This window comes from Oncorhynchus masou, chromosome 5 (assembly GCF_036934945.1).
Source record: "Oncorhynchus masou masou isolate Uvic2021 chromosome 5, UVic_Omas_1.1, whole genome shotgun sequence".
In the NCBI taxonomy this organism is placed as follows: Eukaryota; Metazoa; Chordata; class Actinopteri; order Salmoniformes; family Salmonidae; genus Oncorhynchus; species Oncorhynchus masou.
Window position 1 is genome coordinate 55,114,155 of NC_088216.1, and position 122,770 is coordinate 55,236,924.

The window sequence follows — 122,770 nt, forward strand, 5'->3', positions numbered from 1 at the left end:
AAAAACTCCCTAGTTCTTGCCAATGACAATCATACCCATAACATTATGCAGCCACCACCATGCTTGAGAATATGAGGAGTGGTATTCAATGATGTGTTGGATTTGCCCCAAACATAGGTGACGACAGAGATGGTCGCATTGCTTCAGGTCCTTAGGAAACTATGCAGTTATTTGTTTTTAATGTATTACTTCTTACATTGTTAGCCCAGAACACCTCAAGTGTTATTACATACTGTCGGGAAGAACTATTGCATGTAAAAGCGATGTCAACTTACCAACATTACGACCAGGAATACGTCTTCCCTGAAGAGGATCCCTTGTTCGGACCTCCACCCTGGACATGGGATCTTATCCCAGAGGCCGACCCAAAACAATGCGGTCGCCACAGGAGATGCAGAAGAAGCGGCCTGCTGGTCAGACTCAGAAGGCGAGCACACCATCCACCGCTTCCGAACATATTACTCGCCAATGTCCAATCTCTAGATAACAAGGTGGACGAAATTAGGGAATGAGTTGCCTTCCAGAGAGACAGAAATTGTAACATTCTCTGTTTCACGGAAACATAGCTCACTCAGGATATGTTGTCAGAGTCGATACAGCCACCCGGGTTTCTTCATGCATCGCGCCGACAGAAACAAACATGCCGTATGATTAATAACTCATGGTGTACTCATAACAACATACAGTCCTTTTGTTCACCTGACATAGAATTCCTTACAATCAAATGCTGACCACATTATCTTCCAAGAGAATTTTCTTTGAATATAGTCACAGCCGTGTACCCCCCCCCCCCAAGCAGATACCTCGTTGGCCCTGAAAGAACTTTACTGGACTCTTTGTAAACCATACATCCCGAGGCTGCATTTATTGTAGCTGGGGATTTTAACAACGCTAACCTGAGAACAAGACTTCCTAAATTCTATCAGCATATCTAATGTGCGACACGAGTGAGTAGCATTCTGGATCATTGGTACTCTAACTTCTGTGATGCATACAAAGCCCTCCCCCGCCCTGCCTTTGGCAAATCTGACCATGACTCAATTTTGTTGCACCCAGCCTATAGACAGAAACTAAAACAGGAATCACCCATGCTCAGGTCTATCTAACGCTGGTCTGACCAATCAGATTCCACGCTTCAAGATTGATTCGATCACGTGGACTGGGATATGTTCCGGATGGCCTCAGACAATAACATTGATGAATACGCTAACTCGGTGAGTGAGTTTATTAGCAACTGTATGTTGTACCCACTGTGACTATTAAAACCTTTCCTAACCAGAAACCATGGATTGATGGCAGCATTCGCGCAAAACTGAAAGCGCGAACCACCGTTTTTAATCATGACAAGGTGACTGGAAACATGACCGAATACAAACAGTGCAGCTATTCCCTCCGCAAGGCAATTAAACAAGCAAAGTGTCAGTATAGAGACAAAGTGGAGTCGCAATTCAACGGCTCAAACATGAGACGTATGTGGCAGGGTCTACAGTCAATCACGGATTACAAAAAGAAAACCAGCCCTCGACGTCCTGCTCCTAGACAAATTAAACAACTTCTTTGCTCGCTTTGAGGACAATACAGTGCCACTGACATGGCCTGCTACCAAAGCCTGTGGGCTCTCCTTCTCCATGGCCAACGTAAATGAAACATTTAAACGTGTTAACCCACGCAAGGCTGCCGGCCCAGACAGCATCTGTAGCCGCGCCCTCAGAGCATGCGCAGACCAGCTGTGTGGTGTGTTTACGGACATATTCAATCAATCCCTATCCCAGTATGCTGTCCCCACATGCTTCAAGATGGCCACCATTGTTCCTGTACCCAAGAAAGCCAAGGTAACTAAATGACTAATCACCCTGTGGCACTCACTTCTGTCATCATGAAGTGCTTTGAGAGACTAGTCAAGGATCATATCACCTCCACTCTACCTGATACCCACTCCAATTTGCTTACCGCCCCAATAGGTCCACTGATGATGCAATCGCCATCACACTGCACACTGCGCTATCCCATCTGGACAAGAGGAATACCTATGTAAGAATGCTGTTCATTGACTACAGCTCAGCATTTAACACCATAGTACCCTCCAAACTCGTCATTAAGCTGGGTCTCGACACCGTCCTGTGCATCTGGGTCCTGTACTTTGACGGGCTGCCCCCAGATGGTGAAGGTAGGAAACAACATCTCCATCCCGCTGAACCTCAACACTGGGGCCCCACAAGGGTGCGTTCTCAGCCCTCTCCTGTACTCCCTGTTCACACATGACTGTGTGGCCATGCAATCTTCCAACTCAATCATCAAGTCTGCAGAAAACACCAGAGTGGTAGGCTTGATTACCAACAATGACGAGATGGCCTACAGGGAGGAGGTGAGGGCCCTCAAGGTGTGGTGTCAGGAAAATACCCCCCCCCCCCCATCCACATTGACAGGACAGTATTGGAGAAGGTGGAAAGTTCCTTGATGTACACATCATGGACAAACTGAAATGGTCCATCCACACACAGCGTGGTGAAGAAGGCGCAAAAGCACGCAAAAGCACCTCAGGAGGTTGAAGAAATTTGGCTTGTCACCTAAAACACAAACTATACCGATAACAGATTCACAATCGAGAGCATCCTGTCGGGCTGTATCACCGCCTGGTACGGCAACTGTACCGTCCTCAACAGCAAGGCTCTCCAGAGGGTAGTGTGGTCTGCGCAACACATCATTGGGGGCAAACTACCTGCCCTCCAGAACACCTACAGCACCCGATGTCACAGAAATGCCAAAAAGATCATCAAGGACAACAACCATCCGAGCCACTGCCTGTTCCCCCGCTATCATCCAGAAGGCGAGGTCAGTACGAGAGACTGAAAAACAGCTTCTATCTCAAGGCCATCAGACTGCTAAACAGCCATCACTAACATAGAAAGGCTGCTGCCAACAAACAGACTCAAATCTCTGACCACTTTAATAAATGGACTTAATAAAGGTATCATTAGTCACTTTAAATAACAATAATAATGTTTACATTTCCTACATTATACATATGAGATGAGTATACTGTATTCTTTACCATCTACTGCATCTTGCCTATGCCACACAGCCATCGCTCATCCATATTGTACCCTGGGTTTTTAAAAGCGAGGATATCGGCTCTGCTGCTCGAGCATGCTTTTGCGGCACAGTCGATAGCGAGCAGGACTTCGGGCTAGAAGGTCGAGGGTTCGAGACCTGCTCCCTGCCTGTTTCATTACAATATATTTATATGTACATATTCTTATTCATCCCATTTGTGTATAAGATAGTCGTTGTGAATTTGTTAGATTACTTGTTAGATATTACTGCATTGTCGGAACTAGAAGCACAAGCATTTCGCTACACTCGCATTAACATCTGTTAACCATGTGTATGTGACCAATGTAATTTGATTTGATTTGTTTTCAGGACAAAAAGTTTATTTCTTTGTCACATTTTTATCCATATTACTTTAGTGCCTTATTGCAAACCGGATGCATGTTTTGGAATAGTTTTCCTTCTTTTCACTCTGTCATTTAGATTAGTATTAGTAGTGGAGTAACTACAATGTTGTTGATCCATTCTCAGTTTTCTCCTATCATAGCCATTCAACTCTAATGCAAGTACATTATACACTAATGGCAGAACAGCAAGCCAGAGTAAAGCCAATGACATAGCCACCAGACCGGTAAATTTACCTTGGCAACATAACTAAAGGACCAGAGATGTAACATAGCAATGAATACATTTGAGTAGATTGGGATAAATGAGCAAAAATATACCCTGGTTCCTTTACCATTCGTGTCAGGGTTAGACTCAATTCAATGAAGGAAATTAATGGAAATTCAATTCATAGCCTGGAAAAATGTCCCTAGTGCACTTCCTAAATTGACTGGAATTAAAAGGGAATTGACTTCAAATCTATAGTTGGAGAAGCCATATTGGATGGAGGTGCACTATTTCCTTAGAGAGGAAGGGTTTGTTTAGGATGTGCTGTCAGCAGAACTGCCTGCTCATTGGCTATGTCTGAAATGGCAACCTATTCACTATATGGTGCACTTCCTTTGACCAGGACACATAGGGCTCTGGTCAAAAGTAGTGCACTATATAGGGAATAGAGTACCATTTCAGACAGAGCCAATGACTTCCTGGGGAGAATGGAAGGATTTAGTGGACAGAAGGACATTTCTTTCCCATGTGACACCTCTCCACTATGACATGACAGATGTGTCAGCGAAAGAAAGTTTCCGAGCGCAATTGGCATCCTCAAAGCTTTTAAGATTTCTGTATCTTACTATTAAGCCACTATTATTCTTAGAGAAAAATAGAAAGCGAGAAAAAGACAGGGGAAAAATGCAATGAGAGCATTAACTTCAGCCAAGGATGATTGATATACTGACAAGACACATGTCTCTCCGCCCTGACAATGGACGTCGTTGTCCACAAAGCAGCACGACGGGCTGTCTAGTTCCCGCCCATACTTTCTTTGGATTGGTGGATATATCTCATTATTGTAATAGTTTTTTGAACATTCGTTGAGGGTGACGTCAACCGCCTGTATTCAATGGAGAGAGATGCTATGCTACTAGCGTCACGCCATGAATATGCATAGCCATCTCGAGACAACTTCGATATAAAGTGTTTTTTCTCAACGTTTCTGGGATGTTGTGTTTCCTACTTATACTGAACAAAAATTTAAACATGCAACAATTTCAAAGATTTGACTGAGTTACAGTTCATATAAGGAAATCAGTTAATTGAAATACATTCATTAAGCCCTAATCTATGGATATCACATGACTGGGCAGGGATGCAGCCATGGGTTGGCCTGGGCGGGTATAGGCCTACCCACTTGGCAGCCAGGCCCACCCACTGGGGAGCCAGGCCCAGCAAATCAGAGTGAGTTTTCCCCCCACAAAATAGCTTTATTACAGACAGTTGGAGGCAGCTTATGGTAGAGAAATTAACATTCAATTCTCTGGCAACAGTTCTGGTGGACATTCCTGCAGTCAGCATGCCAAAATGCACACTCCCTCAAAACTAGAACACAATGCCACATATGTCTTATCTCATGAAACATGGAACCAACACCTCACATGTTGCGTTTATCTTTTTGTTCAGTATTCTATATATAGCAGTACACTCATAACAACTAAAGCATTGCAGGACTTACGTAGCAAATGGAGTGCATTCAGAAAGTATTCAGACCCCTTCCCCTTTTCCACATTTTGTTACGTTACAGCCTTATTCTAAAATGGCTTGAATTAAATGTTTTTCTCATCAATCTACATACAATACCCCATAATGACAAAGCAAAAACAGGTTTAGAATAGTTTGCAAAACCCCGCACCTTATTTACATAAGTATTCAGACCCTTTGCTATGAGATTCCAAATTGAGCTCAGGTGCATCCTGTTTCCATTAATCATCCTTGGAGTCCACCTGTGGTAAATTCAATTGAATGGAAATGATTTGGAAAGGCACACATGTCTATACAGTGCCTTGCAAAGGTATTCACCCCTCTTAGCGTTTAAAAATAAAGAAATCATTACAACCTGTAATTTGAATGGATTTGTATATGTATTTCACGTAATGGACATCCAAATTGGTGAAGTGAAAAAAAATACTTTGAAACTGAAAAGTGGTGTGTGCATATGTATTCACCCCCTTTGCTATAAAGCCCGTAAATAAGATCTGGTGCAACCAATTACATTCAGAAGTCACATAATTCCACACAACTAAGCAAGGGGCACCACCAAGCAAGCTGCACCATGAAGACAAAGGAGCTCTCCAAACAGGTCAGGGACAAAGATGTGGAGAAGTACAGATCAGGGTTGGGTTATAAAAGATTATCAGAAACTTTGAACATCCCACAGAGCACCATTAAATCCATTTTTAAAAAATAGAAAGAATTTGGCACCACAACAAACCTGCCAAGTGAGGGCTGCCCACCAAAACTCATGGACCAGGCAAGGAGAGCATTAATCAGAGGCAACAAAGTGACCAAAGTTAACCCTGAAGGAGCTGCAAAGCTCCACAGTGGAGATTGGAGTATCTGTCCATAGGATCACTTTAAGCAGTACACTCCACAGAGCTGGGCTTTATGGAAGAGTGGACAGAAAAAAGCCATTGCTTAAAGAACGAAATAGGCAAACATGTTTGGTGTTCGCCAAAAGGCATGTGGGAGACTCCCCAAACATATGGAAGAAGGTACTCTGGTCAGGTGAGACTAAAATTTAGCTTTTTGGCCATCAAGGAAAACACTATGTCTGGCGCAAACCCAACACCTCTTATCACCCCGAGAACAGCATCCTGCGGTGGGGATGTTTTTCAGAGGCAGGGACTGGGAAACTGGTCAGAATTGAAGGAATGATGGATGGCGCTAAATACAGGGAAATTCTTGAGGAAAACCTGTTTCAGTCTTCCAGAGATTTGAGACTGGTATGAAGGTTCACCTTCCAGCAGGACAATAACTCTAAGCATATTGCTAAAGCAACACTCGAGTGGTTTAAGTGGAAACATTTAAATGTCTTGGAATGGCAGTCAAAGCCCAGACCTCAATCCAATTGGGAATCTCTGGTATGACTTAAAGATTGCTGTACACCAGAGGAACCCATTCAACTTGAAGGAGCTGGAGCAGTTTTGCCTTGAAGAATGGGCAAAAATCCCAGTGGCTGGATGTGCCAAGCTCATAGAGACATACTCCAGGAGACTTGCAGCTGTAATTACTGTAAAAGGTGCCTCTACAAAGTATTGACTTTGGGGGTGAATAGTTATGCACAACTCAAGTTGTCTTATTTCTTGTTTGTTTCACAATAATGCACTCTCAGACCATGAGACACAAGATTCTCTGGTCTGATGAAACCAATATTGAACTCTTTGGCCTGAATGGCAGCATCCCTACGGTGAAGCATGGTGGTGGCAGCATCATGCTGTGGGGCTGTTTTTCAGAGGCAGGGACTGGGAGACCAGTAAGGATCGAGGGAAAAATGAACGGAGAAAATGAAACCCTACTCCAGAGTGCTCAGGACCTCGGAAGGTGAAACTTCGCCCCAGTCTCAGAGGACATTGACCTTCCAACAGGACAATGACCCTAAGCACACAGCCAAGACAATGCAGGAGTGGCTTTGGGGAAATTCTCTGAATGATCTTGAGTGGCCCAGCCAGAGCCTGGACTTGAAAATAGCTGTGCAGTGACGCTCCCTATCCAACCTGACAGAGCTTGAGAAGATCTGCAGAGAAGAACGGGGGACACTCCCAAAATACAGGTGTGCCAAGCTTGTAGCGTGATACCCTAGAAGACTTGAGGCTGTAATCGCTGCCGAAGGTGCTTCAACAAAGTACTGAGTGAAGGGTCTGAACTCTAAAGTATTTTATGTAGTTTGTGTAGATTTGAGGGGAAAATCTATTTAATCCACTTTAAAATAAGACTGTAACGTAACAAAATGTGTAAAAAGTCAAGGGGTCTGAATGCTTTCGGAATGCACTGTAAGCCATAAATGTTTTGTTGACCAAATTTGACATTCTTTCATTGACCTCCATACAAAAAAACCTTTGCTTGGTGGGCAAAACAATGAAACAAATGCCACCAGCTGGAGGGAGACAGATTCTCCGCTGAGTTGGGCCTCTCTTCCTCTCTGCTTCAGCCCAGAGTTCTGATCAGACTAGATCTCAATGCCTCAGCATACCAATGCCTGTCTTGTTTATTCAGCCTCTCCATAGTGTGGTGAGCAGCATTACCGCCCCCATGCAGTAAAGACAGGTACTACAGCTTTGTTCTTCCTCACTTTTACAAACGCTTACTACAAAGCACCTATTTATTAATGTAGCTGTCCATCTGAGTGCCTGTGGGCTTTTATGGATACACTTCATAAACAAACAAGGCAACTCTAGCGATATCACTATCTGTGCAATGTGTGCATCCCATATTCCTCCTAATTATCGAACATTATCAGCCGATATTCTCAGGGCATGAGAGGCCCGACTTTCTCACACAATCAAGTCAACATCTCCTCAACACAGCTACTGTAATGGTGCAGTCGCCCACCACAGGAGGAACACTAAAGGCAGGGCACCATTAACCTTGCGGCCATAAAGCGAGGAGGAGCTTCCGTTAGATGAATGAGGACATGCGTCGACAAAGTGCACCAACTCCTGGTGTGATAGTTTCTGCATGTCTACACAGCAGTCTGTCTGTTCCTCTTGCGCACAGGAAATGCCAGGCTGGCTGTGTGCCCAGGCTAACACTCAGCAGCAGGTTCCCATCCTGAACTAAACCCAGCAGAGCAGGGCCGGCTCCAGACATAAGCGGTTGCTTAAGGCCCCCAGCCGCTATTTAACTTTTTTTTTGGAACTCAGTCAGGGTCTCAACTTACTGTTGAGTTTCAGAATAGTAGAATACACAAGGTGCAATTTCAAAATGTGGTTGTTTTTCTCTTGTTATGTTAGTCACTGAATTATCCATTTCAGCTAATTATTTTTGGATTGTTAAGTCAGTCTAGCAAGCTATCTAATTATGGCTGAATACCAACCAGGCAGCCAGGGCACGTACCTACAAGCCCTGACCTCCAAGGGGCCCCTATTGATTTTGTTAGTCACTCTCCCTCAGATATCATTGACATGGTATAAGTCTTGACAAAATGTGTTGCAGGAAATTTAGCTTTAGAACTTAACTTCTCTCTGTCTCATGGCAAAATGAGTAGAATTGCATGACATTTTTCATAAAATTACTTAATAAAACGTCTCTCCACCCCATGGAAAAATGTGTAGAATTGCTGAACGCTTGCTTTAAAATGGCACATTTTACTCTACTCCCCAAAGCAAAATGCTTAGGGGTGTGAATTCAGAAAGTACTCAGACCCCTTCACATTTTCCACATTTTGTTACGTTACAGCCTTATTCTAAAGTGAATTAAATAAGCAATTTTCCTCATCAATCTACACACAATACCTCATAATGACAGGAGGACAGAAATACCTGATTTACATAAATATTCAGAAATAGCCTTTGCTATGAGACTCGAAATTGAGCTCAGGTGCATCCTGTTTCCATTGATCATCCTTGATGTTTCTACAACTTGATAGGAGTACACCTGTGGTAAATTTGATTGGACATGATTTGGAAATGCACACACCTGTCTATATAAGGTCCCACAGTTGACCGTGCAAGTCTGAGCAAAAACCAAGCCATGAGGTCGAAGGAATTATCCGTAGAGCTCCGAGACAGGGTTGTGTCGAGGCACAGATCTGGAGAATGGTACCAAACAATGTCTGCAGAATTGAAGGTCCCCAAGAACATGATGGCCTCCATCATTCTTAAATGGAAGAAGTTTGGAACCACCAAGACTCTTCCTAGAGCTGGCCGCTCAGCCAAACTGATCAATCGGGGGAGAAGGGACTTGGTCAGAGGTGTGACCAATAACCTGAATACAGGTGTGCCAAGCTTGTGGCGTCATACCCAAGATGTCTCGAGGCTGTAATCACTGCCAAAGGTGCTTCAACAAACTACTGAGAAAAGGGTCTGAATACTTATGTATATGTCCTATTTCAGTAAAAAAATGTTATACATTTGCAGAACTGTAAAAAAGAACCAGTTTTTGCTTTGTCATTATGGGGTGTGTAGATTGAAGACAATTTAAAAAAAAACTTTTAGAATAAGGCTCTAATGTAACGATATGTGGAAAAAGTGAAGGGGTCTGAATACTTTGTGAATGCACTGTCACCAAAGAATGCATTGTCACAAAATTATTGTGATAATATCGCAATGTGAGGTCCCTGGCAAATCAAATCAAATTTGATTGGTCACATACACATGGTTAGCATATGTTAATGCCAGTGTAGCGATATGCTTGTGCTTCTAGTTCCGTCTATGCAGTAATATCTAACAAGTAATCTAATAAATTCACAACAACTACCTTATACACAAATATAAAGGGATGAATAAGAATATGTACATAAAAATATATGGATGAGTGATGGTGTGCGGCATAGGCCAGATGCAGTAGGTGGTGTAGAATACAGTATATACAGTTGAAGTCGGAAGTTTACATAAACCTTAGTCAAATAAATTTAAACTCAGTTTCACAATTCCTGACATTTAATCCTAGTAAAAATTCCCTGTCTTAGGTCAGTTAGGATCATCATTTTATTTTAAGAATGTGAAATGTCAGAAAAAAAGTAGAGAATTATTTATTTCAGCTTTTAATTTTTTCATCACATTCCCAGTGGGTCAGAAGTTTACATACACTCAATTAGTATTTGGTAGCACTGCCTTTAAATGGTTTAACGTGGGTCAAATGTTTCAGGTAGGCTTCCATAAGCTTCCCACAATAAGTTGGGTAATTATGGCCCAGAGCTGATGTAACTGAGTCAGGTTTGTAGACCTCCTTGCTCGCACACAATTTTTTAATTCTGCCCACAAATGTTCTATGGGATTGAGGTTAGGGCTTTGTGATGGCCACTCCAATACCTTGACTTTGTTGTCCTTAAGCCATTTTGCCACAGCTTTAGAAGTATGCTTGGGGTCATTGTCCATTTGGAAGACCCATTTTGCGACCAAGCTTTAACTGATGTCTTGAGATGTGGCTTCAATATACAGTGCCTTGCGAACGTATTCGGCCCCCTGAACTTTGCGACCTTTTGCCACATTTTAGGCTTCAAACGTGAAGATATAAAACTGTATTTTTTTTGTGAAGAATCAACAACAAGTGGGACACAATCATGAAGTGGAACGACATTTATTGGATATTTCAAACTTTTTTAACAAATCAAAAACTGAATAAATGGGCGTGCAAAATTATTCAGCCCCTTTACTTTCAGTGCAGCAAACTCTCTCCAGAAGTTCAGTGAGGATCTCTGAATGATCCAATGTTGACCTAAATGACTAATGATGATAAATACAATCCACCTGTGTGTAATCAAGTCTCCGTATAAATGCACCTGCACTGTGATAGTCTCAGAGGTCCGTTAAAAGCGCAGAGAGCATCATGAAGAACAAGGAACACACCAGGCAGGTCCGAAATACTGTTGTGAAGAAGTTTAAAGCCGGATTTGGATACAAAAAGATTTCCCAAGCTTTAAACATCCCAAGGAGCACTGTGCAAGCGATAATATTGAAATGGAAGGAGTATCAGACCACTGCAAATCTACCAAGACCTGGCCGTCCCTCTAAACTTTCAGCTCATACAAGGAGAAGACTGATCAGAGATGCAGCCAAGAGGCCCATGATCACTCTGGATGAATTGCAGAGATCTACAGCTGAGGTGGGAGACTCTGTCCATAGGACAACAATCAGTCATATATTGCACAAATCTGGCCTTTATGGAAGAGTGGCAAGAAGAAAGCCATTTCTTAAAGATATCCATAAAAAGTGTTGTTTAAAGTTTGCCACAAGCCACCTGGGAGACACACCAAACATGTGGAAGAAGGTGCTCTGGTCAGATGAAACCAAAATTGAACTTTTTGGCAACAATGCAAAACGTTATGTTTGGCATAAAAGCAACACAGCTCATCACCCTGAACACACTATACCCACTGTCAAACATGGTGGTGGCAGCATCATGGTTTGGGCCTGCTTTTCTTCAGCAGGGACAGGGAAGATGGTTAAAATTGATGGGAAGATGGATGGAGCCAAATACAGGACCATTCTGGAAGAAAACCTGATGGAGTCTGCAAAAGACCTGAGACTGGGACGGAGATTTGTCTTCCAACAAGACAATGATCCAAAACATAAAGCAAAATCTACAATGGAATGGTTCAAAAATAAACATATCCAGGTGTTAGAATGGCCAAGTCAAAGTCCAGACCTGAATCCAATCGAGAATCTGTGGAAAGAACTGAAAACTGCTGTTCACAAATGCTCTCCATCCAACCTCACTGAGCTCGAGCTGTTTTGCAAGGAGGAATGGGAAAAAATGTCAGTCTCTCGATGTGCAAAACTGATAGAGACATACCCCAAGCGATTTACAGATGTAATCGCAGCAAAAGGTGTCGCTACAAAGTATTAACTTAAGATATTTTGGGGCTGAATAATTTTGCACGCCCAATTTTTCAGTTTTTGATTTGTTAAAAAAGTTTGAAATATCCAATAAATGTCGTTCCACTTCATGATTGTGTTCCACTTATTGTTGATTCTTCAAAAAAAATACAGTTTTATATCTTTATTTTTGAAGACTGAAATGTGGCAAAAGGTCGCAAAGTTCAAGGGGGCCGAATACTTTCGCAAGGCACTGTATCCACATTATGTTCCATCCACATAATATTCCTTCCTCATGATGCCATCCATTTTGTTACGTGCACCAGTCCCTCCTGCAGCAAAGCACCCCCACAGCATGATGCTGCCACCCCTGTGCTTCACGGTTGGGATGATGTTCTTCGGCTTCAAGACTCTCCCTTTTCCTCCAAACTTAACGATGGTCATTATGGCCAAATAGTTCTATTTTTGTTTCATCAGACCAGGGAACATTTCTCCAAAAAGTATGATCTTTGTCCTATGTGCAGTTGCAAACCAAACCATTTTTTATGGCGGTTTCGGAGCAGTGGCTTCTTCCTTGCTGAGCGGTCTTTCAGGTTATGTCGATATAGGACTCGTATTACTGTGGATATGACTGTTTCCTCCAGCATCTTCACAAGGTCCTTTGCTGTTGTTCTGGGATTGATTTGCACTTTTCACACCAAAGTACATTCATCTCTAAGGGACAGAACGCATCTCCTTCCTGAGCGGTATGACGGCTGCGTGGTCCCATGGTGTTTATACTTGCGTACTATTGCTGGCACAGATGAATGTGGTACCTTCAGGCGTTTGGAAATTGCTCCCAAGGATGAACCAAACTTGTGGAGGTCTAAAAAAATTCTGAGGTCTTGGCTGATTTATTTAGATTTTCCCATGATGTCAAGCAAAGAGGCACTGAGTTTGAAGGTAGGCCTTGAAATACATGTACAGGTACACCTCCAATTGACTCAAATGATGTCAATTAGCCTATCAGAAGCTTCTAAAGCCATGACATAATTTTCTGGAATTTTCCAAGCTGTTTAAAGGCACAATCAACTTAGTGTATTTAAACTTCTGACCCACTGGAATTGTGATACAGTGAATTATAAGTTAAATAATTTGTCTGTAATCTGTAATTTTTTTGTTGGAAAAATGATCCGTGTCATGCACAAAGTAGATGTCCTAACTGACTTGCCAAAACTATAGTTTGTTAACAAGAAATATGTGGAATGATTGAAAAACGAGTTTTAATGACTCCAACCTAAGTGTATGTAAACTTCCGACTTCAACTGTACATATGAGATGAGTAATGTAAGACATGTAAACATTCTTTTAAAGTGGCATTATTTAAAGTGACTAGTGATACCTTTATTAAGTCCATTTATTTAAGTGGCTAGAGATTTCAGTCAGTATGTCGGCAGTAGCTTCTCTATGTTAATGATGGCTCTTTAACGGTCTGATGACCTTGAGATAGAAGCTGTTTTTCAGTCTCTCGGTCCCAGCTTTGATGCACCTGTACTGACCTAGCCTTCTGGATGATAGCGGGGTGAACAGGCAGTGGCTTGGGTGGTTGTTGTTCTTGATGATCTTTTTGGCTTTCCTAGGTGCTGTAGGTGTCCTGGAGGGCAGGTAGTTTGCCCCTAGTGATGCGTTGTGCAGATGGCATTACCCTCTGGAGAGGCTTGCGGGTGCCATTTGGGATGTAGCCTGTGTGTTCCCAGCGCTGTGGGTCTGCAGCAGGCAGCACTGACTCAGCTGCAGAGCCACACCTAGCCTTTTGGGGGCCCAAAGCAAGCTTTGTTTGCAATTGCCATACCAGGCGGTGATACAGCCTGACAGGATGCTCTCAATTGTGCATCTGTAAACGTTTGTGAGTGTTTTAGATGACAACCCAAATTTCTTCAGCCTCCTGAGGTTGAAGAGGCGCTGTTGTGCCTTCTTCACCACACTGTCTGTGTGGGTGGACCATTTCAGTTTGTCTTGATGTGTATGCAGAGGAATTTAAAACTTTCCACCTTCTCCACTACTGTCCCGTTGATGTGGATAGGGGGGTGCTCCCTCTGCTGTTTCCTGAAGTCCACAATCATCTCCTTATGTTTTTTTTTATCGTTGAGTGAGAGGTTATTTTCCTGACACCACACTCCGAGGGCCCTCACCTCCTCCCTGTAGGCTGTATTGTCGTTGTTGGTAATGTTTTACTCACGTTGGCTACGGAGAAGGAGAGCCCACATGCTTTGGTAGCGGGCTGTGTCAGTGGAACTGTATTGTCCTCAAAGGGAGCAAAGAAGTTCCCTGCCCTATAAAATGTTTTGCCCGCGAGGTGGGGGGCAAACAAAGCTCGCTTAGGGCCCCGAAAAGGCAAGGGCTGGCTCTGCAGCTGAGTCCGTGCTGCCTGCTGCAGACCACAACGCTGGGCACACACAGGCTACATCCCAAATGGCACCCTATTCCCCATATAGTGGACTACTGTTGACCAAGACCCATAGGGCTCTGGTCAGTGGTAGCGCACTAAATAGGCGGTGTGTGAGTTTCAAGTTTGGAGAAGCTATTTCATCTCCTAGAAAAATCTTATTTTTGATAAAGCGTTTGTAGTCACATTTAAGATGGTCTACTATTCCTAATGTGATGAGTAGATTGGATAGTCATAAATTAGGATTATGATATACTGTTACCAAAAAAAATAAACGTTCTTAACATTTTGCTTTCTTTGCACACATTGGAGCTCAGGCCCAGCTAGAGGAACATTTAAAAGTAGGATTTGGGAAAAATGTTGCCCTTTATGAAGACATTTCATGCTATTCTACAACACTTGACTGGAGACATATTAGCAGAATATTTAAAAGGGCCTAATTCCACAACATTTACATGGGTAGCCTACTCTGACACTAACAAACTGAGATCAATAAACACGACCTTGTCCTTAATGCATCATCTAATCTAGGCCTACAAAAAGGGGATACACATACCGTAGCCTACAATATGACATCCATCTTGCCTGGAGGAAATGATATTGTCTTAAAATAACTTTCCAGTGGCACTGACTCACCCAATGTTAATGACAGTGAATATGCAGACTCGCCGGGGTTATGCCTAGCCAACTGTTTGCTCAATTTAGGAGTTGAGAACTAAAGACAGATTTGCTTTTCTTGGTCTTTTCTCTTTTGTGTTTTTCCCGCAATTGAATTTTGGAATATTGCGATAGGTTTAGGACTATTTTAGGTGCATTTCGCTGATGTTAAAATCACAGGCCACAGACGTGATAGTCTGGCGTCCCATTGTCACATAGATACGTGTCTCTGACAGTGCATTTCCACATAAACACGTTGGGGGCAATGAAACAATGGAGCCCCGTTCACTTTCAATGGAGAGAAGTGAAGTGGGCGGGGGACCGTTGAGCGATGCTAGTAGCATGGGCGAGGGAGAGTGAACAGGGTGGGACCAAAGTTGGGGAAAGCTGAACTTAATGAAAATACTCTATTGACCAATCGAAGTTCACTATAGCTTCCAGCCCCTACTGGATTGGCTGTTGATACCTAGCGCTACCTACTCTGCTAGCTAACACCCACGTGAGGGAGAAGCTAGAATGGCTATCTAAATGAACGTTCCGTGTTTCAAAGTTTATTCGCTAAGTGCACAGGACACAACAGGTGTAAAACAGTACAGTGCAATTCTTACCTTGAGACCTCTTTCACAACAATGCAAAGAAAGAGTAATAATAATTGAAAAAAAAAAGCAAAAACACAAGAACTACAATGGGAGTTAAAGAAACACGAGAATGCAGGTACTGTATATACAGGTGGATATCCCTTCTAAGACCTGAACGGGAACCTCCCCAACATTCCCAACCAATGTGGCTCCGGGACGTGTCCTCTATTCATTTGAATGTGTTGACAGGGAAATTCCTTGAGCTGTGATGAGAATCTGAAAAAGTATGAAAGCCAACGGTCCAATATTCTAGTTTGCGTACATGTTTTGGACTCTGATAGACCCCAGTGATTTGATATGTGCAGCGTATGCTGCTGAAATGGTGTTTCCTGACTGTAGACTATGCGCTTGTGATTTTAAACAATACACAGCTATTTTTTAAAGAAGCTAATGATCCTCTGTAACCAAATCATGCTCTCTGGTGTAGTATTTCAATGATTTCTGTATAGTCGGAGTAATTATATAATTACAAATGTACTTTTAGGCTAAGCTGCTCCTAGATTATTGTACACGGTGCCTTTGCACTATATGTGTCTGTTTACACTCGGAAGAGGCATTATGCATTGACACATGGGAAGCCATTCAATTTCAATTGAAGGAATGCAAGAGAAGCGGAGTGGGCAGGGACCTAAACAGGTGGAATTAAAGTTGGGGAAAGAGGAACTTTATTAAAATCCTCTGGATATCGTGGTGCGAGTGTCCAATCAAAGCTCACAATAGCTTTCAACCCCTACTTGCTGACAATGACCGTTAACACCTAGCACTACCTACCGTGCTTGCTAGCTTGTTAGCACCCACATGGGGGCTTAAGCTAGCGTGGCTAAGCAAGTGCCGCTTGTATAGTGTAAATGCTACGTAAAGGAATAGGCTGCCATTTTGGAGGCAGATGTAGACAGACAGAGGTAGCGTGACTCGGGCTGGCTGCAGCTCCCTGGTCAGGCTGTAGGTGGCAGCATAGCACCCAGGACCAAGTGCTGCCTGGGATGCAGAAGGCTTCAAGTGGTTGTCAGGGAGATTCTGGTCTCATTGATCAGGATGGCTGGCTGAGAAGAAAATAGCCTGAATCTTACTCTGATAGTGGACATAGTAGCATAGACATCTCCTGCATTGGCGTATAAGCTCACATATAAATTGTGTACATTTGCTTATGTAGGCTCCTTCATTGGGGAGAAAGTAACAACGCTCCTGGGTATACTCTATTTCATTGCAGCCTATGATCATGTGTCTGTTTACATTTGTGTCATTAAGTTATACATCATACTATATTAGCCCTTGCCATACAGTTTAGCCCCCCCCCCCTCCCCCATCTAACTATCCCACTTCGCTCATTGCCGCTCCATCTCCCTCTGTCTGAATCACATTCCAGCTATTAAACAGCTCTGATAGGAGCATTACATCACTCAGAAGACCATCTCTGGCGTCGGGCCAGCGGCAGAAAGGCGATTAAAATTAATTAAGGAACAACGCCCAATTAAGAGGGGAGTCACAGGTCAGACAATGGCTGCATTCATCACCTCAATGCTCAGTTGGAGAGACGAGGCCACGTACTCTTATTTTATGGCCAGACTACATCTTATACGCTCCCCCTCTCGCGCTGTCTCTCAGTGGTCCATGCCAAAGAGTACTTTGTGTTGCACTACATAAGAATTACACAATCAAAATATATTAACAGGGCCCTTCATAAAAAAGCTTTTTTGTACGTTAAGTCCGGAGTGCCAGGGGATAGTAGCAACACATATTTCCTAATATGCTACCTAATCATCCTCCATATCTGAACTCTTCATACCTCCTCTATAGAGGTACATTGACACAAAGAAAAGAATGTATAACAACCCAAGAAGAAGAGAAATGAAAACAGATTAGGGGAACAGATGAGCTGAGGACATCACAGAACCAAAGAGGAATAATATGAGACTGTACAGTTGTATTTGATACCATTCCACCTATTCCACCACAGCCATTACCACGAGCCTGTCCTCCCCAATTAAGGTTCCACCAACCTCCTGTGATACTCTTGCTGTACCTCCCTCCCTCCCTCCCTCACTCTCTCTCTCTCTCTCTCTCTCTCGCTCCCTCCCTCTCTCTCGCTCGCTCCCTGCACCAGTCCATCATTAAGATTCTGGTGCCATGCGACTGCAGCACTTTGCAAATGGAAGGCTGGACATAATTTCCCTAAAATGCTGTTTTTTTATCACCTATTTCCCCTTGATCAGGCTGCAGAGCGCATGCGATTGATGGCTGACGGCCCCTTTGACAGCCCAGCGTTTTTACGGCCAGATTTACGACCTATCTGCCGCTCAGCCCTGCTCTTTACGGCTCATACTCTGTAAAAAATGCTTCTTTCACAGATAAGGGCTAAAGGGAAGATCGGGGGACGGAGTATAGCTGTGTGTGTGTGTGTGTGTGTGTGTGTGTGTGTGTGTGTGTGTGTGTGTGTGTGTGTGTGTGTGTGTGTGTGTGTGTGTGTGTGTGTGTGTGTGCATGCGCTATAATAGACACAGAAACAGAGACACGTTAACCCGGCCAGAACAAAAAAAATGTAAGGTGCTGGTCCTCATAACATATTCTCTTTCTTCATTCTTCTCTTTATCAATGTCCACATTAATTCTTTCCACGGCCAATGCTAGGTATGACTAGAGAGATTCTACCAGGAAGAATCCGTAAAAGGAGAAACATAGAAGAATGTGTAGTCGGTGTTCATGTTAAACCCTACAATCTTCCCCTGCTGTAAACTGGGTGTTAATGTCTTCCAGAAAAGAGAGCTTTACTATTGACAGATAGATAAAGCATGTGGTCTTATAACCTCTGCTCTCTGTCTCTGATGAACCTTACCACTCTGAAATTCACACAACATGTAACAAGAACACACAAAGCCAAGTGCCATGAAACATTGGATGATGGGGGATATGAATGGCTGTGTGTGTGTATGTGTGGGCACTTTTCATCCATTACATGCACAAATATGAACTGTGGCTATTTATTTTACATGTAGCCCTCGATCACCCTGTTATAGAGAGAGCTACAATGATCAAAACTGAGATTGTATCTGATCTCTGACAGATGAGAAATGGTAGGAGGAAAGTCAGAGAGAGGAATAGACCCTGGACTTTCAAAATCAGAGAAAAAAAATCACTATCTGGGGAAAATGAGTCATCAAAACGCTATTCTGTGTTACCCACTCCCCCTTCATAAAATCGTTTCCTGTACCCATAATGCAGGAGACATTTGCAATGTCTCTGTGGTTTCCCTTCAGCCTTCTCCTCAGCTCCTCTCCAGTCTACTTTGAGCTTTACGCATGACATCCAAACCAATCGCCAGCCAATGTCGCATGTATCTAAGCGGCTTTTTTAGAGGCCATTTCACTAGAGCCTTTCATTTTTACACATTTCCTCTGAGGACTCGTAACTTAGCTACTGAAAAGAGACTGGCCACAGTGCTTACATTCTTAAAGGTCACGTCAATGAGAGGTCATTGGCTTAGACGAAAAACTGCCCAACAACGAAGTGCCAGATATTCAAGAGAGGAGGATAGAGAATGGAATAGAAAACAGACAGCTCACACACACGCACATGCGTGCAAACAGGCCATGCAAACACGCACACACACAGGCACGCACGCACACGTGTTGACGCAGGCACCTGGTACCGTTTGGCTGGCTGGTACTGGTTCACAGCTCCAGACAGATGGGAAAATGGCTCCATCTGACGCCCCTCCCCACCTCCCTATAGGCCATAAATCTCAGCCCTTCCCCTGGGCAACCTTGCTTCAGCTCACAGCTAAAAAACATCAATACAAACATGATTATGCTACAATTGGAGGTACTGAGGGAGCAAATTCAACAGAAAAACAACAAACACTGGTAGCTACGGGTACCAATATATCCTTGTACCATCCACTCAGCTGCTCTCTCCATCTTGCACTTCGCAAGTGAAGACAAGCAACAATTCATTGCCTGTCGGAAGAGCTTTGACACTAGTGTGTGTCTCCCTAAGCCCATCAATTACGTCAGTATCTCAATTACTTGGCTATCTTTTGTCAACTTTGCAGCATGTTACTGTCTAATGGAGTAGCATCGCACCCATCAGGACCAGGGGGCATCTCTGAGCCCGGGCACCCTTTATGTCCGAAGTCTTCACACGGATGAGACAGGGGTTCGATTTTAATGCAACCGGCTCACTGAGAGCCTGGGGTTGAGCAGTAAAGAGGAATGCCACTGCCTGCCTGCTTGTAAACTCTGCTGTCTGGGTAGGAGGGGGTGGATGGGGGTTTGGTTTTAAGGGCCAGAGAGGAATTTGAGTCCTTCAGGGGATAAACACCTACCGCCAAAGTTAGGATCAATTGACGCAGTGCATATTATGAGCATGCACACTTTAAACAGCTATCTGCATAGTGATGATTTTGGAAATAAAACAGCATCTATGTTGCAGTTGCTTGTGTACACACACACACACACACACACACACACACACACACACACACACACACACACACACACACACACACACACACACACACACACACACACACACACACACACGTTACCACCGGCTAAATCCATGAAGTTAAAATGCCTATTTACTCTGTTCCATCTGATTGCATAATCCACTGTCTCATCAGCCCAGCCAGACAATTTATAACTTGATCTCTACTATAAAAAGCATCTAGAATATTTATTTATTTATTTAACAAGGCAAGTCAGTTAAGAACAAATTCTTATTTACAATGACGGACTACACCGGCCAAACCTGGACCAATTGTGCACCGCCCTGAGGGACTACCAATCACAGCCGGTTGTGATACAGCCTGGATTCAAACCAGGGTGTCTGTAGTGACACCTCTAGCACTGAGATGCAGTGCCTTAGACCGCTGCACCACTCGGGAGCCATAGATATTGTCTCACATTTCATTTTCAACAGTGGAGACTTGTATAAACCTTGTGATTGTTTTAGCTGTGTTGTTGTCCAGCTTCTCTGAACAAAAGTGTGCTGACGAAAGAGCACATTTTCTGTGCCAGGTGAAACCATGCATCATTAGCTCATTGTTATGGATGATTCCAAATAAATGTCACTGGAAAACAGCATAAACAAAGCCAAATGCAGCTGCTTCGTTGTTATTCTGGCTGCACAGTTCGACATGACTGTAAATAGCTGTAGTTGGCTAGTTAGCAAGCACGTTGCCAGCCAATATGGCAATGGAACATTTAGAACAAATGACTGGGTCGTGTTCATAGATACAGAACGACAAGGTCGTGTCTCTGGCAACCGAAACCGAGAGAACAAACGACCAGCTGGCTTGGGTAGCAACCCTAGATCTGTGTCGGGACTATATCTTGTGGAAGGATGAAATAGTATGAATAAATGAATCAAAATAAAGTTTTTCATGAAAATATGTCAATCATTATTTGAATATGTTGGTAACCCCTTGCATAAAAGTGATAATTCCCCTAAAGCCGGTGTTTGGAGGATATATTGATACAGTTTGAAAGCCCTAGACTTTGTCTCGGGACTAACAACGCCCATGTCAATATATCCTCCAAACCCCGGATTCTCGGGCATTATCACCAAAATCTTTAATGACAACCCTCATCTAACTTAATTTAGAACCTGAACAGTATCCTGTTCCATATCTAATTGCTAAAAGGCATGTAAAAAGCATACTATAGAAAGAGCCACACAGAGCACCAGTCTCAGTCCTCTCCTGGCTGTTTTTTCAAGAAATATGGAATCTATTTAAAAGGTGTGTGTGTGTGAGGGGGTGTAGGGTGCCCTTGTGACTGCCCAGCCCAAGAAGAGGGGGGTTCTCCACCTCCCTCCTGCCTGCCCTCCACTGCCTCATCCCGGGACCGGATCAGATGGACGATCAAACACTAATCATTCCCTCTCGGTCCATCGAGCGTAAAGCTGTCATTAATTTTGTGGAATTACATCAAATCCGGGACATTCTTTATGCGGCCTGCGGCCCAGCGACAGTTATACGACAAGGACTGCTGGGCTAAGCAGATGGGGCAGCTCAGCCCTGCATACTAACTACCGTCATCTCTCGCTCTCCCTCCCTTTAGCAATCTCAGTTCCGATGCTGCCTATACCTCTCCCTCTAACCCATTTAAATCTCTCACTAGCTTTCTCTGTCCTTGGTTTTCCTCTTCTCCTACCCCCTTTTCTTTGTCGTCATTCAGTCCTTTGCTCTTGCTCCCCCCTCCCATCTCTCTCACACAGACGCTTATTTTCTCTTTAGCATTAATCCACTCCATCACCATGATTCTACTGCCCCTGTCCCCACCCCCCCTGGGCTAGCCTCTTGCTGTCAATCACCATTTTTCCTCCACCCTATCTTCTCACTCCCCTCCTCTCCATCTCTCCTTGTCATCCCAGGTTGATATATTTCTTATTTTATGTACAACCCCATCAAATGTCCCCCTCATCCTCCTCTCTCCTATATCCCCTCATCCTCCTCTCTCCTATATCCCCACCACCTTCCCTCATATATCCCCTGGTCATACCCACCCGCTACCCCACCGTCATCTGATACTTTGTTAGTAACCTTGACCCTATGGATTCTCATCATGACCTCTACCAACACTGACATTCCAACCTACTGACCGATGGATACATCAATCCAGAGACCTGTAACTCAACCAATCACTCAAAATTCACCTAATAGAATTTACAATGCTCATTCTTGAAATACTTCACTGTATCATTCTTCCCAAATCAAATCAACACACACACACACACACACACACAAACACAAAACCGTGATTTGAGCCTCAAGATTATCACCGCAATTAACACCACGTGCCAATGGATTCCACACAGGTTTTAGGTTTCCAGACTTTTCTCAGTATGGGTAGGTTCTTTGTGTCACAGACAGCGAATTGATGGTTACTGTGTCTTTCCAGAGGCATGTTAACATGACCACTGGTTGTGCATGTTTCCCCCCCCATAACATTCCTTGTTGAGGATGACAATAGGGGGGTTTGGAGGTAGCTTTCCATCTGCCTGTATACCGTATGGCAGTAATTGTGCACTGTGCTGATATGGGGGTGGCTGGTGGACGTTCTCCTTACTGTGATACATAGCAGGACGAGTGGTGGGCGTGGAGGAAGAGGCAGGGGCTTGGACTAGGCTGATTGGTAGACCAGATCTGAATGGCATCTCCTCCCCTGGAGACAAAGGGTGGAGTTCCAGCAGCGCCTCTACCGTGTGTGTGTGTGTGTGTGTGTGTGTGTGTGTGTGTGTGTGGTTACACAGCTAAAAGTGCATTGCATGAAAACGCTATTGTGCTTCTTTCTTTGCAAATTTCACCTGTGAACCATGCGAGGCTCAACCCAGTGTCCCCACTGCAAGCCGACAACATCACAACACACCGAACCCTGTGCACATGAAACTAAATACCAGTAGCTACCGGAAAGTCCTCATTATCTAATCATGCGGCACTGCTAAGATGGAGGTAACGCAGCTGACCCAACTTATTATCACAGTCTTAAAACGACAACTCGCAGAAAGAGAAGTGGGGAAATCTACTGTCCATTCTAGAGTTTTATGTGCAGACTACAGCAAATAACCCACGTCAACATTCAGGTCAGAAGACTTTGGGAGAACACAGACAAGAAGGCAGAGAAGTGTAAATAAAAAAGAGGGACGAAATACAAAACTCTTCTGTTACAAATTCTGTGTCCAGTTTTGCTCCTAAAGATGATTAGAAATAGCATGGTATTGTTTTTCCTGTTACTGAGAATGGAATCAGAAGGATGGTGGTTGGGCTTAATGTTAAGGTGCACACTTAGGAAATAAAGGTTTCAAAAGGGGGTTTTTGGCTGTCACCATAGGGAAAACCCTTTCTGTTTCCAAGTAGAACCCATTTTGGTTCTAGGTAGACTTTCAAATCAAATCAAATGTTTTGGGACACACACACGTGGTTATCAGATGTTAATGCGAGTGTAGCGAAATGTTTGTGCTTCTAGTTTAGTAATATCTAACAAGTAATCAAACAATTATCCAACAACTACCTAACACACACAAATCTAAAGGGATGGAATAACAATGTGTACATGTAAATATATGGATGAGCGACGGCCGAGCGGCATAGACAAGATGCAATAGACGGTATAAGATACATTACTCATCTAATATGTATATACTGTAAGATATGTAAACATTATTAAAGTGGCATTGTTTAAAGTGAGAAGTGATGCATTTATTAAAGTCTGCAAGCATAGCCCAAAGACTTCTTTTGGGTTCCATGTAAAACCCTCTGTGTCAAGGGTTCTACCTGGAACCGTAAAGGGTTCTTCAAAGGGTTCTCCTATGGTGACAGCCAAAGAACCCTTTGAGGTTTTAGATAGCACCTTTTAGTGAATAATGAGTCCCAGGTGTGCCGCCAAAGATACCAGCGTGTGGAGATATTGGTAACAACCCCCCCCCCCCAACCACTCGGTTATGGACACCTCACGGGCCCTTTATTAGAGCAGTCTCATTCACTGCCTGGCTGCATACAATTACTACTCTATGGTCGGCCCATAGACCACTACATACTCTAGCCAGGTATGAAAGGACTAATGTGGCATCGCCTGGACAGACACATCCCTCCCAAAAATCATTTACAGAAAGACAGGCAACTCATATTAATAATTTACGATACTGACAAAAATATATACACAACATGTAAAGTGTTGGTCCCATGCTTCATGACCTGAAAAAAGCTTATTTCGCTCATATTTTGTGCACAAATTCATTTAGTAAGCATTTCTCCAAGATAAGCATTTTGCCAAGATAATCCATCCACCTGACAGTTGTGGCATATCAAGAAGCTGATTAAACAGCATGATCATTCCACAGGTGCACCTTGGGTTGGGGACAATAAAAAGCCACTCTAAAATGTGCAGTTTTGTCACACCACAATGCCACAGATGTCTCAAGTTGAGGGAGCGTGCAATTGGCAGAGCTGTTGCCAAAGAATTTAATGTTAATTTCTCTACCATAAACTGCCTCCAATGTCATTTTAGAGAATTTGTCAGTACGTCCAACTGGCCTCATATTGCAGACCACGTGTAACCCACGCCAACACAGGACCTCCACATCCGGGTTCTTCACTTGCGGGATAGTCTGAGACCAGTCACCCGGACAGCTGATGAAACTGATGAGTATTTTTGTCTGTAATAAAGCCTTTTGTAGAGAAAAACTAATTCTGATTGGCTGGGCCTGGCTCCCCAGTGGATGGGCCTATGCCCTCGCAGGCCCAACCGTGGCTACACCCCTGCCCAGACATGTGAAATCCATAGATTAGGACCTAATGAATTTATTTCAATTGACTGATTTCCTTATCTGAACTGTAACTCAGTGAAATTGAAATTGTTGCATTAATATTCTTGTTCAGTATAAATCAATGGCCACTATTACATTACCCTATACTATAGTATACACTGAGTGTACAAAACATTAGGAACACCTTCCTAATATTGGATTGCACCCCCTTTGCTATCAGAACCGCCTCAATTCATTGGGCATTGACTCTACAAGGTGTCGAAAGCTTTCCACAGGGATGGTGGTCAATGTTGACTTCAATGCTTCCCACAGTTGTGTCAAGTTGCCTGGATGTCCTTTTGACTCGTGAACTATTCTTGATACACACAGGAAACTGTTGAGTGTGTAAAACCCAGCAGCATTGCAGTTGTTGACACATTCAAACAAACTGGTGGGCTTGACACCTACTACAATACCCCATTCAAAGGCACTTAATATTTTGTCTTGCCCATTCACCATCAATGGCACACATACATTCCATCTCTCAATTGTCTCAAGGATTACAAATAAGTCTTTAACCTGTCTCCTCCCCTTCATCGACACTAATTGAAGTGGATTTAACAAGTGACAACAATAAGCTATGATAGCTTTCACCTGGATTCACCTGGTCAGTCTCATGGAAAGAGCAGGTGTTCCTAATGTTTTGTACATAGTGTATAATACAAACTTTTATATTGAGTGGATCCTGACACAGTGAATTTGTGAAGTAATGTATTTTACTTGTATACATGCTAGATCAATCCGAGAATATAATGGTTGTCTAACAGTGCTATGCTGTGTAATATGCTGTGATTGATAGTAAGTAACTGCAGTTGAACACAAACAATCTCTCCAAAGTTAAGCTTGGGTTTTGGGGACAATACCATGGCAAGGAGTGTCTTCGGCAGTGGTGTAAAGTACTACTTAAGTAGTTTTTTGGGGTATCTGTACATTACTATTTATATTTTTTACAACTTTAACTTTACTCCTAAAGAAAATAATGCACTTTTTACTCCATACATTTTCCCTGACATGCAAAAGTACTTGTTACATCTTGAATGCTTGGTCTAATTCACACAATTATCAAGAGAACATTCCTGGTCATCCCTACTGCCTCTGATCTGGCAGACTCACCAAACATATGCTTTGTTTGTAAATTATGTCAGTGTTGGAGCATGCCCCTGGCTATCTGTAAATCAACAAAACAAAGGAGATGATCATGGACTTCAGGAAACAGCAGAGGGAGCACCCCCCCTATCAACATCAACTGGACAGTAGTGGAGGTGGAAAGTTTTAAAAGTTCCTCGGCCTACACATCACAGACAAACTGAAATGGTCAACCCACACAGACAGTGTCGTGAAGAAGATGCAACCTTAGGAGGCTGAAGAAATTTGGCTTGTCACCTAAAACTCTGACAAACTTTTAATTGAGAGCATCCTGTCGGCCTGTATAATTGCCTGGTCGGCCTGTATCATTGCAACTGCACCGTCCTCAATTACAAGGCTCTCCAGAGGTTGGTGCAGTCTGCACAACGCAGAAACGGGGACAAACTTCTTGCCCTCCAGCACCTTTAAATTTGTGTGTATTAGGTAATTGTTGTGGAATTGTTAGATTACTTGTTAGATATTACTGCACTGTCGGAACTAGAAGCACAAGCATTTCGCCACACTCGCATTAACATCTGCTAACCATGTGTATGTGACCAATAAAATTTGATTTGAAATTAATTTGCTTAAAAATAAATTAGCAATTACATTTACTTTTGATAATTAAGTATCAAAAGTACATTTAATTGCTAAAATATACGCAATAATCAAAAGTATATTACATTTCTTATATTAAGCAAATCAGACGGCACCATTTATTATATATATATTTTTTAATTAATTTAAATTTAAATTTACGGATAGCCAGGGGCACACGACAACACTGACATCATTTACAAACGAAGCATGTGCTTGGTGAGTCCGACAGATCAGAGGTATTAGGGATGACCAGGAATGTTCTCTGTTTAGTGAGTCCCCCAGATGAGGAGGCAGTAGGAATGACCAGGAATGTTCTCTGTTTTCATACTTGTGTAAAAGTATTTGGTTTTAAAGAATATTTCAAACCAAATACTTTTAGACTTTTACTGAAGTAGTATTTCACTGGATGACTTTCACTTGAGTCTTTCTATTAAGCTATCTTTACTTTTACTCAAGTATGATAATAGGGTACTTATTCCATCACTGGTCTTCGGGGTGTTGACTGCACCCACTCAGGTAGGGTCCTGATGACTTAGTGATAAAGTGAGGTTGGTTTGAGATTCACCTAAAACACTAGATGGCAGTGCAACAAGGCTTTCAGTGGACTCAGTATGGCAGTGATCATTTTAAAAATTGAACCTTTATTTAACTAGGCAGGTCAGTTAAAGAACACATTCTAATTTGCAATGACGGCCTACACGACTAATAACATTACTTGTAGTGATTACTTCAATAAACTCAACTCGTATTCTCCAACAAAACCTCAAACAAATCACATGCCTTGAGAGTTGATTTCAAGTAAAAATATGATTAAAATAAAACATGACAACTAGACAAGGAGTATGTTACAAAGTGTCCTTCATATAAATAACTACATTGGCTGAACACTGTCTACCTTTCCTGAACTCAAATACACATTTCTAAGGGAATGACACTTGTAAGTTGACGCCTCCAAACATCTCCAACACAAGTGTCCTCAACCTCCTACTATTATGAGTCAGAGGAGACCTATCACTGTTTACAACATATTATTTTATTACATTACATTACTGTGGTTGTTGAAAGATGTATACAAGTAACAGAATTCGCAAAAACATGATCTACTGATAAATCAGCTACAGGGTATGATAGGTCAAAACGTGTCCGGCTCTTCTGGACACAGTTGCGCAAATTACGCAAACGTTCCAAATATCCATCTGTTAGTTCGGTAGTTTTCATATGAAGTACAGTCTGATTACATAGTAGCCTAAAGAAAATAGACAAACTGTAAACAAGTCAACCAATCTCAACAGCCGCAGTGAGTGACCGCGCGTTTTACTACCCCACTCAGCACAAGGGAGCTGCAGTTCAGGAGTAATAGTTACAATCACAGATTTTCTAAACTAAATATTAGGTTCTATACCTTTCAGGATATGCTGTTCTCTCAAGAACTGTATTTACCAAGCCAACTGTTTATTTTTGTTGCAGTAGCAGGCACCCAAGTATTAGTTGACAGGCGGTTGTGTGCATCACTTTATTTCAATCATATCTTTGAGGATAGGCAGCACTAAAGCCATTGGTGGAAAATTGCATACCAGCATTAGGTAAGCTTTTTAAAACAATTCCATAAGAATCTATGTGTATTCATTTATCAATGTTGTTAATGTCTTCCATGACAACGAAACTATATTTGATGACTCTTGACAAAACTTGAATCAACTAGACTGCCAATTAAATTTGCTTAGCCTACTACAATTCTTTAGAGTTTATCAGTAAATTAGACATTTATTGTCAAACCAGTCAAACCCTTTGATGTAGCATACATTTGATTCCAAATTGGTGAGTGAATATACAGACACACACACACAGTACCAGTCACACTTACTCATTCCAGGGTTTTTCTTTATTTTTTACTATTTTCTACATTGTAGAATAATAGTGAAGACATCAAAACTATGAAATAACATGTGGAATCATGTAGTAACCAAAAAAGTGTTAAACAAATCAAAATATATTTTATATTAGATTCTTCAAAGTAGCCACTCTTTGCTTTGCACACTCTTGGCATTCTCTCAACCAGCTTCATGAGGTAGTCACCTGGAATGCAATTCAATAAGAGGTGTGCCACGTGAATTCAAGGAACATTTAACCAGCATGGCTACCACAGCATTCTGCAGCGATACGCCATCCCATCTGCTTTGCGCTTAGTGGGAATATCATTTGTTTTTCAACAGGACCATGACTCAACATACCTCCAGGCTGTATAAGGGCTACTTAACCAAGAAGGAGAATGATGGAGTGCTGCATCAGATGACCTGGCCTCCACAATCACCCGACCTAAACCCAATCGAGATGGTTTAGGATGAGTTGGACCGCAGAGTGAAGGAAAAGCAACCAACAAGTCCTCAGCATATGTGGGAACTCTTGTTGGTAAAGCATTCAAGGTGAATCTGGTTGAGAGAATGCCAAGACTGTGCAAAGCTGTCATCAAGGCAAAGGGTAATACACATTTGATCAGTTTTACATTCCTGTTAGTGAGCATTTCTCCTTTCCCAAGATAATCCATCCACCTGACAGAGGTTTTGTTTACCTGGCCACTGTTTCAAATGCTAACTTTTTTGCATTTGTGGCACAACTCCAATGCAAGTCAATGGTATCTAATATATATTTTTAAATGTGCTTCATATCCAAATAATCTATAAGTAACCTCATTGAGTTACACAAAACATTTTTAGATATTAGATTGGATTTTTGACAGAAATGCATTTCAAACAGTGGCCAGGTAAACAAAACCAAAGCAAGGGTTAGGGTCATACCTGGTGCATAGACTGCTTAAAAAATCAATACGTAATTTAGTAATTTGTGTGAACCATCCCTTTAACAATGGGGAGTGGGGTGATTATGATCACCTAATAGCAGGAACAGCACCATCTAGTGGTCAGAACATGGTAATATCAAGACTGGGACATAAACCCAACAACTTCAATGACTTATTTCTCTAAACAGGGAGGAAAAACATCACCATATTTACAGAGAATACAATACACAGGATGAAGAAACAATACTCTGAGCCACAGCTCCATAGTACTTGTAAAACATAGAGGATGGATACTATAGTTGAAGTCGGAAGTTTACATACACCTTAGCCAAATACAATTAAAATCCGTTTTTCACAATTCCTGACATTTAATCAATCTAAAAATTCCCTGTTTTTGGTCAGTTAGGATCACCACTTTATTATAAGAATGTGAAATGTCAGAATAATAGTAGAGATAATGATTTCTTTCCACTTATTTCTTTCATCACATTCCCAGTGGGTCAGAAGTTTACATACACTCAATTAGTATTTGGTAGCATTGCCTTTAAATTGTTTAACTTGGGTCAAAAATTTTGGGTAGCCTTCCACAAGCTTCCCACAATAAGTTGGGTGAATTTTGGCCCATTCCTCCTGACAGAGCTGGTGTAACTGAGTCAGGTTTGTAGACCTCCTTGCTCGCACACGATTTTCAGTTCTGCCCACAAATGTTCTATGGGATTCAGGTCAGGGCTTTGTGATGGCCACTCCAATACCTTGATTTTGTTGTCCTTAAGCCAATTTGCCACAACTTTAGAAGTATGCTTGGGGTCATTGTCCATTTTGAAGACCCATTTATGACCAAGCTTTAACTTCTGACTGACTGATATCTTGAGATGTTGCTTCAATATATCCACATAATGTTCCATCCTCATGATGCCATTGTAACGGATGTGAAACGGCTAGCTTAGTTAGCGGTGCGCGCTAAATAGCGTTTCAATCAGTGACGTCACTTGCTCTGAGACCTTGAAGTAGTAGTTCCCCTTGCTCTGCAAGGGCCGCGGCTTTTGTGGAGCGATGGGTAACGATGCTTTGTGGGTGACTGTTGTTGATGTGTGCAGAGGGTCCCTGGTTCGCGCCCGGGTATGGGCGAGGGGACGGTCTAAAGTTATACTGTTACACCATCTATTTTGTGAAGTGCACCAGTCCCTCCTGCAGCAACATGATGGTGCCACCCATGTGCTTCACGGTTGGGATGGTGTTCTTCGGCTTGCAAGACTCCCCCTTTTTCCTCCAAACATAACGATGGTCATTATGACCAAACAGCTCTATTTTTGTTTCATCAGACCAGAGCACATTTCTCCAAAGGTACGATTTTCATCCCCATGTGCAGTTGCAAACCGTAGTCTAGCATTTTTATGGCGGTTTGGCGCCGTGGCTTCTTCCTTGCTGTGCGGCCTTTCAGGTTATGTCGATATAGGACTCATTTTACTGTGGATATAGATACTTTTGTACCTGTTTCTTCCAGGATCTTCACAAGATCCTTTGCTGTTGTTCTGGAATTGATGCACTTTTCACACCAAAGTACGTTCATCTCTAGGAGACAGAACGCCTCTCCTTCCTGAGCAGTATGACGGCTGCGTGGTCCCATGGTGTTTATAACTGCGTACTATTGTTTGTACAGATGAACGTGGTACCTTCAGGCATTTGGGAATTGCTCCCAAGGATGAACCACCAGACTTGTGGAGGTCCACAATTGTTTTTCTGAGGTCTTGACTCATTTCTTTTGATGTTCCCATGATGTCAAGCAAAGAGGCACTGAGTTTGAAGGTATGCCTTGAAATACACTGACAGGTACACCTCCAATTGACTCAAATTATGTCAATTAGCCTATCAGAAGCTTCTAAAGCCATGACATTGTTTTCTGGAATTTTCCAATCTGTTTAAAGGCACAGTCAACTTAGTGTATGTAAACATCTGACCCACTGGAAAAGTGATACAGTCAATTATAAATGAAATAATCTGTCTGTAAACAATTGTTGGAAAAATTACTTGTGTCATGCACAAAATAGATGTCCTAACTGACTTGCCAAAACTATAGTTTGTTAACACGAAATTTGTGGAGTGATTGAAAAACTAGTTTTAATGACTCCAACCTAAGTGTATGTATACTTCCGACTTCAACTGTATATACTCATTGTTGGGGTGGGATTGGCGTGGTGTGTGGCGTGTCCGTGGGTGGCTTTCAACCATTTCTTTGGATTCGTCATGTCTAACTCATTGTTAGAAAAAAAATCGTGGTCCAAATTGAATGTTAGGTACTATATTTATTGAATATTATATGATTCCTATTAATTTAAATGACCAAATTGGATGCAATCAATTAGCTTAATTTGTCAGAGACCAAATTATATTTCAACCAAATAATGTTGCAGATATGCTAATCTTAATAGTTTCTAACAACAAACTATTTCACAACAATCTGAGATGGTGGGTGTCAAAATCCTCTTTGTGCTTTATGGGGTGGAACAGCCCACATGTTCTCCCCTCTAAATACTGTAAACCCACTGACTTGTACATCTCAAGTTTCCTACTCCATTGAGAGGTGATGGCGAAATAAGCTTCCAACTCATCTCGGTTTCATAGATCCTGAGTTCTGGGACAACCTTCAAAATATCTTGGTTTCACAGATCCTGAGTTCTGGGACGACTTTCAACATATCTCGGTTTCACAGATCCTGAGTTCTGGGACAACCTTCAACATGCAAGCCAGCACAAATACCTCTTTTCACTAACTCTTTTGACTCATCACATTCACTGCTGTTACTGTTAATTATCTATCCTGTTGCCTAGTCACTTTAGCCCTACCTACTTTATGTGTACAGCTTTTCGCAATTCTATATGTATTACAATTAGATACTGTAATTCTATTTGCAATTAGATGTTCTAAACATATTACCCACCACATGGCTGGACCGCTCATTGGACAGGATTAGGTGACTGCCGATGGCGGCAGGTTGACGAGGGACGCACTTTCTGAGCTAAAACTGACCAAGACGCATCTACAACAACAACATTCTGCCCAAAATCAATGACAATTCTTCTCAACAGTGGCATATGGGCTTTTTAGGTGAGCGTCGATGCCGCCGTTTGATAAGTAGTGCCCACTTTGTCAAAGCAGGGGAATAAAATATTTTGCTTGTTCATTCCCAGTGCACCTCTTAAGGGTGCTGTTGGAGAGATGCATCTCTTCAGCGCTCCACCAACGTTCTGTACAAATACAATCTAAAATAAATTATGTAGCAGATATATGATACGATAGAAAGAGTATGTGGCCTATTCTATAGCCTACAGGCTGGAGATAAAATGTATGACAATGTAATGAGACGGAGCTCCTATTGGCCGGGGACTTTAATGCAGGGAAACTTATATCAGTTTTATCAAATTTCTATCAGCATTTTAAATGTGCAACTAGATTAAAAAATTTCTAGACCACCTTTACTCCACACACAGAGACGCGTACAAAGCTCTCCCTCGCCCTCCATTTTGCAAATCTGACCATAATTCTTTCCTCCTGATTCCTGCTTACAAGCAAAAATGAAAGCAGGAAGCACCAGTGACTTGGCCTATAAAAGGTGGTCAGATGTAGCAGATGCTAAACTAAAGGACTGTTTTCCTAGCACGGACTGGATAATGTTCCGGGATTCTTCTGATGGCATTGAGGAGTACACCACGTCAGTCACTGGCTTTATCAATAAGTGCATCGAGGACGTCGTTCCCACAGTGACTGTACATACATACCCCAACCAGAAGCCATGGATTACTGGCAACATCCGCACTGAGCTAAAGGGTAGAGCTGCCACTTTCAAGGAGCAGGACTCTAACCCAGAAGCTTATAAGAAATCCCGCTATGCCTTCTGACGAACCATCAAACAGGCAAAGCGTCAATATGGAACTAAGATTGAATCGTACCACACCGGCTCTGATGCTCGTCGGATGTGGCAGGACTTGCAAACTATTACAGACTACAAAGGGAAGCACTGCCCAGAGCGAGCCTACTAGATGAGCTAAATAACTTCTTTGCTCGCTTCGAGGCAAGTAACACTGAAACATGCATGAGAGCATCAGCTGTTCCGGATGACTGCTATCACGCTCTCTGCAGCCAATGTGAGTAAGACCTTTAATCAGGTCAACATTCACAAGGCCGCTGGACCAGGACGTGTATCCCGAGCATGCGCTGACCAACTGGAAAGTCTCTTCACTGACATTTTCAACCTCTCCCTGTCTGAGTCTGTGATACCAACATGTTTCAAGCAGACCACCATAGTCCCTGTGCCCAAGAACACTAAGGTAACCTGTCTAAATGACTACTGACCTGTAGCACTCACGTCTGTAGCCATGAAATGATTTGAAAGGCTGTTCATGGGTCACATCAGCACTATTATTCCAGAAACCCTAGACCCACTCCAATTTGCATACCGAACCAACAGATCCACAGATGATGGACTTTCTATTGCACTCCACACTGCCTATTCCCACCTGGATAAAATGAACACCTATGTGAGAATGCTATTCATTGACTACAGTTCAGCGTTCAAAACCATAGTGCAATCAAAGCTCATCACTAAGCTAAGGACCATGGGACTAAACACCCCCCTCTGCAACTGGATCCTGGACTTCATGACAGGCTGCCCCCAGGTGGTAAAGGTAGGTAACAACACATCCGCCATGCTGTTCCTCAACATGGGGGACCCTCAGGGGTGTGTGCTCAGTCCCCTCCTGTACTCACTGTTCACTCATGACTACATGGCCTGGCACGACTCCAACACCATCATTAAGTTTGCTCAATGACAACGATGAGACAGCTTATAGGGAGGACCGTGTGGTGCCAGGACAACAACATCTCCCTCAACAAGATCAAGACAAAGGAGATGATTGTGGACAACAGGAAAAGGAGGACCGAGCACGCCCCCATTCTCATTGACGGGGCTGCAGTGGAGCAGGTTGAGCGCTTCAAGTTCCTTGACGTCCACATCACCAACAAACTAACATGGTCCAAGCACAACAAGACAGTTGTAAAGAGGGCACAACAAAACCTATTCCCCCTCAGGAGACTGAAAAGAATTGGCATAGGTCCTCAGATCCTCAAAAGGTTTTACAGCTGCACCATCGAGAGCATCCTGGCGGGTTGCATCACTGCCTGGTATGGCAACTGCTCGGCCTCCGACCGCAAGGCACTACAGAGTTATTGCGTATGGCCCAATACATCACCGGGGCCAAGCTTCCTGCCATCCAGGACCTCTATACCAGGCGGTGTCAGAGGAAGGCCCTAAAAATGGTGAAAGACTCCAGCCACCCTAGTCATAGACTGTTCTCTCTGCTACCTCATGGCAAGCGGTACCGGAGCGCCAAGTCTAGGTCCAAGAGGCTTTTAAACAGCTTCTACCCCAAAGCTGTATGTCTCCTGAATACCAAATCAAACGGCTACCCTCTTCTATGCTGCTGCTACTCTGTTATTATCTATGCATAGTCACTTTAATATCTCTACCTACATGTACATATTACCTCATTTACCTCGACACGGCTGCCCCCGCACATTGACTCTGAACCGGTACCCTCTGTATATAGCCCGCTATTGTTATTTACTGCTGCTCTTAAATTATTTGTTATTCTTATCTCTTTTTTTAGGTATTTTCTTAAAACTGCATTGTTGGTTAAGGGCTTGTAAGTAAGCATTTCACTGTAAGGTCACCTGTTGTATTCGGCACGTGACAAATATTTTTTTTTTTGATTTGACACTTTTTACACAATGCAGGTTTCTCTAATCAAATAGCCTGACCTAAATGGAGCTCAATCAAATACATTTTTTGCTGTCATGTTGAAAATAAATAAAAATAACATATCCTAAAAACAGGACAGGACAAAGTGAAATAGACCATATGGAATGAACAATCACAACTGTGGTCCAGGAGTTTCACCCCATTGTCATGATCAGTGGTTTCACGTTTGTATCCATACATTTTTGACAAAGTGATCATAGCGAAAAAGAAAATACTTCTGCATTTCCCGCTGTGTAAACACACTGCATATAGGCTCACGATAACTCCTGATAAAGTTGGGTAGCTGATATTCAGAACTTAAATAGCCAAATTTCTTAGTCACAGGAATCAGGACTAATAAAGCCAATGCAATGGCCTGTTTTTTCAAAACGGTGGGCCTACAACATGGATGGGAATTCATAAAATTCCATTGTTGGCCAGCTATACCCCAGTAAGCACGAGCTGACGTAATTTGGACATAATTCCTAGTCCTGTCCGGATGTCGTTTTAATGTGTTTTACAAACGGTAGGCTTACCACATAGATGGGCATTCATAAAATTCAATTTCAGACAACACTGTAGCCTACACCTCAGTAAGTATGTACTGCTGCCTACACCTCAGTAAGTATGTACTGCTGCCTACACCTCAGTAAGTATGTACTGCTGCCTACACCTCAGTAAGTATGTACTGCTGCCTACACCTCAGTAAGTATGTACTGCTGCCTACACCTCAGTAAGTATGTACTGCTGCCTACACCTCATTAAGTATGTACTGCTGCCTACACCTCAGTAAGTATGTAAATGTAAGTATGTACTGCTGCCTACACCTCAGTAAGTATGTACTGCTGCCTACACCTCAGTAAGTATGTACTGCTGCCTACACCTCAGTAAGTATGTACTGCTGCCTACACCTCAGTAAGTATGTACTGCTGCCTACACCTCAGTAAGTATGTACTGCTGCCTACACCTCAGTAAGTATGTACTGCTGTAGTAAGTATGTTCTGCTGCCACACCTCAGTAAGTATGTACTGCTGCCTACACCTCAGTAAGTATGTACTGCTGCCTACACCTCAGTAAGTATGTACTGCTGCCTACACCTCAGTAAGTATGTACTGCTGCCTACACCTCAGTAAGTATGTACTGCTACCTACACCTCGGTAAGTATGTACTGCTACCTACACCTCAGTAAGTATGTACTGCTACCTACACCTCAGTAAGTATGTACTGCTACCTACACCTCAGTAAGTATGTACTGCTACCTACACCTCAGTAAGCACGAACTGCCGCCGACGTCATATGTATGTCTTTTTTTTATGCAGTTCCGGACCGGCCTTGATTTCCACATCCACAGACATTGGTTTTTGGTCTGGACCAAATCTGGACCAAACATAGTCTACGTCTATGTTTGGTTCAGATATTGACCGGTCTGTACCAGCCTTGATTTGGCCCAAACATAGACGTCTATAAATGGCTTATTTTCAACTTTCAGTCAGAACCAAAAATCTGCCTGATTTCAACATCTGGAAAATAAGTATTTAAACTTTCATTCAGAACTGAAAATGAACCTGATTTCAATGTCTGGAAAATATGTTTTTTTCAACCTCCTGAAAAATGTGTTTTTAAACCTAAATAGAACTTAAAATGTCTGGAAAATACTTATTTTAGAAGTCTTTTCAATGTCTTTTTGCTTACTGGGATTATTCTAGTTTTGTGGGGGGAGGAATTGTTTGGTCTTGCCTATGGCAGCAGAATGGCAAGGACCGACCCTGGCTCACCATATGTCTGCTACAGAGGGACAAAAGAGAGCCATGAGAAAACAAGTTTTGATCAGTCACGGAAATAAAAGTGCTGAAAACAAAGTGGGCTCCCTATTTAAAAAGAAGATGGAGAACACGATATGAAGGGAAAATACTGGAGTTCTGGTGCACGTACAACCAACTAGCCCAACAATTATACTGCGATATCTTCAAAACAATACAACATATTGTCAAAAATAATATTTTGATACACAAGTGTATCAACTCTTTTCCCCATTACTAATTTCTAGATGTATTTACGAAGCACTGTATGTGTATCCTATTTCTCATTTATCTATTCATCTTTCCTTGCTGTAGCTTGATAAAGGGAGTGTGCAGAAATTGATCTGCGACGTGCAGTGGAAGGAGGAGTGGCTCCAAGAGAATAGGATTAAGAGGGAGAAACTAGAAGTGGAGCTTGGAAAAGAGAAGGATTGCAACAGGGTAATATAGTCAAGTGTATTGCAATAAGTAGGCTACACACAAAACACATAAACCATAGACCATTATTGGCACACAAAAACACACATCCTAAATATAACTGCCAATCCCCTCGTTTCTCTAATCTGTCCTCATCGGACATTCAGATCATATCGGAAACTGTTTCCATTTTTTTTTAAACATCCTCTGCCACGTTCACAGTAAACACAGAAAGACACATATGCTGGCAGCCTGGCATCAACACCCATCCATCACATTGCTCCCCACAGTGATTCACAAGAGGCTGGAAGTCACACTTAACCTACCAACTCTAAACACACCAGTGCCCCCTGCAGGTGCTGCTGAGCGATGCCAGCAGGGAGGAGCGTGAGATGAAGGCCAGCCTGAGAATGAACCTGAAGGAGAAGGAGCAGCAGCAGCTAGAGAGACAGGCAAGGATCAGGCTATGTGCCATTTATAAATCAGGTGGATTTATGTCTATACACCGAGTTTACAAAACACTAAGAACACCTGCTCTTTCCATGACAGACTAACCAGGTGAAAGCTATGATCCCTTATTGATGTCACTTCTTAAATCCACTTAAAATCAGTGTAGATGATGGGGAGGAGACAGGTTAAAGAAGGATTTTTAAGCCTTGAGACATTTGAGACAAGAATTGCGTGTGTGCCATTCAGAGGGTGTATGGGCAAAACAAAAGATTTAACTGCCTTTGGACGGGATACGGTAGTAGGTGCCAGACACACCCGTGTGTGTCAAGAACTGCAACGATGCTAGGTTTTTCACGCTCAACAGTTCCCCCTGTATCAAGACATAGAGCCAACTTGGTGCAACTCAGTGTATATTTAACTGCTGTTATGTGTGGCATGACTATTTATCAAATAAGATCTAAAAATGACATTTTAGTGTAAGATTTGGTTTGAGTAAACAATGTGGATGTTTCAATCTCTGTTAGTCTTACCATGTAATGGTTGCTGTGTGCACATTCAAATACATACAGGACCTGCTGGACTACATGCATCAGCTGGAGCAGAGGCTGGAAATGGCTACAGACAATAAGAGGAAGGAAGTGGCTCTCTACTACTTAACCAGTGATTGATATCAACACCACAGAGGCTTATGTACAGACCCAAAGCCAAGCACTCACAGTATAAATTCTAGTCATATACAATATAGTACAGACGTTGTCACATTCTTGGATGCTCATGAACTCATTTAAAGAGACACCCTGTCTTCCTTTGCAGCTCGTGGCAATGACTCCTAATATGACAAATTATTTGAGGATGAGAAAGCCTCTTCAGAGGATGAGAAGCCTACGTCTCCACTACACTACCAGACACCCAGACTACCCTACTGGAATGCGGCCCTGGAAAGCTCCTCTCACCGGAGTGTTGAGTGTCCCCAGACAGAGACAGTAGGCCACCATATTACAGCCAAAGTCAAACTATATACATACCACCAAAACACAGAATACGTAATGGACACAGCATAATATACTTAACGAAAATAGATAAATGAATTAGACCCTAATCTATGAATTTCACATGACTGGGCAGGAGCGCAGCCATGGATGGGCCTGGGAGGGCATAAACCCACCCACTTGGGAGCCAGGCCCAGCCAATAAGAATTTGTTTTTTCTTATACATTTTATTTTCCCCGGCACAAGGTGCACCTGTGTAATGATCCTGCTGTTTATTCAGCTTCTTGATATGTCACACCTGTCAGGTGGATGGATAATCATTTGTGCGCAAAATGTGAGATAAATAAGATTTTTGTGTATATGGAACATTTCTGGGATCTTTTATTTCAGCTCATGAAACATGGTACCAACACTTTACATGTTGTGTTTATATTTTCGTTCAGTATATAAGACTATGGCTCATCTAAATAACACAAAAGCATGTTATTAACAAAACATACCAAATGACATCAGTACATGCATATCAATATCCCTGAAATCCTCACTTTAGTTGTTTTCTGTGTTTTTGTGTGTGTATGTGTCCTTCTATCAATCTGGACTAAGGATGAGGAGGAGCACAAGACCAGTAAGGGTGAAGACCAGACCACAACAACCCAATCATAAGGTGACCATTCTGGCCTTCCGACTGTACATACACAGTGCAGACTGCTGTTAAAACGGCCCTGTTCCTTTCCTCTTCATGTGTGAGAATATGTAAAGCACTGCAGCAGCGCCCCTGAATTAAAGAACAGCGGGAATAAGAGCATCTATAAAATGATAATGATTTTCCTCCCCCCCAAAAAATATTTGAGTGTTATAGAGGTAATGCATCAGCTGGAGTAGGCCAGCGGGAGTAGAGCAGAGCCACATAGGGAGGGATGGGAGTAGAGGGAAATAAAGACCAGTGCTGGAAGCAGTGTGGGGATGATCCATCACTAGTCACCCACAGTGTTCCGTATTCACCACAGCATTACTCATTCTCCCACTCTCTCTCTCCAACCATTATTAACTACTATGCCCATTCTCTCTCGCTTTCATGCATGCATCCATCCACAGAGCCTCACCTAATGTCTCCCCATCTCCCTCTTTCATTGTGAGCTTGCTGACTGCTCCCCCTTGTGGTAAAAAAATGAGGACAAGTTGATTGAATATCCTACAAACAGTGATGGCAACTTTGAAGGGGGTGGGGGCCACAAAAAATCTGAACTCACCATGAGGGGCAGCAGTGGCTCGTGGGTCTGCATACCCACATATGCAGTCCGAGCCAGCCCTAGCCTTTTGGGGACACTAAGAAAAATATTGCCAGAGGCAATTCGACACATTTTGCCATTGGGTGGAGAGAAATGTTTGCAGTTTTGAATATGATATGAGAGTGAAAGTGACAAAATCAATGGGGCCCCCCCGGTCGGTAATTGGATCAATACTACAAGTTTAGATAGCCGGCTAGTTGAAAGCAATCTGTCCAATACACTATTTTTATCTTGGTATACATTTGATCTCGGTGCTATAAACTAGCCGATACAGTTGGGAGCTGGCTGTAAAGATGTGTGTAGAGTTGTAAAAGAGCACAAGAGTGATAGAATGAACAAGTTCCCTCTTTGGTTTACTTTCAGAGTGCCTCACACTGTGTGGATGAGTTTTTGCAATAAAACACTGTCTGTTTACCGATTTATGCTCATCTCTATCCTGTGATTTTTGAGGCAGCGTTAAAACAAACGGTCCATACATATCACAGACTGGCTGGATGGAACGGAAGATCAGGAAGGCGGTCAGCTGCCGGCTACTCTGCCTCTGGTCGTCTTTCCAATTTCTACACTCTCTTACTATTCTCCAATACTCCCTCTCTACCCAGCAACTGACTTTTTGCAGTAGTCCGCTCCATGCACTTTCCTCCCTCCCACACACAAACACCTGTGCCTCCCCCCACCCCATCAGTCCAGTCTAACATTCCTCTCAACCTTCCTTCTTTAGCATTAAACCATCTACATTCTGAAACCAACCTCCTCTACATAATCTGCTGGCCCTATTCCTCCCACACCTGAATCTGAGATGGAGGAAAAGCGCTCATTGTAAAATAAACGGTCTCATGCAGTTGCTTTTACAGCCTGCTCTGAGTCTGAAATCTGGTTTGTGGTTTTGCTCTGTTTGCTCTGTGCTAAAACGCAAACATTAGAGCTACCCTCTTTGAGAATCCCACTACCACTCTACTATGGCATCACATATCACACCACCACTCTTCAACAAGTCCTTCCTTCCCTAATCTGCTCCTTTTCATTCGCCCTCACTCTCGGTTAATATTATGATTGTCTATCTTAAGGCCTCTAACTCTGTATCCTTCTTGGGCTCAAGAACATCCCTATCTGCCATCTACAACTAATCTACAAGGCTTCCCCGAGTGACCCTTGAATGATGTATGGTCCAAAATGCCTTTACCCTCTGATGTATCTGATAATATTCTCCTCATATTCATCTGCACCCAAGGGTAAGAGAGGCTCCCCCTCCTCCTTTTTTCTCTGTACAGTTTATTTTTTTATTTTTTTAGAGCAGTCTCACTCCAGGCAGCCAAAGGCAGATCAAATATAAATGAAGGCAGAAACACATAAAAAAGGGGGAATAAAATATACTGCCCAGCCTCCTTAAATCCCCCATCCCCGTTCCCATGGCAACGTGCCTCAGCGCAGTCAAATATACAAGGTCGTTAAAAGCTTCCTTGTAAAACAGTGTATAATGTATGGACCCTGTTTTAATCCTTGCACTGCTTTATCGATCTCTGTTTAATGAAAGTTAATTATAGCAATCATTTAATTAGCAGTCCTATCCCAATTTATTACATTTTCTCTCTCCCTATTACTAAAAATGACCATGCTGAAAACACATCCATCATTGAAGGGAGGCTTGTGTATGTGTGTAATGCATGCAAAGATTCATTATGCCAACTTTCAAGATCAGAGTGAGCATTTTCGCAAAAAACAGTAGGGCCTATCCCCCAATCTAACCAAATCAGGTGGGGCGGTTATGTTATACATGACTGTCAGTAGCTAGGTTTCCATCCAATTTGCGACAGATCTTCATGCGAATATTTAAAAATCCGCATAAAAAAATATGCGCATTTTCTCACCAGTGGTGTTTCCACCAAACGGATTTGACTTCTTGGGGATAAAAGTCATTGCGTGATGACGTAGTGTAAAGAAAATGTACTTTTTTCGCTTAATGTGTTTCAATCGCATATTTGACTAGTTTTGTCACAAAAACTGTTGCGTTAAATAGCAAATGTGTCTAGTCTGGTTTTGGCACGTGTGCTCCAGTCAACAGCTCGCAGTGCAGATCGGATGTGCGGTTAGGGTAGTGTCGTTCTCCATGACATTATTATGGATAAGAGCGAGAATAATTTGTATTTGTCAAACAAGCATCAATCACTTTGTCACCAGAATAAAACCCTCGATATCTATTCGAATGGAGCGTCCAGATCACCGTGCACTTTCACCACCCTGTGAAATTCATCATTTATTTAATCTGTAGCCTAATAAACGGTATGGTTTCCTGAGTCGTAATGGGAGGACCACACACCATATCATCGCGTGACTCCCACATTTGCTTAGATATAATGGACATAATATTAATATTTGCTCATAAGGCGTTTCCACCACAATTTCTCTCATAATAGGCCTACATTTTTCAGACACAAAAATATTAAACCATGATGAACGAACAAATTATCTGTCCACATTTATAAAATTGTACCAAAACTACCTGTTTCCATCATATCTGTCGTGATATTGTTTTTAATATGGTATGACTTTACTCGCATAAAACTCTTGATGGAAACGTGGTTAGTGTCCCTGTAGATGTGGTCATGGAGAACATGACATTACAAACTAAGAGGTAACAGTTAATGGTCTAAATCTAGAGGACAAGAGAGCAACCACTGCACTTACTGTCAACTTGAGTCGACGGATGAAAAATGGGTCTTCCCCAACGTCCTGCAGCTTACTTCATTGCAGTTTCAATATGCAAATGCACATTAATTCATAGTTACTTAAAATATTAATTAAAAAGGCATGTAATTCGTCATTGTCCATGTTTGGCTAATTGCGCATGGGCAGAAGCGTATGGGGTGTATTCATTCGTCGGATTCCGTTGCAAAACGTTTAGCAACGGAAAAACATTGCCTGTTTTTCCAAACATTGGGAATGTTTTTAACATAGGAAAAACATTGCCTGGTCTGATGAATCCCGGTTCCTGCTGTTTCATGCTGATGAGAGGACTAGGGTATGGAGATAACTACATGAGTACATGCAGGCTGGTGGGGCATGTTTTCATGGCACACGTTGGGGCAACATTTGAATGCCACAGGATTTCTGAAGATGATTGCCAATCAGGTGCATCCCTTCATGGTATCTGATATATCATTATTTATTTAACTAGGCAAGTCAGTTAAGAACAAATTCTTATTTACAATGACAAACTACTGGGGAACAGTGGGTTAACTGCCTTGTCCAGGGGCAGAATGACAGAGTTTTACCTTGTCAGCTCAGGGATACAATCCAGCAACCTTTCGGTTACTGACCCAACGCTCCATCCACTAGGCTACCTGCCGCCCCATGGCTAGAATTGTCCAGGAATGGTTCCACAAACAGGACAGTGAATTCAGCTTACTGCAGTGGCCTGCACCAGTCACCACATCTCAATCCCTGGTTCGAGCCCGGCGAGGGGACGGACTAAAGTTATACTGTTACATTGGTGACGTGACCCGGATCACTGGATGTGAAACGGCTAGCTAGTTAGCGGTGGTGCGCACTAATAGTGTTTCAATTGGTTACGTCACTCGCTCTGAGACCTTGAAGTAGTGGTTCCCCTTGCTCTGCAAGGGCCATGGCTTTTGTGGAGCGATTGTTCGTGGGTGACTGTTGTCTGTGTGCAGAGGATCCCTGGTTCCAGCCCAGGTAGGGGCGAGGAGAGGGACGGAAGCTATACTGTTACATTGATGCTGTTGACCCGGATCACTGGTTGCTGCAGAAAAGTGTTAGGGTTGCATCAATCAAATCTGGTATCAGGATAAGTATGACACAGAGTCACCGAATTGTATATTATGTACTTTATATTTGCTAAGCAATAAGTGGTAAATGCAATTTTGATATATACGGGCTCTCTGTCCCACCTCGCAGGGCAACCAGAGAACTGACTTGTTCCAGACAAAGATATTATAATATACTCTGACAGAAGTAGTTCCTGATTCACAGAGTAGAGACTGGGCGTGGTTTAAACTCACCCAGCCTATCGTTGATTGTTGGCACACGAGCTGGTCCCAGCCCCCTAGGCGCTTCAGTGGTCAGTCATTGTAGTTGTGTAGAATATCTATGCGCCCATGCACTCGATACAGTCATCACACACCTGGCTCCTGTTATCTAACAAAAGACCAGTTGTTCCCTACCTATGTTCTGTATGTGCCCCCAACAATTCATGATAGCTGCCTACAACCAAGGCCAGCCACAGCCTTTCCGCTAGTCACACCATATGTTGCAAAATGTTGCTTTTAACATACACAGACACCCTCATGTTAGGCCAAGCATATTTTCAATCCTCACAAAAGGAGATGGTCAAAAGCGGGGTGAGTGTAACCGTTGTGAAATGGCTAGCTAGTTAGCGGTGGTGCGCGCTAACAGCGTTTCAATCGGGTCACTCGCTCTGAGACCTTGAAGTAGTGGTTTCCCTTGCTCTGCAAGGGCCATGGCTTTTGTGGAGCGATGGGTAATGATGCTTCGTAAGTGTCAGTTGCCTGTGTGTGCAGAGGGTCCCTGGATCAAGTCCGGATATGGGCGAGAGGACAGACTAAAGTTATACTGTTACACACGCAGGTTAAAATACCAAAACCAACTGTGAACCAACTATATTAATTTGGGCACAGACGGTGGGAAACACACAAAACATTCATGGACATCAGTTAGATAGCTGTTGCTAGCAGTTTTTCCTGGGAGATGAACATTTACCTGACCATATATATGGTCCTCATTTAAACTGGTTCTTTGTAGAATTTTGACCTGGATCATACAAAAATCGTGTGTTTTTCTTCTCCAATAATTCATCCATAGATACAAAGGGAAACCTAGTTTGATTTTAGTTAGTGTGATTAATACCCTGTGAAAGTAACTGTTCCTTCTGATTTACTTACATACATTTACTTACATGTCCACTAACCTTTTGAATTGGCTTCACGATTATACCGTATCATCAAATTCGTGAAAAGGCGGTCATTTAAGATATACAATTATATTTGTGTTTATGGATGAATTTAAGTCTACCATTAAAGTTTTTGCACTGAAGACCATTGCACTGTATTTTCACCCGTTGAATATCATTCAAAAACGTACAAAAGTTTAAAAATGACAATTCTATCCTTCCTGGAAAATGAGGTACCACTTTTATAGGGTATGGGCACATATGAGCAGATCACTTTTCAAATCAAATCAAATTGTATTGGTCACATAGACATGGTTAGCAAAAAAAATTACACATGGTTAGCAGATGTTATTGTGAGTGTAGCGAAATGCTTGTACTTCTAGTTCCAACACTGAAACAATATCTAATAACTACCTAATACACACAGATCTAAATAAAGGAATGGAATAAGAGTATCTAAATATAAATACAGTTTATAAATACAAGTCAGAAGTTTACATACACTTAGGTTGGAGTCATTAAAACTTGTTTTTCAACCACTCCACAAATTTCTTGCTAACAAAAACTATAGTTTTGGCAAGTCGGTTAGGACATCTACTTTTTGCATGACACAAGTAATTTTTCCAACAATTGTTTACATACAGATTATTTCAATTATAATTCACTGTATCACAATTCCATTGGGTCAGAAGTTTACATACACTAAGTTGACTGTGCCTTTAAACAGCTTGGAAAATTCCAGAAAATTATGTCATAGCTTTAGAAGCTTCTGATAGGCTAATTGACATAATTTGAGTCAATTGGAGGTGTACCTGTGGATGTATTTCAAGTTCTACCTTCAAACTCAGTGCCTCTTTGCTTGACATCATGGGAACATCAAAAGAAATCAGCCAAGACTTCAGAAAAAGAATTGTAGACCTCCACAAGTCTGGTTCATCCTTAGGAGCAATTTCCAAACGCCTGAAGGTACCACATTCATCTGTACAAACAATAGTACACAAGTATAAACACCATGGGGCTACGCAGCCGTCATACCGCTCAGGAAGGAGACACGTTCTGTCTCCTAGAGATGAACATACTTTGGTGCGAAAAGTGCAAATCAATCCTAGAACCACAGCAAAGGACCTTGTGAAGATGCTGGAGGAAACAGGTACAACAGTATCTATAACCACAGTAAAACGAGTCCAATATTGGCATAACCTGAAAGGCAGCTCAGCAAGGAAGAACTGCTCCAAAACCACCATAAAAAAGCCAGACTACGGTTTGCAACTGCACATGGGGACAAAGATCTTACTTTTTGGAGAAATGTCCTCTGGTCTGATGAAACAAATAAAGAACTGTTTGGCCATAATGAACATCGTTATGTTTGGTGGGAAAAGGGGAGGCTTGCAAGCAGAAGAACACCATCCCAACCGTGAAGCACAGGGGTGGCAGCATCATGTTGTGGGGTGCTTTTCTACAGGAGGGACTGGTGAACTTCACAAAATAGATGGCATCATGAGGCAGAAAAATAATGTGGATATATTGAAGCAACATCGCAAGACATCAGTTAGGAAGTTAAAGCTTGGTCACAAATTGGTCTTCCAAATGGACAATGACCCCAAGCATACTTCCAAAGTTGTGGCAAAATGGCTTAAGGACAACAAAGTCAAGGTATTGGAGTGGCCATCACAAATCCCTGACCTCAATCTCATAGATAATTTGTGGGCAGAACTGAAAAAGCGTGTGAGAGCAAGGAGGCCTACAAACCTGACTCAGTTACACCAGCTCTGTCAGGGGGAAGGGGCCAAAATTCACCCAACTTATTGTGGGAAGCTTGTGGAAGGCTACCCAAAACGTTTGACCCAAGTTAAACAATTCAAAGGCAATGCTATCAAATATTAATTGAGCGTATGTAAACTTCTGACCCACTGGGAATGTGATGAAAGAAATTAAAGCTGAAATAAATAATTCTCTACTATTATTCTGACATTTCACATTCTTAAAATAAAGTGGTGATCCTAACTGACCTAAGACAGGGAATTTTTACAAGCATTAAATGTCAGGAATTGTGAAAAAACTGAGTTTAAATGTATTTGGCTAAGGTGTATGTAATCTTCCATCTTCAACTGTATAAATGAGCAATGGCAGAGCATCATAGGCAAGATGCAATAGATGGTTTAAAATACAGTATATTAGATGAGTAATGCAAGATATATAAACATTACTAAAGTTACTTTATTAAAGTGTCTAGTGATCCATTTATTAAAGTGGCCCATGATTTCAAGTCTGTATGTAGGCAGAAGCCTCTCTGTACTAGTGATGGCTGTTTAAGAGTCTCAAGGTTTCCTTGAGATAGAAGCTGTTTTTCAGTCTCTCGGTCCCACTTTTGATGAACCTTTACTGACCTCGCCTTCTGGATTGTAGCGGGGTGAACAGGCAGTGGCTCGGGTGGTTGTTGTCCTTGATGATCTTTTTGGCCTTCCTGTGACATTGGGTGCTGTAGGTGTCCTGATGGGCAGGTAGTTTTCCCCCAGTGATGCGTTGTACAGACCGCACTACCCTCTGGAGAGCCCTGCGGTTGTGGGTGGTGCAGTTGCCGTACCAGGATGCTATTCAGCACAAACAGGATTCTCTCAATTGTGAAGTTTGTGACAAGCCAAATTTCTTCAGCCTCCTGAGGTTGAAGAGGCGCTGTTGTGTGTGGGTGGACCATTTCAGTTTGTCCGTGATGTGTACGCCCAGAAACTTAAAACTTTCCACCTTCTCCACTGCTTTCCCATCGATGTGGATAGAGGGGTGCTCCCTCTGCTGTTTCCTGAAGTCCACATTCATCTCCTTTGTTTTGTTGACATTGAATGAGAAGTCCAAGATAGTCACCGCCTTTCAAAGTGTGTTGCATTCTTGGGATAAAAATGGACCAAATTGCGTCAACTGCAAGTTTCTGCAGTTGCTCTTCAACAACTTCATCCTGCAGCCATCATCTACTTTGTGGGAGGCTCTATTGTCAAGGGTGTTCTTGTTTGACCAACGCGAACGTGACCAAAGATGTGACCAATTACTTCAATTCATGTGTAGCCTACAGTGAATAAATAAATGTGATTGAGGCTCTCTCACTAATTGATTGTATGATGTTCACATGTATGATTTCAGTTTGTGAGTGTGGGATACGAGTGTTTCTCAACACTATAAAGAAAACTTTTTATAAACAATGGCAACACTGCCAAGTTGATCTGAGCCTTGCTGTTGGAAAACCACATTAGTGTCTGACTTTCGACTGTAGCAGATGCACCTGGGACTTGCAGTGTCTCTAATAAACCAAGTTCTCTTTTAGCATTTGGCATCACAGAAATGAGCAGTGCGGATGAAATGATTGAATAACGTATGTGTACATTTGTTTTTGCAATGCTTGCACATGCAATGTGGTTGGTGCAGTCAAGGTGATAGGGCACCTGGTTTGATCCCATGTAATAAACCATTTATTTTGCTCCTACAACTCTGGTCTCTTCTGCCTTATAGGACACATTTGGTATTGTATTTTGTATTTGACCTTTAAAGTAGTCTATGGGCTAGGATTAAACTTGATCTGTGGTTCAGATTTGTTTAAATAGCCACTGTGTCACGGTCGTCATAATGAGGAGACCAAGGCGCAGCATGATAAGCATACATAACTCTTTTAATGAAAAGAACGAACACTGAACAAAACAACAAAACTAACCGTGAAGCTATATGACTAGTGCAAACAGGCAACTAAACATAGAATAACAACCCACAAACTATCTCAGGATTATGGCTACCTAAATATGGTCCCCAATCAGAGACAACGATAAACTGCTGCCTGATTGAAAACCAATCTAGGCAACCATAGACATAAACACCTAGACTAGAAAACCCCTAGACAATACAAAAACCCCTAGACAATACAAAACTACACAAACCACCCTTGTCACACCCTGACCTCACCACATAATAAAGAAAACAAAGATAACTAAGGTCAGGGCGCGACACACTGATAAATTCAGCTAATAAAAAAAAATTTGCATTACCAATTGGGCATGGCCAATTCAACTAAATTACTTGGTTTGATAATACCCTAACAGCCTTTTCACACTACAGTATCTTGCTGACCTGTAGCCTACAGTACAGTGCTGGTTCAGATATTTTCTTTCAGCAAGGTTCCAGCAACTGTTGTGGATGTGCAATCAGGCCAACGCAGTACAGCTCCACTCAGATTGGCTCGACTCAGTAGCCTCGTAATAAAAGGGTGGTGTGTTACACACAAATATGTAACATGCCAATGTTGGCCCATTCACTCCCAATAGAGTAGCAGTAGATTCACCTTGTTATGGTATGACTACATCGCCCCCTTGTGTCCATGTGTTTTTACCAGGTATGCCATCTGTATTGAAGCAAATTACATTGTAATAGAAATTAACACACACGTTTAAAAGAGAAGTTTCTTTATAAAATCAAATTATTTGAAAATACAACAACATCCAGACGTACAGAAGAGACAACTGCCTCAATGACAATAAAATAAAATAAAATAGTAACAACAACGACAGGCTACACAAAGCGTTGTTTTGAGAAAGGGACAGCAGGTAGAAAAACAATAGAAAAACAAACTACCAGTACATTTTATCTCAAAAGAGCATACAAACAAAAATGGGGATTTCATGTTTTGACACAAACAGAAATACAAATCTTAGGCTGATTTTGAAATCCCTGAATTTAATTAAAATGTTGTATCCTTAGTTTTTTTTACAAATTCAATTCAAATGTAAAGTTATGGTTATAAAAAGTAACACCAACAAATAAGAACAAAATGCAAATTCAAATAAGTATAGTACATTCTGAAAAGCTATTATTTTTCATAAAATACCCAACAATCCCAAAGCATTGAAAAGGAAGCGCTTATTATCAATAATAAAAGCTGTGAAGAGCCACAAATATTCAAACTCAAAAAATAGCACACATATTTCAAATGAATGACCTAATTGAGATTCTTCATGAATTATAACACTGGTGTAATTGTTTTTTCTTTGGCCAATCTATTTTCAGTTACCATCAAACAATCACTACTAAATGTCAGCTGTCTATGAAAAGCTTTTGCACCAAAGTATATGCCCCATTTTCTTCAAATAGGCCTAAGAAAATACAGGTTCCCACATCTAGATTTCTTTCTACATTGGTTGCTTGCTAAGTGCTCGCTAAATGCACAAGAACCATGGCTTTTTGCTACATTTGCTTAGCTTCAAACAAAACATTGACTACTGTATATAAAAAGGAAACAATGAACAAACACTTAAATAAATGTCCTTTATTCATTACTGCTATTCCAAGAAGCTCCCCGGGAGTCCAATGAACCTGATTGAAAATCTCATTTCGAGGTATGACGATGGTATCAAATATATTGCTAATGTGACTAATATTGTGAGACAGAGGCTGAGAGTCCTCTGCAGCATTATGAGACCACACACACACAGAACACAGTTAATATGGCTTTTGTTTTGAACGAGTGCTGTCAGATATCCCACTACAGTAGCAACAGTGTGTGAACTGTGCTCCAGTAAAGGTTGAGGTTTATGCATCAGGGTGTGACTGACTGGATAGGAAAGTTCTCCCTCTACTCCATGAGGGCTGAGTACTGACTAAGGCGTAGGCTTGTGCAGTGGCTGCAGACGTCAAGGTGTAAATCAGTCTTTCAGAATAACTAATGGCCTCAATGCACACTGGGGATTAACTCCAAATCCATTCCATACCCTGGAAGTCTTACTCAGCCTAAGGTCCATGTTAATGCTTTACAACCACAGGTTTGAATAAATCCACACACTGCTGTGTCTGTTTGTCATAGTAAGAGGCCAACGGCAAGGTGCCAACGGTATGCAATCTGAATATACTGTAGATGTGGGGTTTGAGTTATTATGAGCATTAATATGCCGCTCCTTTATCAAAGTAATATCTTGTACAGTAATGCTTGGGACAGGAAGATACATGTATAGAGAACTGGGTGGAATATCTCCATTGTGGACTTTCAGAGAATGAAATGTAGTCATTCTAAATTGACTAACTTATCTATATAACAAATTCATCAGAAACATTTCTTATTACACATGTAAAGTACAGTATATCAAAAATGAAATGACATCAAAAGAATGCAAGAATCCCAGCTTTGCATAGATCAGGGCTCTCCAACACTCTTCCTGGAGAGCTACCGGCCTGTAGGTTTTTGTTCCAACCCTAATCTAGCACACCTGATTCTAATAATTAGCTGGTTGATGAGCTGAATCAGGATTGTTACAACTGGGGTTGGAGTGAATACCTACAGGAGGGTAGCGCTCCAGAAACAGGGCTGGAGAGCCCTGGCATAGATTCACTTTACAAATGAAGAATTATCTATATGACTGTGGTAAGAAAATCAACCATATGGTTCTGTGCATGTTCTTGGAGAGAACTCTGGACCAAAACTCCTATAACCCAGTTTATGTATGTAGACAGTTTCCAAAATACTGTCTCATCTGCTCTATGGTAAAGTAAGCACAAAACACAAAATGTACATTATACAAGTAATGTGAGAAACACTCTCACGCTCACCCTCACACTCATTCACACACACACATCTACATACCACACACACAGTCATTTCCTGATTCAGGCAGCTCATTCAGGCAGCTCATACAAGGCTATCTCCCTCTCATGGGTTTGCATATAATTCCAATATTTCCTATTCATCGCTCTAGGAGGGTGAAATTTCATGGACATCGATGATATGTGTAATTATGACCTACACGTTTGAGTTATTCCATTGGATTAATGGAACGGACCCTAGACTGAACTGGTCTGGTGAGTGTTGCTTCGTGATCCAGTAAATCCAGTTCCATGTATTCTTTATCATATTGCTGCTCATTATGGCTTACTTTCAATGTGCTGTACTGTTTTCAACACACCACCTGAGCCTTGGCTTGGGGCTGGGAGTAGACACCTACTTTCATTATCACAGATACTCAGCTATGTGCTGGATTCTGCCCACACAGATAACCCCCCCGGTAGACCACCAGGCATTCCACTGAGAACAAAAGGAAATGACAACGAAAAGAGAGTCCTCTTTCACATTCAGATCCCGCTTGAATGGCTTGTAGATGAAAAGAACAGGGAGTGTAGCGGACCATCGGTTCTACCCCACACTTCCTTGTGGTGATTCTCTTCAACATTCCCACTGGTGAGATGTGGTCCTTCTCTAGAGTCTAGAGTCACCTTGAGTGGCATTAAAAAAGCATAAAATTGACCCTGCACACGTGGATGTTTAATAAGTGTGTTTGTGTGTTTATGAACTGTATGTGTTGCTCTGAACTATTGCTTGTAAAAATCCTTGTTGTTTTTGTTTGTCTCACCCTATAGAGATCTAAAGTAAGCTCTGTCCCAATGAGTGAAGTCACAAGCACAGACAATGTAAAGATCAGAAGAGAGTTGCCAGTTTGCGAGATGGGTTGCCAGATTGAGAATCTATCGCTAGTTTGAGATGGCTCATCATGAGCACGACTGAAGCCCAAACATACAAAACAACAATAAAATAGAAAAATGCATAGTAATACACATGAATATACAATATGATGAAATATGAATGTATACGTTTTCTTTTGGAAAGTCATACAATAGAAGAAAAAAGGTAAAATGTCACTGGAAATGATTTTCAAAGGCATGTGTGGCAATGGTTTCCACATTAAAGAGTTTGATTGTTGCAGATGTCGTTTCGTCATTGCTCTTGCACTTATCCTAGCCGTTAAGGAAAGTGGGGGAGTGCACCTCTCGAAGCTGCTGCCCCTCCTTGCGTTTCTGTTTGTTTGGCGAAAGCGTTGTAAAGTAACATAATGGTCAGTGTTATGGTTGGCACAGTGATCTCTCGCGACCCTTGTCCCAACTCAGTGACATTTTGTGCTTGTTTTTCTCTCTCTTCTCTTATTTCCCGGACTACGTGTTCCACTTGTTCCTATAGAAAGGGCCCGTTTCACCAGGGAGTGTCAGAGTAGGTTCAACACATATACAGCCTTTACTTCTCTGTCTATCTAGAGCAAAGAGGGAATTATTATGGGTATACAGTATGTATGTGTATGTGTGTATATTTGTAAATGTATGGGGGGAGGGGGGGTAGTGTAACAACAGAGGTGAATGCTACGTCTTGGCAAAGACCCTTGTTACAGGATGGGCTGCTCATGTAGGGAGATGACTTGGTGTGCTAGGACAGGGAGTGTTGGTCTGTCTGAGGGTGGTGGAGTAGGAGGTGATGTGTGTGGGTCAGAGTGCATCACTATGTCTCTCACTGGGCTCTCCCAGTCGCCCCTTTCTGGGATCCCCCTGCTGCCACTGCAGCCTCCCCCCAAGGCTCCCCATCGCTGTCCGCCCCTCTCTCCCTATCCTCATCCCCCCATTCGTCCTCCTCATCTTCCTCCTCCAGGCTCTTCTCCTCCTCTCTCTCTTTCTTGATGGCCTGGATGGCGGGGGCGGCGGCAGAGGCGCTGTCCCCAGAGTCGCTGCTGTCCTCAAAGGCTTCAGGGTTCTCCAGCATCTCCCTGATCAGAGGAGGCATGGGGCCTGGGATCTCCATCTTCAGAGTGATGGCCCTCTCCGCACCTACAGTACACAGAGAGAGAGAGACAGAGACATGCATAAACATGAGTTTACATTCACATTTACATTTTAGCCATTTAGCAGTCTCCTCCAGAGCAACTTAAAATCAGTTAGTTATTCATTGTTAATTATTTGGGGCTCTATGTCTCTATCAATACTGATTGAAAGCCGGAGTCTGAGACTCTACCGTACATGCATATTGATCTATGTGTCAGGATGTGTTAAGGCTATAGCCTATGTTATGAATCGAGATCTAGGCTGTGCCGTGTCTCTGTTCTGTACTGTGTACTACATCCTTATCTGTACTGACCCTTGGTGCTGATGCCCCTGAGATCAGTGACCTTCATCAGCATACGGGGGAACAAATGTGGCTTGTTGGGGCGTCTGCGGCGGGCGTAGATCTTTAGGGCCTCCAGGAGGGGCTCTTGCAGCTTGTCCACCTTCTGGGGCTCCTCCAAGTCCATACGGTCTGAGGGAGAGAGCCAACACACAGGGTCAGGGGGGGGGGGCGGGCAATGATAGAGGGTGAGGAAGAGTAAGCAGCCAATGACGGGGTCGGGGGGGGGGGGGGGACTGGAACATTAAGAGAAGAGGAGAGAGTGCTTAGTATATTAAGACAAACACACATGCGCATGCACACACACACACACACACACACACACACACACACACACACACACACACACACACACACACACACACACACACACACACACACACACACACACACACACACACACACACACACACACACAGTCACACAGTCACACAAACACAGTCTCACAAACACACACATGAACACAAACAATAACAGCCGATGCTGCAGTACCTCCACAGATGAGGCAGATGGCGCTGAGGAGGCCAGTCTCTGTGTCGTCCATCTCCAGAGGCAGCAGCTGGCCTGCAAAGGCAAACACCAGTTCTGTGAGCGGGCCGAAGCCTGCGTTGTGCATCTGGGTCCGGTTCAGGGTCAGCCCGTCGGAGAAGGTCATTGTGTCCTGCTCTGGAGTGTAGCGAGTGCAGATCCTCAGCATCTGAGAGTGAGGAGAGGAGAAGATAGAGAGGTTAGGGGAATAACGACAGCAAGGATGATGAGGGAGGACGAAGAAGAGGAGGTAGTGTAAAGTGTAGGGAGTGACAGAGCACAGTGACATGTGCATTGTGAAATGTGTGTGTATAGTGTGTTGAGGGAAAGCAAAGTATGGATAGAGCATTGTAAGGGAGAGAGAGGAGTGAATAGATTGTAGTGAGGGAGAGAAGGGTGAAGGTGGAGGGAGACATGAGTGAAGGTGGAGGGAGAGATGAGTGAAGGTGGAGGGAGACATGAGTGTGAACTGTAAAGAGCAGTGGGGGAGAGAGGAGTACAGACAGAGTGGAGGTGGGGGTGGGTGGGTGCTCAGGTACCAGTATGTCCAGACAGGCTGATTTGAGAAGTGTGATCTGGTCAGCGATGGTGAGGGTGGTGAAGCCTGGCAGGCGCTTGGCAAACTCCACTATTTTGATGATGCACTTGGTGGAAAGTTCACTGAACTTATCCCACAGCCCCAGATCCAACTGCACACGGTGGTCTGCACTGGAGTTCTAGAACACAGGAGAGACACAGAGAGAGAGGGGTGAGATTTGTGTGTGCCTGTGTGTGCGTGTGCGTGTGTGTGTGTACTTGACTCACTGTAGTGTATTTGCCCAGCTGGACGAGTGAGGGGAAGGTGTCTTTGTGGGCCTTGCTGACTTTGTTGACTAGCTCCTCCAGTTCTCCACTGAGCTCATAGCTCTCTGGCAACACCACCTCCTCCTTCACATCTTTCTTCTTCTTGTTCCTGTCATTACGCACCGCTGCATGGGGGACAAGGCAGCAGGTGTCCTGGCGGTTAGAGAGTTGGGCCAGTAACCGAAAGGTGGCTAGTTTGAATCCACGAGCCGACAAGGTGAAAAAAAATTGCCAAAGTGCCCTTGAACATGGCACTTAACTCTAATTGCTTCAGGGTTACTGTTGATAATGGCTGGCCGTGACCCTACTCTTTGAGGCAACACATTTTCAACTATTAATACACTCTTGAACATTTGTGACCTAGGACAAAAAAAGCACCCATTAAATGAAATTAAAACGCAGGAGGGGGAGAAGATGAGTGAAAGGGAAAGTGATAGATTGGTGGTAGTTGTTATCATCTAATAGAGCAACACATCCCTCATGCTTCTCTCCTTCCTTCCTCTCAGGATGTCCACTTATAGAGCGGCTATATTGTGATTTCAGTGCTACCCCAGTACAGACATGAACTGTACTGAGATCCCTTTCCAAAACACTCTTTGCCACACAATCACTCTCACACGCTCAAACCATCTCTGTTCCCACCTTTACACTTGAGCACAGCATACCCAGAAGGTATGGGCAAAACTGGCTGTAATGTAATCTTTCTGAGGCCCTGGCACTCACCTTCTTTGGACATGCCGACCTCAAAGCACTTCTGCAGCCGGCAGTACTGACAGCGGTTACGGGTCACCTTGTTGATCTGACAGTTCTTGTCTCGGTGGCAGGTATACACCATGTTCTTCTGAATACTGCGCCGGAAGAATCCCTGAGAGATACAGGGATACAGAGATACAGAGAGAGATACAGAGAGAGAGAGAGAGACCAAGAGAGAGAAATCAGCCATTAAACCATTGTTTCTGGGAGCATAGATCTCTCACTCCATAGCCACAGGAGGGGATTTGAGCCCATGCATTTGTCATTAGATAAAGATTCCACCAGAGGGCAGCACAGGCATCTTTTCATCCTCTAACGTCAGAATAGTGATGAACTGCATGGAAACAATTATGGTAGACTGTCTGTGTGCCCCTGTCTGACTGTTCATGGCTTGTTTGTTTGTGTATGTATGTTCTGTATATATCATGTATTTGCTTGGGTTTACACATCCTGTCTGTACATATTGACTGAGTCTCTTTGTGTGTCTCACCTTGCAGCCCTCACATGAGCTGACCCCATAGTGGTATCCAGAGGACTTGTCCTGGCACACGAAGCAAGGCTTGTAGATGCGGGGAGGAGGGGGCGGAGAGGGTGAACTGGGAACCATCTCCTCAGAGCTGGTGCTCTGGGTCTCTACTGCTGCTCAGATAGAGGGAAAGTTAGAGAGAGAGAAAGAAAGAGATTGTTTATTTCACTTTTCGTTATTATCTATTTCACTTGCTTTGGCAATGTAAACATATGTTTCCCATGCCAATAAAGCACTTTGAATGTAATTGGAGAGAGAGAGAGAGAGATAAAGCACTTTGAATGTAATTGTGGAGAGAGAGAGAGAGAGAGAGAGAGAGAGAGAGAGAGAGAGAGAGAGAGAGAGAAGGGGGCAATAAAGACAGACTTTAACTTACTGCACATTTCAGTATTGCAGCTAATAGGTAAACTGCATGTCAGATGATTAATGCAAAACATCTTTGAAGGCACATTACAAGTACAGTACACGACTGGGGTTCAATGGGACCCACAGTGTTGCTCCCTAAATAAGTTAAGCTGATATATAAATATGGAGTAACTGATAAAGGCAGACTTGTCAACAAACAAGCCCAACCCCCCTCTAGCCCAACCTTTCAGCTCTACCCAGGAGGGCAGCTCAAAGGCAAATATTTTAAGAGATGGGGGGGGTTGGTTGGTTCAGCGCTGATTGACATTGGAGAGAGAGAGAAAGAGAGGGATCGAAAGAGGGAAAAGAGACACAATTAGCTGATGACCAGATGGCTATGCTGATAAAATGCTGATTGGCAGATGAGATTTGATTGCCGTCTCCACTTCTGGGGAGTGGGGGGTGGAGCATACCTCTGACTGTCTGACTAACTGACAGCTGAATGGTGTGTGTGTGTGTGTTTTTTAATTGGGATGCCTGTCCAACCCGACATGCTTGTATACCTCTAGCCACATTTGAACAAACAGACTGAAGGTGTTTATGAGACTGCTGTCTCCCTCTGTCCCTCCCTTCTGTCTCGCAGGGGGAAAATGGCACACAATATAACACCATTTGCTGTCCCACAAGCAGTCATTCAACTGCTGCCAATGAAAACCCTCAAAATAAACAACGTCAAATACACACACACACACACACACACACACACACACACACACACACACACACACACACACACACACACACACACACACACACACACACACACACACACACACACACACACACACACACACACACACACACACACACACACACACACAGAGACAAGAGAGACAAACATTTGAACACAGAGACAACACGACATGGATGAAGCCCAGATAAGTGAAACCTTGGTCCATGTCTAAAAGGGAAATCGTCTTTATTTTGTATTCACCTTAATTATATGAGTGCAGTCCTTCTCTTTTTCATCACTGACCATTTCAGGTCTATACACCATCTAGCTACTCAACATAACTACAAATGCACTGTGTTTTTCCTGACTTCACACACACAAAAAAGATCAGACATTTGCATAGACACACACATTAATTTATAAATGGTCAAAAGCACATATGCACATGCATTTAGCTACATTCACTGACCAAGCCCCCCAAACAATCCCCTCTAACATGCCTTTCAACTTTCACCTTCAGTCACCCCAACTTCACCTCCACATGCCCATTCCCAAACCCCCCTGTTTTTCTCTTGTTTCCTGGCCCTAAATTCCTCTGCGCAGGCTGGCCAGGGTTTAATAGAGGACCAGGCTCGTAAGCTGGCCTATAAAGGCTGTGTCTGGGCTGGGAAGGAGGCCCCCGGCCAGGCCAACCGCCTCTTTATTGGGATCCAGTCACCTTGGACAGCCATTCACACCACCAGCTGGACCCTCGCATCCCTTCCCCGTAAAAAAAAAGACAAAAAAAAACAAAAATGGAGGGGTTGAAAATCCAAAAGCCACGCACAGCCCCCCTCCTAGCTGCCATCTTCAATGGATAGAACAGTTCTGGCCCAAATGTGGACCTCTACCCCCCTCCAGCCCCCTCTCTCTCACACTAGGGCCTGAGTTTAACAAGAGAGGCGAGACTTCAAAAATAGTAGAAAAGGGCATAAAGGAAAAATGTCATAAAAGAAGAGCGGGACAAATGAAGAGAGAAATACAGGGGGAGAAAGAGAAAGACACGAGTTAGAGGACAGAGTGCTACCAGTGGCTAGAGAGGTGGAATAAAACTCTGACCCTTTAGCTTTGACCTTGACTGATGAGATGTTTTGTAAGACCACCACCACCATTAGTATTAGCTACCAATGGCCTAACAGTCTATTACCAACACTACCATTAGTACTAGTTACCAATGGCCTAACAGTCTATTACCACCACTACCATTAGTATTAGCTACCAATGGCCTTACAGTCTATTACCACCACCACCATTAGTACTAGTTACCAATGGCCTTACAGTCTACTACCACCACTACCATTAGTACTAGCTACCAATGGCCTTACAGTCTACTACCACCACTACCATTAGTACTAGCTACCAATGGCCTAACAGTCTATTACCACCACTACCATTAGTACTAGCTACCAATGGCCTAACAGTCTATTACCACCACTACCATTAGTACTAGCTACCAATGGCCTAACAGTCTATTACCACCACTACCATTAGTATTAGCTACCAATGGCCTAACAGTCTATTACCACCACTACCATTAGTATTAGCTACCAATGGCCTTACAGTCTATTACCACCACTACCAAAGTACCAGCTACCAATGGCCTTACAGTCTATTACCACCACTGCCATTAGTAAAAGCTACAAATAGTGTAACAGTCTATTACCACCACTACCATTAGTACTAGCTACAAATAGTGTAACAGTCTATTACCACCACTACCATTAGTACTAGCTACAAATAGTGTAACAGTCTATTACCACCACTACCATTAGTACTAGCTACAAATAGTGTAACAGTCTATTACCACCACTACCATTAGTACTAGCTACAAATAGTGTAACAGTCTATTACCACCACTACCATTAGTAAATCAAATCCAATTTTATTAGTCACATGCGCCGAATACAACAGGTGTAGACCTTACAATGCTTACTTATGAGCCCCTAACCGACAGTGCAGTTTCAAAAAATACGGATAAGAATAAGAGATAAAAGTAATAAGTAATTAAAGAGGAGCAGTAAAATAACAATATATACAGGGGGGTGCCGGTACAGGGTCAATGTGTGGGGGCACCGGTTAGTTGAAGCAGTATGTACTACATGGGGTGGAAGTTGTTTAGAAGCCTCTTGGACCTAGACTTGGCACTCCTGTATCCCTTGCCATGTGGTAGCAGAGAGCACAGTCTATGACTAGGGTGTCTGGAGTCTTTGACAATTTTCAGGGCCTTCCTCTGACACCGCCTGGTATATAGGTCCTGGATGGCAGGAAGCTTGGCCCCAGTGATGTACTGGCTGTTCGCTCTACCCTCTGTAGTGCCTTGCAGTTGGAGGCCGAGCAGTTGCCACACCAGGCAGGGATGCAACCAGTCAGGATGCTCTCGATGGTGCAGCTGTAGAACCTTTTGAGGATCTGAGGACCCATGCCAAATCATTTCAGTCTCATGGGGGGAGTAGGTTTTGTTGTGCCCACTTCATGACTGTCATGGTGTGCTTGGACCATGTTAGTTTGTTAGTGATATGGACACCAAGGAACTTGAAGCTCTCAACCTGCTCCACTGCAGCCCCGTCGATGAGAATGGGGCGTGCTTGTTCCTCTTTTTCATGTAGTCCACAATCATCTCCTTTGTCTTGATCACATTGAGGGAGAGGTTGTTGTCCTGGCATCACACGGCCAGGTCTCTGACCTCCTCCCTATAGGCTGCCTCGTTGTTGTCGGTGATCACGCCTACCACTGTTGTGTCATCGGCAAATTTAATGATGGTGTTGGAGTCGTGCCTGGCCATGCAGTCATGAGTGAACAGGGAGTACAGGAGGGGAATGAACATGCACCCCTGAGGGGCCCCTGTGTTGATGATCAGCGTGTCGGATGTGTTGTTACCTACCCTTACCACCTGGGGGCAGCCCGTCAGGAAGTCCAGGATCCAGTAGCAGAGGGAGGTGTTTAGTACCAGGGTCCTTAGCTTATTGATGAGCTTTGAGGGCACTATGGTGTTGAACGCTGCGCTGTAGTCAATAAATAGCATTCTCACATGCGTTCCTTCTGTCCAGGTGGGAAAGGGCAGTGTGGAATGCAAAGGAAACTGCATCATCTGTGGATCTGTTGGGGCGGTATGCAAATTGGAGTGGGTCTAGGGTTTCTGGGATGATGGTGTTGATGTGAGTCATGAACAACCTTTCAAAGCACTTCATGGCTACAGACGTGAGTGCTACGGGTCGGTAGTCATTTCGGCAGGTTCCCTTAGTGTTCTTGGGCACAGGGACTATGGTGGTCTGCTTAAAACATGTTGGTATTACAGACTCAGACAGGCAGATGTTGAAAATGTCAATGAAGACACTTGGCAGTTGTTCAGTGCATGCTCGGAGTACATGTCCTGGTAATCCGTCTGGCCCAGCGGCCTTGTGAATGTTGACTTGTCTAAAGGTCTTACTCACATCGGCTGCGGAGAGCGTGATCACACAGTTTTCCGGTACAGCTGGTGCTCTCGTGCATGTTTCAGTGTTAATTGCCTCAAAGCGAGCATAGAAGTAGTTTCGCTCGTCCGGTATGCTCGTGTCACTGGGCAGCTCTCGGCTGTGCTTCCCTTTGTAGTCTGTAATGGTTTGCAAGCCCTGCCACATCCGACGAGCGTCAGAGCCGGTGTGGTACGGTTCAATCTTAGTCCTGTATTGACGCTTTGCCTGTTTAATGGTTCGTTGGAGGGCATAGCAGGATTTCTTGTAAGCTTCTGGGTTAGAGTCCCGCTCCTTGAAAGCGGCAGCTCTAGCTTTTAGCTAAGTGTGGATGCTGCCTGTAATCCATGGTTAATGGGTGGGGTATTTACGTACAGTCACTGTGGGGATGACATCATCGATGCACTTATTGATGAAGCCAATGACAGATGTGGTGTACTCCTCTATGCCATTGGAGGAATGCCGGAACATATTCCAGTCTGTGCTAGCAAAACAGTCCTGTAGCTTAGCATCTGCTTCATCTGACCACTTTTTTATTGATCTAACACTGGTGCGTCCTGCTTTAATTTTTGTTTGTAAGCAGGAACCAGAAGGATAGAATTATGGTCAGATTTGCCAAATGGAGGGCAAGGGATAGATTTCTATACATCTCTGTGTGGTCCATAGGACTTTCCCCTCTGGTTGCACATTTAACATGTTGATAGAAATTCGTTAAAACTGATTTAAGTTTCCCTGCAAGTCCCCGGCTACTAGGAGCGTCGCCTCTGGGTGAGCGTTTTCTTTTGTTTGCTTATGGTGGAATACAGCTCATTCAATTCTATCTTGTTGCCAGCCTCTGACTGTGGTGTTATGTAAACTCTCTCGGTAGGTAATGTGGTCTGCAGCTTATCATGAGAAACTCTACCTCAGGCGAGCAATGACTCGAGACTTCCTTAGATATCGCGCACCAGCTGTTGATTACAAAAATACATAGACAGCCGTCCCTTGTCTTGTCAGACGCCGCTGTTCTATGCTGCCTGTATATCGTATACCAGCCAGCTGTATGTTAATATTGTTGTCGTTCAGCCACGACTCCGTGAAGCACAAGATGTTACAGTTTTGAATGTCTTGTTGGTAGTTTAATCTTCCCAATAACTCGTCCATTTTATTGTCCAAGATTGCAAGTTTGCGAGCAGAATTGAGGGGAGTGGTCGTTTATTCGATCGCCTCCTACTCCTCAGAAGGCAGCCCGCCCTCCGGCCTCTCTTTCTCCACCTCCTCTTCACGTAGATCACTGGGGTCGGGGCCTGTTCCCGAGGGAGCCGTATCTCCTCCGCCTCGGGCTATTCAGAGTCGTGAAAGAAGAAAAATAATTCTGCTAATCCGTGGTGAGTAATCGCAGTCCCGATGTCTAGAAGTTATTTTCGGTCATAAGAGATGGTAGCAGCAACATTATGTACATTATGTACAAAAACGCAGATAAACAAAACAAAACACAATCATTTGGGGGCTCGTAAAACGTCTGCCTTCCGCTCCGGCACCATTTTAGCTGAACATTTTAGTACCAGCTATCAACAGTGTAACAGTCTACTACCATCACTAACATTAGTACTAGCTACCAATAGCCTAACAGTCTACTTCCACCACTACCAGGATAATAGCGAATGATATTGCCAATGCTATTTGACATATCAAATCAAAACAAATTGTATTGTTCACATACACATGGTTAGCAGATGTTAATGCGAGTGTAGCGAAATGCTTTTGCTTCTAGTACCGACAGTGCAGTAATATCTAACAAGTAATCTAACTAATTCACAACAACTACCTTATACACACAAATGTAAAGGGATGAATAAGAATATGTACACATAAATATATGAATAAGTGATGTCCATGCAGCATAGAATACAGTATATACATATACATATATATAATACAGTATATACATATACATATATCTACATGTATATACATGTATATACATATACTGTACATATGAGATGAGATGCTATCAATTTATCAAAACGTCATTCCGTCTACCTAAGAAAAGTAAAGCCCCCTTTACTGGCTCAAATAGCCGACCAATCAGCCTGTTACCAACCCTAAGTAATCTTCTGGGAAAATGTTTATAAAACACAAATTGACAACAGACTTTCAGTACGGTTATCAGGAAGGACATTCAACAAGCACTGCAACACTTAACAAAAAGCTGCAGTTAGTTTCAGAATGGTTGGCAAGGAATAAGTCTTTCCTACATATTTCAAAAACTGAAAGCATTGTATTTGGTGATAAATCATTCACTAAACCCTAAACTGAAAGCATTGTATTTGGTGATAAATCATTCACTAAACCCTAAACCTCAGCTCAATCTTGTAATAAATCATGTGGAAATTGAGCAAGTTGAGGTGACTAAACTGCTTGGAGTAACCCTGGATTGTAAACTGTCATGGTCAAAACATATTGATACGACAGTAGCTAAGATGGGGAGAAGTCTGTCCATCATAACGCGCTGCTCTGCCTTCTTAACAGCACTATCAACAAGGCAGGTCCTACAGGCCCTAGTTTTGTCGCTCCTGGACTACTGTTCAGGCGAGTGATCAGGTGCCACAAAGAGGGACTTTTGCAAGGGAAGATTGCAATTGGCTCAGAACAGGGCAGCAGGGCTGGCCCTTGGATGTACACAGAGAGCTAGTATTAATAATATTCATGTCAATCTTTCCTGGCTCAAAGTGGAGGAGAGATTGACTTCATCACTACTTGTATTTGTGAGAGGTACTGACATGTTGAATGCACCGAGCTGTCTGTTTAAACTACTGGCACACAGCTCAGACACCCATGCATACCCCACAAGACATACCACCAGAGGTCTCTTCACATTCCCTAAGTCCAGCACAGACTATGGGAGGCACACAGTACTACATAGAGCCATAACTATGCAGAACTATATTCCACATCAAGTAACTCATATAAGCTGTAAAATCTGATTAAAAACTGATAGAAATACACCTTATGGAAGAGCAGTGACTGTGAAGCAACACAAACATAGGCACAGACACATGCATACACACACATGATAACATACACACTATACACACACGTACACATGGATTTTGTGTTGTAGATATGTGGTAGTAGAGGAGGGGCCTGAAGGCACACACTTGATGTGTTGTGAAATCTGTTGTGAATGTATTGTAATGTATTTAACATTTTAGAACTGCCCTCATTTTGCTGGACCCCAGGAAGAGTAGCTGCTGTCTTGGCAGTAGCTAATGGGGATCCATAATAAATACAAATACTATTAGTACTAGCTACCAATAGTGTAACAGTCTACTACCACCACTACCATTAGTACCAGCTACCAATAGCCTAACAGTCTACTACCACCACTAATAATACCATTGGTACTAGCTACTAATAAGCTACGAGTCTACCACTAACATTAGTACTACTACTAGACCAATAGCCTAAAACCACTACCAAAACCACTACCACCATCGGTAGCCCAACATCTTACTACAACCAATATCCTACATTGGGATGCTACCACTACTTCAACTGTTGTTCCTATGGTCACAGGAACCACAGCCACTGTTGCTTTTACGGCTGGTGATTAGAGTCAGAACTTTTTTGTGACCTGCAATCCCGACCAGGAATAACTCTGGGCCCTCGTTCACTATAACGTCTCTGATCAGTGTTACAGAAGACTGAGGTTGCTTAATTGTGATCCTATGTAGACATTCAAGTGAATATGTCTGAGCATTCCAAAATATAATCCTGGTCCCCAAATCCTTCTACCATGGCCTGAGACAGACAGAGACCCAGTCCCAGGATACGTCCAAAATGAATACTTTTTACCAGGGCCCATAGGAAATTAGAGCACTATATAGGGAATTAGTGCACTATATATGTAATTAGAGTACTATATAGGGAATTGGAGCACTCTATAGTAGGGAATTGGAGCACTATATAGTAGGGAATTGGAGCACTATATAGGGAATTAGAGCACTATATAGGGAATTAGAGCACTATATATGGAATTAGAGTACTATATAGGGAATTAGAGTACTATATAGGGAATTAGAGCACTATATAGTAGGGAATTGGAGCACTATATAGGGAATTAGAGTACTATATAGGGAATTAGAGCACTATATAGGGAATTAGAGTACTATATAGGGAATTTGAGTACTATATAGGGAATAGGGTACCTTTTGGGGTGGCAGGGTAGCCTAGTGGTTAGAGCGTTGGACTAGTAACCGGAAAGTTGCGAGTTCAAACCCCCGAGCTGACAAGGTACAAATCTGTCGTTCTGCCCCTGAACAGGCAGTTAACCCACTGTTCCCAGGCCATCATTGAAAATAAGAATGTGTTCTTAACTGACTTGCCTGGTTAAATAAAGGAAAAATAAAATTTAGGACACCCATGCTGTCAGTAGAGACAGGTAGTGGGAGTGGGTTGGTGCTGAGTGAGGGACACTGTAACCGGAGTGCTGTTTTCTGTTTATGTAGTAACACTACAATGAAAGAAAAGCCCAGAAAAAAAGCTCCTATTGAAAAGGAGGAGCTGCATGTGGCGCCAGGTGAGAGGTAGTGACTGACAATGTCTGACGGGAGGGGGGAGAGAGGGAGAGACAGAAAAGGGGGAGAAGACAACAGGACACAAGATAAAGGGAGAGAGGGAGACAGAGAAAAGGGAAAGGGAAATCAGGAGAACACAGAGAAATAGATTGGGACAATCCCAGCTCCACCTGGCTGGAAGAGACTAAGAGAGAGGGGGCCTGGATCTGTCATCATCCTGAACTGAGCCCAGCCTCTGAGCCTCAGCCTGAAAAAACGCCCCTCTCTCTCCTTCTGTCTCTTTCTTCGCCCAGGGCTTACCTCACAGCGTGTCACTACATCAATCAGAATCCATAGGACTACCCCTAGACAAGCATTTAGACCAGCTCCACCCCTCACAACTCCTTCCATCTCACTTTATCCCTCTCTCTCTCCCACCTCATTTACATTTACATTTAAGTCATCTTATCCAGAGCGACTTACAAATTGGACTTCCCTCTCTCCATCCTTGTTTATCCCTCTACCTTCCTTCTTCCACCTTTTCTGTGCAAAAGTGGGTCTGTGTCTACCCTGGTGTTTTAGTTCGCTGCAGTTTGCTCTCTCTCTATCTCTCGCTCTATTGCGTTCACCTTTTTTCTCTCCCTCTTCCTTTCATTCTCTCTCGCTCCCTCTTTCTTTCTCTATGCTTCTCCTTCAGTGTGTCTCCTCAGCTCTACACATCTCTCTCTTGCTCTCTCTCGCACTCCCCATCTTTCAATTCAATTCAAGGGCTTTATTGGCATGGGAAACATATGTTAACATTGCCAAAGCAAGTGACGTAGATAATAAACAGAAGTGAAATAAACAATAAACAATAAGAAAAAATAACAGTGAACATTGCAGTCACAGAAGTTCCAAAATAATAAAGACATTTCAAATGTCATATTATGTCTATATACAGTGTTTTAACGATGTGCAAATAGTTAAAGTACAAAAGGGAAAATAAAAACACATAAATATGGGTTGTATTTACAATAGTGTTTGTTCTTCACTGTTTGCCCTTTTCTTGTGGCAACAGGTCACAAATCTTGTTGATGTGATGGCACACTACGGTATTTCACCCAATAGACATGGGAGTTAATCAAAATTTGATTTGTGGATCTGTGTAATCTGAGGGAAATATGTGTCTCTAATATGGTCATACATTTGGCAGGAGGTTAGGAAGTGCAGCTCAGTTTGCACTTCATTTTGTGTGCACATAACCTATCTTCTCTTGAGAGCCAGGTCTGCCTACGGCGGCCATTCTCAATAGCAAGGAAATGCTCACTGAGTCTGAACATAGGCAAAGTATTCCTTTAGTTCGGGTCAGTCACAGTGGTTACGTATTCTGACACTGTTTACTCTCTGTTTAGGGCTAAATAGCATTCTAGTTTTCTCTGTTTTTTTGTTAATTCCTTCTTATGTGTCAAGTAATTATCTCTTTGTTTTCTCATGATTTGATTGGGTCTAATTGTCTTTCTCTCTCTCTTGCTTTCTCACTCTCTTGCTCCCTCTTTCTCTCTCTCTGCTTCTCCTTCAGTGTGTCTCAGCTTGACACATCACTGTTTAGAAAACAAAAGCTCCTGTGAAACCTGAGGCCTTCCTTATCAGCCCCAGAAGCCTGGGACTCAATTAGCATGACAATCCCCATCCTGAGTGCCGTGTGTCAGCCTAGGCTATGGGGAGGGGTGATGGTGGGTATGGGTGGGGAGGGGCAGGTACAGCAGAGCCATCACAATTCCATATAATTTTACTCCTAATCCCCTCTGTCGTTGCATGGCTTCTTTATGCAGGGGAGGGAGTGAGTCTTCATAGTCCCTCATTTTCACTTATACATGCACCACTTTCTACCATCGGTTGGCCTTCACACACTCCCCCATCTATCCCCCTCTTTCTCTCTGTCTGTCTTTCAACCATGCATCCTAGGTCTGTCTGTCTTAACTCCCTCTACCTATGCTCGCTATTACAGCTGGGGCTTGAGGCTGACATACATTTTTCACCTAATTACAGAGTTTTCTTGACTTTTGAGACCTATTAGATGTTTGAATGAACCTCAATGTAGATACAAGCTTGTCAGTTACACAATGTTTTTTTTTTGTCCGTGTAGGCTATAGCCTACGTTAGTACAGTTTGCTTGCTACAACAGCCGGACCGTGAAGAAGCTTTAGTCAAGACCTTATGCAAACGTTTCACCCATTTGTCATATATGTCACATGGATCCTAGCGGTGAGAAATGCATTTTCATATCAGGCACACACCCACACGCACACAGTGTAGCGTGTTGAATGTGTGCTGTGATGAAGGGCTCCTTTCATTCGCTGTGGGCGACAGAGTGGGGCGCATTGCCTAAGGGGCAGTTCTGATGTCTCAGGGGTGGGCTTCAGCCAGCCTGGTGGGCTTGACAGACCTTCTCCATGGGATGTTACTATGGGAGTATCCTGTGATTTTGTCTACGTTTATCTTCCCTTGTATATTTTAAAAAGTTATATTTTATTTAGTAGGTAAGACAGTTAAGAACAAATTCTTGTTTTACAATGAGGGCTTACCCGGACGACGCTGGGCATATTGTGCGGCGCCCTATGGGACTCCCGATCACAGCCGGTTGTGATACAGCCCGGGATCGAACCAGTCTTTGTAGTGACGCCTTAGACCGCTGCGCCACTTAGGACCCATAAGTAGTGTTCCTGACACAGGTATCTGACAAGGAAAAACTCCATGTCCTAGTGATACCTGGCAACAACGTAATAGCATTTTTTCCTGGTCAGGTCACATGGCCTTTTCTAATTCTAATGATTGATTTTGAGATGGCATATTATAGAGATGAGATTCTGCACAAACTTCAGTTGTGCCAACATAATGGAATCTCGGTACATGACTGAAGGCGTTCAGTTTTAAATTGGATGTGCTCCAATCTACAGTATGGCGCAATCAGGTCTCCAAAGACTCATTTGGTTTGCAAATTTCCTTTTACATAACTTCTCGCCTCACAAAATGTTCTGGAGTCTGCTGTGGAATGTGTGTGCGTGTGAATGTGTGTGAGTGTAGCCTGTTTTCAGCTTATGAACATGTTGGAATGTGTGTGTCGGTTTTCAGTGTGACTTTCAGTGTGACTTTCAGTGTGAAATAGGGGAACAACACATACAGTATGTGGGGACAACACACAAGAACACCACCTTAAGCCTGATCTGAGGGAGAAAATGGAGACTACATTAACTCATCCCATCCTGTATATACCAACAAACAGGAAAACAATCCCCTTGTGTGTCTTCAAACCCATATGCTCCACCATGACCATGATGTGGGCAAATGTGTGAACTGATTTAATGGATCATTATAGAGTTGTATCTGTACACTGGTGTTGAACAGACTAATTCTCTATAACAGATAGGCCTATGTTTACAGATAACCAATAAGGATTTTAATTTTTTAACCAGGCAAGTCATTTAAGAACAAATTCTTATTCACAACCCCGACAACGCTGATCCAATTGTGCACCATCCTATGGGACTCCCACTCACAGCCAGATGTGATACAGCTTGGATTTGAACCAGGGACTGTAGTGATGCCTCTTGCACTGAGATGCAGTGCCTTAGACCGCTGCGCCACCCAGGAGGGGGGGGGGGTCGAAGGGATTTCAGTCTAAAATGTGGAGCAATGGCACTTCCTTTCGTCAGCTGTCTTAAGTTCAATACCTACAACCCAATCCTCCCTCACCTCCCTTCCCCCTCCCTGGCCTGTCCCATATCCCTCCCTCCCTCTCTCCCCCCTCTGCCTTCCTGCTCTGTTGGGAGGAGGAGCCCTTCCTGTCATTGGCAGTTTCTTTGAAAGGAAAGCCTGTGATAAAACCAGTCTACCGTCCAGGAGATGGCTCCATAAAAACAGCAACACCAAATGCACAGGCAAGAGGGGGTCACACGCACAAAACACATGAGCACACACCAGCTCATGCATGCACACACACAATCCGAGAGGAATTATCACACCGTTACTAGAACGACACACAGCCATGGACCATACGGCAAACACACACACATACACACAGATAATGTGAAGAGTAATGCTGCAAGTTCACCTACAGATGTAGGATCTTAATTTGATCACCCTGTTGCAGGGAACTTTTAGGAAATGTACAACTTGTAGTGTATTTGAGGTTTAAAAAGGCTTCTGAAGTTTGTAATTTCCATTTTGAAATTTCAGACTTAATTATTAATATCCATTAATTGAAATCCACATAATACTTCATATTTCCTGTTGCTGCAGGGTTATTTTCCTACTGTAGCAGATTGGCTCAAATGAAGATCCTACATCTGTACTGGCTTCTGTATATGTCCAATACAACTGCAGTGTTTTATGCAATATTTACTCCCATATGTTTTGGACAGGAAGGCAGGAAGGCAGGGTTTCTCTGTGTGGGGGGGGGTATTTTTAGGGACGGTTGTTAAATCAGGATTGCCCCTCACATTCACCTCACATTGCATACAAAGCAGCCTTTCTTCTTTACAACACCTCATAAAGCTACCTTTTTATTTCACCCCTTTTTTTATGAAACGGAGTCAACATTTGGCCTCCCCTCATCTCCCCTACTCACCAACTACCCCTACTTTCCGCACAACACTTTCTTGTCAGATGACCAACACCATGCTTCAAACAGCCATGCCTTCCTAATCCCACCTTGATGAACAACAACACTGAGACAAAAACACACATAGACCTACACACACACACACACACGCACACACGCACACACGCACACACGCACACACACACACACACACACACACACACACACACACACACACACACACACACACACACACACACACACACACACACACACACACACACACACACACACACACACACACACACACACACACACACAGAGACACGTTTCAATTGTTTCCAAACATCCAACCATTGAAGTCAATGTGTTGTGGCCATGGGAAAGACTGTTATGACACAATGAAGAGGGGAATTACAGAGTCTGAGACAAGCTTGAACAAGACTAGATGTTAAAGACTATTCATTACAACAGGTGAGGCACTACAGTGCTGCCTGGCTGCTCCTCATACTACAGTAACTGCTTTTCAATAACTCTACCAAGCTAATCCCATTACCTTTAAGATTGTTTGAGTTACTCTGAAATTGGGAAACAATTTGTCATTACTGTCAAGAACCACTAATCCTAGTGCAATACAAGTGGTTCAGTCACCACAATTACTAAAGCACTCATCTGACTGAGTGAGGTTTGAGTATCTAAACAACCTAGTCCCACAAGGCATTTCAACTACTTTGCGTTAGCAATTTAAGACCAGGATTCTCAACCAGTAAATCAACATATCAGTCATCAATATATCAATCAACTAATCAGTCACTCAAAATCAATCCCTTTTGTGTGGTCGACCAGCTTAGCACATCTGACTAGGCCTCAGTTAATAACTCAGACAGCAACTCAAACATACACAGTAGCTAAAGCTTGGCACAGGTTATTTTTGTCTGAAGAGTAACAATCAGTTCACTAGCTACGTTCTGGTGTTCTGCTCAGCATTGCCCTGCCACAGGAAGACAGGATCCCCACTTCCTTTTGGGTTGGATCCCAAACTTCAATACATACACACTCCCAGAGACAGACAGACAGACCATACACTAACACACACAGGTCGTCCTGAGGTGTCACGTCACGCCATTTACAACCATTCTATGTCTATCTGGGAGGAACCATAGAGAGGTGCCTGATGACAGTCCAACATTGTACAACATATAGAGTACCAGTCAAGAGTGTGCAAGGCTGTCAAGGCAATGGGAGGCTGCTGTGAAGGATCTCAAAAATAAAATATATTTTGATTTGTTGAACACTTTGTTGCTTACTACATGATTCCATATGTGTTATTTCATAGGTTTGATGTCTTCACTATTATTCTACAATGTAGAAAATAGTAAAAAATAAAGATAAACCCTTGAATGAGTAGGTGTGTCCAAGCTTTTGACCGGTACTGTATAATGTAGAAAATCTTTATATCATGTAAATGAGTGGTTCTCTGACTTTGGAAAACAATTACAGACTAATACAAAAGGTAGGGTTGACTGGGTCCTTCTCCCACTGGCCCTGGCCCAATGGCACTATGACAAAGCCAGCCCAGAGGTGTCCCAGGACACTGTGCAGGACGCATGGGAGTGTCACACCATGGACAACCAATATTATTTACTGTGTTCCCTTGCCCACTGAAGACAAGCTATAAAATGCTATTACTGAATTCCATCAGGGGCCTGTGAAATCTGTGCAGGCACAAACAGGGACAGCCGTCTGAGCACTGAGACAGACACACAAAAGCACACACACCACAGACACAAATACACACACCGTCTATGGGATGTATTCTCTCTCACTCTCCCTCTAAACCCTCTCAACTACCATCTACCTCACATATAGTATTTCACTCTGTCTCCCTATCCTTGTTTTAGACAGATTTAATCAAACTGGCCCAAGTATGTTTGTGTAAATTCTTCCTGTACAACATGTTGCCTTTGTGCATGCATGTCTTACTATGGAAACTAAAAACATATACCTGTGAGTGTCAACATATTTGCCATTTTTATTTGACCACGAAAAAAGTACATTTATGCTAATGTATTACTCTACATGCTGCAATGTAGATTTCATCCTGCCTCTCCAAATTTTCTTAGAGAAATATTCTGACTTTACAGTTAATCTGTAACTATATTGTTTAATCCTGAAGGTGTGTCCGATGTGAAATGGCTAGCTAGTTAGCGGTGGTGCACGCTAACAGCGTTTTGCTCGGTGACGTCACTCGCTCTGAGACCTTGAAGTAGTGGTTCCCAGCGGCTTTTTTGGAGCGATGGATAACGATGCTTCGTGGGTGACTGTTGTTGATGTGTGCAGAGGGTCCCTGGTTCGATCCCAGGTTGGGGTGAGGAGAGGGACGGAAGCTATACTGTTACAAAGGCACAGCATTTAAGACAAACTATCATTTAATCCTATTTCACCTGAGCTTCCTAACATAGTCATGACACGTACAATGTGGCCATATGACCTTCAAGGTGGTAGTGAATAAGACATCAAGGGCAGAGAGGAGAGAAGCAGAGAGAGACAAGGGATTAGTGTTATCACTCCCAGAGAAGACATGCTGGCCTATTCTCTGATGAAAGGACGAAACCCCCTGAATACAGAAGAAGGGATGGAATTGTAGGGGGTAAATCTTAATCCCTAATCAAACCCCCATTTATCCCCCTTTCATCCCTCTCTTCTTGCTGCCCCGTCCCCTGCAGGCAGTCTAATCTCTTAATTGAGCCTTTTGTAATTATAATTGAATAATTAAAGGCCTTCATTAAAGGCAAACAAATGACGTTGACGTATTCTGACAAGACACAAGATCCGAGGGATACTGTATGCATGATTCAGTGAGACCGACACACATATCCAGCAGCACACTCATAAGAATTCAAAATAATGGCATGTATAGTCCTTGTTTGGTGTTGCTTTCATTACATGTCTACTTTATTTAATGGTGTTTAAAATTATGCCTTTCTCTTTCTTTATTAGGAAGCCCACAAACCAGTGTGCAAAGAGGGACACACGCACACAGATCCTGACTTTGGCCTGTCTGTGCTCTCTCCATTACGCCTGACATTGAAACCAAGGGAGGCAGAAAGGTCCTGAACCAAAAACAACAGAAAACAGGAAAACTGGCCACACACACACACACTAGGGCCGCCTGAATGCCTATCCCTGATTATGAGAATTTAGAGAAGTAACATGACCAAGTTCCACACTGTGGCAGAGTCTCTATTCCAATCTACCCCCTGGCGGATCCATCATAGGTTGGCTGTGTTGTTGATACTAGTGCTGATGCGTTGTGTTCTCCTGTAGGCCAAATGTTCTATTCTGCTGATGATATATGAGAAAGACCTACAGCCTTCAGAATATTTACCTTGTCAAATTCGAATAAAACACAATGCGGTGTGTCGAAGTCATAGAGCTGAAAATGAGCTTGGGTTGTCTTTTTGTGAAAAAGTGATGGCCTCATTTGTTGTTGACAAGCCTGTCAATCTTTCATTGACCTCCTTTCTGTCAATGCTAAACAATGGCACTCTGTAGTTCAGCTTCCAAGGGCAAAAACCTCAAACATCAAACACACCAGCCTGGTCTCATAGACTTGACTTAACATAGTAATGTAAAAATTAGTATGACATGCTACGTTTGGTATGGCTTTATAAGACAGAAGTTTACTTAAAGCTGTAATACGTACATTTTTGGTCAACGCAACAAAATTCACAGAATTGTATGTTATAGATCTATCATTCTCATTGAAAGCAAGTCTAAGATGCAGTAAATATGTTCTATGTGCGCTATTTCTATACTTGCCATTCTTAAGTTTCCTTTTTGCATCTTTAACTTTTGGTTTCGTACACCAGCTTCAAACAGCTGAAAATACAATATTTTTGTTTATGGAAAATATATTTTGCAGCGGTTTAGATAGTACAATAATTCTCTACACTATACTTGTTTGTTTTGTCACATAAACTGAAATTAGGCGAACTATTCAAACTTTAGCAACCAGGAAATGTCGGAGCATCTTTAAGGCAAAAAGGAAAGTAGGGTGCGTGGTATAATGCGAACGTCTAGCAACCCAAAAGTTGCAATGTCATCAGCCTACTTTTTAGCTAACCCTTCCCCTAACCCTTTAGTCTGACTCCTAAGCTTAACCCCTAGCGTAGTAAATGTTAGCCACCTAGCTAACATTAGTCAAAACAAATTGCAATTAATAAAATATCATACGAAATGGATGAGGGACATCCACAAGTTAATGTATAGGCTACCATACGGAACATACATATACTAATTGGAGTGTTCAGTGATTTTCTTTTACTATGTTACGTCTACCCCTGAGTCCAGGTTGAACACACTCACAAAGACCCACTTATTTGAGAATGTGAATGAGTTCTTACTGGTTATTATGCTATCCTACTTTCTAAATTAGATTTCAGTCCGACCTTTCCCTGTTTGGCAATGTAAGGGTGAGCCATTGCTAGCTCATCCGTCTGTTGGAAACAATGAGGGCTAACCAGTGTGAATAGAGTGGGTGAATTACGCCTCTTCGCGAGTTATTGTCTCTCGATGTTTACTGAGGTTATTGGGAACAGAGGATGGAAACAGAACACCGGCCTAAAGATGAACACTCAACACTCTAGATCCCTCTTTTCTCTCTCCCCCGCCCGGGGCCATCCACGCCTATCAAAGGACATTTCTGTGGTCTTTAGACCTATTCTGTTTTCTCCTTATCTTTGTCTCTTTCTCAAACTGCCTAACAGATACTATTTTGTGAAGGCAACCAATCTTACGACCAGAGAAAAGTAGTTTATAAACGGAACTTAATTCACTTAAAGTATTCGTGGAAAAATAAATATCATTCTCTTCAATCAAAACAAAAAAGTGTTGTGGTGGCCACGATGTACATTTGCGCAACAGAAACGTAATAATAAGGACATTTTGGCCAAGACATTATAGGACCTAGACTGTTACTGAATAAAGAACGGCTCATAGTTTCAATGTCCAATACAACTGTAGCAGTATTTTGTTGTCCTCCTGTCCCCTCAGAAGTTGGCGATTGTATTTAGCGAGTTGAGACCGGCTGTGGTCTCGCTCGTCCTGACAGCTCATTCGTCTTCATTACGGGAAACACCGTGGGGCTGACAGCGCCTGAAACCCTGGTGTCTTCACGATTAATGAAGATATATAGGCATTTCACCTTGAAGAACTTAAACTAACCAGCACACGGTGTAGGCCTACTGTCATGAAGTAGAATTCGCCTGGGTCGCAATTATTAAAACGGCACAAAAGGCGCTAAGGGGCACATCCTTGCGTAAAAGCGTGTAGGCCATCTGGATGAAATAGATAAATGTAACATCTGTAATAGTTTCCTGTGTCTTCCCTGCCCGAACACGTTCTTATAGCGCAATGGCAAGGCCCCCCCTCATCTTTCATATTCAAATGAGCATGCCAGAAACACCATGTTGCCAGTGCCAGAGTATGCTATTATCATATGAAATACAGTGGTGAGGGTAGATGGGCTGCATAACAATAACGAACTTATTTCTCACACCCATTGTTTTCACTCATACAGGCATGATGTGTGTTAGCAAAGTGGCAAAAGCCTCTAGGAAAAGAGAGAGAGAGATGGCCCTGTTATACCCCAAGGCCTCAGTTGTTACTGTAAAGCTGTATTGTCCTACTTACTCATGCTCTAGTTATTCTTCATTAACAGTTTTGCCCTCAAATGAACTTTTAAGTTAGATGCTAATTATGTTTTTAAGTAGGTCTAGTTATTCACATTGCATCAGTTACCCAGATCTCTACTGAAATGGGTCATAGGCTTTCATCATTGGGTCTCTTGTGATCCCTTTTAAAGATCCCCATTCATTTTGACTTTGGTAGTTAGCTTCTAAACCTCACAAGGTCAGTGGGCCCATATTGTGAGAGAAAGCTAAATCAGTCATCTGAAGTCATTCAAAAAGAAAATAAATGTGATGATGAATAAATGTGCAGTCCCACACACTGAGCACATAAACAAACAGACTGGAGGACGAGAAAGGGCACTGAGAATCAAATGGAATCGGTCTCTTCCTGTGGAGAGAGCTCTATGATAACACCAGCACTCCGATAAGGACACACATGCACACTGAGATTGTCACTCTTTCCACATGATCACAATAACACCGACGGCCTGATGAGCAGAGAGAAAACCGTGTCTCTGCACAAACACACACAGCACACACACACAAGCCTTTACAGTCTGATGAGTCGAGTGAGGAGACAGAGCAAATACTTCACTTACACTGAACACTGGCTGTCCCACCCCAGGCAAAGGGGTCGAGACCAGGGAAGAAGGGGGTGGCCTTGCCCAGCATACAAGCCCCCTGAGTGGACACGTCGAAGAGCGGCCGAGGGGCCATCCCTAGAGCCTCCATACAGTCAAACATGTTCCTCTCTCTAGCTCCACACACACTATTTTGTCCAACAACCACAACAACACCAGAGTCCTCTTCTGCTGTGGTTGTTCAGCTGACTTTAGCTAGCAGTGACGTCTCAGAGGAATTTCCACCCAGAGAAAAACAAGAGCAGCTCAGAGCAGGACTGGCGTTCCAGGCTTGTGGTTGTTGTAATAGTGGACCTCTGTCACTTTCAGTCGGGGTGAACCTTCTCCAGATGCTGTGCGTCTGTCTCAGCCTCTGCTTGGTTCCACTCTGATACAGTCCTTGACTGGCTTCTCTCTGTGTATTGGTCTTGGAGTTGAACAGCTTTTTTCCCTTTTGTCTTTCTTCTCTTTCTCTCTTCTCTTGAGCTCCAGACTATTTCCCACTCTCACACACAGTCCTCAGTCACCCTCTCCACTGTCTGGGTGATTCTCATTGGGAGTTGTAACTGATCTAAACACCCCCCACTCCTTCGCTCTCTGGGCCTCTCACACACAGCCAGTGATACTGTGGAGTGAACCAACAGCCTGTTCTCTCAGCAAGGGGGGAGCAGGGAGGGAACTAGAGAGCCGGGGGCGGGCCCATTAGTCTGGTCGGTCACATAACAAACTTTCTATCCTATGTTCTCCCTCTGATTTCCCTTCCTCCTCTTCATATTTCACATTTTACAAATGAAAACAAACACCATGCCTCCCTCCCTCCCTGTCTTTCTTTCTATTTCAATTTTAATTTAAGGGCTTTATTGACATTGGAAACATATGTTTACTTTGCCAAAGCAAGTGAAATAGATAATAAACAAAAGTGAAATAAACAATAAAAATGAACAGTCAACATTACACTCACAGAGGTTCAAAGGAATGAAAACATTTGAAATGTAATATTATGTCTATATACAGTCTTGTAATGATGTGCTAATACTTAAAGTACAAAAGGGAAAATAAATAAACGTAAATATCGGTTGTATTTACAATGGTCTTTGTTCTTCACTGGTTGCCCTTTTCTTGTGGCAACAGATCACAAATCTTGCTGCTGTGATTGCACACTATGGTATTTCACCCAATAGATATTGGAGTTAATCAAAATTGGATTTGTTTTCAAAATCTTTGTGGATCTGTGTAATCTGAGAGAAATATGTGTCTCTAATATGGTCACACATTTGGCAGGAGGTTAGGAAGTGTAGCTCAGTTTCCACCTCATTTTGTGGGCAGTGTGCACATAGCCTGTCTTCTCTTAAGAGCCAGGTCTGCATTCGGCGGCCTTTCTCAATAGCAAGGCTATGCTCACTGAGATTGTACATAGTCAAACATTTCCTTCATTTTGGGTCAGTCACAGTGGTCAGGTATTCTGCCACTGTGTACTCTTGCTCTTTCTCTCAGCCCCCCTCCTCTTCTCCTTTCTCTATTGAAAAGCACCCTTCTCCCTCCCTCCCACACAAACTTGAGCCTCCCACATCCCTCCTTAGGGTTCAAACACCAAAGTCATTTATGTGTCCCCAATGCCAATTCATGGTGTCCCCATGGGAGGGCAAATGTAATGAGTCAACAGACAATGTTAAAGAGAAGACTGCCATCCTATTGTAAATGAATGCTGAGACTGAGTATATCACACTGTTAGTTTGCATTAAGTGGCAAATGGTAATTCCTGATGGTTATATACTGTGTGTGGGACTGTAGGATGATGGTTAAAGTCAGAGGCGCCACCCAGAGGACTCTGTGGGGAGGAACAGGGGGGAAACAAATATGCAAACACGCACATATGAGCAGACACAGTCTCGTTCTCCCTTAGCTTTCTCTCTTTTGTCCTCATTCTCTCATTCTACCCCTCCCCTCCTTAATTCTATCCTGCTTTTATTGGAATGAGTCTCAGATCACATTATTGCTGCCCATACTAGTACACTCTGTACCGCTCACTCTCTCTCTCTCTCTCTCTCTCTCTCTCTCTCTCTCTCTCTGTCTCTCTCTCTCTCTCTCTCTCTCTCTCTCTCTCTCTCTCTCTCTCTGTCTCTGTCTCTGTCTCTGTCTCTGTCTCTGTCTCTCTCTCTGTCTCTGTCTCTCTCTCTCTCTCTCTCTCTCTCTCTCTCTCTCTCTCTCTCTCTCTCTCTCTCTCTCTCACACACACAGTCGGTAATTTCAATGACCGTATACTGAACCGCGTCCAGCACCGCAGTGCTAGTTTCATGCACACCACAGTCACCGGGTTCAAACACAAGAAAAAAGTTTGACCAAACACATAAAAAACCACAGCAGCAACGTAGACAAAACTTCTACTGACAAAATCTCAGCCACCGACCCGAATGGAGATGCTTATAGAGCTGTGGTGCATTAAAGAGAGAGGGGAAGTCAATTTTACTGATACAGATGTTATTTCATAACATATGAAGAGAGGAGCATGCTCCATAAATCAACATGTCAGCTGTTTGTACAGTGTGTTCTCCAGTCTGTCTATCATGTTCTCTGTACCTGGGAGATGATTTATGATGATTTAAATCACGCCACAGAATGTTTTATTGATTTGCTCATTGAGGTAATGGATCATCACGCCCCAGTAAGAAAGAGTACAGTTGGGGCTTGTCCATCTCCATGGATTGATGATGACCTGGGTGAGGCATTTTGTCAAAGACATTTTGTTAAATCTAAACTAGAAATTGATGAACAGAATTATAGAACACTATGTAAATATGCAGTTAAATTCAATTGTGAGAAAAATACGCTATTTTACAAAAATGCTTTTATTGATTGTAAAAATGATTCTAAAAAGGTATGAAATACAGTTAAGGGCTTACTTGGTACATCTATTTCAACATGCCCATTTAGTGTGGAGGTTGACAGGAGAACAATAACAAAACCAGCTGATATTGTCAATCATTTGGCAGATTGTTTTCCAAAGAGAAATGTATTGACTGAGCGATAATGTAAACACCCATTATTCCATGATCATATTATGAGCAAAAAAACATGATCTTTTAATCTACAACTGGTGTCAGTAGAAGAGGTATTAAACCTATTGAAGTCATTACCCAATGGTAAATCTACAGGTTATGAACTTATGGAAAAAAATGTACTTCGCTATGCTGCTCCCAAGATTTCAGCTCCACTGAAATACATATTTAATCGGTCACCAGAAAAGTGGACATTTGCAAATGTATGGAAGAATGCTAAACTGTGTCCAATCCCGAAAGACAGCAAAGAATCCATTACTCCTTCCAATAGTCGACCAATTAATCTACTCCCATCACTCAGTAAGATATTGGAGGGTATTGTGAGTAGACAAATATGGGAGTACATGGGAAAATGATCTGATTACAGCCAATCAGTATGCTTATCGCAAAAACCATCCCACTACCACTGTATTGGTTGACATAACTGACCAGTGGCTCAATGCTATGGATAATGGCAGGTTTGTGGGTGGACTATTTCTAGATTTTAATGCAGCATTTGATTTAGTGGATCATGAAATAACTTTGACAAAATTATTGCATCATGGGTTTAACTTCTTATGGCTGCAGGGGCAGTATTTAGCTTGGATGAAAGGTGCCCAGAGGTGCCCAGAGTAAACGGCCTGCTCCTCAGTCTCAGTTGCTAATATATGCATATTATTATCATTATTGGATAGAAAACAATCTGAAGGTTCTAAAACAGTTTGAATGATGTATGTGAGTATAACAGAACTCATGTGGCAGGCAAAAACCTGAGAAGAAATCCAAACAGGAAGTGAGAAATCTGAGGTTGGTATATTTTCAACCCAGGCCCTATTGAATTCACAGTGGGATATGAATGAAGTTGCACTTCCTAGGTCTTCCACTAGATATCAACCTCCTTTAGAAACTTGAATGAGGCTTCGACTGTGTTGTGGGACTGAATAAGAGCTGAACTTTTTATTTTTTTATTTCACCTTTATGTAACCAGGTAGGCTAGTTGAGAACAAGTTCTCATTTACAACTGCGACCTGGCCCAGATAAAGCATAGCAATGTGAACAGACAACAACACAGAGTTACGCATGGAGTAAACAATAAACAAGTCAATAACACAGTAGAAAAAAAAGAGTCTATATACATTGTGTGCAAAAGGCGAATAACTACAATTTAGCAGATTAACACTGGAGTGATAAATGATCAGATGGTCATGTACAGGTAGAGATACTGGTGTGCAAAGAGCAGAAAAGTAAATAAATAAAAACAGTATGGGGATGAGGAAGGTAAATTGGGTGGGCTATTTACCGATGGACTTATGTACAGCTGCAGCGATCGGTTGGCTGCTCAGATAGCAGATGTTTAAAGTTGGTGAGGGAGACTAAAGTCTCCAACTTCAACGTTTTTTGCAATTTGTTCCAGTCACAGGCAGCAGAGAACTGGAAGGAAAGGTGGCCAAATGAGGTGTTGGCTTTAGGGATGATCAGTGAGATACACCTGCTGGAGCGCGTGCTACGGGTGGGTGTAGACATCGTGACCAGTGAACTGAGATAAGGCGGAGCTTTACCTAGCATGGACTTGTAGATGTCCTGGAGCCAGTGGGTCTGGCGACGAATATGTAGCGAGGGCCAGCCGACTAGAGCATACAGGTCGCAGTGGTGGGTGGTATAAGGTGCTTTAGTACAAAACAGATGGCACTGTGATAAACTGCATCCAGTTTGCTGAGTAGAGTATTGGAAGCAATTTTGTAGATGACATCGCCGAAGTTGAGGATAGGTAGGATAGTCAGTTTTACTAGGGTAAGTTTGGCCAAGGAAGGGCCAGTCGTATACAGAATGGTGTCATCTGCATAGAGGTGGATCAGGGAATCGCCCGCAGCAAGAGCAACATCATTGATATATACAGAGAAAAGAGTCGGCCTAAGAATTGAACCCTGTGGCACCCCCATAGAGACTGCCAGAGGACCGGACAACATGCCCTCCGATTTGACACACTGAACTCTGTCTGCAAAGTAGTTGGTGAACCAGGCAAGGTTGTCATTAGAAAAACCGAGGCTACTGAGTCTGCCGATAAGAATATGGTGATTGACAGAGTCGGAGCTGTTGGCCGATGTTGGAGTAGCCAAGACGAAGGCATGGCCAACCGTTGAGAAATGCTTGTTGAAGTTTTCGATTATCATGGATTTATCGGTGGTGACCGTGTTACCTAGCCTCATTGCAGTGGGCAGCTGGGAGGAGGTGCTCTTGTTCTCCATGGACTTTACAGTGTCCCATAACTTTTTGGCGATAGAGCTACAGGATGCAAATTTCTGCTTGAAAAAAGCTGGCTTTTGCTTTCCTGACTGACTGCGTGTATTGGTTCCTGACTTCCCTGAACAGTTGCATATCGCGGGGACTATTTGATGCTATTGCAGTCCGCCACAGGATGTTTTTGTGCTGGTCAAGGGCAGTCAGGTCTGGAGTGAACCAGGGGCTATATCTGTTCTTAGTTCTGCATTTCTTGAACGGAGCATGCTTATCTAAGATGGTGAGGAAGTTACTTTTAAAGAATGACCAGGCATCCTCAACTGATGGGATGAGGTCAATATCCTTCCAGGATACCCGGGCCAGGTCGATTAGAAAGGCCTGCTCGCAGAAGTGTTTTAGGGAGCATTTGACAGTGATTAGGGGTGGTCGTTTGACTGTGGACCCGTAGCGGATACAGGCAATGAGGCAGTGATCGCTGAGATCCTGATTGAAGACAGCGGAGGTGTATTTGGAGGGCCAGTTGGTCAGGATAACATCTATGAGGGTGCCCTTGTTTACAGATTTAGGGTTGTACCTGGTGGGTTCCTTAATGATTTGTGTGAGATTGAGGGCATCTAGCTTAGATTGTTGGACTGTCGGGGTGTTAAGCATATCCGAGTTTAGGTCACCTAAGAGAACAAACTCTGAAGCTAGATGGGGGGTGATCAATTCACAAATGGTGTCCAGGGCACAGCTGGGAGCTGAGGGGGGTCGGTAGCAGGCGGCAACAGTGAGAGACTTATTTCTGGAGAGATTAATTTTTAAAATTAGAAGTTCGAACTGTTTGGGTATGGACCTGGAAAGTATGACATTACTTTGCAGGCTATCTCTGCAGTAGACTGCAACTCCTCCCCCTTTGGCAGTTCTATCTTGACGGAAAATGTTATAGTTGGGTATGGAAATCTCAGAATTTTTGGTGGCCTTCCTAAGCCAGGATTCAGACACAGCAAGGACATCAGGGTAGGCAGAGTATGCTAAAGCAGTGAGTAAAACAAACTTAGGGAGGAGGCTTCTGATGTTGACATGCATGAAACCAAGGCTTTTTCGATCACAGAAGTCAACAAATGAGGGTGCCTGGGGACATGCAGGGCCTGGGTTTACCTACACATCACCCTCGGACCAGAGGAGGAGTAGGATGAGGGTGCGGCTAAAGGCTTTCAAAACTGGTTGCCTAGAGCGTTGGGGACAAAGAATAAAAGGAGCAGATTTCTGGGCGTGGTAGAATATATTCAGGGCATAATGCGCAGACAGGGGTATGGTGGGGTGTGGGTACAGCGGAGGGAAGCCCAGGCACTGGGTGATGATAAGAGAGGTTGTATCTCTGGACATGCTGGTTGTAATGGGTGAGGTCACCGCATGTGTGGGAGGTGGGACAAAGGAGGTATCAGAGGTATGAAGAGTGGACCTAGGGGCTCCATTGTACACTAAAACAATGATAACTAACCTAAACAACAGTATACAAGGCATATTGACATTTGAGAAAGACATACAGCGAGGCATAAAGTAATCGCAGGTGTTGATTGGGAGAGCTAGCTAAAACAACAGGTGAGACAACAACAGCTAATCAGCTAACACAACAACAGCAGGTAAAATGGCGATGACGAGGCAGAGAGGGTCGGATTAACTACACATAGAGCCTGAGTTTGCGGCTGGGGCCGACAGATAAAAAATAAATAAACAGAATGGAGTATCGTGATTAATGGACAGTCCAGTAGGGATCAGCTATGTAGCCAAGTGATCATAGTGCCCAGGGGGCAACAGTAGATGGAACAGGGAAGCCACCACTACGCTAGCGACACAGCGTTTAAAGTTAGTAGCCCTGGGCTAGTGGGAGCGTCTGCTCCGACGGAGGCCGGATGAAGGCACAGCGGATGGACTATTCGTCGGCAGACCAGTCGTGGTGGTGCGGCGGGGCGCCGTGTCGACAGAGAATCCAAGCCAGATGGCGAAAGAGGTATTGTAGAATTTAGTTTGCTAGCCGGGAGATGTGCCTGGCTCACAGCTAACTGGTGCTAGCTTCGTGGCAGTGGCGTTAGCCACTCTATCCAATCGGTAGCAGCCGGTGATCCGGTGCCAAGGTCCAGAGTTTACAGCAAGGATCCGGTGGAGTATTGGGCTTTAGCCGTGTATGAGTGGGGTTCGGGTGAACAGCTGAGTAGGCCGGGAGGTGGGCCTCAGGGATAGCTTCGGTACTGGGTACCACGGTGAGTGCAAGCTAGCTGTGAGCAAGCTAGCTGCAAGCTGTGAGCTAGCTAGCTGCAAGCTATTACGGCATCAATCCGGCGTTGATGTGGAGAGACAGTCCGATACTGGTAGACTAGCGAGTATTATCCAGGCTAAAAACAGGGCTGGTATCTGTGCAGAAGGTAAAAGCCGCTAGAAGTGGCTAACAATGACTAAATAGCTTGTAGCTTAATAGCTGGTTAGCTTCTGAAGGTTCTTGAATGTGTTCTAAAATTTAAAATAATAGCGATTCCGTATCACATTGGGTGAGGCAGGTTACCGGAAGGTATAATCGAATTAAAAATCGAAAAGAGATTGAAAATAAATTGAAATATATATACAAAAAATACGAAAAATACAAAAGTACACGAGAGGACAAACAAACAAACACGTCTTCACTGCTAGGCCATCTTGGTATGAATGAGTCAGGTTACTGGCAGAGAGCCATTTCCTGGTCACGCGCATTCCACATGATATCGACCTGCGTTCCGTTGCTCCTCTAGACACAAAGGAATTCTCCGGTTGGAACTTTATTGAAGATTTATGATAAAAACATCCTAATGATTGATTCTATACTTCGGGTGAAATGTTTCTTCGACCTGTAATATAACTTTTTGAAGTTTTTGTCCGAAGTAATGCTCGACCTGCAAGAGCGTTTGGATTTGAATACCTAACTTGCTAACAAAGTAGCTACTTGGACATAAATAACGGACATTTTCGAACAAATCAAGCATTTATTGTGGAACTAGGATTCCTGGGAGTGCATTCTGATGAAGATTATCAAAGGTAAGGGAATATTTATCATGTAATTTCTGGTTTCTGTTGACTCCAACATGGCGGCTAATTTGATTATTTTTCTGAGCGCCGTCTCAGATTATTGCATGGTTTGCTTTTTCCGTAAAGTTAAAAAAAAATCTGACACAGCCGTTGCATTAAGGAGAGGTATATCTATAATTCCATGTGTATAACTTGTATTATCATCTACATTTATGATGAGTATTTCTGTTGAATCGATGTGGCTATGCAAAATCACTGGATGTTTTTGGAACTAGTGAACGTAATGCGCCAATGTAAACTCAGATTGTTTTATATAAATATGAACTTTATCAAACAAAACATACATGTATTGTGTAACATGAAGTCCTATGAGTGTCATCTGATGAAGATCATCAAAGGTTAGTGATTTTATCTCTATTTGTATTTTTTGTGTCTCCTATCTTTGGCTGGAAAAATGGCTGTGTTTATTCTGTGGCTTGGTGGTGACCTAACATAATTGTTTGTGGTGCTTTCGTTGTAAAGCATATTTGAAATCGGACACTGTGGTGGGATTAACAACAAGATTACCTTTAAAAAGGTATAAGATACATGTATGTTTGAGGAATTTAAATTATGAGATTTCTGTTGTTTTGAATTTGGCGACCTGCACTTTCACTGGCTGTTGTCATATCGATCCCGTTAACGGGATTGCAGCCATAAGAAGTTTTTAAGGGGGCAGCATTGAATTGAGTACATCCATATCTAACTGATAGGAAACAGTCCACTTATATCAATGAGTCGTTTTCTTCCCCTCATGCTCCAAACTGTGGGATATCAGGGAGTGGTTTTGCTGGAACAAACGTTTTTGAACACCAAGAAAACCAAGGTTATGTTGGTATGTTCCACCAGGAAAAGGCCAACACAGCATTGTATACAATTAAGTATGGGTGAGTGCAAATTGAGTGGCAAGAAGTGGCAGAAACCAAACTAGTAGGGGTGCAGCTAGACAACTGCTTATCATGGTTGTCTCAAAAAACAAATCTATGTAAAAAAAAATATACAACTGCAAGCATGATCAGAAGGATAGTTAAATATTTACAAGGAAAGATTCTTAAGCAAATAACCCAAGCATTAATTGAGATTTAGTTGAACTACTGTTCTGTGTTCTGAGGAAATGCGTCAGCAATCGAAATTAGGAGGTTGCAGATTGCACAGAACACATCAGCAAGGATTGTTTTAAGGTGGTGATTCTGTTGTTCAGGTATAGTCATGCTCAATGCTCTTGGTTGGCCATCAATCAACAAGACAATTGAAAAAAAACATTATTCTTTTAATGTACACCATTTAAAACAGTCAGACATTCAGACATTCAGTAAATACTAGGAATAGATTGTCCACAATCTATGTGTTATCCAGACAGAAAAGTGAAATAAGCAAAAGAGCGTTTCAATTTATAGTAATAAAGAAATAAAATAATTTATCTGAGCTAACCAGAAACCGTTCAATATATAAATTCAAACAATACTTTAGAACCATTGAAATATAACAAATTGGAAGGTTATGAGGTACTGGTCAATATGTCAGTGTATTATGTCTGTTTGTAACAGTGAAATGTGAAAATGTGATTGTATTAAAAATTGTATTTTAATGTTTAAGGACTCTTGAAAAGATTAGTCCAAATGAGGACTAAAAGATATCCTACTAAAATCAAATAATATCAAATACATCATCTCTATCTCTCTACCTCATCTCTATCTCCCTAGCTCATCTCTCAATTAAATTCCATTCAATTAAAGGGATTTATATGCATGGGAAACATACAGTAGCAGTCAAAAGCTTGTACAGACCTACTCATTCCAGGGTTTTTCTTTATTTGTACTATTTTCTACATGAAATAACACATATGGAATCATGTAGTAACCAAAAAGGTGTAAAACAAATCAGAATATATTTTATGTTTGAGATTCTTCAAAGTAGCCACCCTTTGCCTTGATGATAGCTTTGCACAGTCTTGGAATTTTCCCTTGAATGACGTTTGACTGGTACTGTATGTTTACATTGCCAAAGCAGGTGAAATAGATAATAAACAAAGGTGAAATTAGCAATACAAAATTAACAGTAAACATTACACTCACAGAAGTTCCAAAGGAATAGAGAATTTGAACATGTCAAACTATGGCTTTATACAGTGCTGTGATGATATGCAAATAGTGGGAGTACAAAATGGAAAATAAATAAACATAAATATCGGTTGTATTTACAATGGTGTTTGTTCTTCACTGGTTGCCTTTTTCTTGTGGCAACAGGTCACAAATATTGCTGCTCTGATTACACACTGTGGTATTTAACCCCGTAGATATGGGAGTTTATCAAAATTGTATTTGTTTTCAAATACTTTGTGTGTCTGTGTAATCTGAGGGAAATATGTGTCTCTAATATGGTCATACATTTGACAGAAGGTAAGGAAGTGCAGCTCAGTTTCCACTTCTTTTTGTGGACAGGGAGCACATAACCTGTCTTCTCTTGAGAGCCAGGTCTGCTTACAACGGCCTCTCTCAATGGCAAGGCTATGCTCAGTGATTCTGTGCATAGTCAAAGTTTCTTTACTTTTGGGTCAGTCACAGTGGTCAGGTATTTTGTCACTATGTACTCTCAGTTTTGGGCCAAATATCATTCTAGTTTGCTCAGCTTTTTTGTTAGTTCTTTCTAATGTGTCAAGTAATTATCTTTTTGTTTTCTCATGATTTGGTTGGGTCTAATTGTGTTGCTGTCCTGGGGCTCTGTGGGGTCTGTTTGTGTTTGTGAACAGAGCCCCAGGACTAGCTTGATTACGGGACTCTTCTCCAGATTCATCTCTCTGTAGGTGATGACTTTGTTATGGAATGATTGGGAATCGCTTCTTTTTGGGGGTTGTCAAATTTAACGTCTCTTTACTGGATTTTGATAATTAGCAGGTATCGGACTAATTTTGCTCTGCTGCATTGTTTGGTGTTTTTCTGTTTTGTGTTTTCCCTCTCTCTACCTCATGTCTCTCTCTCTACCTCATGTCTCTCTCTCTACCTCATCTCTCTCTTTCTCATCTCTCTCTAAATGCAATTCAAATGGCTTTATTGGCATGGGAAATATAAGTTTACATTGTCAAACAGTAAGTAAACATGACACTCACAAAAGTTTCAAAAGAATAGAGACTCTCTCTCTCTTTCTCCCTCCCTGGTTTGTGTTTTCAACTCTTTCAGATTCTCTCTCTTCCCTCTTCGTCTGGCTTGTTTTGCCTTTCTAATTCAATTCATTACATTCAGTTGATTTGACCAGCCCTGGGATTATTGACTACTTCAGCCCCATTAAAACCACGCTTTCCCCCACAAGCCAACTCAATTGCGTGACTTTGGATACTTCATACGCTCTCTATACGGTCAACTCCACCCCACTCCTCCCTCCCCTTCCTTCCCTCGTTCAGGAGGGATGAACTCTGGAAGAAACCCCCACTGGGGCTCTAACTCCCCCTCCAAACTTCTCCGGCTCTTCTCCTCCCCTCCTTCCCTGGTTTCTGTTCCTTCCCTGGCTCACTTTTCTTCTGATCACTGTTTTTTGGATTCTCATTATCCATAATGATTTTCCCTTATTGTATAATTGCAAATTTGCTGTTATGTCAATATCTTCCCCATTATGTTAATGTACTGTTGCATTTTTTTCTCTCTTTTACTCTTTCTCTCTGCCTCTCTTCCTCTTTTTCGCTCTCTTTTCTCTCACTATGGAAGTTTTAGGGTCAACTGAACAATAGTGAGACTTCCAAGAAAAAAGTCACTCTTTTCATAATGCTATGGCCTCTTTTTGCCCTTTTGCCTTTGCTTTGTTCATGTAAGCAAGTCCCCCACCAAACGTGTCCCTCTCTTAGTCTCAACATTTTTACCTGTCTTTCAACACGTCACACACACACACGCTCGTGCACACACACACACACACACACATGCAGGCACGCACGCACACACACACACATACACACACACACACACACGCACACGCACACACACACACACACACACACACACACACACACACACACACACACACACACACACACACACACACACACACACACACACACACACACACACTTCTCTGTGACACACAGCAGGGAGCGTAGCTGCACAATCTCAGCCTGCTCTGTTCTCTCCACACCTTGGGACAATTACAGCCCCCCTTACCCCCTGAAATCCCCCTTCCTACAGCTTCCAGCCCCAGGACCGAGGAAAGAGAGACAGAAACGAAAGAGGGAATGCAGACAGGAAAAGGGCGGTCCATTCTTTCTTTCTCTCTCTCCAACTCTTTTTCTAACACATGCACACTCACACTCACATGCACACACACGCACATACACACACATAGTACACACACATAGTACACACAAAGTCACATTCCAGCTCCTCACAGGGCATTTCAGAATCTGGTTCCTCAGCTATTCATCCTGTCATCATCTCTGAGAGAAACACACACAGGCCAGAACAATGGGCTCTCTCTGTCTTTCATAACAGCAGCATTAACAGTATGGGCACAAATCACAATGTGTTCATCAATAAAGCTGCAGTCACAATTATGGTCTCATTTAAGGGGCTCGGGAACTTTTGGCTGCATTTTGTGTGGCATTTGCCTGTGTTGTAATGTACGGCATTTGCTCATAAATCCAAACCTGTGTATCAGACTGTGGATCATTCTAAATGAAAAAGCTTATAGTAATCTTGACATTGTAGTGATAAATAACACAGTCTGAGGATGATGAACAAAGCCAGGAAGAGTGTTGGATCAGGAAGAGATCCATGAAATCCTACATAAGTTTAGTGCCTATACATGACGTACACAAAATACTATTATTATTTTTTACTATTATGATAATTAGGAATCTTGATTGTCGGGATTCTCTGTTTGTATGAGCGCTCGTGAAAGGCTTTGGCGCGTCGGCCAGACAAGGCAAATTGGAGAGCCTACGCGCCGCCCTCCTCCTTGGACTGCAACCACCTAGTGAGCTCCAATGGACCACCTTGCTCTCGACACCACGCCTTTATTTATGCGGAAGATTTTCATTGGTTTATGTTTGTGTCCAACTCTTGTCAAAGACTACTTAATCTTCATCTGTCATCATGTGGAGTCAGCCACACTGCCCACAGCCCCATCTGTGCATTTGTTTTGATTTTGTTCCTGACTCAAGTTTCTCTTCTAAACAACTACATTTTAAAAAAATAATAAAAATAACAATTAATGTTTCTTTCTGAAGGAAGGGACTCATTCTCTGATTTATGTGTATTTAGTCTTGTTGCGCACCCTGTTCTGATGACGTTTGGGGCAGAATAAAAAGGGTTGAAACATTTTTCAACCAGAATTGAATTAACTTCCCCACATTATACTTAATTATCTTTCACCATAAACACATTCTATCTCCCTCTCTTGATCACTGTCACACACACACACACGCACGCACGCACACACACACACACACACACACACACACACACACACACACACACACACACACACACACACACACACACACACACACACACACACACACACACACACACACACACACACACACACACACAGGCCTCTCTGCTGGTTGAGGGCTGGGACCAGAAACAAAATTCCAACCGATTTTATATAAATAAATAATTAGACACAATGCCCTGTTTGTTCTGGGCCCCTTCAGTACCACAGCAACCTTAACTTTTAGGCCATTCTCGTTATTTTTTTTCATCAAAATGTGGCATTAATTTGAATCACTTTGTTTTCCATCTCATCTCTGACTGCTTCTGACCAGGCTGTCTAGGCAGACCTCCAAGAGCCGCAGGCTTATATGACAGCGGAACATGTTTGTGTGTCTGCAGGGCCATAGATACATAATGAGGACACCGAATTGTTTCCAATACTCTTTTTTACATTTTTTATAAGAACTCCATCAGGTTTCAACTTACGGTTGAGAGTTAGAATAGTAAAATACACACGTTTCTTTTACTGCGACCTGGCCAAGATAAAGCAAATCAGCGGGACACAAACAACACAGACTTACACATGGAATAAACAAAACATACGGTCAATAACACAAAAGAAAAGTATATATACAGTGTGTGCAAATTAAGTAAGATTATGGACGTAAGGCAATAAATAGGCCATAGTGGCAAAATAATTACAATTTAGCAATTAAAAACCTGATTGATAGATGTGCAGAATATGAATGTGCAAGTAGAGATACTGGGGTGCAAAGGAGCAAAAAAAAATAACAATATGGGAATGAGGTAGTTGGATGGGCTATTTACAGATGGGCTATGTACAGGTCCAATGATCTGTAAGCTGCTCTGACAGCTGATGCTTAAAGTTAGTGAGGGAGATAAAAGTCTCCAGTTTCAGTTATTTTTGCAATTAGTTCCAGTCATTGGCAGCAGAGAACTGGAAGGAAAGGTGGCCAAAATAGGAATTGGCTTTGGGGTTGTCCAGTGAAATATACCTGCTGGAGCGCATTCTACAGGTGCATGCCGCTATGGTGACCAGTGAGCTGAGATTAGGCAGGGCTTTACCTAGCAAAGACTTATAGATGACCTGGAGCTTGTGGGTTTGGTGACAACTATGAAGCGAGGGCCAGCCAACGAGAGCATACAGGTCACAGTGGTGGGTAGTATATATGGGGCATTGGTGACAAAACGGATGGGACTGTGATAGACTGCATCCAATTTGCTGAGTAGAGTGTTGGAGTCTATTTTGTAAATGACATCGCCTAAGTCAAGGATCGGTAGGACAGTCCGTTTTATGAGGGTGTGTTTGCAGCATGAATGAAGGATGCTTTGTTTCTACTTCCGGCGCCGACAGAGATGGCCGCCTCGCTTCGCGTTCCTAGGAAACTATGCAGTTTTTTGTTTTTTTATGTGTTATTTCTTACATTAGTTCCTCAGGTCATCTTAGGTTTCATTACATACAGCCGAGAAGAACTACTGTATATAAGATCAGCGTCAACTCACCATCAGTACGACCAAGAATATGTTTTTCGCGACGCGGATCCTGTGTTCTGCCTTACAAACAGGACAACGGAATGGATCGCATGCAGCGACCCCAAAAAACGACTCCGAAAAAGAGGGAAACGTAGCAGTCTTCTGGTTAGACTACGGAGACGGGCACATCGTGCCCCACTTCCTAGCATTCTTCTTGCCAATGTCCAGTCTCTTGACAACAAGGTGGATGAAATCCGAGCAAGGGTAGCATTCCAGAGGGACATCAGAGACTGTAACGTTCTGTGCTTCGCGGAAACATGGCTCACTGGAGAGACGCTCTCCGATGCGGTGCAGCCAACGGGTTTCTCCACGCATCGCGCCGACAGAAACAAACACCTTTCTGGTAAGAAGAGGGGTGGGGGTGTATGCCTTATGGCTAACGAGGCATGGTGCGATGAAAGAAACATACAGGAACTCAAATCCTTCTGTTCACCTGATTTAGAATTCCTCACAATCAAATATAGACCGCATTACCTACCAAGAGAATTCTCTTCGATTATAATCACAGCCGTATATATCCCCCCCCCAAGCAGACACATTGATGGCTCTGAACAAACTTTATTTAACTCTTTGCAAACTGGAAACCATTTATCCGGAGGCTGCATTCATAGTTGTTGGGGATTTTAACAAGGCTAATCTTAAAACAAGACTCCCTAAATTTTATCAGCATATCGATAGCGCAACCAGGGGCGGAAAAACCTTGGATCACTGTTACTCTAAGTTCCGCGACGCATATAAGGCCCTGCCCCGCCCCCCTTTCGGAAAAGCTGACCACAACTCCATTTTGCTGATACCTGCCTACAGACAAAAGCTAAAAAAAGAAGCTCCCACGCTGAGGTCTGTCCAACGCTGGTCCGACCAAGCTGACTCCACACTCCAAGACTGCTTCCATCACGTGGACTGGGACATGTTTCGTATTGCGTCAAATAACAACATTGACGAATACGCTGATTCGGTGTGCGAGTTCATTAGAACGTGCGTTGAAGATGTCGTTCCCATAGCAACGATTAAAACATTCCCTAACCAGAAACCTTGGATTGATGGCAGCATTCGTGTGAAACTGAAAGCACGAACCACTGCTTTCAATCAGGGCAAGGTGTCTGGTAACATGACTGAATACAATCAATGCAGCTATTCCCTCCGTAAGGCTATCAAACAAGCTAAGCGTCAGTACAGAGACAAAGTAGAATCCCAATTCAACGGCTCAGACACAAGAGGCATGTGGCAGGGTCTACAGTCAATCACGGACTACAGGAAGAAATCCAGCCCAGTCACGGACCAGGATGTCTTGCTCCCAGGCAGACTAAATAACTTTTTTGCCCGCTTTGAGGACAATACAGTGCCACTGACACTGCCTGCAACGGAAAAATGCGGTCTCTCCTTCACTGCAGCCGAGGTGAGTAAAACATTTAAACGTGTTAACCCTCGCAAGGCTGCAGGCCCAGACGGCATCCCCAGCCGCGCCCTCAGAGCATGCGCAGACCAGCTGGCTGGTGTGTTTACGGACATATTCAATCAATCCCTATACCAGTCTGAGGTTCCCACATGCTTCAAGAGGGCCACCATCGTTCCTGTTCCCAAGAAAGCTAAGGTAACTGAGCTAAACGACTACCGCCCCGTAGCACTCACTTCCGTCATCATGAAGTGCTTTGAGAGACTAGTCAAGGACCATATCACCTCCACCCTACCTGACTCCCTAGACCCACTCCAATTTGCTTACCGCTCAAATAGGTCCACAGACGATGCAATCTCAACCACACTGCACACTGCCCTAACCCATCTGGACAAGAGGAATACCTATGTGAGAATGCTGTTCATCGATTACAGCTCGGCATTCAACACCATAGTACCCTCCAAGCTCGTCATCAAGCTCGAGACCCTGGGTCTCGACCCCGCCCTGTGCAACTGGGTACTGGATTTCCTGACGGGCCGCCCCCAGGTGGTGAGGGTAGGTAACAACATCTCCTCCCCGCTGATCCTCAACACTGGGGCCCCACAAGGGTGCGTTCTGAGCCCTCTCCTGTACTCCCTGTTCACCCACGACTGCGTGGCCACGCACGCCTCCAACTCAATCATCAAGTTTGCGGACGACACAACCTTTGGTAGGCTTGATTACCAACAACGACGAGACGGCCTACAGGGAGGAGGTGAGGGCCCTCGGAGTGTGGTGTCAGGAAAATAACCTCACACTCAACGTCAACAAAACTAAGGAGATGATTGTGGACTTCAGGAAACAGCAGAGGGAACACCCCCCTATCCACATCGATGGAACAGTAGTGGAGAGAGTAGCAAGTTTTAAGTTCCTCGGCATACACATCACAGACAAACTGAATTGGTCCACTCACACAGACAGCATTGTGAAGAAGGCGCAGCAGCGCCTCTTCAACCTCAGGAGGCTGAAGAAATTCGGCTTGTCCCCAAAAGCACTCACAAACTTCTCCAGAGGCACAATCGAGAGCATCCTGGCGGGCTGTATCACCGCCTGGTACGGCAACTGCTCCGCCCTCAACCGTAAGGCTCTCCAGAGGGGAGTGAGGTCTGCACAACGCATCATCGGGGGCAAACTACCTGCCCTCCAGGACACCTACACCACCCGATGTTACAGGAAGGCCATAAAGATCCTGTGTGGCTCAGTCGGTAGAGCATGGCGCTTGCAACGCCAAGCGTCGTGGGTTCGATTCCCGCTGGGGCCACCCATATGTAAAAGTAGTGGCCCCAGCCGACTTGTAAGTCGCTTTGGACAAAAGCGTCTGCTAAATGGGATATTATATTATATTATTATTATTATATTAAGATCATCAAGGACATCTACCACCCGAGCCACTGCCTGTTCACCCCGCTATCATCCAGAAGGCGAGGTCAGTACAGGTGCATCAAAGCTGGGACCAAGAGACTGAAAAACAGCTTCTATCTCAAGGCCATCAGACTGTTAAACAGCCACCACTAACATTGAGTGGCTGCTGCATACACACTGACACTGACTCAACTCCAGCCACTTTAATAATGGGAATTGATGGGAAATGTTGTAAATATATCACTAGCCACTTTAAACAATGCTACCTTATATAATGTTACTTACCCTACATTATTCATCTCATATGCATACCTATATACTGTACTCTATATCATCGACTGCATCCTTATGTAATACACGTATCACTAGCCACTTTAACTATGCCACTTTGTTTACATACTCATCTCACATGTATATACTGTACTCGATACCATCTACTGTATCTTGCCTATGCTGCTCTGTACCATCACTCACTCATATATCCTTATGTACATATTCTTTATCCCCTTACACTGTGTATAAGACAGTAGATTAGGAATTGTTAGTTAGATTACTTGTTGGTTATTACTGCATTGTCGGAACTAGAAGCACAAGCATTTCGCTACACTCGCATTAACATCTGCTAACCATGTGTATGTGACAAATAAATTTGATTTGATTTGATTTGGGATTTGATTTGATTTGTTGCGAAATAGGAAGCCAATTCTAGATTTAATTTTGTATTGGAGATGCTTAATGCGAGCCTGGAAGGAGAGTTTACAGTCTAACCAGACACCTATGTATTTGTAGTTGTCCACATATTCTAGGTCAGAACCGTCCAGACTAGTGATGCTGGATGGGTTGGCAGGTGCAGGCAGCGATCGGTTGAAGAGCATGCATTTAGTTTTACTTGCATTTAAGAGCAGTTGGAGGCCACGGAAGGAGAGTTGTATGGCATTTAAGTTCATCTGGAGGTTTGTTAACACAGTGTCCAAAGAAGGGCCAGAAGTATACAGAATGGTGTCATCTGCGTAGAGGTCGATCAGAGAATCACCAGCAGCAAGAGCGACATCATTGATGTATACAGAGAAGAGAGTTGGCCCGAGAATTGAACCCTGTGGCACCCCCATAGAGACTGCCAGAGGTCCGGACAACAGGCCCTTTGATTTGACACACTGAACTCTGTCTGAGAAGTAGTTGGTGAACCAGGCGAGGCCGTCATTTGAGAAACCACGGCTGTTGAGTCTGCCGGTAAGGATGCGGTGATTGACAGAGTCGAAATCCTTGGCCAGGTCGACGAATGTGGCTGCACAGTATTGTCTTTTATCGATGGCGGTTATGATATCGTTTAGGTCCTAGAGCGTGGCTGAGGTGCACCTATGATCAGCTCGGAAACCGGATTGCATAGCGGAGAAGGTACGGTGGGATTCGAAATGGTCAGTGATCTGTTTGTTAACTTGGCTTTCAAAGACCTTAGAAAGGCAGGATAGGATAGATATATATCTGTAACAGTTTGGGTCTAGAGTGTCTCCCCCTTTGAAGAGGGGGATGACCGCGGCAGCTTTCCAATCTTTGGGGATCTCAGACGATACAAAAGAGAGGTTGAACAGGCAATTAATAGGGGTTGCAACAATTACAGCGGAAAGTTTTAGAAATAGAGGGTCCAGATTGTCTATCCCAGCTGATTTGTAGGGGTCCAGATTTTGCAAGTCTTTCAGAACATCAGCTCTATGGAATTGGGTGAAGGAGAAATTGGGGAGGCTTGGGGAAGTTGCTGTGGGGGTGCAGAGCTGTTGACCGAGGTAGGGGTAGCCAGGTGGAAAGCATGGCCGTAGAAAAATGCTTATTGAAATTCTCGATTATCGTAGGTTTTTTGGTGGTGACAGTGTTTACCAACCTCAGTGCAGTGGGCAGCTGGGAGGAGGTGCTCTTATTCTCCATGGACTTTAACAGTGTCCCAGAATCTTTTGGAGTTTGTCTCTCCCTTGATCAATTCAATTCAGTTCAAGGGCTTTATTGGCATGGCAAACATATGTTAACATTGCCAAAGCAAGTGAAGTAGATATCTCTATCTCTCTCTATCTCTATTTATCTCTCTCTCCCTCTATCTCCCCTTCCTTTCTCTCTCTGTTTTTCTCTCCCTCTATCTCTCCCTCCCTCCCTCCCTCCCTCCCTCTCTCTGAGGGGCAGGGCTGAGATGTTATCAGGTATTAAGTGGTGCTAATGGACTCCCTGCCGTTTGGTCTGAAGACTCCAGATAATAGCAGAGATCAACAGATAACAGCCACTGTGACCAGATGAGCTGATTATCTCCCTGGTAGATCAGGACACACACGCAGAGGCTCACACACACACAGCAATACCACAAAGTTCCCCTACTAACTCAATCCGAGTGAGCTACAGAAGTATTAGGACAGTGAAACACTGTTGGTTGTTTTGGCATTCTACTCCAGGACTTTTGATTTGAAATGATACAATGACTATGCGATTAAATTACCGACTGTCAGTTTTAACCGTTTAGAAATTACAGCACCTTTGGTACATAGTCCGCACATTTTACAGGGCCAAACGTATTGGGACAAAGCCAAAAGAACAACAAAACATTTGCCACTGTCCCAATACTTTTGGAACTCACTGTATCTCTCTCACTGACACTGTGCTCAACGGGTATTTCTAATCTTGATGCCAGCATAGCAGATACTGTGTCGACTTGTCTGTGTGTGCGCGCGCATGCGTGGTGTGTGTGTGTGTGTGTGTGTGTGTGTGTGTGTGTGTGTGTGTGTGTGTGTGTGTGTGTGTGTGTGTGTGTGTGTGTGTGTGTGTGTGTGTGCGTATGTGCGTGCATGTGCGCTCACAACCCGGGTGCATACTCCTATCGTTTAATGTCTGTGTGTGTGTTTGTCTGCCAGTGAGTGTGTGTTCTCCAGGCAGGATGTGTTGTCAGATTCCTCCCCAACCTTGGCTCAGCCAGGGGGTTTAATGGGGAGTCCTCTCTACTGCTCTCTGCCTCTTCCTCAAATCCCTATAGGATTAATTGAGCAGAGGGAGAGAGGGACGGAAGGAGGGAGGGACTGACATGTGAAAGCCTGGCAAGGAGAACAGACACGTTTGGACATGGAGGACAGGGAAAGCAGAGGGGGAGTCATGAGTTTTTTGTTTTACAATTCTTTCACAGTTTTTATGACCACTACACTGAATTGGAGGGCTGGCTACTTATTGTAAGTCATTTTTGGATCAAAGTGTATGCTCATTGTTGAGATCATTGTTAGCATTAATGTAGTACTATTCAATTGTTATACTGTATTGGTAGATTTTCCTGACCATCCAACCTGACCAAGAAAAACCCTAGGCACTATTACATTTTTTTATTAACTTATCTCAATAGTTTCAAGTTCTACTAGTTAGTATTTAAGTAGTGTCAATAATGATGATTGTGGAACAAACTCAAAATACTCAAATGTCTAAGCTTTCAAACTCAAACCATTCAAGGCCATTTGTTTCCTCAAACCATTTGGGTTAGCAGTCCACTGCAACTTACGATCAAACTAACTTTGTCCAATGAAATGTACTAGTGTCAATTTTTCTTTGTTCTCTCCAAGCATTCATCTGCCATTGATCTGTTCCTCTCCAGGCTTCATTCCTGCAGTATTGACATCTATATGTTTCATGTGGTTATAGTCAGAGCCAGGGCACTAATAACAGAGCAAATTGCTACATGTCTGCTGGAGAGGAACAGGGACAAGGAAATTACTGTACTGTGTATTTTTATTTTTATTGTGATATTTCACCCAGTAGATATGGGAGTTTATCAATGTTTGATTTGTTTTCAAATTCTTTGTGGATCTGTGCAATCTGAGGGAAATATCTGTCTCTAATATGGTCATACATACATATGTCAGGAGGTTAGGAAGTGAAGTTTCCACCTCATTTTGTGGGCAGTGAGCACATAGCCTGTCTTCTCTTGAGAACCAAGTCTGCCTTTGGCGGCCTCTCTCAATAGCAAGGCTATGCTCACTGAGTCTATACAAAGTCAAAGATTTCCTTATTTTTGGGTCAGTCACAGTGGTAAGGTATTCTGCCACTGTGTACTCTCTGTTTAGGGCCATATTGCATTCTAGTTTGCTCATTTCTTGTGCAAATTCTTTCCATTGTGTCAAGTAATTATCTTTTTGTTTTTTCATGATTTGGTTGGTTTGTCCTGTGGCTCTGTGGGGTCTGTTTGTGTTTGTAAGCAGAGCCCCAGAACCAGCTTGCTTAGGGGGATCTTTTCCAGGTTAATTTCTCTGTATGTGATGGGTTTGTTATGGATGGTTTGGGAATTGTTTCCTTTTAGGTAGTTGTTGAATTTAACAGCTCTTTTCTGGATTTTGGTCATTAGCGGGTATTGGTGCAGCAGACGGCTCTCGTGCCCTTGCCAATTCGTTATATATGTTGAAGAGGGTGGGGCTTAAGCTGCATCACTGTCTCACCCCCCGGCCCTGTGGAAAGAAATGTGTTTTTTTGCCAATTTCAACTACACACTTGTAGTTTGTGAACATGTATTTAATAATGTTTTATGTTTTTCCCCCAACACCACTTTCCATCAATTTGTACAGCAGACCCTCAAATTGAGTCAAAACCTTTTTTTTAAAGGATGAGAAGACTTGCCTTTGTTTTGGTTTGTTTGTCAATTAGGGTGTGCAGGGTGAATATGTGTTCTGTCATACTGTCATTTGGTAAAAAGCCAATTTGACATTTGCTCAGTACATTTTCTCCATTGAGGAAGTTAATGGTAATGCAGCAGGTTTTCCCAAGGTTGCTGTTGACACATATCCCCCGGTAGTTATTGGGGTCAAATTTGTCTCCACTTTTGTGGATTGGGTTGATCAGTCCTTGGTTCCAAATACTAGGGAAGATGCCAGAGCTGAGGATGATATTAAAGAGTTTAAGTATATAGCCAATTGGAATTTGTGGTCTGTATATTTTATCATTTAATTTCAGATATTACAGGCCTTTTTAGGTTGGATGGTTTGTATTTTGTCCTGTGGTTCATTCAATGTAATTGGAGAATCCAGTGGGTTCTAGTAGTCTTTAGTAGTTGATTATAAGATTTGCATTTGACCATGTATATGTTTTTGCTGTTTGTTCTTTGTTATAGAACCCCCAAAAATGGAGAAGTGGTTTATCCATACATCTCTGTTTTGGATAGATAACTCTTCATGTTGTTGTTTTATTAGAGTTTTCCAATTTTCCCAGAAGTGGTGGGAAAATGGGTTCTTCAATTACATTGAGTTGATTTCTGATGTGCTGTTCCTTCTTTTTCCGTAGTGTATTTCTGTATTGTTTTAGTGATTCACCATAGTGAAGGCATAGGCTCAGGTTTTCTGGGTCTCTATGGTTTTGGTTGGACAGGTTTCTCAACTTCTTTGTTGAGGTTCTTGCATTCTTCATTAAACCATTTATCATGGTTGTTAATTTTCTTAGGTTGTCTGCTTGACATTTTTAGATGTGATAGGGAAGCTGAGACGTCAAATATATTGTTTAGGTTTTCTACTGCCAAGTGTACACCTTCACTGTTACAGTGAAACATTTTGTCCAGGAAATTGTCTAGAAGGGATTGAATTTGTTGTTGACCAATAGTTTTTTGTTATTTTCTTTCCATCTATAGTATTTCTTAATATTATTCCGTTCCTTTGGCTTTGATGCCTCATGATTGCTCATAGCCTCATTTTAAGTGGAGTGTGATTTTCCTGTGATCTGAAAGGGGTGTCAGTAGACTGACTGTGAACGCTTTATTAAGAGACTCTGGGTTGAGGTTAGTGATGAAGTACAATACTACTACAATACTACTACCACTACTACCAAGAGATGAGCTATAGGTGTACCTACCATAGGAGTCCCCTCAAAGCCTACCATTGACTATGTACATACCCAGCATACCCAACAGAGTTGCAGGAGTTGTGACCCGTTTTTGTTTGTTTTGTTGTAGTAGTTGTGTCTTGGGGGGCATATGGGGGAGGGAATGCTGTCAACTCCAGGTAGGTGTTTGTCCCCCTGTGTGCTGAGGGTGTCGGGTTCTTGTCCAGTTCTGGCATTTAGGTCGCCACAGACTAGTACAAGTCCCTGAGCCTGGAATTTGTTGATCTCCCACTCCAGGATGGAGAAGCTGTCATCATTAAAGTATGGGGATTCTATTGGGGGATATAGGCATCACACATGAGGCCATTTTTCTCTGTTTAGATAATTTCCTGATTCCTTTCTAGCCAGATGTAAAATGTTCCTCTTTTGACAAATTTAATTGAGTGGGTTAGGTCTGCTCTATACCAAATTAGCATACCCCCTGAGTCTCTTCAAAGTTTCACACCTGGTAGTTTGGTGGATGGGAATACCAGCTCTCTGTAACCTAGAGGGCAACCAGTGGGTCCATCTCTTTTATAGCATGTTTCTTGTAGGATGACAATGTCTGTATTTGTGAAGTCTGGGTTCCTGCTGTTTAGGCCAAGGGCAGATGACCTCAGACCTTGTATATTCCAGGATGAGATAGTGAAAGCTTTGTGTGGTTTAGGCCCAGACCATCACAGTAGGTGTTAGCAGAGCATGTTGAGCATATGACACATACCTCTTAGGTCGCAGGATGGGGCTTGTGCGGGTGTAATAGTGGGGTTTGGGCCAGTTGCTCTGCTCACGGCCTGGGCATATGTTCTGCTGTCATGCTGAGGTCCATGCCGCAGGGGCGGGTGGCATGGGGTGGGCAGATGGCACATTGGTCTGATATGGGGGGCCTATATACGGTGTGGCCAGGGGTTGCTTGTGGTGCTCTTAGCTGGTTGTGGTGTGGCAGGTGATGCTGTGGTCTGGGTGTAGGTCCTCTGGCATAGGTTCTCTTGGTGCAGGTCCTTCGGGATTTTTTTTTGCAGGTTTAGGAGGGTGTCTCGCTGGTCTGGGCGGGGTGGCTGTTGCTCTGTTGTTCCTGCGTGAGGTGCTGGGGTTATGGTTGAGGGTGACGTCCTTAAGCGTCCTGGAAAAAGTTGGGATTGCTGCCTTGTGGAGGTGGACCTGGTTGTAAAGGCTGTTCAAGTCCAGGGTGGAGTTGTGGGCCAGGTAGACATTATGTTTTGAATCACAGTCTCGCGAAATGCTTGCAGTCACCCACTGTATGGTGGCAGGGTGAAAGTATTTTCATGGTAGCAGGGTGACAACCACTTGTGCGGGGAAAGTGGAAGAAGCTTTTTCAATCACACCCGCGAATGCTGTTGCCACTCTTTCCTGATGGGCCCTCATTTGTGCACGGGTGAATTATGATGTGGCTGGGGGACCCTAGTCTCTGACAACAACTCCAGGGCATGCCTAGTGTTTGGGCACCAGAGTTTAGCCACTTTGTGTTTGAGAAAAACTTAATCCTCTCAAATGTATTTGCCATTTGAGTCAATAAGAAGCACAATCTGTGGGTGGATGTGGGGGGTTTTCAGGAGGGCTATCGGGGGAGCTGCAAGGAGGGCTGTTAGGAGGGGGCGGGGTCTGTTGGGTTGGTGGGTCCTGTGTTGTCTGTCCAATTGTGATGTTAAAGTTCTGGTCCGGGTCTGAGGGGGGCTGTTCTTCTGGCTTGTCTCCGGAGGAGTGTCCTGCTCTCTGTCACACCTCAGCCTTCTGACCTCATCCTTCAGTGCCATGTGTGCCTTTTTCAGTTCTCTCACCTCAGTCATTAGAGCAGCCAGCTCTCTCAGACAGCCGTCCATCTCCACCTTCTGCCCTCTTGTTGGAGGGGGGGATATCTATCTTCGTCTGCAGGACAGTTTGAAGAGGTGTGAGCTGTGCTGGGGGGATACTGCAGGACAGTTTGAAGAGGTGTGAGCTGTGCTGGGGGGATACCTATCTTCGTCTGCAGGACAGTTTGAAGAGCTGTGATCTGTGCTGGGGGATACCTATCTTCGTCTGCAGGACAGTTTGAAGAGGTGTGATCTGTGCTGGGGGATACCTATCTTCGTCTGCAGGACAGTTTGAAGAGGTGTGATCAGACTCACTCAGGATGGGGGAGTCGTCACAGAGAGAGAGAGATGTATCTGCTGTACTCTCTCTTTGATCCTGTAAAAGTCCTGCTGGAACTGCATGAGGATGCCCTGCACCATTACTGTCCCAGACATGTACACGTTGACAGAGGTTGTTTCAATTTCCTCAATGTCTAGTATTCTGAGTTTCCACCCTGGGCCAGGGGGGGGGGCTGTGAAACTCTCCTGCCATTGTTGGGCTCAAGAGTTTTCACACATCTGACTTCACACTTCAGTGCTAATTGAAGGTGCTGCCAGGTCTGTTCTGTCCTAGCAGCTTGGTAGCTTAGTATATTTATTTACTTAGCGTTATATAATAAAATTATAATTGTCTTTTACTTTTTGGCTTCAGAAGTAGCTTCAGACTGAATATGAATCACTCAGTTATGTGTTGGATGGTATTTCCAGCTTCTGTTGTGTTTCTTCTGCAGGTTTTGGTTTGTTCAAATTTTTTCTTGATAGTCCTTGGTAGTAACAGTCCATTCATGTAATTTTGTCCAAAATCAAGGTTTTAGGTATGGAATTTTGATTTGGATTGAAGGTTTTAATGTTGAGGTTAGTTTCCTGTATAAGTTCTTGCGAAAAAGTTCAAGTTTACCTACATTTCTCCAACTATCTCTTAACTCTCTCTCCTCTCTCTACTCTCAATTCAATTCAATTTAAGAGCTTTTAATGGCATGGGAAACATATGTTAACATTGCCAAAGCAAGTGAACTAGATAATAAACAAAAGTGAAATAAACAATACATATTAACAGTAAACATTACACTAACAGTAAACATTACATTAACAGTAAACATTACATTAACAGTAAACATTATCCAAAGAATAAAGACATTACAAATGTCATATTATGTGCAAATAGTTAAAGTATAAAAGGGAAAATAAATAAACATAAATATGGGTTGTATTTACAATGATGTTTGTTCTTCTCTGGTTGCCCTTTTTCTTGTGGCAACAGGTCACAAATCATGCTGCGCATAGATATGGGAGTACTCTCTTTCTCTCTCTCTCTGTCTCTCTCTCTCTGGACAACAGCACCCCCTTTGAACTTGTGTGGAAACTCTGACAGCCCCACTGGCTCACCCATTCAAAAACAAGAAACTGTTTCAAACCACTCCCCCCTCTCTCTCTCTAATCCCTCTCTTTTCATGTTGTTTTTTATATGTTATAATTTGATTCACCTCTGTAAAGCCAGCTCATAAAGGGACACTTGTTCTTCCTGCTGCCTTCAGACTAGAGAGATGCCAGGCTGGCCCGGGCCCTGTACCCTGCCAACCCACTGCCTGCACCCCCCCTCCCTGCCTGCTTTACCACATGGAAAAACCCTGCTTTCCTGGAAGGGCTGTTGTTGCTCTCTCTCTCTCTCTCTCTCTCTCTCTCTCTCTCTCTCTCTCTCTCTCAATCTCTCTTGTTTTCTTTCTCTCTCTCTCTCTCTCTCTCTCTCTCTCTCTCTCTCTCTCTCTCTTGCTCTCTCTCTCTCTCTCTCTCTCACTCTCAATCTCTCTTGTTTTCTTTCTCTCTCTCTCTCTCTCTCTCTCTCTCTCTCTTGCGCTCTCTCTCTCCATCCCAATCCATCCCAAGAGTTGTGACTGAGTAAGATATCGCAAAAGGGTGTCTTTTTGAGTATGTTATTGTGTGTGTATACATTATGTATTGAATATGGAGAATATGATTAACAGTACTTACACAATGCAGCCATCTCTTTCGGTAGGTCTGCCCCAAATCGTCCAAACAGGCTGCTATTGGCCAGCAGGTCGAAGGGGGAGTGGCTCCTCATGGAGTTGAAGGCAAAGGGGTAGACAGCAGGTGAAAAGCCAGTCATGTGACCCACCTGCCGTTCCCTATTGGTTGCCATGGCGTTGAGAGGATAATTCCGGTCCAGGATAGCTCCGGTCCACTGTCCCGCTCAGGCAGTGGTCTTATTGGGGTTGGTCCTGCGGGCCTGGAGAGTACAGGGCTGATGAAGGATGATGAGCTGAGGTGGGACCCACAGACCCCAAGCCTGGGCAACACTGCCTCAGATCTACGCTCTCTAGAGGGAAAGAAGAGAGAATAGGAGGTTAGTTACAATGCCTGTCAGTTTAAATTAGGCTACACAGCCTGAATCCAAATGCATCAATATATGATCTAATGAGAAGTTTGTTACAAACATAAGAGGGATGGCATCATTCATGGAGAAACTGTAGCTGACTCAAAAGATGGTAAGAAGAAAAGTGAATGATGAGGAATAAAGGGAATATGGGATATGTTGAAGACAGCAGTGGGCAGAGAATGAGAGACAGCGACATTTCAAGGGAAAATAAGTAGGACTGAGAGGATGAGACAGAGCAGAGAAAGGCTTCCAAACAGTGCAATGCCATCTGATTTAAATCAGCCCAACTCCACTATAAAGAGTCTCTGTGTTTTCTCTGCCAGCCTGAAACTGTGGCTGCTCTGCCCAGGGTACTGTGCCCAACACACTTAATCCATTACAACATGGGTTATGTGTGCCCCCCCATCTTCTGGGTCAGATACACAGAAAGCAGCAGAAGATGTACCTTGTCAGATCAAATTATTTCCTCTATCTATCATTGTAACTCTCCCTTTCTCCCTCCCTCCGTATCTTCTCCTGGTGTACCGTCCCACCCCCCACAGAGTGATGTGATGAGTGGATGGGGTCACATTCTCGCCGGTAGATCTGTGGTTAACACACAGGAGCCAAAGAATGCAGTGTTGTTTTGGGCATGCTGCAGCTTAGAATCATAGTGAGAGAGAGAGAGAGAGAGAGAGAGAGTTAGAGAGAAAGAGAGTCAGAGAGAAGAGGAGGAGGGGGGAGAGGGAGAGGGAGAGGGAGGGAGAGAGAGGGATAAGGAGAGGGAGAGAGAGAAAGAGGAGGGGAGAGGGAGAGGGAGAGAGAGGAGGGGAGAGGGGGAGTGAGAAGGTGGGTGAGAAGGAGAGAGATAGAAAGAGAGAGAAAGAGGGGGAGGGGGAGAATGAGAGAGGAGAGAGGAGCAGAGGGAGGGAAGGGTGAGGAACTCACAGTACCGTCTCAAAACAGGGAAGAACATGTCCATGGATTAACATGTACAGTGGAAAAACACACTCACACACACACTCACTCTGCAGTGACCTGTTCCACTCACTGGGGGGCACTGCAGGGGCAGTAGGGTGGCATACTGAGCAAGAGCGCAAACATGCACACATACACAAATGTACACAAAGAGGCCATAACACACACAACCCCTGAAAATGGACCCATCAGCGCAAACACATACTTGTATTCTTTTCTTCCTCCTTCCCCCTGTCTGTCTGTCTGTCTGTCTGTCTGTCTGTCTGTCTGTCTGTCTGTCTGTCTGTCTGTCTGTCTGTCTGTCTGTCTGTCTGTCTGTCTGTCTGTCTGTCTGTCTGTCTGTCTGTCTGTCTGTCTGTCTGTCATGTTCACAGAGCTAGCTAATTACAGCCTACTGCAGCGGGGCACCGCTAATTTAGAGTTCCATTCCAGTAAACTGTTCCACATGTGGGGCCAGGCCGGCTGGCCAACCCAGCCACGTTACAGAAAGGACACACACACCACTCACGCACATGTGCTTCCCTATACCAAATACCATATACAATACATAGGGCCCTGCGTTTTTCCTGTTCAGGTCACACTGTACCCCCCTACACTATACACATAGGATTAACCCTTCTACCCAAGACATTCGATCCAGTAAATCAACCCAGTGGATACTCTACGCCCCCTATCAATACCCTGACCCATCTATCATCACAACTGTCATAGATACCTTCTCTCTTTCTCCTCTCCATCTCCTCTTCCTGTTTCTATCCCCTCCCCTGCTCTAACCACCTCTTCCTCCATCCCTAAACCTCCCTCTCAACCGTTTCCAATCAGTTCACAAAATACATCCCTCTGCCAGGATTTTAATCTGCTTCTCATTGTTCTATTTGTTCCATCAGGTCTGCTGTTAGGCCGAGCTCTGACCCGGAGGTTTACGGGATGTTATGGTTGTGTTGTTTTGTTTGTATTTGTCTTGTTGTGTTCTGTTCTGAATAACCATGCCTTGTAGCTCATTAGTCATTATTCCTCAGCCACACACATGTATGCATGTACACGCAAACAAAAGCATGAACTATCTCACAATTGTTTTTCAAGCCATAAATTCTCTTGTTGACATATTTTCTTTAAATGTTTGGATCTTCAGGGGTTTCAGCACTTCTCTGTGAGGGCCAATTTCTCCTCCAAATATTTTCACTGAGAGAGAAAAAAGGCTTTTGTGCGCCAGAGACAAAGAATCTCCTATAGTAAGAAGTATGGGCAACAAAATAATTGATCATTGAGTAGGTGGGATTGTATGAGTGATATAGACGGGTGTCCAATATACACATGAAAGTAAGTGGTGCAAAGACATCCCTTCAGACACACATTCTCACTCCCGCACAGATACACAATCATTGACTTTATTAAGCATCCTTATGGGGAAGTGTTTGGTAGGAACCAGGGTCAGTCGGAAGCTCCATTGCTATCTCAAATTGACCCTGAAAAGGTGAAGTATGGAGGAGAGATGAAGTTATTACGAGATCTGTTGAGAGGAACCACACCGCAGACAGCCCTGGTGTTGCTTCACTTGCAATGGGCTCCCTTACTGATCACAACACAAGACCCAAGTCTCTCTACTACTATGAAAGAAAGAGAAAAAGAAGAAGGAAAGAAAGAAAGAAAAGCAGGGAAGGAAAAAAGAAAGTGGTCAAAGCGAAAGACGATAGAAAACAGAGGGAAAAAGAGAGAGAGAGAAAGAAAGAGTTTGTTTCAGGCATCTGGAAGGCACTGAGCCTTTTCTCCATTCGTAAGAGGTGAGTAGCGTTTCATTAATTACTCCCACATTGGGAGCTGGATTGAGAAGAGAAAGAGGGGACTTTGGTGAAGAAAGAGGGAGGGAGCGAACTGGCTGATGAAAAACGTACATAAAAATAAAGAAACGGTTTATTTCCCCCAATAAACACACAAAATAATGAGCCTCCAACCCAGAGAACTGTTGCATTTTCTCTAATGAGTCACACCAGCCAGGGGAGCCTCTCTCTCTCTCCCTCCAGGGGTAACACACCTTGGGCAGGGCAACAAAAGCGGCGCTGTGCGTTTCTGGGCTTCCAGGCCTCAATGCTGCCTTTATGAGGCCGGGCTGGGTCGGTTCAGACTGGGCCGTCTGGCCCTGCTGAGACACACACACGTACAAACACGGTGTGTGAGGAGGGGGCAAAGGGGTGTTGTCTCAGTGATCTCATCGCCCACCATCACCCTCAAGTCCATTACCCCAAGTCCCGACCAGACTCAACCTGCCACTCTTCACACACGCACGCACGCACGCACACACACACACACACACACACACACACACACACACACACACACACACACACACACACACACACACACACACACACACACACACACACACACACACACACACACACACACACACACACACACACACACGCCCGAGGGGTGCACAGGTAACTGACGCCCACCTTTCCGAATGCAGAGGAATTAAAAGCAGCTTTGGTGTGTATGTGTCGGAGGTTTTCCATTCCACCCTCTCTTCTCCAAAAAGACCTTTAACTGAAGGGCAGACCTCAACACACACCAAACAAAAAAATATTTCTTGCCTCTCTTCACACTGGTTCTCGTGAAAATGTTTATTTTACAGAAGTATTTGACATTGGTCGAACGGCTAGACATAAAATGTATACATGTATTTATACTGTATAGCATAGGCTTGATTTTGGGCTCCCGAGTGGCGCAGCGGTCTAAGGCACAGCAGTCTAAGGCACTTAATCTCAGTGCTAGAGGCATCACTACAGACACCCTGGTTCAAATCCAGGCTGTATCAAAACCAGCAGTGATTGGAAGTCCCATAGGGTGGCACACAATTGGCCCGGCGTCATCCGGTGTAGGCCGTCATTGGAAATAAGAATTTGTTCTTAACTGACTTGTGTAGTTAAATAAAGGTTACAAATATCCTACACCTGCCACTGGATATATAACTATGACCTTTGGATATTTTTCTAATCCTACTTCTAATTTCCTTAACAAATAAAACAAACAATAAAAGCCTGTCTGAAGTTAATCACAAGTAAAAGCTGTCCTCCAGTGTTACCAACTGCACCTGCCTCTTGTTATTCAGGGACCATGAACAGTGTAAAATGTGTTTTTTCCAACTGAGTTAAACCCACACAACGGCTTGTTTGTGAGGCGAAGCGTACACTTCTCTGGGTGATTTTAAGTATCCAGCTTTCATGTGGCGAATGCAACCCACTGAGTAATATGGAGGCGCGGTTTAATATGCCTCTAACTACTGACTTAAAAACACACACACACACACAGACACACACCAGGTCATTACTGAGGTGGGCATGCAGAGAGAGCTTTAATCAAACTCATAAAAACTGCACACTGTGACCCAAGTCATTCTTTAATGACTTATTAAATCACCTCTCTGCCTGCCAGACATGTTTCACCGACTGGCTTAAGGTTTTAATCTCCATGTGTACAGTTGGATATTTTTACTGAAACAATACAAGTTAATTCACTTATTTCAGAGACGGACCATCACTGTGTGTAAGTGATGTAGATTTGAGGAGTATTCACAGCTATCTAAAGCAGTTTGTGTAAAACCTCATGCAGCTCAACTATTCAGCATTAAATCCATAAATGTTCTATAGAACAAGACGTTACGATCTAATATATTTTCCCAACATGGAATTAGAGCTGGTATTAGAACTGGTTAGAATTTGTTACCAGTTGTCAAAACTGCCAGGTTATACAGCTACTACATACAGTTGACGCAGTAAGACTGAGGGATGGAGAATCGCAGCAGGAGAGAAACTGAAAAAGTACCAAACTCCAATCCTCTCAAATCGACCCAAGCAGGATAAATGAGAAGTGTGTAAAATCATGCCGTCTTTAGTTAAAAACATGGGCTTATTTGTTAAGTGGAGTTAAAGTATGTTGTCAAAATACAAAAAAAGTATATAACCTTGTATATGTATGTGGGTGTGTGTGTTTTTTCCTCTCTCTGCAGAAGTGTTGTCTACTGTGTCTGAATTAGCACAGGGTCAAACGGTCCGCATGGCAAGCTTCACATGGCACACACACACACACACACACACACACACACACACACACACACACACACACACACACACACACACACACACACACACACACACACATGGCCAATCGCACAGACAGACATGCTGATAAACCTACACACACACACACGCCCGCATGCACACACACACACAAAATATATTTGCTCACAAACAATACACAATTCAATTAAATGTTCTCTCTTTCCCAGACAAAATAAAAGGCCATAGTATATGAGCTATGTTGACATATAGCTGGCTCTCTAAAACACATGCTTCCATCGGTCTCGTAAAACCAAAATATTTTTACGATTGTGGTCCAGGCTTGCGAACAATAACTATAATTTATGAAAGCTATTATATTGTTGGCTTTGCTATTTTTTGTTGTTGTAACTATGCATATACATTTCCTTTATTAGCCAGATATTTAGATACTATTTATGAACAAGATGGTAAGTTAAAAAACGACAATGCCCTTTTTACGACTGTTAACTTCTTTGACGCAAACTAGACTCTTGTGCTAACGCAAACAATGTCGTGTGAATGAAATGTTTAACCTCATGTGGACATTTCACTTCCAATTGTGGAAACTTTCATCTCTTAATCATTCGTTATGGTTGCTTAGTTTCTATGTAACCATTGAGTCTACATTCTCACTCACAGCTCCTGTCTCCTCTAGCCACAGCCATCTCATTGTATCTCTCCCTGTCAGACGGACAGATGGTACAGAAACATGGGATTTGTTTAGGCAGCAGTAACTGCTTCTCACACGCCTCATAATACCGCCTATGGAAATTGGAATATGTTTTATCCAACCAAGCCTATAATGTGTTTCTATACTGTCCTCTATACCTTCCACTGCAAACAATCATTTGAGCTGTGCTTTAGCCACATAATGTCAAAATAACATAAAAGTGGCTTTCAGTCTTTGTAATAATACCACTGTTACTGTTACAATCACTGTCGTAACCTTTACAATAACTTACTAACCATAAATAATGGCAATTATAGATACGCCAGTGACTATAATACTGTTACTCTCTTAGTGGCAGGCCTAATCATAATAGTGGCTGCAATAACAGCACTAATGACGGTAATGATGATAATAATGTTTAAATCAAACGCACAATGGTGCCGTTATGGGGAGCCCAACCCCTCCGGCTGACTCTGGGGTTGCCAGGTCACGACTGAGGTCACCCCATGTCGCTCCAGGCTACAGATAGGGTTCAGGGGTCACTCTTAATCGAGGCATTTAGTAGGCACCTTTTAGCTCTGTGCTCACGGCCTGTGTCAGTCTGCCCTAGTGCTGGAGTTACCCTCTGCTGGAGTTACCCTCTGCTGGAGTTACCCTCTGCTGGAGTTACCCTATCTCTTCTCTTTTGCTCTCTCTCTCTCTCTCTCTCTCTCTCTCTCTCTCTCTCTCTCTCTCTCTCTCTCTCTCTCTCTCTCTCTCTCTCTCTCTCTCTCTCTCCCTCTCTCTCGGGGGTCGAGGGTTGCGTTCCGCCACAGAGGAAGGACTAGAGGTGACCTGCTGTGTTTAAAGGACTAGTGGATGTTGATCTGAAGGCATGCCTGAGGCTGTGATTAAAGTAACACACAGACAGAGGACAGCTTCACTGGTACACCAGGTGGCCAGATGATACAACCTGACCCAATGACAATGACCACTATTCAACAGACTTAAACACAGTGTTAAAGTACCAAACACGGTACCTCATGAGACAAAGATTTTGAACTAAATAGCAGTGCACCAATAAAAGTGAAGCATAAAGCATTTTTTTAAACATGAAGAAGAACAGTCCTACTTGGATGAAAATGTTCATTTGGAAAGAGTTAAATGTGATGAGTAGCCACACACAAGAGAGTTGTTCTTAAACAATGCAGAACAGGCGAGCTGTTAAATAGCCTGTATCAGAAGTGAACAAGCACTCCAACTCAACACTTAAAGCAGAACCACACTCCTGCATGGTTTCCATTAAGAGTCCTTTATGTAACACCAAGAAAATACGTCATTGTTACCGAACAAAAATATGTTTGTTTCGTCCAGGCTGGAAGACAAGAAAATACAATTCTGTAAATATATAATTTAATGAAATTGCCATTGATATTCATAGAGAAAAACTGAAAGGTCGACAAAAGAGCAACATCTCTCTCTCTCTCTCTGTACTCAGTACACCATTGTGACTATCCTGGCACACAAGAGGAAACGAGAAGAACAGGCATTTACATTTTGAGCAAGTAAAGCTCAACTATTGCTGGTACCTATTGTCCCCTCAAATGAAATAAAATCAATCGCTTTGGTGCAATTTACACAAGTACGAGGTATATTTTCACAACTCTAAGCACAAAAAATGGCTCATGTTTCAAAACTCTAAGCACATTTTGAATTGATTGTGTACAACAAACACATTCACAAAGTGACTTGTTCACTGCACCAAATCAATTATAATGTGAATACATATTCAAAATGCAATAAGAATATAGTACTTTTGAATAGTACTTTTGATATGATTTTCTTGTAATTTGTTAACAATACAATTAACTATCAGTTAATCAAACTGCTCAAAACAGATAACTACTGAACTAAAATGATGTAGTGTCGACCTTGTTTTAAATTGCTTTTGTTTTATTGTCACAAGTATGTGGTGCTTTTCACAACTCTTATTAGTACAATACTCTAAATAGATCATCAAAAAGGCAGATGTTTCAAAACTCTAAGCACATTTTCAATTGACTAAGTACAACACACAAAATCATACCATCACTTTTTCAACAAATGTAATCAGTGTTTCATCTACAAATACATATTTCACATTGCAACACATGTTCATAAAAAGTGTATCATTGCCTTTCCCATTGCCTTTCCCAAACATTATTACTACTATTACTTAATTTGACGGCTCTTAATTGATGATCACTTAAACGTTTGGTAAAATATTTTGAGAACTACATGAAGTTCATCAATGTCACGTCCTGACCTTAGTTCCTTTTTTATGTCTCTATTTTAGTTTGGTCAGGGCGTGAGTTGGGGTGGGCATTCTATGTTTTGGTTCTGTGTGTTATATTTCTAGGTGTTTGGCCTGGTATGGTTCCCAATCAGAGGCAGCTGTTAATCGTTGTCTCTGATTGAGAACCATACTTATGCAGCCTGTTTTCCCACTATGGGTTGTGGGTAGTTGTTTTCCATTTCAGTGTTTGCCCCATACAGGACTGATTTGGTTTTCATTTATTCTCTTGTTCTTTTGTATTTAGTGTTCAGTTAATTAAAGGAAATATGAACACGTACCACGCTGCGCTTTGGTCTACTCCTTCTTCCTCAGACGAACATCGTTACAATCAATTTGATCACTCTTTTGCTGCTGAGAATTTTCCTGCACGGCAGGAAAATCAAACTTGTGGAAAATTTGAGTTTTAAAAAGCCTTCTAAAGTTTGTAATTTCCACTTAGAAATTTCAGATTTGATTTGCCCTAACAAAACATGCAACAACCCCTATGAAAATGTCCATTAATCATAATCCACATAATACTTCACATGTATTGTTGCTGAAGGATTATTTTCTTGCTGTAGCAAACTGGATCAGATTAAAATCCTACATCTGTAGAAACGTAAAAAGTATTATATATACTCAAATGTACCTCTATGATGATGACTATTATGATTTAAATTCACCTTAATTAAAAATATAAAAAATATAAAAAATAAAATATTTTTTTTTGTCACTGGCCTACGCACAATATCACAAAATGTCATAGTATAATTATGTTTTTCAAAATATTTACAAATTAATATAAAATTAAAAGCTGAAATGTCTTGAGTCAATAAGTATTCAACCCCTTTGTTATTGCAAGCCTTAACATGTTCAGGAGTACAAATGTGCTTAACAAGTCACATAAGTTGTATAGACTCACTCTGTGTGCAATAACAGTGTTTAACATGACTGTTGAATGACTGCCTCATCTCTGTACCCCACACATACAGTATACAATGATCTGTAAGGTCCCTTAGTTGACCAATGAAATTCAAAAACCGATTCAACCAAAACAAAAGACCAGGGAGGTTTTCCAGAGACTCATAAAGAAGGGTACCTATTGGTAGATGGGTAAAAATAAACAGTCATTGAATATTCCTTTGAGCATGGTGAAGTTATTAATTACACTTTGGATGGTGTATCAATACACCAGGTCATTACTAAGATACAGGCGTCCTTCCTAACTCAGTTGTCGGAGAGGAAGAAATCGCTCAGGGATGGAGCTAAGCACAGGCAAAATCCTAGAGGAATACCTGGTTCAGTCTGCTTTCCACCAGACACTGGGAGGGGATATCACCTTTCAGCAGGACCAAAGGCCAAATCGACACTGGAGTTGCTTACCATAGAAGACAGTCAATGTTCCTGAATGGCCAAGTTACAGTTTTGACTAAAATCCAATACTTGAAAATGTATGGCAAGACCTGAAAATGGTTGTCTAGCAATGATCAACAACCAATTTGACAGAGCTTGAAGAATTCTGAAAATAATAATGAAAATATGCTGCACAATCCAGGTGTGGAAAGCGCTTAGAGACTTACCCAGACAGACTCACAGGTGTGATCACTGCCAAAGGTGATTCCACAAAGTATTGACTCAGGGGTGTGAACACTTATGTAAATGAGATATTTTTGTATTTCCATTTCAATGCATTTGCAAAGATCTCTTGAAGCATGTGCTTTACTGTTTTGCATTGGCCAATAGAGTACTGTAATACCGTGATTGATGCCTTTTACGTAGCAGACACTTTTATCCAAAGTGACAACATGATATTTACTGCCATTTTATTCATTTAATTTCATTGTGAAATCTGTCTTCAATCACCACACCTTTGATCACACATGGGGTCAAAATTCTGGAAATGTAATATTCAGTCAATATTAGTGCATAATGGGAAAACAGTTTCATGTCGTTTACATTACTGTACTAATACTACATTCAGAGGGCAATTTTGAAACATGTATCTTACCTTCCTTGCTATTGGATTAACTGGTTGTTAAGATAACTAAATTGAGAAGATATGTGTTTTGGTGATTAAACCAATGTACTCATTATATTTCACAGTAAATGTATATTTTGATTAATGGTTATGTGGTGAAAGATGTCTAAAAACAAAATGAATGCACAATGAAAGGTGTATAACACTGTGCTACGTTGAAGTGATAATGCCACAGAAGCCGACTTCGTCTCGGGCCTAACAACACCTGTGCCAATATATCCTCCAAACACCAGCTTCAGGGGCATTATCACTTTTATACAACAGGTTACCAACATATTCAAACAATGATTGACATATTTTAATTAAAAACATCATTTTTATGAATAAATTCATACTATTTCATCCTTCCACAAGACATAGTCTCGACACAGATCTAGGGTTGCTACCCAAGCCCGTTGGTTGTTTGTTCTATCGGTTCGGTTTCCTGAGACGCGACCCAGTTGTTCAGTCTTTTTGTTCTGGATCTATGGACACAGATGTTCATTCTAAATGTTCCATTGCCTTACTGGCTGGCAACATTCTTATCCCTTGTTTGCTCACTAGCTAACTACGGCTAACTTACGGTCACGTCAAACAGTGCCGGCAGAATAACAACAGTAGCTGCTTTTGCATTTGTTTAAGCTGTTTTCTAGTAACATTTACTTGGATACATCCATAACAATGAGCTAATGAGGTGGGATTTTGCCTGGTGTAGAACATGTGCTCTCTCATCAGGACACTTGTTCAGGGGCCAATGACACAGTTAACACAATCACTACCAACTGAAGCTGGAAACACTGAAAACTATATCCATAAAAATGATACCAGCTAATTCAAGATTTCAACTGGCTGAGAAACACTGCCGACCTGTCTGTCTGTCTCATCCCGACTCCTTTTTATAGTGGAGATCAAGTTTATAACTTGCCTAAGTGGCCTGATGAGACAGTGGATTGCACAGTCAGATTAACAGAGTAGATAGGCATTTTAACATGATAGATTTAGCCGGTGTTAACTTGTGGAATAGAAACTGGCTGGAATGTGCTTTTAACCAATCAGCCTTCAGATTAGATCCACCCGTTGTATCAATTATTTTTTGTACAATATCCAACTGATTTACAATTCCCCTACTTCTGATGATGACATGCTGTATTTCTCAACATTCTCTCAATCTGCTGTTGGACACTAATTTTTTTTATTTTTTTATTGTCAGATACAGTATGGAAAATTATATTTGCCATCTACTATTTGTTCTATTCAGCAGAGGAGAGTTTGAAAGTGGGTTGGTATGGACAGACAGGCAGGTGGGGGGGGGAAATATAGAGAGAGAGAGGTAATTGGAAATGCTTCGTGTTGACAGGCGAGTGGAGACCATGAAACAGAGAGAGAGAAAGAAGAAAGAGAGGAGAGAGACAACATTCTCCTACTGAGGGCCCTGCCTTGCAAAGCGAAGGGAACAAAGACACAGAGATGGCAGGGCAGTTAAAGGAGTTAGGCGGTAATAACCTACGCACAAACACTGCAGGTGCGTCATGAATCTCTCTTTGTGTGCGTGTGAAAGATGTGTGAGAGAATATTACTTAGACACACGTGTATACATTTCTATACATGTGTGTTTGCTGGGAATGTATCTGGGAAAGTGTATGGGCAGACAGGACAAGAAACATCGGTCTGGCAGGTAAGGTGAGTTTGATCATTAAACAAACACAAAAAAACACATTTAGTCATAAACGAATGCTATCAATACAAGTTTAACAATAGCATACATTATTTTAAATAAATTGGGCTCCACGACTTATTATATTTCCAGACTTCAGAGGTCCATACACATATGTACAGTATACATTATGTACTGTATATTCTAACCAAACTCACCCCCATACAGTATGTGAATCAGGGAATGGGGCAAAGAAAATGGCCATTATAGAGATGGCAGTCATTTGCATAGTTAGTCAGTTTAGCCCACCCTGATTGTTAAGGTTAGGGTTTAGAGAGTGTAAACTGATCCTAGACCTGTGCCTTCCTGTTGGTTGCTAGTGGGTGACCTGAGGGTTTGATGGGATTGAGAGTATTGTTGCTCAGGGCGATTAGTTGACACTCTTTCCAGATATCTTTGGTCTGAGAAAATTACAGGGTGATGAAAACCACTCTAAGTGTTTGGATCTCTGACTTCAAATTTATAGAGATGTATGACCTTAATTTAATCACCCTGTTGTAGGATAATTTTCCTGGATTCTTTTCCTGCTGGAGCAAACTGGCTCAAATTAAGATCCTACATCTACACCCCCAGACACGCACACACAATATACACGCAAAAACACACATAACAGCTAACAGCTAACTACACATTTAAACTGAATGGTGCAATTCACAGTGACTATACACAAGATTGCCAGTTCATAGACACATTCTCATAAATACCAGGATCACTAGCACACAAAGACATGAGTACTCACTCAGACACATCACATATACAGTGAGGAATGGCTCTAGTAAATCTCCACGGACTTCACTCACACAGAGAGAGAGAGAGAGAGATCCAGTCTGACACAGAGTGGTGGTGATAGAAAAGAAAGGGACTCTCCGTGGAGTATATTTAGACACACTCCGACCATGCTGTCTGCCAAACACTTCACAGACAGGATCTTAACTTGAGCCAGTTTGCTACAGCAGAAGAATTATGCTGACCCAACAGGAAATATGAATTATTATGTGGATTATAATAAATTGTAATTTTTGTAGGGGTTACATTTATCGTTACGGAAAATCAAGTCTGAAATTGTAAAGTGTATTTTTTGTATTTTACCCCCATAAAAATACACTACAAGTTTGCATTCTCAGCAACAAAAGAGTGATCAAATTAAGATCCTACATCTGTACACACAATGCTTTTACTGGAACTGGCTGGTCTCGCTCTGGTGGGACACAGAGTGTGTTGTGTTGATATCTTAGGGAAATGTGTGTGTGTGTGTGTGTGTGTGTGTGTTTGTTCATTAGGCCGGTCGCTTAAGCTTGACTTTGAAATTTGACGTCTAGGTTGTTTTTGTTGTTGTTGCTTTAACCCTACCCTACCCCAGACCTTAACCCTTACCTAAACCATTCAGAATGAGTGCCTAAACTTAATGTTTTAACTCTATCCAAAACCTTAACCTTCTAAATTTGATGTTTAGAGCAACTTTGAAATGTGACATTTGGAGAAAAGTGGGATAAACGTCTAATTCTGCAATGAGACTGTGAGTGCTTGTTAGTGTTCATGTAGATGAGGGAGAGAGAGTGTGTTACTATAGTGAATGTGTGTTTTTATTAGTGTGTGTGGACACAAACCAGCATTTAATGAGGTGTTTAGCCACATTAAACCTTTGTGCCCTGTCTGTGCTCTATATGCTGCCTCTTCTTCTTCCTCCTCCTCCTTGTCTCTCCATGCCAAGATAGTTACTAGATGTGCTGACTAACATTCCACCAGACATTAGGAAAATGAATCTGGAATAGATTTGTCGGGCATCCGCTACATTGGCAAAGGGCAGGATAAGCATTGCATAGAGCTGTACTCCATAGATCAGCACACTGAGGTCAGAACACTGAGCTGCTGAGTGTTACTGATCAGCATTATATCACAGCAAGACGGAACACAACAGTTAAACCACAGCTTTGTACACAAAGTAAGAGATAGTAAAAGTTTAATCTAAATAAATTTGATTCAATAATATAACTTAATCTATTTATAATAAAATTGATGGGGACATGTTGTTTTTGACAAGAATTGTGCCTATCCCCACTGTATGAGTGACTCACAAATGTGTGTAAAACACTTAGTTTCACTTTTCCTGAAAAATAAACCCAAACTGAGGATCCTCAAACGGTTGCAGGTTGTTGCTGAAAGAGGATGGAAGTACATGTAACACCATGTACTGAAGGTTTACTACATGGGGTCAAAGAGTTTGTTTTTTCTTTCACACACGCATACACACACACACTGCACACCAGAAGGAAACAGAGATCAGACGCACACGGCTCTCAGTCATCTCCCGATATTCAAATCACGTCGTTTCAATGTTTCCATGTCGCTTGTATAATTGCACCTCTGTAACCTGTTTACATAACCTTATGTGTTATGTGACAGGACTACTTCACAGTGCACACACACACACACACACACACACACACATAGGGGCATATATACACACACACACACACACACACACACACACACACATACACATAGGGGCACACACACACACACACACACACACACACACACACACACACATGCACATACACATAGGGGCATATATATACACACACACACACACACACACACACACATACACACACACACACACACACACACGCACGCACGCACGCACCGACACACACACACACACACACACACACACACACACACACACACACACACACACACACACACACACACACACACACACACACACACACACACACACACACACACACACACACACACACACACACACACACACACAGACCAGACCAGCACCAGCCATTTGCATGACTGATGAAGCATCTGCCGAGAGTGACAATTCACAATATGATTGAGCAGCCTGTGGGCAAAGTAGAGGCTCTGTCTAATCCTAGCGTAGTCACTGCTTAATAGGTCTGTGCTACTTTATGCTGGCTGTGACCATAACATGGGGAGGAAATATACTGACATACAAGGACCCATACTATAAAGAGATGGAATTACACTGACATACACTGAGTATGCCAAACATTAAGAGCACCTTCATACTATTGAGTTGTAGATCCCCCTTTTGGCCTCAGAATAGCCTCAACTTGTTGGGGCTTGGACTACACAAGGAGTTGAAAGCGTTCCACAGGGATGCTGGCCCATGTTGACTCCAATGCTTCCCAAAGTTGTGTCAAGTTGGCTGGATGTCCTTTGGGTGGTGGACTATTCTTGATACACACGGAAACTATTGAGCATGAAAAACCCAGCAGTGTTGCATTTCTTGACACAAACCTGTCCCCTACTACCATACCCCGTTCAAAAGCACTTCAATATTTTGTTCTTGCCCATTCATGCTCTGAATGGCACACATACACAGTCCATGTCTCACTTGACTCACGGCTTAAAAATCCTTCTTTAACCTGTCTCTTCCCCTTCATCCTCACAGATTGAAGTGTATTTAGCAAGTGCCATCAATAGGGGATCATAGCTTACACCTGGATTCACCTGGTCAGTCTGCCATGGAAAGAGCAGGTGTTCTTAATGTTTTGTACACTCAGTGTACATATATCATGACATGGGGAAGAAAGTGCATTATGAAGGTGTATTACACTGACATGCAGTGCACGTCCCTATAACATAACATTAGTGCGGACGATGCCATGTGAGAATATTCAAATGGAATGAGGAATCACTTTGATCACTACTGAGACAACAGTTTGTGCATAGATTCAAGGTTTTTCACATATCGTGTCATGCAACGCAGTGCTCATGTCATGTCAGTTTGTCACATTAAGAATTTAAGCATTTGATTATGAAACTATAAAGTTGTCATACAATCAGCAAACACACACAAGAACACATTAAAAAAACATCACACACTCATGCATACAATACTACACATCTACTCACACTTGTAACAACGGTCAAGCACAAGAAAGAGGCGATCTCTGTCTTTCTCACTAGTTTACCTCCTCTCTCTTTAAGTCTGTTCTCAATTAAAGCTGTCCTCAGGAAACTCAAACTCTCCCCTTGTAGAGTCCCATTCCTCCCCAAACACACACAAGCACTCTCTGTTTCAATCATCTCCCCATCCACACACACACACACACACACACACACACACACACACACACACACACACACACACACACACACACACACACACACACACACACACACACACACACACACACACACACACACACACACACACACACACACACACACACACACACACACACACACACACACACCACACAAACACTCTTGTCTCAGTCCTGCTCTGACATGTTCTCTTTCTCTTTCTTTCTTTCTCTCTCACTCCAAAGAAAGACTCAGAAACAAAGAAAAAACAGGAAAAAGAGAGACGGTCTGTAAAGTTCAATCCGAAACCCAAACTCACCAGCTCTGCAGTGGGTCTGGAGTACAGATGGACGAATGAAGGAAGAGAGTGGATTGAGATATGTGTAGTAGAGTTCAGTTCATCAGTCAGAAGTCCCTCTCAGAGCGAAGATAAAGCACAGCCTGTTGCATTCTGCCTTCCTCTCCCTTTTCTCTCCTCTCTCTCTCTCTCTCTCTCTCTCTCTCTCTCTCTCTCTCGCTCTCTATCCCTCTCTCTTTCTCTCTCTCGTTCCCTTGATCGCTCACTCACTCACTCTCTTCTTGCTCCCTCTCTCTCCCCTACTGAAATCATTATGCACTTTGATTTACAAACCCTCCCTGTCACGTGATCCAACACTTCAAATATACAGTGCATTTTTTTACAAGCCACAGAATGCCTGAAGGAATGGAAAATAGAGTCCAGAAAGCTTAGGTTTCAGCTTCTCAGCCCCCCTCCTCTCTCTTTCTTGCGCTCTCTCTCTCTCTTTCTTTGTCTCTCACTCTCTCCCTTCACTCTTCGTCCCAAACCTTTGGTCTGTCACCTTACTGTTCTTGGATGTTTCATTTCCTTGACTATTCCCATATCTCCCTTTATGCATATTCCTCTTCCTTTAAAAACAAACAACTGCCCACCCAACTTTGCATGTGTGTGCGCATGTGTGTCAGAGGGGGGGGGGCAAATGCCAATTCGTTTATTTTTCTTCTCAGTCCCAACATGCTGTCATGTTCTATGGTCCCAGATTCTCTTTTCATTTAAAGTCACACAGACACTCACTCACACTCACACTCACACTCACACTCACACACACACACACACACTCACACACACACTCACACACACACACACACACACACACACACACACACACACACACACACACACACACACACACACACACACACACACACACACACACACACACACACACACACACACACACACACACACACACACACACACACACACACACACACACACACACAAGCTCTGAAACAGTCATTACCTAGCAGACATACACAAACACACATGCAGCAGAAGGCTGTGCACCTTCGGGGATATCAGTATGAATCCTTGGCCTTTGCTTAATGTTTACAATGCCTGAACTGTGGGACTGGGGCCAAGGATCTGGGAGCCCAAGAGGGGCCTGAGCCACGGACCACTGAACACACTATTGTGACTAAATCTCCACAGTCACACTGAATACACTCAATCTGACTCAATAGCACAGGTCATTTACCTAGTGACAACAATAATAATAGCAGTCCAATATATATTAAACAATGAATAATAATAATTTAACAAGAATAACAAAGATATAACATCTTGGCCATGTTTTGTTATAATCTCCACCCGGCACAGCCAGAAGAGGACTGGCCACCCCTCATTGCCTGGTTCCTCTTTAGGTTTCTTCCTAGGTTCCAACCTTTCTAGGGAGTTTTTCCTAGCCACCGTGCTTCTACACCTGCATTGCTTGCTGTTTGGGGTTTTAGGCTGGGTTTCTGTACAGCACTTTGTGACATCAGCTGATGTAAGAAGGGCTTTATAAATACATTTGATTGATTGATAAGTCTGGCACGTGAATCTACAAATTAAAGTGTGAAAAGCATTTCTTATAAAAGTCCTACAAATCTATTTGCTAAGGAATAACCAACAACTTTTTAAGTAATAACTATTCTT

At 42.9% G+C, this 122,770-nt stretch overlaps 1 protein-coding gene across 5 annotated transcripts; it reads right to left on the reverse strand.

Moving 5' to 3' along the window:
• Positions 1–49,597: 49,597 nt before the first annotated feature.
• LOC135539896 (retinoic acid receptor gamma-A-like) lies at positions 49,598–121,418 on the reverse strand. 5 transcript variants are annotated; one of them, XM_064966125.1, is made up of 9 exons: positions 121,115–121,418; positions 104,571–104,916; positions 56,731–56,879; positions 56,211–56,352; positions 55,449–55,612; positions 55,184–55,360; positions 54,609–54,813; positions 54,090–54,248; positions 49,598–53,782 (listed from the first exon to the last, which is right to left on the reverse strand). In XM_064966125.1, the coding sequence occupies exons 2-9, from the start codon at positions 104,737–104,739 to the stop codon at positions 53,469–53,471; spliced, it is 1,479 nt and encodes a 492-aa protein (XP_064822197.1). In that variant the 5' UTR covers positions 104,740–104,916; positions 121,115–121,418; the 3' UTR covers positions 49,598–53,468. The 5 variants fall into 5 exon arrangements, with proteins under 5 accessions (XP_064822197.1, XP_064822201.1, XP_064822199.1 ...); XM_064966129.1 differs by having other exon boundaries at positions 104,716–104,916; positions 121,115–121,412; XM_064966127.1 differs by lacking the exon at positions 121,115–121,418 and adding an exon at positions 120,681–120,781.
• Positions 121,419–122,770: the final 1,352 nt, after the last annotated feature.

Bases quoted from the DNA above. Each gene is read 5' to 3' on its own strand.
- LOC135539896 (XM_064966125.1), bottom strand. From the start codon at position 104,739: ATGGCAACCAATAGGGAACGGCAGGTGGGTCACATGACTGGCTTTTCA. The intron at 56,353-56,730 runs GTGAGACACACA...TGTATCTCTCAG, and splicing joins GCTCATGTGAGGGCTGCAAG to GGATTCTTCCGGCGCAGTAT. The intron at 54,249-54,608 runs GTACTGCAGCAT...TCTCTCCCTCAG, and splicing joins CATCTGCCTCATCTGTGGAG to ACCGTATGGACTTGGAGGAG.